Genomic DNA, 144,179 nt, shown 5'->3' with positions numbered 1-144,179 from the left:
ACAACACTTAAAAAAAATGCTATAAAAATTCCTTATGGATGCCATCTTCCTCTTAGGATGCTTCTGAATGTAAGACAGTTTCACACTGTGAAGAAGAGAATACATGACATTTTACCTGAGACTCTTTTCCCTCCTGAGTAGGTGTCGATGTGCCCATCACCTTTTCCTTTATAAAAATATCTTTTATTTTAAGAGTAAAGGAATTTACAAATCATCTACTTTAGTCCCTGGAGAAACTTCAACGAGGTGGTTTGAGGAAGAAATTTTTGTGTCATTTTCTTCTAAATGTCTCTTTCTGAAAACTAAAAGGACTCAGTTCAAGGACATAGCAGCAAAGTATTGACTGTTTACATAACTCAAAAATGGTTTGAAAATGGAGAAAAGTAGACTTATTAATTCAGTGGCTTATTGAAATTCCCCAAACATTCTATTTCACCTTACCTAAATCTACAAGTTCAACTTTTATCTTTGGGAATTTTGTTGTTTTTAATAGAAATGTAGGATTTGGCTACATCAAGAGAACTCAATTTCAACTTTTGTTTTTTGGGTGTTCTAGTTTCTTTGTTTATTCCTTGATTGGCAAGTGACTTTGAGCTGATCAAGAGATATGGCAATGTGAAATGAAAACAGAGCGATGGCCAGGCCTTTTTAAGGTTTGTATTCTTTAGCAGGACGTTCCAAGCCCCAGACTTCAATCTCCTATATCTCCCCTTTGAGGTGCCCAAACTGCAGTACCCAAAGCTGCCAACCACTACTACCACCCTGCCCATTGGTCATCAATTATGTATGACACGTGTTTTCTTGAACTCTGTGCCTTAGCTTATTCTAGCCTCTTTGCTTGCAAAACCTTTCCCTACAAACATTCACCTGTCAAAATCCTATTGCACATGGAGGGCCAGCAAAAGTGCTGCCTCCCCCAGCAGGTCTCCCCAGATTACTCCAGATTAATACCTGTGTTCCCTAGTCTGTATTCCTATCACTTTTTCTTGGTAATTCTCCTATCGGTTATTGCATTCTGCTTAGTGTTAATTATTTATTTACACATGTAGCAGAGTGTCCTGCTGAAGATACAACCTATGTTTTGTTTTTCACTGCTTTAGTAAGAGGGTACCTGGAGATTATTCCTGCTTATGCTTTGGAGGGTGACTCATCCTGCGACAGAGAAGGCATGTCCCTTAAGGAAAAGAAAGCAATTGTTTTGTGGTTCTGAGATCTAAAAACACCTTAGAGGCAAGGAGTTTACTGAAGAGCGGTAAGGAGTGGATGGAGGGACTGCTGAGAATGCATAATGATTCTGGGGTTGAAAGGACTAACAACGACCTTTTGGAGTAGGTTCCCAGGATCGGGAAAAGGAGGTGTCTGTGAGCCCAGCAGTGGCCTGACTCCTGAACTTTCCTGGCATAGCTCCTCTGAGGTGGGGAGAAGAACTGTGTAAATAACCCAAAGGACTGGGTACTAAGGCCTGTCACCTAGAAACCCAGTGAGAAGAACAGGCCACAAGACATGACTCTGAAGACGTGGAATCAGCTGGGAATTACCCTCCTGAAAAAAGCCATTCTGACCGATGCCAGCATTCAACAGTGGCACCATGTGGCAGTGAGGAGCTATGGCAGGAACGGGAACAGTAGCAGCCAAGGGACAGACCCCGGGTTCTCAGCTGGGTAACAGAGGGCCTGTGTCATTGGAGGACTTTTAGATGGTTCTGGGGACGTGGGAGGGGGTTAAGAAGATGATATTGGACCTCTGACCAGGTCGGTGGGGTTGGGGGGAAAGGACAATATTAATTTAAGAAATTAACAGGTTATGGAAGAGTCTTAAAACCCCTACTAAACAGCAAGTTCCTTGAGGACAGACACCATTTTCATCTTGGTGCCTTGGTTGCAACAAGGCATTGAGTTGAGTACATTAGACATAAATATTTGTACTTTGCATGTACACCTCAGAGCGGAAACAACTGACTTAATGATTTTCAGCAGTGGCTCTCCCCACATGTTGTTCACCTGCTTGAAAGTGCTGGTTTTGCTTCTCCTTGAATGGACACCAAAAGGAAAAGCGTTTAATCAAAAATATTAGCCAATTGGTCTACGTAGGCATTTCCCATGATCCTCTAGGATTTAACCATGGTTGAATTCTGTGATGTTTACTCAGGATGTCATTTTCATCAACTCAAGGCCTTCCCTGCTAATTCACCCCGATCTAGTACAGGTCCCAAAGCAGAACCTAGTTAGATTGCCTTCCGGTCACTGCCAAGGCCAGGCCCCCGTCCTCACCTATCCTACTACGTCCGACTCAATGGCATTCTTTTTTTCTTTATAAGCTACATTAATACTTTTAGCTCCTGAACAGGCCCTCCCACATTCCTCCAGAGTTACTTTTCACCCACGATGGCATCGTCGTAGGTCCTCACCGTCTCCCTTACTCTGCACGGCATACTATTCCATTCCTCCTTAACTATTGGCCTCAATCACAAGCGAAACTATGTTCAAGTAGATGAGAGAAGTGGGGCTTGAAATATAGAATATATCGTCATCTCCTCTTCCATGATAAATAACTGTTATGGTCATTTATTGTTCCCATGTTCCCAAACTAAAACTGCTTTACAGATGTTCTTGAGTCGAGCTTCCCAACATCTGTGCAGGGAAGGCAGGGTGCAGAGTTACCAGCTCCATTTTGCAGATGAGAATAGTTATGGGGGGCCCAAGGGGCAGCAACTTGACATCTTTAGGACGCTGTGATTATATTTTACTGGCTTGAGCCGTAATACACTGGAGCAGCCGGTAAACAGCGTGTGTCAATGTCCAGGACAAGGTCATTCTATAAAGTCAGAAAGAGCTAGAAACAGGACCCCAGGTTTGGGGACTTCCTATCTCAAGTTGCATTCACTGTTTTCCTATCTTAAAGAGCTATGCGTCAAGTCACAAATACATGCACAGAGACTCAGTACCAAGAACACATTCGGAAGAACACACATTATATAATGCAGTGGCATAATTTGCTTTACTGTCAAGAAACAAAGCAGCCCACTCTGTCTCTCTGGTCTCCTTCATGACCACTGACCCCAGTCCAGTGGGTGGTCCAAAAGACCCAGTCCCCAAGTAGGGACTATTTTTCTTCTGGGCTCCTCAAGTCACTGACTATAAAGTAAGACTGTACTCTCGCTGCGTGTCATTGGAGTCTATCCAAAGAAGAATCAGGGATAAAAAAGAAAGTAATAAAACATTACGCTGGGATTTCCATATCAACACTTCAGAGATAGTTAGATGTTCTCTCAATTTTTTTTCCTAAATGAGGTCTATTACCTCAAGGTATTTCCCGAGGTGCCGAGATCTATTGTCTACATGGCGCTGAGTACTTACAAGGCCGGGATTGGGGGTATGCTGTGCAGCTGGTTGGAAAATGCATTAACCTGTGTCCCAAGGTGAACATAGCACAGCTCCCTGGAAGCATTTGGGACAATGTCCCATTTCTAATTATTTCACCCTTCTTTCCTTAGTAGGGGTCCTTGGTGCTCATACCGCACACCAACTTAAGAAGCATTTCCAGGGAGGCGTGGCTGCCTCTGCTCACCCCATATCACAACCCTATCCAGGCTGCCACAGCTCTGCAGAGCAGCCAAGACACCCGTATCTACAGGTGAGAGACGGGAGTCCAGCTGCAGCCTTGAGAAATGCACAAGTAATTTATTACTGTAATTCTAGATGTCATATCGTTGGTCCTCGGCAGGGCAATACACGTAAGTCCTGGGTCTCTGACATTGCTCTCTAATGATCAGTTTGCATTTGAACTAAAAACGCCATTTATTTCCTCCTCGATATACTGTGTGCAATTAGGATACATGCCACCAAGAGAGTGGGGGTTCCTGTTGTTACCCCATAACTGGACCGGCAGACTTACTTGAAGTATATTTCACCTGACGTGCAAATATTAGCATGCACGCCCACGCAAGGATCCTGCTTTTTATCTATTCCTAGAGTTCTTCAGTACAGCCACACTAAGGAATACAATGTGTTCAAAGGACAGAAATGCATAAAGTGATAACCACCTGGGTAAAACTGGAGTCCTTCTTCACTGTTCCTTAACCATTCCTGATCATTTAATCTACCCTTCATTTATCATCAGTCTCCCTGAAAATGCTTTCTCCCTGTCTTACTACAAAACGTTCTCTTCCCCTGAAATCATTTCTAGGAAAGAAATGTATCGGGCCCATTTGCATTCAAGCCCTGTTAGATGTATGCTCACTACTGTCCAAGTTGTCCTCTGTCTGCCTCTCCCATGTTCCCCCCTTACTCAGCCTGCCTGGGGGGGGGGGGGGCGGGGAGGCAGTGGGGGAGTGGAGTCTGGTTTGTCTGAGAGTCAAGACCGGCTTTACTATTCCTGCCAGGGGAGCTGTCCCCTCCTGCAAGTGAGGAAGCAGAAAGTCATTACCTTGCCTATACGTGACATTACGAAAGGCTGCCTTTGGTTTTTTGTAATAACCAAAAGGAGATATTTTCCTTCTCTCGGATTCAACCAATTTTCTAAGAGAAGCCAACATTGGTTTCATCACTGCACCCTGCCTGAAGCAAACATTTCAGAAAAGTTCCCTCCGGTTCTTTGTTAGTTGCAAAACAAACACCAGAGGTCAATTGCTTCTTTCTCTGGCAACCTTAGCACACAGATGCTCTCAGCCAGCATTTACCCACCAGGCTTTGGGGTGGGGGGAGGCTTCTCCTGGTAGTTTGTAAGGTAGATCTTATAAGCAGCAGTGTTTGACTTCCCAGAGGGGAGTTTTAAGAAGGTTCTTATGTTATGGATGGAAGGAAGGAAGGAAGGAAGGAAGGAAGGAAGGAAGGAAGGAAGGAAGGAAGGAAGGAAGGAAGGAAAAAAAGCAGCTTAATGAACCTATTCTGCCAGGGACAAAACCTTTTTACTTCGTGGCTGTCAGAAAGAAGCCCTATTTTAAGATGTATAATGGGAACCTAGGAATGTCAACCTGGGTCAGCCACATGGAATCCCACATCCCCCATTCTCACCGCTCCCACACATCACACTCACTCACCCCTTTAATGCACTGCCCATGCAGGCACAGAGTGACATAAAAGAAATGCTCTTGTCATACGGAAAAATGTGGCCACACAAGAACTTTGGTTTTCATATGATACAAATAATGAAGACCTGAAATTATTTTGCTGAAACGTCTCTAATCCATAAGATGTTTAGCATCTTGGTAACACCTTGGTGAGGAAAGGTATCTGAGTATCCTCACTGTGTTGTCCGGTATTTTAGTATGAAGTAAAGGTTGATTACAGTGACTTATGTGAAAGAGATTAAAATGGAAATAAAAATCAGGACTTCCTAGGGTGCTGTGATTGAAATGTTGTTGCTTCCGCCTGAAAAACTGTTAAACTTAGTAAAAAATGTTTCCCTCTGATTAGAAATGATAATATACCCAGCTCTCTTGCCTGCCTCAGTTGCCCTACAGTTGCCAGGTAGGACAGAAATCATGGGACCCTTGAAGGGGGCCTTGTAGAGCTGAACTGTGGCTTCAGGAGTCTGTGCCAGTAGATTCAACTTTGTCTTAAAGGGAAAAACTGTCCCACAGAACAAGGTCAAATTCTTCCCATCTCTTGAGAGTATAATACTAAGCGAAATAAGTCAGACAGAAAAAGCAGAGAAACATATGATTTCACTGATATGTGGTATATAAACCAAAAACAACAAAAGAACAAGACAAACAAATGAGAAACAAAAACTCATAGACACAGACAATAGTTTAGTGGTTACCAGAGGGTAAGGGGGGAGGGGGGTGGTAGATGAGGGTAAGGGGGATCAAATATATGGTGATGGAAGGAGAACTGACTCTGGGTGGTGAACACACAATGGGATTTATAGATGATGTAATACAGAATTGTACACCTGAAATCTATGTAATTTCACTAACAATTGTCACCCCAATAAATTAAAAAAAGAAAAAAGAAAAAAAATTCTTCCCATCAAAGCTACGCATTTGCCCACTGGACTGAGGATGTTCTACCCTCCAGGTGTGGCCCTATGTCGTAGCTCTGGCCAGAAATAGCATGAGAGAAGATGGAGGGGAAAAGATGCAAGGGGATTACTGCGGTATAATCTGAAGACTCAAAGATTTAAAAAATAAATCCACTGTCAGTCCCAATAGTGGAAGGGTTCACATTCGAAAAATTGACACAAGTTCCCTACTTCTTACCAAAGAGCAGTAATCCAAGCATAGAAGTTTGCAAAATAAGAGTGACCAGACTCCTTGCATCTTCTTTTGGATACTTCTCGTTATCTAAGGGAAGGCAAAACATTCCTGAAGGCAGCTTTCTACGTACTTCCCCTCTTCCCAAATCTTTGTCTTTTTCACTGTCCTTTTTCAGTTCTTCTTCTACTACTCTTCCAACTCTCCTCTCAGATTTGAGCCTCAGAGAACGTGAGAGAATTCTCATAGTTTGGAAAGAAAAGCTTTCCAATTTCCCATCCTGGCTTGGACCCTGAAGAATGTTTCAGGCATTAAGTAATTAACCTCTCATCACTTCTGAGTGTGAAGAGCCACGTGCTACGGTTACCTCCCATTTTATAGCCAGCACAACAGAGGCAAACCAAAGTTTAAAGACTTGCCCCAAATACCAGAGTCAATAAACAAGCAAGAAACACACGCTCCCTTCTGCACTCACTACTCACTTCCAATAGACTCATTTATTGTCAAATCCTTGCTCGCTTTGTTTAGTTTTAATCCCCACGCCATTAACATGGGAGCCTGGAACATGTTGGCTTCTTAACAGCTCACAGAACCACAATCATTTAGGATGGAAAGTAAACAGCATCTTATTCTCATAAGGGGAGATGGGAGGTCAGTGGAGCGGGAAACCACAATAGCAGACCAGCCAGCTCGAGGCAAGCTAAATGCAGTGGCTGTCACTGACCAGGCTGCTGGATTCGTTCAGGGCCTCTGGTCTGAGATACCCTGACCAGTCTTTATATCTCCTGGCACCAACAATGAGGAATTGCTCAGATCCCAACACACCCAACACGTCCCTCATTTTTGCCACCAAGTAAATGTCCCTGAGCCTCTTCTTCTTCTTCTTTTTTTTTTTTTGTTTTGTTAATTTTTTTTATTGGGCGATATTGGGGGACAAGGTGTTTTTTCAGGACCCATCATGTCAAGTCCATGTCAAGTCGTTGTTTACAATCTAGTTGTGGGGGGCACAGCTCAGCTCCAAGTCAAGGTGTTGTTTTCAATCTAGTTGTGGAGGACGCAGCTCACTGGCCCATGTGGGAATCGAACCGGTGTTACGATCACTGTGCTCCAACCACTGAACCAACCGGCCACCCCCTGAGCCTCTTCTTAAATTCCGATCTCCTAAATTCCAAATTCTGGGCAAAGCTAATGTTTAATTAGGAAAACAATAATGCAACCAAGAAAAGACAGGATGTGGAGTCAGGCAGACCTATCTTGAAATTCTGATCCCCCTCTCACGGCTGCTATGCAACCCGAGGGCCAGTCCCAGGGCCTCTGGAAGGCCCGCTTCCCTGTCTGCTCTCGGAGGACAGTGACACGAGGCAGAGACCTGCTCTGTGGAATAGGGCTGGAAAGCCCACAGAGAGAGGCTACCACATGCCTCATGGGACAGGGACTCAGAGCTCCTTTCTATTTCCCACATATCATTGAATCATCAAACTTGATGAACTTTATCCAATGCCCTTGTTACTTTACCCTGTAGCTGTTATCAACAGTTAAGGAACAGTATTCTACAAAAATAAAATTACAAAAATGGAAGACGGAAAGGGTGGGAGGGAGGAAGGAAAGAAAGAGAGAAGAGAGGGAGAGAGACAGGGAGGCAAAGCGAGAGGGAGAGGAAGAGGGAGAAAGAAAGAAAGAGAGATTGAGAGAGGAGAAGAAGAGGAGGAAAATAAGGAAGGGAAAAAGGAAGGATGGAAGGCAGATGGCTGCCAACCTCCGCAATCTTGCACAGTATAACACGCTAGAAATGGGTATGGAGTCTGAGAACAGAGCTGGGAATCTTGTTTCCTAACATATGCTACCTTGGTGACTTTGGGCAAGTTGCTTACCCTCTCTTCAGCTTTCTTATCTTTTAAATAGGTTTAGAATAATAATGCCTACCTCATAAGATTATCTGGAGGATTCAATGAAATAATGGACATGAAGGCAACATGCACAGAATCTGGCACTTGACGAATGCAAAAAAAAAAAAATATGTTGATTGAATTTAAATGTCAATTCCAAGATTATTCACATAAGCCCTCCCAAGGAGGATAACTTAGTTTCCTCATCCGAAATAATCAGAAGAGCTGTGCTAGCTCAGAGTGCGCAGAGCAGAATGTCCTAGAGGGACGCACTAGTTTGCGGTATAGTTGCAATATTAAGTTGTTCTTATTAAAATAAGCTCACCAGACTGCATGGGGACAGAATCAAATCCAATCCTTCCACAGCAGGGCAAGAAGCAATCAGTCTGCTCCTCAGCAAGACACGATAAATAATTCAACAAGATGGAGATGCTGGTGTTCTCCCGATTTTTCTTCTTCTGGTGATGAATCCTGCTCATATTTCCCCAAACCACAAGTGGAATATAATTTCACAAACTGAGGGGGAAATAAGGCATGCTAGATATGCAAGGATGTTATGACCATTTTTTCTTGAATAATACCAGTCCTCGGTGATCTTTCCTTGATATGATCCTTTAGCACTGGCTTTCCACTCTATACGACATCATTACTAAATGTGTTATCAAACACCTTGAAATGGTTCTCTTCTCACCTTGTAACTGTTCTCTTAACAATACTAAGAGTTCACCTTTATTGGGCACTCATTCTGGGTCAGGCATCATTTTATCATTTAATTCTCACAGCCGTCCTCTAAAGTGGTTCTACTATTGTCATCACCTCAATGGTCAGGACTGAGGCCCAGAAAGGTTCAGTAGTCACACTGTTAACAGTGGAAGAGCTAAGATTTGAACCCAGACAGTCTGATTCCAGAGCACATACTTACTCCTCATCGTTCCATGCATATTACCACAGTGCAAGCTTCTCAAGGGCCAACGGCACATATTCCACCAAATTTGCTTCCCCATACTTCCTAGAAGAGCACTGAGAGTTAAAAGGTGCTGAGTAGATGCTTGGCAAATTGAATTCAATAAAGGCATTCACAGGCCTCCACTAGAAGGCCTGTCCACGTTATCCTCCAGGACCACTGCAGACGACCACACTGGCCCTGCCCTGCACAACTCCAGGGGGCGCCCTTCACAAAGACCACAATATGAAAGCCTGCTAGAACTATACAGAGCCATTTGCCTCTTGTCCATTGCAAACCAGACCCATTTCCCAAGCCCTCTTCGGTGCACTCCACCCAGACTCGTCTCCTCTCACAAACAGGAACATTTATTCTCCTGGAAATCAGCAGTGAAGTTGTATATAGTTGACCCTTGAACAACATGGGACTTAGGGGCGCCAATACCCAATACAAAAATCCTCTTATACCTTTCGACTCACCCCAAAATTAACTATAGTTCACCTACTGTACTAATAGCATACAGTTGACCAGAAGTCTTACTGATAACATAATCAGTCAACACATATTTTGCATGTTACGTATATATAATATACTGCATTCTTACAGTAAATGTTATTAAGAAAATCATAAGGAAGAGAAAATACATTTCTGTACTTATTGAAAAAGATCTGCGTGTAAGTGGACCCTTGAAGTTCAAACCCATGTTGTTGACGGGTCAACTGTGTTTCTTTTATATTTCAATGCTCTGCATGCAGAAAACACTCAATAAATATGTGCTATAGAAAGGGAAAAGGGAATGTCTGTGTCATTCCTATTTATAAAATGAGTTTGACCTGGGATAGGGAATGTTTATAGCCTTGAATGTTTCCTCCTGTGATCATATATAAACCCTATACTGGTCAGGAACACTTGATCATGGATCTATTTTTATTCACTGGTACAACTGAGGGCTTGAAACCAGGATCCCAGCTGTACACCCTGCAGTGGTCTGGAGGGTTCCCCAGCGCCCCGCCTGCAGGGACACAGTCGATTGTGTCACACGACTGGCCAAAGCCTCTTCAGCATAACCACAGAGTTCATGTTCCTCCCAAATACCAACTTAACTCTGTGGGTCAGGTTAGCTCAAGATTGGGGCTTCCAGTGAGAAAATTGTAGGTAGTGCTTGAGTGCTTTAAAAACACAGATTCATATAGTCGAAAAATGGTCATCTCCTCAGTTGCCTTCTAAGAATTCTGAAATCAAAAGCAATCAAAGGTTGCTTGTACAACCTCTCGTTAATCATCTTTTTTAACAAAAAGAGAATAGGATTCAACTTCAGAGCCTTCGGCATGCAAGTGAGTCTAGCTAGAATTTAAGAACATTATTCCGTTTCATCTTTTCATAGTTATCTTTACTGGCCAATGATTTTGTTATCGATTTACAGTAGTGCTATAACGTTTTAAATAAATGCATTTAAGTGAAAAACGATGAGCTGATCTAAAGATAAATATTGCACAGGCTCTGTGCTCGGCAATGGCAGAAACTGCAAAAGTGTGGCAAATCAGTGAAAGATAGGGAATCACAGCTGACAGCCTGTGAAGACAGACAGACGTTAATACAGGTGACCAAGGAACTGTAGAGAGCAGAGGAAGAGATAGACAAGGAAGCTAGAGCGCCAAGTCAGGGGATTAGTGAAGGAAATAAATGCCTTAGCGACTGCAGTCTGGGCTCCTGGTCAAATGGATGCAAGACGGACAACCACTGAATGTGACCATCACCTGCAACCTTCTGAGAGGCACCAGCTTCGGGTGCCCGAGAAGATGGCAAAGAAGTGGGGGAAAGACGAAATATCTGGAGATGCATAAACACCTCGAGGCTCAGTTTCAGACAAGCACTGCATGCAGATAATAAACACAGAGAGATAAGCCCCGGGGGCACCGCAGAGGAACCACTGAGTTGAGAGCCAAGAGACCTCGTCTGAGTTCCAACTACGCTGTCTGGCCCAAGACAAGCACTTTTTCTGGGGCTCCTCACCTATGAAACTGTCCTCCCAGTAACTCCATCCTTTGGCTCTCTGTTTTTTAACAAGTACATCACCCAAATGTCCAACTTGGTGATGGGGGCACAACTGAAAAGAGACAATACATTTGCTTCTAGAATGCTCTCTTCCTTAACCAACCTTTCTTTGAAGCGCGCGCGCACACACACACACTTGCAGTTAGAGTTATAATAATTTGACTGTTATATAATCACTGGTAAAAGTGGGTCATAAATACTCAGTGCTAACGGGGTCAGATTCCCTAGCGGGCATTGAGGAATGTGCCCGGTGGGTGGTGGAGGGAGCCACCTTTCCAGGGAAGAACAAGCACGTTAAGCGACCACGTATACCTCCCCGGCCTTTCAAGCACCGACACTCTCCTCCTGCAGGACTGGACAACTTCCTTTCCTTTAACCGGTATTTAGCTCAGCCTTGTGGCAAAAGTCCTTTTAATGTTGGGAACTGCACTTGGAACTTCTTGGAAATTAAAAGAGTAGGAAAGCAAAGGATGGACTTTTGTCTTGGTAAGTTGAGGTTCAGGTATTGCTTTCATGAGACGCACCCAGAAAAAGTCTCCCTCTGTGTGTGACCCACTGGAGGGCTGTTGTACGGCCCTAAGATGTTCAAATGGCAAACTAAAAAGGAAGCAGCATAAAAATAAACGCAAACTACTTTTTAGTAGCTGCTGATCAATTTTGTGTATGTAGAGGGATAAAATATTATTTCTGTTCTTTAAATGCTTGAAAACAGGCTAAAGAGGAAAGGCTAATGCACAGAGCAATGAAAGAGAAAACAGTATATAATTGAGCACAAAGTGAGGTGACTTCACTTTCACTGCCTCACCCCCAGTCCATTCTCCACACCTCAGGCAGAGACATCTTTCCAAAGCACAAAGCTGATGGTGTCACTTCCTTGCTTAAAGCATTTCAACAGCTCCGCCTCCAGATAAAGTTCGCGTTCCTCACCATGGTTTTAAAGGCCATTCAGGATTGAGCCTCTGTTTGCCTCTGGTGTCTCCTTTCTCATCGTTCTCCTTCCTCGCTGGTCCTGCGTGTGCCTGGAAGTTTGCACCGATCCTGCATCATTCGGGTGTAAGAAATCTGTCCATGCTCCTGCGCTCTGTTCCTAGCATGACCCTCTGCTCACGTTATTCCCTCTGCCTGGAACATTTACACATACACACCCCACCTTGCTGAGTACTGCTCATCTTTCACGTCTCAGCTTAAACATCTTGATTCGTTGGGGCCACTTTGCTTGCTCCCACAGCCTCCTACCATCCCACAGCACAGCATTTAGTAGCCCGTGTTGTAAGTAGTTGTTTAACTGGCTGTTGTTACCATTCTACTTGGAGATCTATGAAATCAGGAACCACGATCATCTTAGTCAATACAGTATTACCTCCCCCGGCACAATGTCCATTACATTTTAAGTGTTCATTCACTAGGCTTGAATGAACGAATGTGCATTGTGGATGGTTAGTGAAAATAAAGATTAATAAGGACCAGAATGCAAACAAAGGAAGATTGCATGGAGGAATGGTCCTTATTAATCTTGTACCTTTAGGGTGGGTAGGATTTCAAAAAAGGAGAGAGATTCAATTATGGTCAATCGTATAGGTGGAATACTTTGAACTATATCCAACACAGGGAGGGTGCTCAATTAATTGTAAACGAATGAATAATAAGCTAATTAATAAAAAAAGTAAATGAATGGAATGGCTTTCTTGATGAAGGGAATAACAACAGGAAGAATTAAAGGCATTTTTCTAAAAATGTAACTTGTGCCCTTTATCAACACCCCCAAGCATATGGTAATAAAGTATGTGGATGGGGGTGGAAGAGTTATTGAGAGGTCACAAATAACCAGCATTTCCCACCTCCCATGTCATTTCTGACATCTTCCAACCCTACCTCCACCTGGATGTTTTGTTATTATTTTTAAGAGGCCCAGGAATCTAGAAAAATATCTTCCAGTTGCTTTCAGACTTTAACTATATATGTTCAATGAGTTTTATTTTTTCCCATAATTCTCACCTTAACATAAAAAATGCAGCCTTTCTACCAAAAGTATATATCCAGAACAGAGCAGACTGACAGTTATTTCAAAGCCAATCTCAAAAACATTTTTCAGATGTGATAGGTTCTGAGATTTACCCTCTTCTCAAATGCTGTGGATTATCCTGGAATTTTTTATTTGTTTTGCAATTTTCCTGACTAGAAGTCCTGATTAATAGGGGACATGGAGCCCTGTTTAGAAAAATTCAATACATTATGCTCTAGTCTAATATATCCTCAGCAACGCTCTTGCAAACCCACATTGTAGCATTCACATTCACTCTCTCCTCTGGGGGTTTGAGGGGCCAGGAAAGGGAGAAGTAAGAGAAAGAAACCAGCTTCTTGGCAGCTTCTCAACAATAGCTCCAGCTCCCCAGCCCCTCCAAAAAAAGAAGAAAAAAAAAAGAAAAAAAAGAAATCTTTTACATAGTTGTTCTAACCAAGAAAATATGCATAGCTTCCTGACAGATTGGATAATGTGGAGATTTGAGAAAATTGTGCAATTCCCCTTATTTTCATTTCACCCCCAAATGCTTTGAGTGCAAGTATAACTTCCACCCACATATAATAGTAGTTTCATTTTCTGAAACTAATGAGTGGGAACGGGGAGCAGTAGTTGAGCAAGGGTGCTTGTGTAGGCAGGGGACATTAAGATGACACCTAGTCTTGTTTGGGGCTGTACCTATGGCGTTCGGTTGGAGTCCAAACTCAGCTGCAGCACCAGTGCCAGCTGACCCAGCTTCACTGAGATTAGCTATTCATGGACGACACAAGGAAACCTTCCAACTTGTACATTGGAGAATCAGAAGGAACCTGAATCCTAGCTCACAGTTGCCAAGAAACTCTATATGATGCAGGTGCAAATCATTTTCCCCCCTCTTTTAAATTCAGACTCATTAAAATATGTATTTTGCAAGGGGATTAAATTCAAACATCTGGGAGAGGGGGAAAAAGTATCCACAACTCTTGAAGTATTTTTTAACTTGGTTTCAGATTTTGATTGTTTCGTTTCTTTTAGGTTGGGGGTAAGAGGCTGCTTGCTGGTGGGATGACAGAAAGGGGCAAGGAGAGAGTTAGAAAATTGCTTCGAAGGGCCCCAGACTTCATCAGCAGCCATAATTGTGGGAAAGTAACCTGAAGATGCCAAACAACAGGAAATTACCAGAAGAATCTGTCAGCACAATCAGCTGCTATTTTCATTGTTCTTTGGCAAATTTATACACAGTCGGGAACACCTGGGCTGGCCTGAAGCCCAGGTTTGACTAATTGCCAGGGGAGAGGAGTCGTCATTTGTCTTCGGAGGGATTTCCTCCATTCGCTCCTCAAAACATGTGGTTTCACTTTTCCCCTCTCTCTGCAGGAAATGGCAGGACAGTGAGACACAAAATAAATGAGTTCACTTCCAAGAGGTTGCCTCCTAAGAGGCCACTCCAAAAATAACTGTCTTGTGAGAGGTTGTTAATAACCAACATTCTATGTACTGTCCTCAGAAAACAACATTTCAAAGGCACAATGATTTCCACCACCACCACCACCATCACCACCACCACCACCACCACCACCACCACCACCACCACCACCACCACCATCCCAGCCCCTTCCCTTTCAAACACAGGGCACATTAAAAATAAAGGCCATGGGAGAATGAGAGAAGTAATCGAGTCCTCTGTCTTCTGGAGGTAGAGAATGTCACTTCTCTCATTCCTTTGCAAAGCCCCTCTCCTTGGAGTATTACCTTACCCAAGTCCTCTTCCCTGCCAAGTGGGAGGTGAAATTGGAACAGTAAGAGATATCAGAGCTTGGTCTCCCTCGCTCTCCCTTGCTGACCATCACTGACTTCCCTCTGAAACCCAACATTTCAGCTTCTCAGTGAGGACCAAGTGATATTTCTCCAAGGCATGAACTGAGCCCTGCGCATTTGTGTTGCCCTGCGCCTGGCATAGACTTGGTGTTAGATCAGTATTCGTTGACTGAAGATCACTGTGTGGTTTGCACAAATCACCTGCTTTGTGGCATGCTGCCCAGGAGTGGGTGTAGATATTTATAAATTTCTTGAACTTCAAGAGATCACCTTTTTACGAGAACCACCTGCCAGAGTGACAGCCTTCTCCCCTAACCTCTCTCCATATTTTTATAGGTTAACATACCACTAGACACACACACACACACACACACACACACACACACACCACCTCATACCCCTCTCATTATTACAAGCTTTGGCCAAGATATCCTACTTGGGTAGCAGAGTCATGTTTTATATTCCTTCTTGAAGCCAGTGGAGCTTTCTAACTTAATTGCCTAGTATTTTAAATGTGCTGATTGGGAAATGTCACAGTGACGGTATGTTTCATATTGAAATGTACATCCGCCTTTGGTATATTTTCACCTGCATTGTGTTCAACCTCTCCAGTGATTTAGGGGTTCTGGCATCACGTCAGCAAAGAATCAACTGCTTTTCCTTTCTTTCCTTCGTTCTTTTTTAAAGCATTTGGAGCATGCGGCAGATCATTACTACCCTAGGTGAAGCCAGCAACATTTGGGTTTGATTTGGTTTCAGTTGCAGACCCCTTTCTCAAAGTTGAGCTGCACTGTAATTCTAAACTGACCCGCCTTCCCCCTAGCAAAGGTGAAAAAATGTTATGGAGAGTTTTACAACCCACAGCCCATCATTTATGCCGAAACACAGAGAGAGTTCAGACTTGGCTTATTTTCGCTAACTCCGAGATGTTTTGACATGTTTATTTGTTTAATTTGTTTATTTTGACTAGCTCTGATTATAATTGGCAGCAGTGTGTAGAATTAACATTAGACAGTGTCTTAGACTTGTCTGTTACAATAACGCAGAAAGAATGTGAAGAGAAATCTACCGGCTCTATAACAATAGCAAGCAGGCAGGAAAACTGCAAGTGATTTCTTTCATGAAAAGAAATGCAACCTCAGTTTTAATTTTTATTTAAAAATGTACACGAGTACTGTACAAATTATACTTGAACACTAACATTTCTTTTATTCAATAAACCTACCCCCTCTGCTAATATACTTGTACAATGATTACTAAAAGTGGAATTTTAAAAACCTGACCCTTGGAATTTGCTTTTTGAGTTTTTTTATCGTTCTGCCTGTGGGTCTTTAAAAATAAAGGCACAGTAACCATTCAGTAACATTGCAGTAATGTTGGAATAGTCACATAGTATCTAATGTCCTTTCTGATTTCTTTGTCTAAAAAATCCCTGAACAATGAAATTTATACCTCAAACAGAGAAATTTATCTGAATTAGGCCATTTACCCTGGATTTTTGCCATATTTGCCAAGACAGTGGTCATATCACCTTAACTTTCTTCTTGGTGCTTGCAAGGGTGTACATCCGAGTATAACGCCTGTTTCACAGGATGGACCCCCACTCCAGAGATAAAAAATATAAAATCCATTTTGCGACGGAAACCATTCTGTGTTCCTTGTTCAGCCAGACCACACGTGGAAGTCCTGTGTCCTTTACAAGCACTAGTCTGAAGCCAGCTAACAGGGTCCTGTGCCCCCAGCCTCATCCCTTGCCCTGAAGCTGAAGCCTGTCTGACAGAGTATCTGGCCACAGCTCCTTAAAGGGGAAAATAAGAAATCAGTCCATCTACATATTCTACTGCCAATTATGCATAGAGCACAAACATGCTTTGCTCACATTTATTATCCCATAAACATTTTCCCCATGTGCAGTATAGTATATTGCTGTGTGTGATCCTGATTTGGAACACCATATGCGCTCTGAGACGGAGGCCAAGTTCAGGTTGCCATATCTATGCCAAGCAGCCCAAAGGTCTCTGCTATGGAATATTTGCTCTAAGAAGCCTGGAGTCTCTAGATAATTGATCCCTCAGCTTCTATTAGCCTTTAGCTTAAGTGAGACTTCTTTAGGGCAGGAAAACCTACCCTAAGAACACGGAGGTGGCCAGTGACTCTTCCTGAGGAGTTCCCTGTTGGGCTATGTCTGAGGCACTCGCTCAGGTTGTTGAAGGGAACTCAGAAGATAGATTTCTCTTAGGGGCAGTGAAGTGTTCTTTATAGGAGACTGAAAATGTATCACTTTCTCTCCAGCTTCAATGACAAATATAGCAATTGTGCAGCTTACAGAGCACAGGGTACAAGATCAGGCATCAGGGCAGTTTAAAAAATACAATATGTATATAAACATTAAACTTGCTAAGAGACTAGATCTTAACTGTTCCCACCACAAAAAAAATGAAATGATAACGATAAGCAATGATAGAGGCACTAGCTAACGCTACAATGACAATCATATTGCAATATGTAAATGTATCAATCAAATGAACACGGTGTATGCCCGAAACTTACACAATGTTATATGTCAGATATATTTCAATTTTAAAAATACAATATGGAGAAAGAAAGAACAATGCAAAGTTCTGATTTTCCTAAAATGTATTCTGAGTTTTCCCAAGGGGAGAGGGACAAAGGACAGAAATCCCAGATTGGCAACTTGCAGTGTCCATGGCACCCACAGACACAGTCCCCACACCCTGTGTGCCCTTTCATGTGGCCAAGCCTTGGAGAATGAAGAGTCACCTAGCCAAGCCTCTGGGAGAACTGGATTCAGGGGAAGAGAGAAGACGTGTGGAGGGACAGGTAAATGTCAGTCACGCAGCCGTTCTTCAGCATTTGGTGAAAATACAATCCAGGCGTACAGCCGGAGATCAGAACATGTTTCTCGTGTGTGATGTTTCAGCAGGTCTCACAACGAAGAGCCATGGAGAACTCTGAGAGCCGGAACCATCGAGGAGATACTCAACCATGGCTCCAGACTTTAGAAGGACAAATTACAAGCATTGAAACGAGGTGTAATATTCACTTAACTACCAGATTCAAAGAACCCAAATGCCTGACTCCCTGAGTACAGGGCTGGCTGGGACTCTGCTAATACCTTAGGACATAAAGATACAGAATTCAACCTCACATCCAGAAGCAGAGGCAGGATTGAAACTCTTCCTTTTAGTCAAGAAGAAGATGAAACTGCACAGAACTGTAACCTGGAACAACAAAAGGAAGTCACCCTCCATTTTTTTAAAAAATTTATCATTGCAACCAGAGTTAATGGCAGGGTGACAGAAGAGTCAGAAGTTCTGTCTCCGATTTCCACTCTGCCCCCATTTTACTGAATTCCCTCAGACCAAGCACTTGCCTTATCTGTTCTTTATTTCTTCCAGTAGTTCAGTTGTTCAAATTAATTTGAGCTTCTTGGAAGAGAAATGTGTCATACAGACAAAGTGTTATTATTATTACCTATCTCCAAAGGGAGAGATTAAATTTGTTAATATGAAATGGGTTGGCTTTCTTTTTGGCTAAAATAAGTAATGAAGCATGGGCCATAAGTGTGTTTAAGCTCCTTAGATATAGAGGTTATATAAATACAAAGCAATATTATTGAAATGAAACTTCTTTAGGGCGTTTGCCAAGGGAGCCAGTGTTAAGAATATCTTACAAGAAAAGATTAAATGAGGGATAGTCTAATGAAGTCTTGCTTTCAGAGGTTCCATCAGGGCCAGTTCTAACTCCCACTGGATATCTCGGTGATTTAGAATAAGGAGAGCAACCAAAAAGTGGCAACCTTGAACAAGAGTTTTAAAACCATTTTACTGCCTGTCAATGTAGTTCTGTGGCTTCAGAGAGTTCCCAAACTCATTACATTGAAAATTATCAAGACGTATTCAAAGAATCCTTCAGGATGATAATACCTTATATGTGTTCACCTTAAAAAAAAAAAAAAAAAAAAAATTCCCTCTTTTAATCATCAGGTAAAAAACCTCTGACTTTTAGAAACCAGATTCTTCTGCTTAAGCAGAAGTTCTTTCAGTTGACTGTCTAGTCATTTTGAGATACACAAAAGTGGTATTTGAGAGAAATGAAACAGTTGTCATAGTAGAGGACTGAATTTTAGGGCACTTGCTCCAGAACTGAGAAGAGAGCATCAGTCTACAGTTTTCCCATTGCCAACCCCCTGCCCTAAGGTCTTCCTACTCCCTAACTAGCCCTTGCCACGCACAGAGAGCCAAGGATGGTAATGAGACATCATGACGCTTTTTCTGATGTCACATTTTCCGGTGTCACTTGATCGAGAAAGAAAGTTGAAAATAACAATCAAGCTAACAAATAAAATAAGAAATATCTGATAAAACATCGCATAAACATAAATAGCATATCTTCTAAAACATGTGAAAACAATTGTCAAGCTCAAAAGTGAAATAAACACTAGCAGACCTGTCTTCTGCCCTACTCTTTTAGTACTTTGTAGGTGACCCTGGATGAGTCACTCAATACTTTCTGAGCAAAAATAACTGCACCTCGTGAATTAGGACTATAGAACTAATAGTGCCCTCCCTACCTCTCAATTGCTCTGTGGAGCAAAGCAGGTAGGGTGTATGGCCAGGCTTTAAACCTGTTAAGTCTTGTACAAATATCTAGTATTATTTTTCCTGAGGGTTGAGGTAAACAAAAATAACTCAATGATCAAGTCAGAAATATCAAATGGTCTGAGAAAAATAGTATGTATACACACACACACACACACACACACACACACACACACACACACAGGCATATATACACACTGACCTCAGCATTGCTAGTCATGAAATGAAGAAGCATTGTCAGCCAAAACATTCAGGAAATCTAAAATACTTTAAACACAACAAATGGGTTTGCACTGGCTTTTAAATATAAAACCAGTTTCTTACTTGATCCAGAAGCAGAACCAAATTCTGTCATCTCTCAAGAGAAGCTCCCTCTCTTGTCTTCCAATCTGCTCTTAGCCAAGAGAGCTCCTCTTTTGTTTTGTTTGCTATATAAAGTTTATAAGGTTACATAAATGCAAAGTGTTATTTGATTGAACATGAGATTATATTCAATATGATTCAGCAGATGTACGCTGAGAAGTCCCTGTCTAGAAGACTCTGGGTCTCCCCACCTAACAGCCTCCTAAATATTTGCACTCTGGCATTTAGACAACCTCCATTCAGACTCTCCTTTCTCCTTTACTTTTGTTCTTCGCGCATGCCTCATTAACCTTGGAGCTCCGGGCTAAAGGGACAATCTGGGGCTGACACTGTAGATCCACAATCCTGCTCGAGTTCTTAGCTAACCAGAATCTGCTTTGGGGCATTTTCTGGACTCCCATTCTAAGCCCCAGGCCAGGAGATTTTCAAACTGCTTGCCCATCAGCCATTGGGATCCCGACCCCCCGAGCCAGCAGTTGGACATTTTGACTTCCCAGTGGTCAAATTCTGTAGATTGATGTGCCCTACACACAACCTGAGCAGAGAGCCAGGTGAGTGGCTGCTGACCCCCCAGCAGAAGGCTCAAGGGGTTCCAGCTGGAAAAGCATCGGGAGGGGACCTACATCATGAGAACATCCAGCATTCTTCTACTCACTCTTTCTCCCTCCTCTTCTCTGAATTCTGCTTTCCCTTTTCTCCTTTCCTGAGTAATGAGCAAGCCAGTGGCACCTACTCTTACCATCACATTTGGAGCCAAAGAGATTTCTGGTTATTTCACACTTGCAATATGGTTACAGTAAGAAGCCCCTGTTTCCTCTCTCCCCACCTGGCTCCAACTCCTCAGCAATGTTTTGTTTTTAGAACAATACCATCAATTATGTTCCAGCAGAGCATCAGGCACCACAGGACTTGGTGGTCCTCATATAACCCAGGTGTCCTCTCCCATGAGCAGGAAGCCACTTGACCTTCCTTGCTATTCTCTCACAGCTCCCCAAAAACCTCATATGATGGTTAGACCAAGCCAGGAGGCAATGACTTTCCCAAGGCAGAAGACCCTTAACATGAAGTCTGACAGGGGCCAGGTTGGAATTTCATACCCAGCAAGGATAGCTACTGAGTTCTTCTTGATTTGAAACAAACCAACAGAAAAAGATTTTGAAAGAGCATCAAATCCTCTTTGTATATAAGAGAGAGGAAAATGTTGCTTGGCAGTTTCCCCTGAGGCTAAACTACGAGTGACAGAACATAACCAAGTCTATGTTCCTAACAATGAAAAATACATATGTGGCTACGGTTGGACTTGAAGATGTAGGGCAAAGGGTGGGAAGGTAGGGTCGAAAGAGCCAAGAATCAGACATCTCTTAAGCAAGATTCTTGGTGTATTTCCACTCAATAAACAGAGAGGACTTTAAACCTCAGCAACATAGAGGTGACATGATTCCAGGAGCAGAGACAAAGGCATAGGTGGTTCTCTGTTGCCATCCAGTGGGTAAGTGGTGCATGGTGGCCAGATCCTTCCGTGCAGGGATTCAATGCATAAAATTCAGTCTGCATAAAGTCATGTTAACTCCTCCAAAGAATTACTAAAGCTTCCAGAATGTCCCCTCTCCTTCCCCCTGTCCTCCCCACCCCCTCATTAGTTGCCTTTGTTTGTCTTTGAGATAAAGGGATCTTGGCCGGCCTCCCTTGGTCCACTAAAAAAACTCAGTACTCAAGAGAGAACAGCTTTTGTGGCACTTGAACCAAATCTGCAGTTCCCTTAATTTGTTTAAAAGATGAGGGAGATGGGTGTGGAGAGAGAATAAATGAGAACCAGGGAGAGAGTGAGAGACTAGCTTCAACTGAATGCCAAATGGTAAATAAGCCCTTTTTATGGACTCATTTGGTCTCAGCTCTACAAAGGCTTTTCTAATTGAGGGAGGAAGCAGACAAAAAGGCAGTTTCAAGTGACATTAGATTCTTCCTGAGGAATGCTAAGGTTTGAGGTTGATCTGCAGAGCTGATAATAGGGAATCTTGAGTCTCTCTTTAAACCCATGGGTTAGTTAACCCAGAACGAAGCACTTGGTTCTCATTGTTCTGGAATTTGTGTTTCAAGCACATGCCAGGCTTTTCCCTCAGCGAGTCTCCCTTCCTCCGATTTATGCTCTGATGCAGCTGGTGTAAGCCTGGGAGCCAGGGGCCAGCTGCCTACAGTGTCTGTACCAGACAGGTCCCCATGTTGGTTGTCAATGGCCCAGGAGACATGAGGAATCTCAGGATATATTGCAGGTGATTTCAGACTGTGCACCACTGAGCTCTAGGTTGCACTGGGATCCCACACATGTTTGACTCAAGTATCTTCATTTTTTAACCTTTAAAAATGTAAAAAGCACTATCAATGGCTTACACATCAAATTGTAACACATCAGGACACTAATGAGTTTACTAGACTTTTTTTAAAAAACCAGGCCTATGTCTATGCCCTCACGTAATATTGTGCACAAAATGTTCTCTGAGTCTGTATTGGCTGTGCTTAGGCTAAGTCAGGCCCGGCTCACGCACGTCTTCTCAGAGGCTGTGTTCTCCCAGTATGTCATCAGTTGCATAGTAACCAGTGAAGAGACAGCAAAACTCATGAGAGCATCACATTATAAATAGTTTTAGCATTTATTATACACTTTGGATGCTTTTTATTTAACTTATCTCTTTGTGATAAATGATACTAACAGATGTTAAATATTGGTAATAATTCAACTTAATTTTTTTTTTTTAAAGAATCCAACCATTCCTCTTTTGGGCTTTGCATCAATTTATTTGAAGAGTATCTAAGACTTCAATATGAGCGAATTCAAAGCTCTTACCCTTTGCAAATACTTATCTGTATGACTTAGAATTTTCCCAATACTGTTCTACCCAAACAAAACAAATACTGTACGAAAACAGCCAGGGTAATGTTGATCAGCAGATTTCATTAACAAATACAACAATAGACTTCTGTTGTCTGAAAAAAGAGTACACAAAAGAGCATAAGCTTTGGAGTCTGTTATGGGCTGAATTGTGCGCCCCCCAAATTCATATACTGAAGTCCTAGGACCCAGTAGCTTAGGAAATCACCTTATTTGGAGATAAAGTCTTTAAAGAGGCGATTATGCTAAAATGAGGCCATTAGGGTGAGTCCTACTCCAATCCGGCTGGCGTCCTTATAAGGAGAGGGGATTTGGACACAAAGATACACAGTGGGGATGTGCACACAGAGGAAAGACCCAGGGAGGACACAGGGAGAAGGAGGCCATCTGCAAGCCAAGGAGAGAGGCCTCAGAAGAAGCCACACCTGCCAACACCTTGATCTTAGACTTCTAACCTCCAGAAGTGTCAGAAAATAAGTGTCTGTTGTTTAAGCCCCTAGTCTATGGTACTTGAGCTAACACAGCGTCGAAAACAATTAGGTCCGAAACTTCCTGCTCTACCATATACCTGTGTGGTCTTTTCTTTCTTTTTTCTTTTAATAGCTTATTAAAATGTAATTTACATATAAAATGTATCTGTTTGAAGTATAAAATTCCGTGACTTTTAATGTATTTACAGAGTTGTGCGACTATCACAATACCCGTGTAATCTTGAGAAAGATAGTTAACCTCTCTGGACCTTAAATTCTTCATCGGTAAAGTGGGGCTAATATCTTTTACACGATTTGTTTTGAGAATTTAATGACATAACAAAAACATGTGACATGTGTTTGTTTCCTTTCTTATTCAATCATTCTTAGGATGTGGTGCCCTTCTATTGTAACCCAACTAAATCTCAAATCCTTGATACTTGCTGGCTCCACGTTTCCTAACAAGGCTGCAGTCTTTGCAAAACTTAGCACAGTAACGCCCTTCACTCCGACTGACCACCTCCTACCCCAAGGACATAAGTTAGCTTTGAGTCCCCAGATACGGTCTTCCCCTCGTGGCAGTTCCTGGGATTCATGTCCTTGTGTAATTTCCTTCCCTTGAGGTTTAGATGGACTTAGTGACCCAACTCCTAATGAACAGATTATAACAGAAATGATGAGATGGTACTTCTGATATTAGGTGACAAAAAGCCTGTGGCTTTCCTCTTGGGCATCCTTTCTGTCTCTCTTTCGCGTCCTCCCTCACTCTGAGGGAAGCCAACTGCCATGTTGGGAGCTGCCTATGGGACGTCCATGTGGCAAGGACCTTCTGCCTCTGGCCAGCAGCCAGTGGGGACCTGATCCCTGCCAACAGCCATATGCATGAGCTTGGATGCATAGCCTTCCCCAGCCAAGCCTTGAGATGACTACAGCTACGACTGACAGCCTTCTGAGGGACCCTGAGCCAGAGGTCCCCAGCTAAGCGGCACCAGGATTCCTGACTCATACACACTGTGAGATAATAAATGTTTGGTGTTGTAAGCTACTTAAAGAGGTAATTTGTCAGACAGCAATAACCAATATAGAAGGAAAAGGGTCAAAACGAGGTTGACCCCTTTGGAAAGGTCCCCCCTCTTCTCAGTGCCCAACAGACTGTCAATGGTCAAATAACTAGCAAGTAATATTAGCCTACATTTGTCCTTTAAGGATTTGCTAACATTTCAGCAGCTTACGGCTGCTACCTCTTCTTCTCATGCTCTGCAAAAATCATAGTGATCCATGTGTCCCATGTCTCCTGACTCGCTTCCCCTCCTACATGGGAATTCAGTTTGGTTTCCCTTGTGACCTCAGCTCTCTAATGGGCTGAAAAAAGTTATGATTTGATAGATTATCCAGCTTTTTCATGTTCTTAAGGTGGAAGCAACATCCTTTTGTGACTTTCTCCATCTTAAGTGCAAGTGGAACCCTAGACTGGATTTGAATTTTGATCTCTCCTTTCCTTTCCTTCTGACCAGATGCTGTGATGCAGGCCATAAAAAGCCCACACAACGAAGACAAGGAGGCCTGGATTTACCCCTCAAGTCCTAAGTGCATAGCTGACCGCTGCCCCGTATTCATTCCATTGACTCATAAAAGCAGGTGTGCCTACTCACCTAGACACAAGAGAAGAGGGTGGCCTTTCCAATGGGATGTGAAGACCATCAAGGCTGACTGTCACCCACTGCTTGAAATTTCCACCATTAAACTTGGTAATGAGTTTGATAGCAAGTCTGTTGAGGGCGGGCCAGCACAAGAAAAAACTAAACTCCAGTGTAGATTTGTTTTTTTTTTGTCTAGTTACCCACCAACTGGGCAATTTGTCTTGGGTAACTCACTTTGATTATCTACCTACCAATGTCCTTATTTATTAAAGAAGGACTTAGATGATATTCCTTATGACAATATAAAAATTAAATTCTAAATTTATGAAAAAGAGACTTCTGTTCTTCTCTGATTTGCATTTATAGTACTCTGGATTCCTTCAGAAGATTCCACTGTTATGTTGGGCTCTAAGTAGATGAGACCGACCAGTTAAGTCTTAGGAAAGGTTAAGGATAACTTAACCTTTAGTAATTATTATTCTTTGTTTGCACATTCCCATTACTCTTCCTCCACTCCCCCCCACCCCCAATTTCTCTGCTTCCCCCACTCTGACACAGACACACAAGCCACAGGAGTGAACATGTGACCCAGCTGATCTTAGTACAGTTGACCCTTGAACAACATGGGGGTTAGAGGCACCGAGCTCTGACCAATCCAAACTTAACTACTAATAGCCTACTGTTGGCCAGATGCCTTATCGGTAACATAAAGTTAGTTAATACATACTTTGTATGTTATTTGTGCATTCTTACAATTAAGTAAGCGACAGAAAAGAAAATGCTGTTAAGCAAATCATAAGGGAATAAAAATACACTCACAGTATTTATTGAATAAAATCCACATATAGGTGGACCTGCGCAGTTCCAATCCATGTTGTACTTTACTTTTTTCTTTACTTTTTTTTTTTTTTTTACTGTACTTTAACCCTCAGTCAACAATCTTTAGTCTAAGAAATGTACATAGGAGAGCCCTTCTCTTGGATTACTGTAAATATTCTGGAAAAGGTAGTTTTCCAGTTGTGTTTGCTACTCTATGAGATTGTACGTTTGGGAATGCTGGCTACCACATGCAGAGAAACTTGCTACAGAATGAAGCGAAGACAAGGAAAGCAGAGAGAAAAAGGGAAAGGTCTCGGGTATGGTGTGTCTCAGCTCCAATGTTTAAGACTCTGATCCTACAGCTCTTTAGAGCCTGAGCAAACCTAGGTATGACCCTTCCCAGGTGTATGAGGCCATAAGCAAAGCTGGTCTGACTTGAGTTTCAGTTACTTGCAACTCAAAACAATCCTGATAAATACAGAGACTGAGAGGATGTAGAGGTCATTAAAACAAGTCCTGTAGGATGAAGCACAGAATGAAAGACTAAAGTGATGGGACACTTGAAGGTAAAGGATCCAGGGAACCCAGGTGAAACACCTGACTTGATTCCTGTCCAAATGTACATGGCTGCAGATTGCCAACTACTTCTTAGAAGGTGGAGAAAGAATGGAGGCTTGTTTTACCCGAGATCCTTGTCAAACTCTCAGGCAACAGGGTAACCTGGGCATGGTTTCTTTCAAGCTACATTTGTTTGTGAAAACCAATTGGTAGGGCAACCTTATCCATTGGGAGGACTAACAGAGCAACCTTGCTGTCTCTAATGCTGGCAGTCTCGGCTTTTTAAGTGTAATGTGACTCTGGAGACAATGTCATTGATTAGATTATCATGTTACAAAATTCCAACTGCAAGTGTACTCAGAGCAGTGGCATTGTGTTAGAGGGGAAAGCATGGGTGTTGGAAAAGAATGTAAAGTGGAGTCAGACATTATACTCTCTCACCCAATCCCCACTATGTGCAAGGGTGAAGGGTGTCACCTCAGTTTTGGAGCCAGGAGTCGCTAATAGCTCCTGTGGGGATAGAGTCAATAGATTGGCCTTGGTCTCATTAGTCTAAGCTCCAGCCAGCTGAATTAATCATAGAAACGAGCACTTGTCTATGTAACACACATTTTCCCAGGGCATTTAAGCTCTGGGTTTAAAGGGAAGTTACATTAATAATAGCAATCCATATTTTGCTGAGTTTCTCCATGCCCCTTGCTATAACGGAATATCCAATCCCATAACAAGTTCCCCAAAATTTTGTCTTGGGACCTCTGAAGGGATTCTTACAATGCACAAAAACAAGCCCTGACAGCCACAGTATGGAGTCCACCTATGTACTTTTTTCCATCCTCTCTTTCTCTGCCCCTTTAATGTCACCAAAAGGACTGCCATAGTGTCCTTCAGGTGTCGGCAATGTACCACCACCACACTCTACAGAAGTGAGGAAACACCTTCCTCACTCCTAACATCCCCCTCCAGGAACCACCGACCATTAGCATTGCATCCTGTGAGTGCACAGGCGCGCGCACACACACACACACACACACACACACACACCTCCCTCACTAACAAGATCTCTTTGATCCCAAAGATGGGGTATATTTTACCCCAAATTGTAAAGGGATCCTTTGTACAGAGCACTCTTTTCCATTCCCATATGTCGTTCCTCTCTTTTTCTTTCCCACGAACAGAACGCAGAGTGAATCTATGGTGCTCACGGGGAGCCAGGCTCCCAGACGCGGCCAGCGCCATCCTGCAGCCTCTCGCCTCCCACTGCCGCAGCACGCACTTCACCTGCGGAATACTCCTGGCCTCTCTGTCATCCAAAACATCCCTGGGGGTCCATAATCAAGCCGTAGGTCACAAACCCTGCGCTTCACTTTGATGTTTTGGTTGCATGTACATAATTTCTATTTTGCATAGCATAATAGATAAGATGGCACTTGCTAATGAATCCAGTATTGCTTGAGAAGGAAACCTCATTGCCTTGGCTTGCCTTAAAGAAGGGGCTCACGCTCTGGTGTGCCTCACGGAACAGTAAAGATGAATGCGACAGGAATCATCTTAATATGACAGACTGGAATTTATTTTTTCTCTGCTCCTTGTCTGCCATCTTATGGAGATATATATGAGCCATTGAAATAGGAAGTCTAGCTACAAAGCAGAAGAGATAGTGGGTTGGGACTCATACACTCCACAGAAAGTCAATCAAGTTCTTAGAACACGTGGTCACCTTTGAGATTTAAATTCAAACCTTAGGTACCAGGCCCCTTTATCTTCCTAATTTTGTGTTAGGGACTTTCTTATACATTATCCCATTTAATCTCCATGATTAAACTGTGCTAGCTCTGATATTTGAAACAAAGTGTACTGCTTTACCTCTTGTTCTCCAAGTAATACGCATTCACTCAAAAAGAAAAAAATCTGACAGACATTTTTAAATCATCTATAATTCCTATGCTCAAAGTATTTCAACATTTTGATATATGTGAAATATATTGTTCTACTATATTTTTCTATGCATACATAACTTATACTTTATAATATTACAAATTTAAACCTATTTTTTTCTGAAATAAGATAATAGTGAATAGTTTTCTATGACATGAAATTTTTTTTCTATAACATGTGAAGGTTACATAAAATTCTATCATACAATATACACCATGATATATTTAGTGGCTTCCCTATTGTTGAGGACTTAAGCTGTTTCCAATATTTAGTTATTATAAAAATACTTTGACCGACATTCTAATAGCAACAATCTTTACCCATAAACATGATTATTCCTTTCAGACTGAGTCCCACAAATAGAATTTTTGGGTCAAAGCACATGTAAAATTTTAAGACTTTTCTTCTGTATTGCCAAATATCCCTCTAGAAAAGCTATAGCAATTTACATGGCCACTAGTGGTATAAAAAAAAGTACTCATTTCCTTGCAACACTGCTGGCATTTTTACCTTTGCTGATTGTTTGGAAGAAAAATTAACTTTCATTTCTTTAAAATGTGCAATTCTTGATATTTACTAGTAGGTTAATTATCGTTTTCATAGGTTTACTGGCCGTTTACACTTCCCATGTAAAGTGACATTCATTTTCTTTGTCTCTTTTCTATTAACTTGCTCCTTTTTTCTTATTGATTTTAAAATGCTTATTATTAAACCTTCCATATACATCACAAATATCTCGTGATTAACTCTTCCATAAGTACCAAAAATATTGTCTCCCAGTTTGCTTTTTAATATTTAGTATTTGAGCTATATTTGTACATGATCGATTTTTATGGAGTCAAATTATTCCATATTTTTAATGGTTTTTGTACTTTCATGCACACTTAGAAAGGCCTTCCAAAATTATTGTTTTTTAATTGCTTTATTATCTTTTTAAACTGTAAAGTTTCATTTTCACATTTAAATCTTCACTTTGGGTGTGGTCTGAAGCAGAAATCTACCTACCTTGATTAAATGGCTGGCTATTATTATTAAGTAATCCATTCTCTTTCCACTGAGTTGAAATGCCAGTGTTATCAAAATTTTTCACCTGAAATCTATGTAATTTTACTAACAATTGTCACCCCAATAAATTAAAAAAATAAATTAAAAAAAATTTTTTTTTTTGTTATATTTTGAGACTACTTCAATTCCATTTCATTAATTTAGCGCAGTGTCTGCCATCATTCTTGTGTCCTGCCTTTTCCACTAATCCTACCAGGAGAAACTGCTTCCTTTTCTACGCAAAAGGAAGACAAGTCACCTGTTTTGAGATCTCCTTGAAAAGGGAAGAGTGAAAATAGTGATTAACCATGGATATTTTCAAATCAAAGGGTGTCGATTTAAAGGAAATTATTCCTAAAGTAATGGACTTCAATCCTAGGGCTTTTGTCACTATTAACCATTAGCAACGGAAGAAGAAGAAACAAAAAGCCCTGTTAAAACACTTGTCTTTTTTATTACCCCTTGAGTTACGTGGAGATTCAGTTGAAAGTAGAAGTTGGCCAGAAGAGCAATGCTATCCAATCCACATATATGAAGCAGAGAGCCGTGGCCTACCCATATGGCCGTTTTCATCTCTTGCTGCTCCTTTAACATAGTAGAGTAAGAATCCACTTATGATATTAGGTAGTGTAAATAGGCCTTTGACCCTGCACCAAAGACCTCTATCACTCACTGTTTTGAATCTGTTTCTGGTCAACTCAGTTGGCCCGAATGCAGCTCTAATGAGGCTGAGGTCATGGGTTCAATACCAGTGTGGTCTAATTACCAATAAGTCAACGATTTCAGGGCCTCAGCTTGTACTTCTAAACCAAGCCAGCCATTTTGCATATGCTCAGCTTTGGTCACACAGGGGACAAGGTGAGAGAGCAGAGATAAATCAGAACAAATCTCCCATCGTAGTGGGACGTGCACTCAATGCCCTACTGTTGGCAGGTAGTAGCAGGGCTTGGGATATGAGCAAGGAGAGCACGTTTTTATATTGGCATGACGGCCGTCAGTAATTGGCATACACTCCACCCCCATCCTGCAGAGGGGCTGCCAAACTCCCGTCTCAAAGGACTTATTATTCTAATTTACAGGATAGAGATGGGGGTGGGATGGGTCCAGGGCTTGAACGGGAATGTTTTTAGTAACCACTGATGCCTAGGGGAACCTCAAAAAAGTAAATGGAGATGTAACCCTTCTTTTTAATTTCATTATGAAGTAAATCAAACATGTTAAAGACAATTTGGAAAACAAGCAAAGAAATAAAACATCCATTCTCACCAACACAACACAGGCACAATTAGAAATTTTAGACTCACTTTTCATGACCATTTTAATGCATTCCACAAATAACATTTCAGAGGAGGAATAATAAACATTTTTAGAGAAAATGGAAATCACCTACCATCCCTAACAGAGCGACTATTTTACATTTTCCCCCCGTAGACTTTCAGTCCTCACCCACAGAAGCACTGCATTCTGCGTGACTCCTCGGAAATGCAGAGGTCCCCAGAGGTGCTGACCCACCAACTTGGTAAAAGGCCCATAATTAAAATCCCCCAGGACATAGAAGACACTTCCGTCTTCTTGATTCCGCTTACTCTTCACATACTAAAGAAGTTTCTAATTACAAGTATTCGGCACAATATCATTTGGAACACATCAAGAGGGAGGGGAAAAAGCCCTCCTGCTTAATGTGAATGCAGCAGAACTGGCACTCCCCTTTTAGAATGTACTGTAATTTCTCATGGAAACACTTTGTGAAAAGCCAGTCATATATCGTAGCCCCCTAAGTATGAAACCACGGGTCCCTCTAACCACACAAAACAGCTGTGCCCTCGAGAGAAAGGTCATCTGCTGCAGCCGTGTTTCTTTTTACTTTTAAAGAAATGTCAGACCATGTTTTATGCGGTCCTTATGACAGGGTGCTGTTTATTGTATCACCAAGCTGCCATAACTTCAGGATGAGGAAACTGCCATTATTTGGAGAGTATATATCTTTCTGACTTGCAGGAAAGATGAAAATTAAGAACGGCCCTTTTGCGGAGTGGGTCTAAGTATTCTTTGACAGTCTCCTACAATATTTCAAACATCTTCGTCAGACCCATAAAACCTGATTCTCGCCTCACTTAGCCCAGCTGAAGCTGTGTTGGACTTAGGATATTTATCGCAAGTGTGCTGTGAATGCTGCCACTTGGCAGATGTTTTTGAGCAGGGATTTTAAGCCAGGTTCCTTGGTGCCCCCCCAGGCTAATGAAGTGTACATAAAGAAATGATCTGACATTAGGAAACAACGATAACTAATGTTTATCATGTGCCCGGTTCTGGGCTAAGTGTTCTACATGTATTATCTCAATTTGTCCTCACATTTAGGAGGGCACCATTCGTAATCCAGTGATACAGATGAGAAATGAAATCAAGTAACTTGCCCCAAGGTCACACTGCTGGAAAGCAAGGGTGCCAGGATTCAAACCCAGGGCCCGTCACCCTGTGCCAGACACGTTAATCAACATAGGTCAATCATGGGATCTTTCCCAGGCACTGTGGTCCCACAGCATAATAAGGACTGTCTTCATAGTCCTTACACGTTGCTATCACTATCTCAATTGTGTTAGAGCGAGTCAGTTCTGTCCACATGGTAACACAATCCTGTGACAGATTGCATTTGACATCAGATCTGTGTGACCTCCAACTCCATATTCTAATGCCAAAGTTCTCGACCTGGAGACTTTTCTGGAGATGAGAAGTAAAGGGGAATGTGAGACATTTTCAAAACCCTGCTCCAGGTCTTGATTGTTTAGGATCAACAGGGGAGGGAACGTGATCAAGTCACTCGCGAGTTCTGTTTAAAATCCTTGTCAAATTCTGTTTCATTGTGTCCTTATGTTCTAGTGCAACTGCAATTTTAGGAATGCCAAACGGCTTCAAAAACCAGGATCTGGACCAAGCTTATGAGGGATAAGCGGTTACTCAGCGATAAATGCAACCTGTTTGTGTAAGTTAGCAAGCAGTACCTCGCCCGGGTCACACAGCTAGTGGTGGCACAGTGCAGCCTAGGCAGTCTCCTGCCAACTAGAAATCTCTGTTGGGATGGGGCAACTGTGAGGTTCAGATTGAGTAGGTGAAGTGGCTGTGAACGTTTCTTTAGAGAAAAGAAAGTCACAAGGGAGGCCGACAGCTGACAGATAAATTCACTTGTTTTCCTTCCCCTCAGCTCCCCCCAACCCCCATCCCACACTCCCCTCCCTTGCTCCCCTTCTTCTCCCTCCTTCCTCAGCCACCCTGGGGTGGGAGGGGCGAGCCAGCAGGGCGGGTGGTGGGAAATCACTGGATAGGTGGGCTGGCTTCTAGCCTCTGCTCTGACACTCACTGGCTTTGTAACTCTAGACAAGTCACTTAACCTATGTCTTTCGACCTCAATTGCTTCATTTTTTTTCAGCAGATTTGTATTAAATGCCAAATGAAGTGTTCATATTTCATCGGTGACACAAGGAGTTAGGCCAAATGGACTGTACAGTCCTTTCTAGGTTTAAAATGCTGTGTCTCTCTCTCTCTTTTCTCTGATGCTCCCTTCCCCTTCTTTCTCATTTCTTCCTTCCTTCTCTATTTTCTTCCTCTGTAACCTGTGTTCCAGCCCACCTCTAAGTCTCTACACGGAAGCAGAGAAGTAAAGATGGAGAGGAGAGAAATTCATAGGTTTGTGGGATCTTTCTTTCTTAAAGTCAAATCAACCTTCTTTACTTCCTCCCTACTTCCTTCCCTCCCTCCCTTCCTCCCCTCTCCCTTCTTTTTTCTCTTTCCTTTGCTCCCTCCCTCCCTACTTCCCTCCTTCCCTCTCTCCTTTCCTTCCTTCCTTCCTTCCTTCCTTCCTTCCTTCCTTCCTTCCTTCCTTCCTTCCTTCCTTCCTTCCTTCCTTTGCCTATGGTAATTTTCTTTGGCTTTTCAAGAGAGATTTTCAGGGACTAAAGAGACCTCTCTTAATTCATCTCATTCAGGCAAACATTTTGATTGTCTGCAAGTACCAGCATTTTGTCAGGCATAGTAACTACAGTGGCCACCAGTGGGATCTGGGAGATATTTGCTCACATGGGTTTGCAAACGGTGGTTCCTCTGGGGAACAAAGGAGCTGACGCACACTGTAATCCCTTGCCTCTATAAGAAGTGCCTAAACCAAACACCTGGACTACCTTCAAAGTGAAAGCCTCGGGAGTCCACGGCAATAAAGTCTTCCAGACAGACTTGACTCCAATGGCTTTCAAGGACAGTCAGCAAATGCCACCTCTGTGTGTGTTGACTGCATCCAGCCTTTCTGCTTGAGAAGAACTTCAAAGGAAGAACTTGAAGACTAGCTAGACCAGCGTTGCCCAACAGAACTTTTCTGGTTATGGAAACGTGTGTGATACGGCAGCTACAGCCACATGGCTACTGAACCCTGGAAATGATGCTAGTATAACTGAGGAGTTCTATTTTAAATTTTCTTCTATTTTAATTATTTAAATTTAAATAGCCACATGTGGCTAGTGATTACCACATAAGGCAGTGCAGATACAGAGAACTAGAAACTCACATGAACAAACAGAACTCCTAGATAGGATAGAGCAGATTAGGTAAAATGGAAGACAGGGAAGGACCTTACTTCCTCTTAGACAGTTTCAGATGTCCCTGGCACGTAGTGTGGCTGTCTGAAATTTCGTTGAATGGATGAATGGTTGCTACAGGTCTGGCTAGACTTCTTTGGTCATTATGAAGAACAGAGACCACATTAGCTTAAGCAAATGTTGGTAGTAGTCGTAGAAAAGCTGTACTTATTATAGACAGGGGGTAGGATCTTTTGAACGTCCACAATCAGGAGCAAAATAGAGCTAAACTCATGGTGATTAGATGGTTCTGGAATAAATTTCAACAATTATTTTAAAAAATAACATGATGTCAGACCCCAGTGAAAACTATATAAACACTTTTCTGGGTTTTAGTCCTAAAATGATTTTTTTTTTTAAAGGCTTTTAAAGGGTGTGTCAAAGGCAAGAAGAATAAGGAAGTCTTCATGCTTGGGGAAGACATTGATATTAATTGATCATGGATAGAAATCAAAGTATTTGGCTCCAGTTTATTTTTTTCTTCCTATTTTATCTCAAGGAGAAAAATTTCATACGAGAAGAGAAAAAGCAAGCATTGTAAGAGAGAAGCCAAAGCTGGTTATAACACATCTTACTGCTATCACTGGGTTCAAGTCTCCGGGTCTACACAAATTATACCACCAACCAGTGTCTTACAGCAATAATGAAAGCTGAAATGCTATGGATACATTCTGAACAGTCATGGAGAACGAGAGAAGTCTCAGTGGGCTGCAGAGGACTGAACATTTTCCCAATTTTCAAGAGAGGGTAGAGAAAAGATCCTATAAACTAAAGGCTGATAGACTTGATGATAATCTCTAGAACAATTAAAGTAAGTGTTAAAGGAAAGAAATTGTGGACATACTGTGAAAGGAAAGCAGTGATCACCGAGAGTCCGGATGGGTTCACTAAAAATAAATCATGCCAGTCTAACCTCTGCTTTTGGTACAGAGAATTGCAAGACATACAATAAATTACACTTCAGCAAGGCATCTGACAGGGTCTCTCATTAGATCCCTATGGACAAAATTTAGAAATCTGAGCAAACTGCAGGTACCATTAGATAGATCACTAAGCACTTGGATGGCTTTCCTCAAAGAGTTGTGATTAATGGATGGCTGTCAACCTGAGGGGAGGTTTTCATATCGGGCCACAGAACTCTTTGTCCTTGGCCTGCTCCGCTAAACGTTTGCACGACCTCCATGAGGACAGTGACGGTATGTTCATTAAATCAGCAGATGACAGGAAACTAGGAGGGAGACATAACAGATTTCAGGCCCCAGATCTTCTCAGTCTGAGACAATGCGCCAACTTTAATAAATTTTCAGTGCAAGGATCTGCCCTAGTACATAACGATGAACACCCCTTTAGCACCAGATGGGGTGAGGCCAGGAAGACCTGGCCTGCGTGATTAAAACCCAGCTTCTACCATTTTCCATGATCAGACCAGCAGAAACAACCTGCCTTCCAGTCTCTTGTGCTCTGTGGTCAGTATAACACGCTAAACATCTCTTATTTCACCCCTTGGCCCTTGTCAGGACTGACCCACAGGCTGACACCTCAGCCTCTTGTCTAGGCGCCCTGCTCCCCAGGAAGGAGTTTCCATGTTTCAACCTACAGTTACAGTGCCCGGTGCTTCCTTCCCTTCCTGGGAGGAAGTCGCAAAGCCAATTCTTACAGTTTGCCTTGGGATGGGGCTGAAGAAGGCTTCTGCCCTCGGTGACCAGGCTGGGCTCATGAAGTTGCACCATCCTCTGTCCAGCAGGCTCTGCTGGTGATCTCTGATGTCATCTAAAAACCTCAGCCAAGTCTGCTTAACACTTTGGGAGGAAGGTTTCTGGGATATATGCAAGCACTGGGGCAGTGGTAGCTTGTTATCAGGTGATTATAAACCCAAAAACCAATGTGATCCTGAGCTCTTCTCTCAGAGATAATGAATCCATCATAAGGGAAGTGGTTATCTTGTTCCTCCACATGTTGATTAGACCATGCTGGGTACCACATGGAGCAACGTTAACTAATTGAAACTTCCTTGGAGAAGAATAGCTAGAAAAGTTAAGAGACTTGAAGCCAACTAAATAAAACAAAAGTTGAAAACTTTGGATGTTTCACCCTGAAGAGATCGTAATAGCTGTCCACAGATTTTTATATCTTTCATGTGAAGAAGGATTGGAGTTATGTTACTAGATAAAGCAAGCATCAATAAGTGAAAACTACAGAAAATCAGGTTTCTTACAATAATCTCTAACAAGTAGAACTGTCCAAGACGGGCCCTGGTTCCCTTAGGACCTTCTGAATTTCTGTTGCTAGAAGTGCTCAAAAAGAGATAATGTGTTATCTGTAATGTCACCATTAGAATGCAGCCGCCAACATGTAGTTAACTGGACAGTCTTCAAGGCTCTTTACGCCCCAGGTTTATAATGTTACAACTGTATATCTGATTTAACTTGGGCTAGTTTTTTCCTAATTCTCCTTGCCTACTATTCCAAGAATATATTCTAGAGAAGACACATGGCCTCTCTTTCTAAGTTTGCAAGCGCAGGCAGAGAACAATTGGGGAGGACCAAGAGTAAGCCTTCTTTGATGATACAGCTGGTACGTATCTGTTGGGGTCTCCAAAATTCTCCTCATCATGTGTAACAATTCTTGCCCTCACCCTAGCTCCCTCGGGTCCTTTGAAATATGACTTCAGTCCTGTCCTGTTATCAGACTCTGAACAATAGGTCAGTGTCCCTCCCAAGCCTTTCTCTTCACAGACGGGAAGCACTGTGGCCAAGCTGTGTGGAGGGGGCCTCGCTTACAGTCACTGAAACCCAGACCTTAACCTGACTGGCTTCTTCTTATCCCAGGATGAGAAGGGGACTGGAGAAAGGAGGGAATGATGAGGAGGATGCTGCCTGGGCTCATCCATCTTCTTGCCTTAGTCTGTGGTCGTTCTATTCGGGGCCCACTTCCATCCCTGGGCCTGTCTCTCTGGCTACACAGCCTCAAGGTGACACCCTGCCTCTCTCCCATGCCTCTGGGCCACCCTTCCCAGATGAGCATCTTGCTGCATAACTAGCAACCTCTGCCCAAAATCACACGTTTCACCTGGAAGAGGAAGATCTGGTTCAGACAATTGCCTTCAGAAAGGGAAGGTAGGATTATTTTAATTGTTATTGCCATCATCCCTATTTCCTGAAAATGTACAGTGTCAATGATGGAAGGTACTTCCTTGAACACATAAGAAGCCAAGATAAAGAATAGTGAATAATTGACTAGTCTCAGAGCATGCACTAGAGCAGGAGGAGAAGAAGAAGAAAGTAGAATGGTGGTTGACGGGCTGGGGGAAGAGAGTCATAGGAATTTACTGTTTAACTGGGACAGTTTCAGATTGAGAAGATGAGACAAGTTCTGAAGATGAATCGTGGTGATGTCTGCACAGCAACGTGAATGCACTTAATGCCACTGAACTGTACACTGAAAAATAGTTAAGACAGTAAATTTTTTGTTATGTGTGTTTTAGCACAATACAAAATTGAACAAAAGAGATCTTTTCAAATCTAGATTTGTACTCTGATTTTCAATGAGAACGTCTAAGAATCAGCACAAAGGTAATGTGGTACAGGCCACAGGCCTCTGAGACATGATGAGAAAGTAGGTGAGGAAGTAAGGAAGAAATCCATCGAAGCTGGAAAGTCATACTTCTCATGGACAAGAGAATTTCCTCACTCAGGAATTACCGACACTCGACAGCCCCCTCACCCAGCCCTTGTTTTCTGGGTTCTCAGCCAACAATAACTCAGAGCAGCACATCTGAAGAGAGGAGGATACACAGGGAAGAGATGTTAGAGGAAGACACAGAGTCTAGAAAATATATTGGGTGACGATGAAAAGCATATACAAAACTAATAATAGTCATTAGACTGAGGCCTGTTAGTGCTGGAGCAAACAAGTTCTTCCCAGCCTCATAGGCCCTGATGGTCTAGAAGAACAGATAAATAACAGATAATAAAGATACCCAGGTATCATTTAAAAATTTCAATAACGGTCAGTGTTCTTAGTTAAGGAAAGAAGGACACTACCAAATACTTTTCATAAATAGTCTCATACAACACTTTCATTTTTTCCCAAGTTTTGCACTTAACATGGAAAGCAGTTGTCTGGAAGAGTCACAGATACAAAGCCCTTCATTTTCTCATAATACCTGATACATAAGTGTTCCAGAGAGTTCCAGAATGCTCAGAGTTCTGCCACTTCTACTGCCTCCTTTTCAGGGGAAGGAAGGAAGTTCCGAGGGTGTTTTTCTCCCTACATACTTGGCCTTACCCTTTCATGTGTGTTCTCAGTTAAGTAAACCCACATGTGCTACATGGGACCAGAGACCCATACAAACAACAGGCCACACATCCTCTCAGCTTGAGGATGGCCAACCACCTCTGAGGAATACTGGTAGATAAAAACTCATAACTGGAAGTGCTCTCAGTTGAATGGAAACAACTTGAACCAACCAAAGACTGTCTTTTGGGAAGAATAAAGGCTATGAAATCAATAGAAGGTAGGCTAAGGGAGCGCATGTTGCCATTCCAAATCTGCTGTGTAGAAAGGATATGTCACTTTAGAATGCTTAAGAAGCCCACTGGCCATTTTAAAAGAGACTTCAGCACTTGTAGTCCTCAAAGGATGGAGGATGTTGTTTGAACAAGGGACAGTCTTTAACTGAACCAGAAATGGGAACCTGATCTAAGGCTGGCCAATATATAGGCTGCTCCCCAATCAGTGAGAGGGTCTAGCATAAAACAACCTACCCAATAGATAATTAGTTAGGCCAACCTTTTTCTCCCATCAGAATTTGAAAAGGAAAATCTGGAGCAATTCAGCCGGTGTATTTGGGATACATAGTAAGTAAGAAATATTAGGTTGGTGCAATAGTAATTGAGGTTTTTGCATGGTTGAAATTTGCCGTTTGACATTGGAATACATTCTTAATAAAGGTGGTTATGTTGTACATCATTTTAATGTGCATTTCTCGCTTTATGGTTTTTTGGCTAATGACTTATTACTTGCTGTTTATTTTATATTTATTTTAGACTATGGAAGTGATGTTAAACAGAAAGCAAATTCGAGCAATTTTCTTATTTGAGTTCAAAATGGATTGTAAAGCAGCGGAGACAACTCGCAACATCAACAACACATTTGGCCCAGGAACTGCTAAAGAATGTACAGCGCAGTGGTGGTTCAAGAAGTTTTGCAAAGGAGACGAGAGGCTTGAAGATGAGGAACATAGTGGCCGGCGATTGGAAGTCGACAATGACCAACTGAGAGCCATCATCGAAGCTGATCCTCTTAAAACTACACGGGAAGTTGCTGAAGAATTCAATGTCGACCATTCTATGGTCGTTTGGCATTTGAATCAAATAGGAAAAGTGAAAAAGCTCGGTAAGTGGGAGCCTCATGAGCTGACTGAAAATCAAAAAAATTGTCGTTTTGAAGTGTCGTCTTCTCTTACTCTATGCAACAACGAACCATTTCTCGATCAGATTGTGACGTGTGATGAAAAGTGGATTTTATAAGACAACTGGCGACGACCAGCTCAGTGGCTGGACCAAGAAGAAGCTCCAAAGCACTTCCCAAAAGCAAACTTACACCAAAAAGAGGTCATGGTCACTGTGTGGTGGTCTGCTGCCACTACAGCTCATCCACTACCGCTTTCTGAATCCTGGAGAAACCATTACATCTGAGAAGTATGCTCAGCAAATCGATGAGATGCACAGAAAACTGCAACACCTGCAGCCGGCACTGATCAACAGAAAGGGCCCAATTCTTCTCCACGACAGCGCCGGACTGCACGTCGCACAACCAACGCTTCAAAAGTTGAAGGAATTGGGCTACGAAGTTTTGTCTCATCCGCCGTATTCATCTGACCTATTACCAATCGACTATCACTTCTTCAAGCATTTCGACAGCTTTTTGCAGGGAAAATGCTTCCACAGCCAGCAGGATGCATAAAATGCTTTCCAAGAGTTTGTTGAATCCCAAAGCATGAATTTTTACGCTACAGGAATAAACTTATTTCTCACATGCAAAAATGTGTTGATTGTAGTGGTTCCTATTTTGATTAATAAAGATGTGTTTGAGACTAGTTATAATGTTTTAAAATTCACGGTCCAAAACCGCAATTTACTTTTGCACCAGTGTGTATCGATGAGCCACAAAATTAAAGGGAGAGGTTATGAGGGAAACCTGGGATAGAAAGACCTTCATTATATAATAAGCAGAAACCAAGCATACTGAAAATAACAGAAGAAGGCTACTTACTTACCTGCAGGTTAGGAAGATTCAAGTGTGAGCCTGGATTACCCTACAAACCTCATGGATAGATGGGCAAGTGGGTGGGAAACTCATTTTATTCTGCTTATCCAATACTAGTCGCTAACAATATGTGCTTATTTAAATGTAATTAATTAAAATTTAAATTTAAAATGCAGTCTTCAGTGACACTAGCCACATGACAAGTGCTCAGTGGTTTAAGACAACAGTTTAAGCTCCAAAACTTGAGACCATAGTAAGACAACGTGGCTATAGAAGATTTCCATCATTGCAGGAAGACCTCTTGGACTACACCGCTGTGCATTCTCATACATCCGAAGAGCCCTCCATTACAAAACATACACCAGGTATTAGTAGCACTAATCTATTTTTGGCCATTAATACAGGTAAAATTTTCAGATGACATTAGAACAGCAGGCACCACATGACAACGAATTCTTAATGCCAACACAGATATTTCACTTGGGAAACAAAAATTTGTGATAAATCTCTGTTTTCATAATTGTTATTTCCCCTAAAATAAAATGAAACCAAATATCTGTTTTAGATGTATAGTATCTTCAACTAGAAATAAATATCTCTGCTATCATTTAAATAAAATTAATATTATGGTAACAGACTCAAAAATCAAGAGTAAAAATAGTTTATCTAGGCATATTTATTCAATACTTCTATACATAATAACAAAGAGTAAATAACAGAAAAAGGAAGAGAGATATTGCATTCACATTATCAGCAAAAAAGGCCACATAGAAATAAAAATCCTCAGACACATCACAGCACAGCTTTTGGCAAATGAACTACTGGAATTCACATACTAAAGCAATTGAATCATTGTTTTCCTGGAGCGTTACAGTTCCAAGTCAAAGAGGCTTTATTAATATGGCCCAAGCAAATACGATTTAAGAAAGCTTACTTTAGATGATACAATTATGCTTCACATGACAATATACAAAATAAATTAAATTATTATTCAGAAACCAAATCATCAGGAAGTTCAAATGATCAAATTTCAATGTTACTATGCACAGACCTACAAGTACTACAAATATAGCAGACTGGAATCTACCTGCTACTAGTTCTGAATCTGCTTCTCCCCACTTACACCACCAGGCAGGTCACATTTTTTTTTCTGGGTATAAATTTTCTTATCTATAAATAGTGAAGAAACCAAGCAAAAATTCTGAATAGTTCATATAAATGGCTAATAATTCAATTAAAAAATATTTAACTGCATGTAATAAAAAAGACAGTGCGAAAATAAATTATATACCAGACTCTAACCAAACTACTATGATACTGTGATAATAGATACTCATAACTATGGTATCACAGAAATGCAAGATGCTAAGGATACTTCTGAAATATCCATGAAAGAGCAATATTGTCTGTGTTATAAGAATATTATTATATTCTCATTCTCAAACATCTGTAAAACCTACAGTGTTGCTCAGTTAAGCAAAATATTCAAACAAGCAGCAGCACGAAACAAAAATCCACCCTAATAAAAATTAAATTGTAGACACACCCATCAAACACTGGGTGTCTAAGAATTCCAGCACAAAAATTGAAGGAGCTAATGGGTCAAAAATGGCGTTCTCAGAAGATGACATTCATATTTTACAATGGCCTTGACCTCCCTAGCTCTTAAAGGCTTATTATAGGGCAAGGGGAAAAAAATCAGCAACCTGATCATCTTCTGAGGCAAAATTATCTAAAGAACCTTGATTTGGGTTTCACTCACAAATATACAAAAAGTGCAGCAGAGGTTGGTGGGGAAGAAATCAAACATTCCGAATGGCAACTAATCCTTTTTGGTGCTAGTTTGGGGAGAATTTTTAAAAGTAAGGAAAGTGGAATGAAAGTATCATCTGACCACTTATCTCATATTACCTAAGAGGACATACATGTGGCAGCCAATTATCTGTGAGATTCATTTTTCAGATATGGTTGACAAGTAAGGTCCAATCCCTGTAGCACTGAGAGCCATAACTGGAAACCTTTTTTTTTTTTCCCTATAGCTGATAAAACATACATATTAGAAAAAAGAATGGATTAGGGCCATACACTGTGTGTCAACTATAACCACACATAACATTTAGTCTAATTCATCAACTTCTCCAGGAAAAGGACTGTTACAAAGCTCATGGAACTCAGCCATTTCTTTAGCTATCACCAATAAATATCATTTGCCCTCATTAATTACCTCATTGTACATGACACCAAACTTAAATTCAGACTAGTTGATTAAATATTTTCACCTAAAAAATGAAGTATCTTTATCTTTTTTAATAAAAGCAATGTTCTCATGCTGTTTTTCTCTAACAAAGTTCATAAGAACACCTTCAAAAGTTGACTACATAAATATAAAAGTAAAATACAATTATAACGCATCTCAGTAAGGAAAACCTTCAGTGATGAACCCTACCATAATCTTTTATGTTAACCGAGACCATATTTCATGAAATCTAAGACACTGATTTTATATATCACAACGATAAAAGCACTTCCAAATAACTGTAAAATGCCATCAATTATTAGTCCCAACTTTTCAGAAATGTTAAAAGGTGAAAAAAGTGTCCACTTTAGCATTGACCTTAGCTGTATGCACGATAAATGAAAGAACAAACAAACATTCCCTGAGCCCCTACTATATAACCAACACTGGAAATAGCTGTCATGCAACAGACTTGGTCTCTTCATTGGGAAAGTTCATATTCTCTTTACCTGTAACTTTGCACATATATCCTATCCACCTTTTCAATCTAAGTTCAAGCCATAATGCTTTCCTTGACCACTGCAGTGCAAGCTATCTCCCCTTCCGCTCAATCCTATGGCTTCTTTTGTCTGGTAGCATTCATCTGACACTCAAACATTCTCTCTCTGGTGTTACTTTGCTTTCAGCCTCAGTGTGTATACTCTCTCTCTAGTGAAATTCCTCTTTAACAGACATTTCTCTTTATCCTCTAAAGCAATCGGAACTCACTTATTAAAATCTACTGGGGAATAGGGGACTCTAATAAATAGAATGTTTCTGGGTAATGATCACATATATGCATATATGTAGGACATATATGGATATGCCACTCAATAAAACAGTATTTATTTGAAGGCAACAGATCATTCATGCTTGATGTAAGCTTTACTGAAATCAGTTTATACAATGAAGCACAAAATATTAATTTCTTAAAAAATGTTTTTAAAGAATACCAAATATTAATGAAAAGTGATCTTCTTTCAAGTATAGAAGCCATTTCTTAAAACTCAGACTTTTTGAGAAGAATGTTGTAAGTGCCATCAGTATTTTAAGATACAATGTAATAAATCCAAATATATCAAGAGTCATAAAAAGCTAAAGTTGAAAGAGGCCTGCATTTTAGGACAAAACTTATCAACTAAGTTCGGCCTTAAAAACAACATACGCGTATTCAGTCAACAATTCTTAAGCGTAGGCCAAGGTACAATATAATTTCATACCTATATAGTGGGAGATCAAAAGGTATGAAATAATCCACTGTAACTTCTGGCCACTTGAGGTGGCCCAGATATACCCATATCCTCATGTTAGAATATTTTAGGATATGTGTCTAATTTGCCACAATCAGAACGAGAATATAACTAACTACAAAGTACATTTGTTTTACAATGTAATACAAGCAGTCTCCAAATCATGAAGGTAAATTTACCAAGAATCGCCTACAAACATTAAATTTGTTTCTTGGTCATGCTATATTGTATGTATAAATACGCACTATTATCCTTATTGCAGCATTATCCTTTTTCTTTTAATCCCCAAAAGCAAGGTAATCATAATTTTGAAACGCTATATAAAATGTTTCATGTTTTCAGAAGAGAAAACAATAGGCATTAATTGATAAAATTCATTTCTGATTCAGACTTTGAAATGTCACAATCCCATACATGTTTTGATGATTCTGAAATTTTTAATTACATCTGATTTATCTGAATGAAGAGTTCAGGGCACAAATGCACAAATTGCTGAAAACATTTTTCAAAAAGAACTTAATTTTCCAACTCATTAAAATACCAAATAAACCCTGTGTGGGTTAATGTAGTTCCCAGGCTGTAATATGCATGCTGCTTTATGTTTACTGTGCAGGTCATATATAAATTTTCTCAGCATTAAAGAAGGGTTTATGTTTAAAAGAATAACTCCACTTGGTTTTATATGACATCATACATTACAGAATTATGACACTATGAAAAGAGCCAATTAAGACTCTCCTTTCCAATGCCTCCATAGCTGACCAATCCTGCTTTTTTTTTTTAATTCCTCAATCAAGTTATATCCAAATCTTGTTTTGGTGGCAACTCTCTAAGATTTAATTTGAAAAGAACAACCTCAAGTTTACTTCACCCATGTACTCCCATATACTTTCAACGAAAGATCTGCCCTCATGCAACGTACAGAGGAGTGGTTTTATAGGCAGGAAAATGCTATTCCTGTGACTGCTGAGAAACTGTGCGATACGTACTGAGATAAATGCAGAGAAGCTACCAGGCTGCGTTTGAGTTTGTCAAAGGTGTTCAAGGGGACAATATCTAAGCTGAAACCTATGAATAGGAATTGCATGATGAGAAAAGAGGAGAGAAGGCAGAACACATCGTGAAGGTAGGACCAACGTCAAGGAAGAGGGCTGGTGAGTCAAATAATGGAACATTAGAAGAGTGGGGTATCAAATGTGCAGATAAAATTAGGAAAAATGAGGCTAGAGGGATGCGAAAGGGGCTTAACACTGCTAAGCAACCTAGTCGTTATGCTGAGGGGAAAAGGAACCATGGAAGAAGAGTTTGAAGCAGAGAGGGGGTGCAATTTATTTTTAGAAAGACCATTTAAGTTGCAGAATGGAGAACAGCAAAGAGAGAAACAAACGTGTTCAGGAAGGACAATGTGTATGGCCATATGGAAGAAAGATGGTGGTGACTTGAATTAAAGAGGTGACGGTAGGCCTAGAAGCATGGAAGGCTAGGTGGCCTGAATTAAGACCTGGATTCAAAAGAACTTAATTATTGACTGGACTTATGAAGCCAGCGAGACATCATCAAGGATCGGATTTCTAGTTTTAACAATTAGGTGGATGGTGCTGCCACGGATGCGATAAAGAAGGGCAGCGTACATGAAAAGGTGCCCCACGTCACTAATCATGGGAAAATGCAAATCATGTATCTCATAAGGGGTTACTATCCAGAATAGATAAAGAATCCATACAACTCAACAGCAAAAACAAACAATCCGATTAAAAAAAAAAAAAAATGGGCAGAAGATCTGAATGGGCAGGTATTTTTCCAAAGAGACATGGACGGCCAACAGGTACACGAAAAGGCACTCAACAGCACTGATCATCATGGAAATGGAAATCAAACCACAGGGAGTTATCACCTCCCCACCTGTTAGAATGGCTGTTAACAAAAAAACAAGAAATAACAAGTGTTGATGAGGATGGAGACAAAAGGGAACCCTTGTGCCCTGCTGCTGGGAATGTAAACTGGTGCAGCACCATGCAAAATAGTATGGAGACTCCTCCAAAAATTAAAAATAGAACTACCATATATATAACCCAGCAATTCTACTTCTGGGTATTTATCCAAAGAAAGTGAAAACACTAACTCAAAAAGACATATGCACCCCCATGCTCGTGAGCATTATTTGCAATAGGCAAGATATGGAAGCAACCTAAGTATCTATAAATAGATGAATGGACAAAGAAAATGGGAGATATAGATATAGATATAGATATAGATGATACAGATATAGACACAGACATAGATAGATATAGAGATAGAGATAGAGATAAAGATATAGATATAGATATATAGATAGATATATAGATAGATATCTATCTATATAAAATTCAGCCACAAAGAAGAAGGAAGTTCTACCATTTGTGACAACATGGATGGACCTTGAGGGTATTATGCTAGGTGAAATAAGTCAGAGAAAGACAAATACCATATGATCTCACTTATACGGTTGGAATCTTAAACAAATAAAGCAAAACAAAAAGCTGAACTCATAGATACAGAGAAGAGATTGGTGGTTGCAAGAGGCAGTGGGGTGGTGGGGTGGCGATTTGGTAAAATGGGTGAAGGTAGTCAAAAGGTACAAACTTTCAGATATAAGATAAAAAGTCATGGGATTTAGTGTATAGTATGGTGACTATAGTTAACCATACTGTGCTGTATAGTTGAAAGCTGCTAAGTGAGTAAATCTTAAAAGTTCTCATCACAACAAAAAAACAGTTTGTAACGATGTGTGGTAATGGATGTTACCTAGTCTTAACTGTGGTGAACATTCTCAATATATACATATATGGGATTATTATGTGTACAGCTGAAACTAACATATTATATGTCAATTATATCTCAATTAAAAAAAATTAGAACACTCTCCTGCTTAAAACCTTTCTATGACTCCCTCATGCAACTAGAAAAACTAATCACACTTCTTCCTAAAGGGCCCAAGATCTGGTCCTTGCCTGTCTCTGAGCTTATCTCGCACATCTTTTCCTACACTTCCATCCTGGTCTCCTGTCAGTTCCTCTCGTATAACTTCTGTCTTCAGGGCCATCACAGGGTGTTCCCTCTGTCCAGACGCTCTTCCAAATAATAACTATGTGGCTGGCTTCTTGTGTTCAAGTTTCAGCGCCAGTGCTGTACAAAACCATACAGGAACCTGGAGGAAGAGGAAAAATATGCTCCCCTATATATGTTTTCATGTGGTTTTTAAATGGTTAATATTTTTTCCAGAATATGGAAAAAGTGAGAACTCTCTGTGTACCTTGCGCTTCATTTTGCGGTGAATCTAAAACTGCTTTAAAAAAGGTAAAGCCTATTGAAAAGAACCAGCTAACTGGTAAAATACAGAGAAGCAGAAAGAAAGTCAGAAAAGCCATTCTTGCAAAAAGCTAGAGGAGACTATTTCAAGAGGGAGGGTGTGGCGATCATTGCCTAATGCTGCCAAGAGCTCATCTGAGATAAGGACTAAAGAGTGTCTCATGAATTTAGCACCAGATGTCAGCCTCGACTTTTAGCATGAGCAGACTCGGTGAAGAATTGTGGGTGGAAGCCAGATGGCAGGGGATTGAGGAATGAATGGGTAATATGGAGGCAGAGATAACAATAACGGCAACTCAAGATGTTTGGCAGTGAAGAAGAAGCAATATAAGTGTCTAGAGAGGGAAAAGATTCAGGAGAATATTGTTTTTCAGATTGGGAGAGACAGGAACGTGCTTAAATACCGATGGGGAGAAGCCAAGAAAAAGATAACGAATGATAGTGTGAAAAGGGGGATAATTTATGTTTGATATTTCTGAATAGGTGGGAATGGGTGAAAACCAGAACCCTGGTGGAGGGAATTACCTTGAATAGGCAGAGAAAATCCTATCTATTGTAAATGGTAGGAAGGGAAAAAACAGTAAATATGAGTATCTGTGATGGCAGAAGATTGATGGGGCCCTCTCTGATGGTTTTTATTTTCTTCTGTGAAATTGGAGGTGAGGTCATCTGTGGAAGATGAACAGTGACGTTATCGGGGAGAACATTTTATTTATTTATTCAATAAATGTTTATTGGGCACCTACTATGTGCCAGGCTCTGTCTTGGGTGCTAGAAATGCATTAACAAACAAAACAAAGATCCCTGCCATTGTGGAGCTTATACTCCAGTGTGGGGAGACAGATGATAAACAGTGAACATAATAAGTAAGTTATACAGTGTGTTAGAAGGTTGTAAGTACTATGAGAAAACAGAATAGGGTAAGGGAGATGGTGAGCGCTGAGTAGGGGAGATAGAGTGCAATGTCAGATAGAGAGGTAGACGTAGGTTTCACTGAGAATAGAACATGTGAGCAAATATTTGAATTCGATGAGGGAGTCAGTCAGATGGATATCTGGGCAAACAGTATTTGAGGAGGAAGGAACAGCCCGTGCAAAATTATAAGGCGGGAGCATGCTGAACCCTGTATACGTTTCCTACTCTTGTTATAACAAATAACCATAAACTTTGTGACTTAAAACAACACAAATTTATTCTCTTAAATTCTGGAAGCAAAAGTTCAACATCAGTTTCACAGGGTCAAGGTGTCAACAGGGCTGATTTCCACCCGAGGATGTAGGGGGAATGTATTTTCTTGCCTTTTCTAACTCCTAGCGGCCTTGTGCATTTCTTTACTTATGACCTCCTTCCTGCCGTCTCTCCAATCTCATTTACTCACCTCTCCTACTTCCCCTTCCATAGTCAAATCTCCCTCCGCCTCCCTCTTAGAAGGAATCTTGTAATTACATTTGGTGCCCATCAGGATAGTCCAGAATAACCTCCGTACCTTAAGATCAAGATTTGATCAAATGACAGATGCAAATCCCTTTTGCCATGTATGGGAATATTCAAATGTTGCCAGGACTAGGACCTGGACATACTTGAGGTCCATTCCTCAGCCCCCCTCTGGCCCCCAAAGATTCACATCCATCCAATATGCAAAATACATCCACCCCCATCCCAACATACCTAAAAGTCTTAATCCATTACAGCATCATATGAAAGCCACCCGAGTATCTAGGATCATCTCCCTTAGGCTTTCAGCACGTCTACAAAGACTTCACCGCAACACCTAGGTTAGAGTTTGATTGACTTAGCTTTGTCACATTGACACATAAACTGACCATCACAGAGATGTTAGAGATTCAGCAAGGAGGCCACGTGGCTGGACAGATGTAAGCAGGAAAGTAGTAGGAGGTGAAGTCAGAGCAATCCTGGATGGCCTGAAATGCAGGGTATTATAGGCCACGGAGAAGAATAAAATGGTTTTGAAATCATTACTTCAAAGAATCCGAGGACCCAATTAAGGCTGAAAACACAGAGTGCACCAATCTCTATGATGATGCTATTTTCTCTAGCAACACAGCTGTCCAGGTTTAGGCAAGGTGAAGTCAGACCCTTGAACTGATCCAGGGGTTTTTTTAGAGTAGACACAATAGAAAAAAAGAAATGGGGCTGAGGAAGTTCATTGACAAGAAAAATGTGGAAACAGTAAACTGTGGAGTCTAAGCTGGGTAGGAGAGAAAGTGAACGCTGGATAGGAAAAGAGCTGGGTTTCAAGACATTAAGGAGGAACCAGAATAACAACAGATCAAGGAACATGTGAAATAGAAGTAACTGCCGAGAGAGTTTAAACTTGAGAGGTGCTGGCTGGCAGTGTCCACACTTACCCTTTCAGGGATGCAACAGTTATGGGTTATGATAGGGTGTTGTGTTTGTGAAAAGGGTGGCTGATGAGGAATAGAATAAAGGTCCTGAAGATGAGCAGGCCCCAGACTACAAATCTGGAGCATGAACCCCATGGAAGTGCCTTCACTGAATAAAGGGTATTTGTCAAGAGCACAGATAGTGAATGGCACAACCTATGGCAAAAGCTGGAAGAAAGCAGGGCTTTTCTTCCACCTTGAGGTATGTGTGGAATCAGAAAATGAGAATTATCCACTGGAGCTAGCTATCAAGGGAAGCCGTATCCTTAGGAGACAGCCTGGTTTCACTTCAGGCATAGAAATAGAGGGAATCTTTAGTAAAAAGTTTGAGGATGCAGAGAATTTGCTTACTATGGGACCGTGGAAGGCTGGAAAGGAGAGCAGTGGGAAGGTGGACAGGGAGAGGGAGCAGAGAACTATAAAATGAGAGTCAGAGGATCCTGAATGGTGACCAAGAATAATAGGGGGCATGATAGATTTCCTGGTGGTGAGTTTTCTAAAAGAGTAAGTCACAGCGGTCTCCTGGCAGGTGAGGACAGTGACACTCAGGCCCTGAGTCGTCTACGTCCTGGATGGATTCCACTCGCAAGGGAGGCCTAGTCTGCTGGATGGGTAGAGTCTGGCCTCACAAAAGTCAAGACTGACCACATAGGCTCTTGGTGGGTAGCATTCTACTGTGCTGCAGTGGTGGAATTTAAGGAGATGGGGAACCCTATATATGACCTCATATGGCTGACTACAAGTGATGCTGCGAGTCCTTCATAGGTTAAGTTCAATGGAAAGAAAAGTCCAGCAGTTAAACCATGGGGCAAAGAACCATAGTTAGAGATACACACATACACGTTTATATTTCTCTTTGAGTGCTGTCAATATTGGCATGTAAATGCAAGTTGAAGCTATGGATACAGAGGAGGAAAAGTGCCATCCAGGGATATCATTAATAATGATGAGCGGCTGGTGGGCCCAGTGGTTAAGAGTGCAGTGCTCATAACAATAAGGTTGTGGGTTCGATTCCCACATGGGCCAGTGAGCTGTGCCCTCCACAACTAGATTGAAAACAATGACTTGACATGGAGCTGATGGGCCCTGGAAGAACACACTGTTCCCCAATATTCCCCAATAATAAATAAATAAATAAATAAATAAATAAATAAATAAATACACAAGGTAATACATAGTGTTAAAAAAATAATAATGAGGGTGGTAGCACCTGACATGTATTAACTCAATCAATCATCTAAACAACACTCTGAGTGGGTATTAATTAATATTTTTCCCATTCTACAGATGATGTCGCAAAACTTATGATGATGGCACCAGGATTCAAACCCAGAGCTCACACTTTTAACCCCAATCTTGTACTATCAAAAGGAAAGAAAAGAGAACTGAAGACATAACCCAGGAAAACATCAATAATTAAAAATGCACTGCAGAGAAAATATAGAAAGTATACATGGTTGAGCTACATATGTAACGGATCCTAAATATGGTATTGAAAAGTGATTTTAGGATAAGTTCCTGACGGCATCTTGTTGTGCTTTTTTTTCTTTTTTCTTTTTTTTGCCTTTGACTTTTTTTCTTGAAAGTAGTATGTAGAAAGGAGAAAAAATGCATTTAATTTAGTTGGGTTTCAATTAATGGAAGTTTTGTGGTATCTGCTTAGTGGTTTAATAAAAGCAACTTTCGTACTGGGAAAATTTCTTCTGGTCTTCCTGCATTCCCACAAGAAATTTTTACTTAAAAAATAATAATCACCATAATAATAATAATAATTTTTCTTGTTTTTTTTCTGAAGTGAACGCCTTGGACTCCACTGGCTAGAGCAGTTACTGAGGAAGGATCGGGGTTAATTTTAGTTCTCCTGGGTTATGAACATTGACATGGGACTTAAGAAAAACCTTCATCCAATTTTTTTCCAAATTAAATCAAGAGCATTGATAATTAGTTTCTATCAAAGACATCTAGGGGGAAATGAAAGAAGGGAAAAAGCCATAAGTTGCCTTTACTTCTTCATTAATATTTGCTCCCAAATGCAGGTCAAATAAACCACACTTGCAGTTTTAAATGAGTTGCTTTAAAGTTGATGAATTATTTTTCTCTTTGGATTTATACCACCCATTGCGGCTAATTATTCCCACTACATTCCCTTCTGTTACGTGAGGTTTTAGTCGAACAAAGAAAACAAAGTGAGGCTCCTTACAAAAGGAACTCCGTTTTGCTTTAAAAATGTCTTTCACGGCACATGCGATCCCACTTCGAATACTGAGGGAATGGTGCTCACAGAACTCCTGGCTCTCAGTGACCGTTCGTGAGATCAGCTGATTCTTACGGCTTTGAGGGTCCCAAGAACAGAAACATGATGTAGGAGAGGAAGCCTGTAGGAGCTGCAAGTGCAAAGCCCACCATGACCACCACGCTGCTCCTTTTCCCTGGCTCAAGCTTTCTTTTACTCTCCTGTGCCTCAGTTTGCTCATCTGTACGGTAAGGACAAGAACTGCGTGGTGGAGAAAGCTAGCTGGCCACCAACACTTGCACTTCCGCTCTCCCAGGGCGAGTCCTTGCTGGGAAGTAGTCATTCAGCCGGAATCGACATTTCCCCACCCCCACTGCAGCCACGTGGAGCCACATGACTAGCTGTCACCAGTGGGAAGTCAATGGAGTTGCGTGGGCCCACACGCACTCGGCTTCTGGCTGAGCGAGAGTAACAGGGACTGCATTTATCCTCACGCCTGAAATCACTAAAACACCAGACGATATATGTGAAGCAATGGTTTTCAAGACATAGGACATCAGTAAACAAAGGGCAGTGTCCTTGAGTGATGGGGACACCTGACGTGGGCCTAAATGATGACCCAAACGCATTGCCTGAAGAAAGTTTCCCGCCCTCAGCCCCGGGGTGGGGGGTGTTGGGGGGGTGGGGGGGCTGGGAGGTGATGGGGGGGTGTGGAGCAGCACAGCGCCCTGCAGTGTCCCTGAATTGGGGACATGGAACTGGAAGTCTGGGGAAGTGGAGGCAGCTAGAGCTCACAGGCCAGGGTACTGGAGAGGGGAGAGAGAGAGAGAGAGAGAGAGCTGCACACAGAGAGAAAGAACTCTGGAGCTCTGAGTATTTAGTTGCATCTTACTCAGCGCATGCGTGTGAGTAAACTACCTGAGGTCAGGAAAAGAACCACATGAAAGAATGAGAAAGAGCCATGTCCAGAGCACTCTGGGTCAGGAAAAGTGCCCGCTCCAAATAGCCAGAGTGGGAAATCTCACCGTGTGAGAGGCATCAGAATACTATACGGATCGTGCCTCCCTACTGGAGAACGACTAATCTTAAACAGTGCTCTTGTCTCCAAAAGGTTGAAGAGCAAGATCCTAAAGGATCAAACCCTTGTAAAGCAACTTAACTACATCCCGGAACAAAGCTCCTGGTCATTTGTTGGAATACAAACATATCTAGCACCAAATAATGTGAAATTCACAATGGCTGGCATCCAACAAAAATTGCCAGGCATACAAAGAAGACATATATAGCCCATCATGAGAAAAAAATATCAATTGAAACTGACCCAGAAATGACACAAATGTTAACATCAGTAGAATAGAATATTAAAAGTTCTTATAACTATTCCACAAATTCAAGGTGCTAGAGGAAAGACAGCACAAGCTGAATACAGACATAAAAGATACTTGAAAAGAACCAAAGTGAGAAAGTTACTAGAACAAATACAAAACTAGAATTAATAAGTGATTTTTGGCAAGGTTTCAGGATAAAATATTAATATACAAAAATGAATTATACGTCTATATAGTAACATGGAACAATCGGAAAATGAGATTTAAAATACCGTTTATAATAGCAATAGAAATATGAAATACTGAGGGATAAATCTAACAAAAAGATATGCAAGACTTCTACAATGAAAATAACTCTCAGACCATACCCTGTGATCAACAGAAAGCATCTCCCCTAGACAAACGCTCGCTCTCTTTCAACTACCCTATTGCCTCCCACGGGTACCATTCCCCATCCCCCTATCGGAGAGCAGAGCGTTCCTATGAAACCTTCAGCACTGCTGAAATGGGGTAAAGGGAAAAACAATTACCATTAATTTATATGAAAAAATTTGTGAGCGTTCCCAGACCCCAAATTCAACACACACACACACACACACACAATGTCTTTATTTTGTTCACCACCATCGAAGTGCTTAATTATGTCCAGTTTGATACGAATTGTAACACCCTTTCCAGCTCTCTTAGGCTTTCCTGAGATGTTAGGACGCATCTTGCTCATGGGGATGAACAAAATCAATCTAGATAAAGCACCGATGCTCACAGACACAGTTCAGAGAGCTGGGGCTTGACGCCGAGACGCGGAGTGTGGTTCCTGGGGAAGGAGCCGGGAGGAGCCCCTCTTGTTGCTCAGGGTGTGTGCTGCCTCTGTAATGGCTCACTGCAAAGCAATCACTGAACGCTATTTTCCCCCTTTTTGCCTTTTCCCCCCTGGAAAAGTGAAAATTCTTTTCGGATTTCTTTCCATTAGTGAAAACAGGTTCTAACGTAGGTCTTTCATAAAAGCGAAGTGGTGTAATGTGAATTTTCTAAAAGCAGGGAATACCTGTAATCTAATTAGGTCTTTGCTGTCTCCCACCCCCACCTCCTGTCCCCCAGCCTGAAGCCTGCCCCAAGGTGCCACCTCCGTTTGAGTCCTCTCCCACCACTGGAGCTAGAGGGGCCGCCAGCATCCCTCCTTTCCATGAAAACTTATGTCTTCAACACTCCTTCTCCTGTGAACCCCAACACCACCCCATCTTCCTTTTCCAGCCCTGGAACTGTCCTGTCCCCTTGCTGGGTGACTGATGACAGGGGTTTTCACTCTTAGAGAAAACTTAGCCTCCTGGCTACCCCAATCTCTCCAGTACACGGGTGCCTACTAATCCACCATCCACACGCTGCGTGGGGCTGGCTAACAGCTTGGAAGGACATTCTCATGGGCCTTCACATGTGGAGTTTTAAGCACCCAGTCTGGCCTCATCTCGGGGTCCCTCCATTAGTGTTATCTGGGGCTTGTCCCTGATTTTCTGTCTGAGGAGCGGCTTTATCAAGAACTAACAACCATTTTAGCACAAGAGCTATCTAAATCCATACACAGGGGACAACACTTCCCTAAAAAAAAAAAAAAATTTGTGGAGACACAACTTAGCCCACAAAGACAGGCTTTTACACTATTCTGCAGAACAGCTTTTTCTTCTTAGAGACTCTAATTTATCTGAAAACTATGCTTTCCCAGAAGGAAAGGATCTTCAAATTTTCAAAACCAAGGTCCCACTGAGCTGGTCTTCCCGCAACCAAGAAATATCTTTCCTAACGTTCTTTGAGAACCCCATCTTTTCCATGTATTTTATTCCCAAATTTCCACATTCCCAGGACTAATTCTTTGGCAGGGCCCAAGGTCACAGTATCGGTCCTTGTCCTGTCCCAACTGACACCCCAGCAGTTCGTGTAAGAAGGGAAGATCTCTAAACCAGCAGTCGAAGGTTGGAGGCTGGCCACGCACAGCAAACTCCAGGGATCGCAGCCTGTGTCTTCTTCTAGGACACAATAACATAACACGATATACATACAGTATTACAGATAATATATAACATCCCCTACGTGTTGTGTTCACTGACCTAGCAGCCCCTGCATGTGAATGGTGCAGCCTCAAGTCTTACTTTGGGAGCCTTTGTTCCTGACAGTGAGACCAGGGTCCCTCTACCAGCGGATACAATTGCCATGTAACAGAGAAAGAGAAGAGTGAACCTATACCATTTGAATGAAAGCATCTATACATCTATACACGAATAGCATCTACACATGAACATGAAAGGAAGGCAGTGATTATCTGTATCCCACATTGCAAAATAGTTTCTGGAGGAAAATTCACTTTGTGTTCCAAACAAGTAGCTTTGAACACAACGCTTTGTTCCTCTATACATGCTTATAATATACTATACCCTGTAACAACCTCCAAAACGTGTTTTCTCTATTTTCCTGCGAGATAAACAGCAGGCAAATTGCCAGCTCCATTTTTATCGGTGAAAAACAATTGGAGGCTACAGAGCAGGTAAGACAAGTTCACCTGAAGTCCAGAGTAGATTTTCCTTCTAAGCAAGAGTGCTTGCCAGCCCAAACCAAGCTCCCAGATATACAAGTGAAGAACGAGAAAAAGAGAGAAAGAAGAAGGGTGAACCTTGCCTAAAAGAGAGCGTTTTATCATCATAGTTCTGTGCTGCAGGCGTAGGAGTCTAAATGTTTAGAAGTCTTCTGCTTTGGCCAGTTGCAAACATAAAGTCATTGCATTATGGCAGAGGAATAAAAGAAATGCAGAACTCAGAGGGATGTTTTGATGGTGCTGCTCTTCTATCCATCAAGCAAGAACTTCCTAGGTGGAAATGACGCATCCACAACCCTACATTTTCCTGCCTGGTTCCCAACCCTGCCAGCTCCAGTGAGAGGCCACCATGTTCTCCTGATGTGTACCCTCAAATGCTCTCTCACTGGCCAACGCACAGTTAGAAGTTCAAAAGAAACTGTTATTTCCACTCTGTTCCAGGCCATTCTTTCATGATAATGCAACCCAGGCGTTGCGTTTTGGGCTAGTATTTTACGTGGCTATGCGGGCTATTTCCAGGCCCAGCTATTACCAGTGAATGCGGTGACATTAATATGAGTAAATGCAGGAAAAGGGATGAAATAAAACATATCCTATTGAAGGAAATGAGAGCTCCTTAAGAAAGGAAAACACACATAGGAAAAGACGTGGGCATATCAGGATACAAATAGGGCACTTGGGAACAGTGGATTCCACAGGCATGATGTTATTGAAGTATTTGATACTAGAGTAAGCACCTGCACATATGAATTACATCCTTGTTCAGACCACTAACATTAGAGTACTGACATCTCAGGAAGCGCTTATGTTTCAAATCCCCCTGCCCACTGCACAAATATCCAATAAATCAATCAATGATAAAGGACACTAGCTAAAAGGCTTAAAATGCTGAACAAGCCACCTCTCCCTCCTCAGAGAGGCTGCCACCCTTAATTTATTGGGGGCTTCCCTAGTCACTCACACCTCGGCCTTGGGACACAGGGAGGGTGAGATGTGCGATTAACACCTTCAGTGCTGGACTGAGGGGAAAGCAATAGGCTGGACATCTGGGGACGTTTCCCCAAGGTGGGTATCCACTTGGAGAGGGCAGATGGAATTCCCTGGTGTCTCTCAGGAATTGCTAACTCTGCCCCCTACCCCACCCCCTTAACTTAGTTGTCACTTTTCTCGTTGGGGTGAGACATGGGGTTGTGGGCCATGCTCATTTTATTTAGTTGTAATAACTGCCATATATATATATATATATATATATATATATATATATATATTCGAGGCAGGTTTTCTAATAATAATTGTTTTATAAATGCAAAATCATAGCATAATGGAAGTTTTAGATACTTTCCTAAGTAAGCAGAGACAACATAAAATCTCTAGTCAAAGAGAACAAGTGATTAAAAAATTGACTTGTGATACATTGAACAAAAAGATTGAAAAGAAACTTGTCAAAACTTTCATTATGGTTATCTTTGGGTGGCAGAATTTGGGGAGGTTTTTTTTTTTCTCCTTCTTTCCTGTATTTCCCAACTATTCTATAATACTAGTGTGATGGCTAATTGTATGTATCAATGTGACTGGGCCACAGGGTAGCCAGATATTTGGTCAAATATTATTCTGGGTGTGTCTGTGAGGGTGTTTGTGGACGGGACTGATATTTGAATCAGGAGACTGAGTAGAGCAGACTGCCCTCCCTAATGTGGTGGGCCTTGTCCAATCAGTTGAAGACCTGAACAGCATAACAAGGCTGGGTAAGAGACAACCTCTCTGGATAACTGTCTCCAAGATGGGACATCAGTTTTCTCCTGCCTTCAGACACAGACTTGGATTGAACTACACCATCGGCTCTCCTGGGTCTCCAGCTTGCCAATACCACATCTTGGGACTTCTCAGACTCCAGAATTGCTTGAGCCAATTCCTTAATATATCCAATTAGTTCTGTTTCTCTGGAGAACTCTAACTAATACAACTAGTCTTGCATTCATACTTTTACTGTCTTCTACAGTATTATTTCTAATTAGAAAGTGATTTTTAAATTTTATCTATGCAAATTTAAGAAGGACTATGTACTTATGCAAAGACAGCCTAACAGAACTAACCCCACTGAGAGCATTAGCATTTCATTTCAGGTTTAATTCTGATATTTATTCTTACCACATAAATCTTAAAGCACCTAGAAAGTATTAACATCAATATTATTTACGTAACTTTCTCAAAGCCTTTACTGGTTTTGAAAGCATAGTGTTTTTTGGTTTAAAATTTTGCATTGGAAATGGCATCAGTGTTAATTATATACCAGCAGCACTCTTCTTCAGTGATTTTTTAAAAAATTAATAATAGCAAAAGTCTTGTTATCTTTGTTCTTAAAACAGAAGGCATTCAACAAAAGTTTATTTAACCCTACCCACTCATAGACTCTGTGGGCAATACAATTAGCAATAATAAAAATCTTTAAAAAATTTACCAAGTGCTGTAGTAATTGTTACCTTATTTAGTCCTCTCAATAACCCTGTGTTTTAGGTACATCAGCCCCATTTTATCGCGGAGGAAAGCATAGGTGGAGTTCAGGGACTACCAAAGGTCACATGGGCTAGCAGGTCGCAGCGCTGGGGCTTGAATCCAGGGCCTCTACTTCTAAAGAGTATGTTCTTTCCTATGAAGTGTGACACTGTCCTCTGCTTGAAGAGCTGGCTGTCAAGATGAGATGGATACACAGGAAACGACATAAGAAAATACGATTAAGCATTAAATCTGAGTGGTATTTTCATCGACTTTCATCAATTATAGCAGGTCTCGCCTGACTTGTTCCATTTTCAAAACTGAAGTTCAAAGTTGGAAAAGAATTTACTCCCATAGTTAGTGGCAGCTCCAGAAAGAGAAGCCTGGAATGATGGCCTGTGTTCCAAATGAGGCATAAACAGAGACCTAGCTATAGCCCAAGAAGCAGTGTTTGGAGGAGGCCCGAGTGAAGGAGTCTTCCCCTCTGCCCAGATGTTCAGAAACAACAGCGTGTAATGATTCAGAGGGGAAAAAGCTTTTGATTGTTGACTTTTTATTAAGTCTTTACAGAATCAGTGATTCTCTTCAGGGTCCTCAAAATCATTGATTTCTTCTACACAGAATGCCAAGAGCCGGATGTTCTTGAATAATGAATGTCTTCCTTCAGATCATCCAGAATAAAGCTGGCGGGGAGGATAAGGAGGGTGTGGGAAGAATAAGGAAAAAACAGGAAGGGAGAAAGAAGGAGCAGAGACGAAAAAGGAAAGTATTACAGAAAAAAATTAGATTTTGCCCCACTCGTTTATTGTTATTATAAGTAGCCCCTGTATTTGAGAATTTTCTAAGGGCCATGGTCTATAGAAGGTGTTTTGCTTACATTATGCCTCACGAAAACACTTGAAAGGTACACACTGCCATCCTTTTAGACAATGAATTTGAGATTAACCTGCTCAGGGTCACACAGCTAAACAGAGGAGTTGGGATCCGAACCCAGGTCAATCTGACTCTGGCGTCTGAGTTGTCAACCTCCAGAGAGAACTGTTTCCCCATTTCCAAGCTCTATAGGCAGGGCCCCCAAGTATTCCCAGATGTTTTCTCTCTCAATTTGGCCAGACAATGGCTAACCATTGTTCCCAAGCTACTTGGAGTTCTTTATTTATGAAAGTGCCTGGTCTGTGAATTAAGATTTTTCCTATTGAATTTTTAATGCAACTGAGGGCCAGGACTACTGATCAAAACATGGTATTTTATTTGAAGTAGACTTAATGCTGGTACCAAAAGCGTCCCACCAGAATTCCTCAGGGATTGTCACCCCAACGAATGTTGATTTTCTCCATGTTTAGGCACAAAAAGACTGAGCCAGACCAAGCAGCTACCTTTAGCTGGGAAATGACAGAACAAATGGACAGCTTGTGACTGCTCCTGGAATCTCTGACCAGTGCCTAAGGCATGCCGGTAGATGACATCTCCAGTTTCTCAAGTTCTAACCACTCAAAATGTTCACAATATCATCAGCACTCCTGGGAAAATAAACCTTTATTTCAAAAATAAACCTGACTAAAGGTATTCTGAACATAAAAGAGTTGGTTTCCAGCCAGCAACCAAACTGTGCAAGAGGGTTACCATTATTTTGCAATGAAGTTCTGGAGAGTTCATCAGAATTAGAAATAACTGTGAAAACAAAACCCCTATAGCTCAGGCCACAGAAGTATGTGACAGTTTAGAGGAGATTCGCACACACGGACCAAGGGGGTCCCAATGGAGTTCCTTCTTATTTTTATAATATAATGTGATCAGCAATCAAGAATAAAGAATTTTTAAGTGTTGTGTAAGAAGGAACACAGGGCTTAAGAGTCCTAAGAACTGGATTCCAACACCAGTTCTACCACTGACTAAGATCCTGTGGACAATTTGTTAACCATCATGAGTCTTAGTTACTAACTGGGCAATTTGTTAACTCCTTGAGTCTCCTTCGTTGCTATGATCTACAAAATGTCGTTAAGGATATCTGCTTCATGATGCTGTTGAGAGAATTCAATGGAATCTTTTCAAAGCACCCAGCACTATGTCTGGCACATAATATGTGCTCAATAAAAGTTGGTTGGATCATGATGTGAATGTGAGTCAGAGACACTGTGGAACTGCATCTTGTCTGAACCTTGCCATGGGAAGATGTGTGACCTCGGGCAAGTTACTCCAACTCCCTGGCTGTCAGTTGACTCATCTGTAATGTGAGAAAGTAGGAAAAAACTGTCCCTGAATTTTTCATCTCTGTCATCTGTGATTTTTAGAAAATTTTTTTATACAATTGTGTTATATATCACCAGTCTTCCAAACTACAAGTACAAAGTAATACATCCTGAAGTTTTATAATTGACATTTGCGGGTGTCAATGTCCACAGCACAGGAACATGTTGCATGTAAAATGGAGTCATCATGAAGTATAAGGTAAATTTTTTAAAAGATGGATTTCCAACGCCCTTGGCAGAAGCTATTAGGGAAGGTGGGTTAGCTGTCCCCAAATTATGTTAGAAGGGTGCTTCTATTCTCACCCGTAAATTTCTGGGTACCAGTCTGAGCTTGAGCAAGGAGCTGGAGGAACCCTTCTCAATTTAAAGCTATCATGACAACTAAATTTATGCTCAACTCATTCTCTGGTAATTAATTATCATTTAGTACACATTTCTTTTGGCACTTGCTACCCCAAGCCTTCAATACAGGACCCATGCCAGTTCTACCTCCTGGACCTCCAGAAAGAAATGGCAACAGCTGCCCACCGCTCAGACAGATTTCTTCCTGGAGTTGAGGTGCCCAGCAGGATGGAGGGGTGTCTGTGTAACTTGAATTACCCCAGGACTAATTTAGGATGGGCGAGACCCCCTGATGGAAACTCTGTTCTTTTGTCAGACTGTAGTGAAAACGTGTGGCGAACTTCTTCGGTCCTTGACTAAAATGCACACTGGATCCCATGCTGTGAAACCAGAAGTGGTTATGTGTTGGGTGGTGAAAATATTCATGTATTTGATTTCCAAGGCTAGGAAAACACTAGGGTAAGGCTAAGAGTTTTGAATAAGAGGATATAAAATTTTAGCATATGCTAGTGCGTTCAGTAAAGGATTACACAACCAACCAACCACCTTGCTGGTTCCACATAAACACCTCCCCCCCACCACACACACACACACACACACACACACAATTTGATGCAGAAACATCTAAACTAGGAGTGAAATTTATGTACTACTGGGACTGATTTCCTTTCGAAGCTCTGGGCCAAGGACATGAGAGCAAGACTGGAAGTTGAAGATGCTCCTTAAATGGAGCAAAGGGGCCATTACGTCTGAAATCAGGAGGTAGAGGGCAGCAGTTTTCCATCAAAGGCATTTCTGATAACAGAGCGAGTCTAGCATAGAGGAAATTCTCATCTTCTCTGCATAACTGTTCTCTTTCACAACTCCCAAATCTGTGCCGCTCCAATTACAGCATTTTCATCAGAAAATGGACTTGAAATTAAAACACACTCCTGAATCCCCATCAAGATGGCATGGTAGGTAAATGCTTTGCTTACCTTCTCTCAAGACCACATCAAGATTACAACTAAACTACAAAACAACCATCATTGAGAATCACCGGAGATCCTGCCGAATCGAAGCCTTACAATTTAGGACATACAGACGAAGCCACCTCAAGACTGGTAGGAGGGGCAGAGACGAGGAACAGGCTGGTCGCACACCTGTGTGACCATTAAAAATCGGGAGGGATGTCTCGGCTACAGAGGTCCCCCCCAAAGGAGCTAGGGGTCCCAGCGTGATACCAGGCTCCCCAACCCAGGATTCCAACGCCAGGCAGAGAAGTCCCCATAATTTCTGGTTGTGAAAACCAGTGGAGACTGTGGCAGAGTAAGACGCAGGGCGGCTATACTCCCAGGCGCGCCTCTTAAAGGGACCGTGCAACGACTTACCACTGGAGTCACTGGCTCTGAGCACCAGCACTGGGGCACCAGCTGGAGAGGCAACAGAGACATATGGGGGAGAACTGGCTTCAGGACGAGGGCTGGAGGGGCAACTTTCTCCTGGATGGAGGAGCTGGTGGAAGCCATTGCTTCTTTGTTGAGCTCTGCCCCTTCCCAGTGTGCAGACGCAGGTGGGAGCTACATCTGAGTCTCCATTAAGTGGGCTGACACCATTCATTCGCCACGCCCTAGTGATTCTGAGACCCCACCCCACCCAACTTTCAGGCACACCCAAACCGCTTCCAGGGGCTTTTTCCTACAAACTGTCTGCTTTGGCTCATACTACAGACTTTCCTAGGGTCTGTCAAAGGTTCGCAGAACCCAGACAAGCAGTATCTGGCTTCTGCGTGTCCTATACCTCTGGCTGACCAACAGTAGCACTGTGTTTCCCCGAAAATAAAACCTCGCCGGATAATCAGCTCTAATGCGTCTTTTGGAGCAAAAATTAATATAAGACCAGGTATTATATTAATTATATTATATTATTATTATATTATATTATACCGGGTCTTATAGTAAAATAAGACTGGGCCTTACATTAATTTTTGCCCCAAAAGATGCATTAGAGCTGATTGTATGGCTACGTCGTTTTCAGGGAAATAGGGTAGCAGCTGGCCTTGTTCCGGGGCGTGGCATCGCGAGGCCCTTCTAAGCATGGCGCGGGAGCGGCTATCTGAGGATTGCTTTGTGGCTCCTGCTGGGTGTTCCCGGGTAGGACACGGGCTGTGACTGAACTTGACCTGCAGCAGGTCCCTTCCCAGGCGGCCCTGGGGCTGGTGCACTGTGGGGACAGAGTCCCAGAGAGCAGTTTCCAGGCTCTCAACCTCACGTGGAAAGGTGCTGGCTCGGGTAGTAGAGGGTCATCAGCTGTGACTAGTTGGCCATCAGCTGCAACCAGTTAGCCATTAGCCATTAATACAACTGCCGTGGCTAAGCTAGCTCTGCGGATGCAGCTAGCAAGTGTGGTCAGCTGGTGGAGAGCCGGACGGTGGATTGTGGATCATGTGGCTCCTGCTTCCTGTGTCTCCAACCCAACCGCCACCGAGACGATAGTGGTATGACTCCCCTATCCATGGCTCCGTGGGTGGTGTTCCTTTTTGGCCTCACCATGTCCTGCATTCTTATGTGGGGAGCGGGACCAGAGACCCCGCATGACATGCACCCAGTGGCCAGCTTCGAAATGAGCTGGAGCATCAGCCAGCTGCCTCCAATAACGACACACCCAAAGGGCCGGCACCAGAGCCCTGCTGAGGCAGATCCTGCTCTGTAGGGTCAGCTCCTGCACCACAATTCCTCTACTCTAGTCATGGCCAGTCCTCACAATAAATGAATCTAAATGGATGAATGGATAAAGAAGAGGTGGTACGCATGCACAATGGAATATTACTCAGCTATAAGAAAGAATGAAATCTTGCCATCTTCATCAACATGGGTGGAAATAGAGGGTATTGTGCTGAGTGTAGTTGTCAGACAGATATCATATGATTTCATTTATAAGTAGAATCTAAAGAACAAAATAAATGAAACAGAAACAAACTCAGATACAGAGAACATTTTAATGGTTGCCACATGGGAGGGGGTTAGGGGTGGGTGAAAAAGGGGAAGGTATTAAGAAGTACAAATTGGTTGCTACAAATTAGTCATGGGGATGTGGGGTATAGCATAAGGAATATAGTCAATATTATAATAACTATGTATGGTGTCAGATGGGTACTAGATCTATCGGGGTGATAGATGAGGGCGGGGCTTGGGGGCAGGGCGAAAAAGGTAGAGAGATTAAGAAGTACAAATTGGTAGTTATAAATAGACATGGGGATGTAAAGTAAAGCATAGGGAATATAATCAATAGTAAGGTAATAACTACATATAGTGCCAGGTGGGTACTAGTTGGGGGATCACTTTGTAAAACTATATATAAATGTCTAACCACTGTGCTGTACACCTGAAATTAATATAAAATATTGAATGTCAACTGTAATTCAAAAATGTAAACAGAGGGGAATGATAAAGGAGAATAAGATGTTCAAAGTTCCAGGCATAAAACAAATCTCTTGGGGACGTAGTATACAGCATGACACATACAGTCAATAACTATGTATAGTGCCAGGTGGGTACTGTTGAAGAGCTATGCTGTACACCTGAAACTAATATAATGTTGTATGTTAGCTATACTTTAACAAAAATCTTTAAAAATAAAATAAAACACAGTCCTAATTCCGGCTCAGTCACTTGCTCTGTGATCTTGACCAAGTCACATTAACCTATTAAAGTCTCAGCTCGTTATCTGTACTATGGACATAATAATGAGATCACGTAAAATGAGGGCACATGGGAAAACATCTACAGTGATTCCACGGTAGATACACACTTTAACACACGGGAGTGCTTTCCTTCCCTTAGTTACCCTTTGTCCAAGGAAATGGGCTTCTGTAACAGGAAACTGTAGAAGGTGCTGGGCTGATGAAAGCAAGAGGCAACACATCTACATCATCTGATTTTCACAGCAGCCACATAAAGTGGGTATCACTAATATTCCCATTTTACAGACCAGTTAACTGAGACTAACCGACTTTTGTTGTTTCCTAAGCACTTTACTTTTTAAAATTTTATTTTGAATTAATTATGGAATCATAGGAAGTTGCAAAAATAGTAGAGAGGTCCCGGGGACCCTTCGCCCAACTTTCGCCATGCCTGCATCTTACCTAACCAAGGACCCACCCAGGCTGTTGACATTTCCTCAGGTGCACACCTCAGAAGTGGAGCTGAACCCCCTAAGCTGAGAGTCGGGGGGCATGGCTGGGACCACTGCAGGGCTTTTGTTGGGATAACAAAATAAAGGAATCGATTTCAGCCCTCTGGGGGAGCCTGTTCTCATGTTCTGATTGGAGACTTAGGAGATGAGACAGTAACAGATTCACTGACAAGGTTAGAATGCTTCTGCCTCAGGAAAGGGATCTGGTCCCACACCCACTTGTCAATGATCCCGCCAACTAATTCCGGTTCCTCTAATGTGTTAACTGGGCTCTGGACACTGCCCGGCTTCCAGGCACCGGCTGGGCATTTGGTGATGAAAGGCTGTTTTATTACCAGTCCCTCCGGTTCCTCAGCTCTTCCCTCCCTCGTGCTTCCCATTCCCAGTTAGCCCGCCCCATCTGAAGCCCGTGGATGTCCACGGCCAATTCGACCCGCCCCTTCCCTACTCCAACTTGTGAACTTGGAGAAGAAAATCGCTCCCACATTTCTTACCGCACTCGTTATTGGGTGGGAGTTATTCCATCAATCATTAACATCCTTCTCAGAGACCAGGTTCCCAGGAAAGAGGAAACCCGATCTTTTCCTTCAGCCCGGATATTGCTCGCAGGGCCACACTATCCTCACGTCCGTGGTGATGCCTCCCACATGCTCGACAAGTGTGGCCTTCTTTTCTGTTGGCCGTGACGCTCCAGAGGCCAGAAAAACCCTTCAGGGAAATGAAATGTATCGAGCAGCTCCCCCACCCCAGCTGTCCCCCTTCTTCTCACCGTCCACAGGGAGACAACAGTTATATAATGCATTGAAACGACACCCTTTTGTGGCTGCGGCCGCCGAACCTGGTCCAGGGTCTGGTGGCACACTGTGCCTCATGAAATGGAGTTACGTTTGGGTAATGGCAAAAACAAAGAATACTTAAATATCTTAAAAAAAATAGAGGAGAAATGTTCTCTCTGACCCCCACTAAAACAAAAACCTTTCTAGAAAAAAAGCACCCTGCTCAGCTGCAATAAGGTGAAAGGTTAAATGTGGACAGAGTAGTAATATATAAGCAGTTTCTCAGTTTTCTGGTGGGAATAGTTAACAACTTAAGTATGTTTCCCCAGGAGGTAATCTATTATATTTTGTCCAATTTCTTCCTCCAAGAGCTGAATCAATTTATGATGTAATGCCCAGGGGAGAACAATCTTCTGGAAACAGAGTATCTTTCTGGGGACAAGGTTGAGGAAAACATCTTAATATTGTTACAGCTTTGGCCTGGTGGTAACAGCTCTTTGCTTGTGGAGATGGCCGAGCATGAGCTGGGAAGGCAGCGAGATGTCAAAAGGACACATTGCCTCTGAAGTGCTCTGGATATGCCCGGAACGGTTTTCCTCTCTTGGAGAAATAGAGGACATAAATCCATTCGGACGTTTACAGGACAGCGGCAGGACACTGGGCACGTCCTTTAGGGACTGAGTTGACACTGCTGCTTGTCCAGTGCCGGCATCTAAGTGCTGATGCAGTCCCGGTTTCTAGTGTCTACAGTATTTCTTCTGGCTTCTTGCCTGCTCCCAATCCCCTTTCCTTCCAAAAAATATGAGAAGAAAAGGTAAATCAATACTCAACATTCACTTAGTTTTAAGAAAATAGAGGCAACTTCTGATTGGTTCAAGATTCGGGATGGCTTCAAAACGCCATTGTACCGATTGATTTCAAGGGCTCCTCCTACTAACCTAACAACAGCCAGCAAGTGCCCAGATGGCCTGAGCTCCTTCAGCACCTGGTGAGGGAGAATGCAGGCACTGCGGAAGCAAGGGGCATAAACTGCAGGCAGACTAGGAGAAGGCCAACAGTCTCTCCCCAGGCTTCCTCATTGCTTGTTACCCTACAGAGAAAATCACTCCCCTCTTGCCCATCTTGTTCACACAACGGGAACAACGGTACGTCTTACTATGTATGTCCAGAGATAGGAGGATACATGACAATACCTTAGAAGGGTGTTTTGTAGGTTTTTACCATACAAAACATGTATGTGTGGGTTGCAAAAAAAAAAAAAAAAAGATGGAGGGTCAAAGCCTAGGTTAAGGCTCGTGAGATAAGTAGGAGGCCCAGGTTACCTATTTAAAGGAAAGCTGTGTTGTTTCTCTGAGGGTAATGGAAACCATGGTGGGAATTGTTTAAGAGGCTCAAATTTGATTGGGAAAGGTACATTAGTTTTAAATCTAAAAATATACGTTTATTTAGGCAAGAAAGGAATGCTTCAGCTGTCACAGGGTTAAAAAAAAAAGGTAGAACTTAGAGTATCCAATTATTCCAACTGCTAGATAACAAAAGAACCCCAAGCACCTACCACATTTAAATTTGAAGTGGGAACTTAAAGCAACATTCAAAATAGAAAAATAAGAGCCAGTTTTTTACCTAGAAGTTGCTATTCTGCCCCCTGCCTTCCCCTCTTGCATCTCACTTACACTCACATTTAACTCTGGACAATGAGAGCCATGGACCTCAGCAAGACCCCTTACCTACACAGGGAGGTCTATTTCCCGCCATTCAGACATGATGCAAAGAACTAAACACCCTCTCCTAAAAATGACTTACGTACAGAATATGCCACTCAGGTCAGTGGATAGGAATACAGTTGAACTTGGCAGTGCTAAATTAGGAAGTAAAAGTCTTTTTGGTCAGTGTGCAATGCTTCCAACTGAAAAGCAAGATGCAGGCAGAGCTCAATCTGCAGTGTTTATTATATGGAAAGCTAACAGCCAATGAAATTATCCAATGGCTTATTTCCATTCACACAACAAACCATTCGATGAAAGTTAGTATTTTTTTTATTTCAAAGGGAGGACCTAAAAGGTGGATGGAAGTCTGTGCTACCATTTTGAGGCAGACTGCCTGTCTTAAATGTGTATGTTTCTAGTATTTCTTGCTGAAGGCACAAACCAAGAGCCTGTTGGTCGTAGGTGACCATAAATTTCAAGTTATGATTGTGACCAATAAAAATATATATTTTGCAAGGGTCACGAAGCACAAAGGCATGCTACTAAATGAATTATCTTGATTGTGCAGAGCACCCCCACGGCGCCAAAGGGTGGGGAACACTTAACAACCTAAGTGGGGGTGCTTGGAGTCGGTAAGTAACACTGGCGTCATCATCATAAAGGACTCATTGATACTCACTGGAGTGGATTCTTTGGGGGCCACAGAAGGCTGCCATCAAGGGGGTTTTAATGCATATCTGCGGGGTCTGATATTCCTAGAATTCTCAGAGTCTTAGTGGTCTTTCTAAATGTTTAAATACTTAAATTCAAGCATTTATCACTCTTCTGGGACCTCTCTAGAATTTATTTACATTTGGAGCTACTATTACGGGACAGAAGTTCATTTTAAAAATATCAGCAAAAGAAAAAAAGAAAAGTAGTCTATTTAAAAGTATTACCACAAATTCAATTCCTGAAGACAAATATCTAATGTTTTGTTTGTTTTTTAAATGCCACCTGCAAGCTGTAAATATGTGTATTAATTTTTCCCCACAGTATTTGCTTTGGCTGTGACCTGTCCTAATATTCAGTTGAACAAGGGCTAAAAATTGTCAAACCAAATTCTTGTTTGAGAGCTGAGCCCTAACTACTGCCAGTTTGAGAGAAACACACATCCAGGTTTAGGGAATATGTTTTGTTTGTTTTGGCTATGACATAGGGCAGAACAGTTTCCATCCCATTCGAATGCATTCAAGAGAGTTTGAAATATTGCACAATAAAAGTCATTCATTATATCTGTCTTCTTTCCCTTCCAAAAACAAAAATGGCTGCCTAGTTCCAAATCTACACAGGGGGCAGGAAGAAGGGAGTCACGGGGTCACTGGAAATCACCCAAGACTAACACCAGGTTTTTCAGGTTTGAGTTAGAGAATACTTCTGAAATCTTCATTCCCAACGTATACTGAAAACAAGAAAAGACTGGTCGAGTTGGATTATTGCTCTGTTATGAACAATTAGAAAATGAACCCACTGTACGTGTTCATGTTAGGCACAAAAATCACACACTTTACACTCCAGTGCCTGGCATCTGAACTGAAGTTACTTGAACCGAAAAATCCTTTTACTAACTTCCTCTGTGAAGTTTCAACTGGTTGACATCAATTTTAGACTGAAAAATAATTATTTTGCTGTTTAGAACATACATTTGGAAGAACCTATTTTTGCAGGCGCCTGGTGCTATTTAGCAGTTAGTTGATGGGCCTTCATGGAGGAAAAAAATGGAGTTTACCTTGTATTTACCCATAGTACCCAGAATATCAGAAGACTGGCAAAGCAGGTTGTGTTTCAATAGTAAAAATATAAATGCCACTAACAAATCACAACATTTAACATTATAAAACACTGCCAAAGTAGAAGAAATTTTTTTTAAAAAGCAAATGTTAAATGGGTGAATAAATCCATGAGAATTAAAAAAAAACCCATTATTAGATATAGTAAATAGATACAATAGCTTTACATTGCGGAGCTTTAACATTCACACACAAATACACTTAAGAATTTGGAACTTTAAAAAAATTATTTAATTTGAATTTTCTTGTATTATATCTAAATCCAAAAAAGCCAGCTGTTGCACCCCTGCAGGACACGTTTATCATAGAGAATAGAAATTAAACCATTTAAACAGCCAGCGTGTGTGCTGTGGACAAATGAGAAAAAGGAAGATTTAAGTAAGCTGCTCTTCACTGGTCATTAGAAATTCTGGAAATCCCAATTTACCCCTAAGAAAATGCAGGCTTGTATTTTTCTTTAATGTGCATGCTCATTTTCCCTTTTCATGTAAGTGATATAGAAGCAGTTCCAGAAAATCTTGCTTCCTAAAATTCTCTAAAATCTTTCTAATAAATCTTAAAATTAACGTCACATCAGACTAAGCATTATGTTGGTTGAAGATGTGGGACAAAAGTATGTATCAGGAGAATGGCAGTAATCATTCACCTTCTCACTAAAGCTGTATTACTTGTAGTCTGTGTCACGATCTCACAAAAAGCAGAAAGGCATCAAAGAATGTACAAAAATGAACACAGCAGTACAATATTAGACAAACTTGAAATTGTTAGGCCCCGGTACATTAGTAATTAGTCCATTCTGGAGCCAAGTCAAGACTACAAAACAATCCTCAAATAAAGAACCCCACCCCCCTTTTTTGTACGTGCAATTATTTATTGTAATTGAATTTCATCCTAGTTCTGCTCCCTTGACCTAGGATTCTAAGCCCAGAGTATAAAAAATATAAATTCATCAGCATTCAAAAGGAGAGATTTCTTTAAAACTTTGTTATGTATAATTCACAATCTCTACTCTCGTTTTGAATCCATGCTTCATCCAAATGCATTCATACGTTAGGATATAATGGGAAGTTGGGGGAAATACTTAAAACAAAAACGTGCATGAGATGAAGCCAACTTATGTTTCTTAGTCTCACTAACTAAGAATGAAAGGCTGTTTGGAACAGAATGTGCCTTTTGGATCCCCATTCCTCTAGAACTCCTATTAGTGAATTTTGTTCAAGCATCACTCCTTCCAGAAAACAAAACAAAACAAACTTACCTGATCTGCAGTTGGCGTCACCCTGAGGGTTGAGAGGTCCAGGGCGTTCCTTTACAATCATACCCTGAGTGGCAATTCTGCCCCCTTTCAGAGAACTGAGCATCGTGAAGGCAGTAATCACATTCAGAAACTAATGCGTGGCACACATATTAATGAACCTACCACCTGCCTACCTGGGATGACCTGGTACAGGGAAATTTCCCCATGTTAAGAAATAATTCTCAAATGCTGAGGCTACTTTGTGACAATTTGTGAGTGACAACTTTTCTACTAAGCCAAGCTATAATAAAAACCTCAATTTATGAGAATGATTTATTAATTTAATTTTTAAACAAACAATTTTGAATCTTATTTTAATTCAACTCGCTTCATTTTCTTATTGATAAATATTGTACAGTGTTCAAAAAGAGAATTATTTCTCAATGACTAAATCTTACAAGTGACTCAGGGTGATAATTTAAAATCATGAACTGTAGCAAACCAGTTTATAAGATTGGGCTGAATGTATCGGTACCCTAACGAAGTTGGTTTTCTTACCATGTTTCTGATAGCTTATTATTACAGACTTTTTGCCCTAAATGGTAATGCAGGTCTGGGTATAATTGTAGGCTCCAGAAAGAACTGGTTAGTCAATCTTTTGCTTCTACTGGCCTCTTCTCACACACAAAAAAAGAACTTTAAACATAAATTCAACATTTAAATGTAAACATAAAGATTCAAAGCAAATTTTTAAAAAATTTCTTATAGTAATCAAGATGGTTTCCAGACATATAGATCAATGAACTAGAATAAAGTCCAGAAATGTAACTACACATATAAGTTCAACTGATTTCAACAAAGGTGCCTTGTAATTCAATGAGAAATGCATAATCTTTTCAACAAATGATGATTTCCATTAAAAGAAAAAAAACGCTCGCCTTACACAATATACAAAAATTAGCTCAAAGTAGATCTGACACCTGAGAGCTAAAACTATACAACCTGTAGAAGAAAACGCAGGAGAAAATCTTTGTGCCCTTGAGTTACGTAAAGACTTCTTGGATAGGACACAAAAGCATGAACCATTAAAGAATAAAACTGATACATTAGATTACATCAAAATTCAAATCTGCTCTTCAAAGACACTGCTAAGAAAATAAAGACAAGTCATAAACTGGGAAAAAATATTTGCAAGACACACACATCCAATAAAGGTCTTGCATCCAAATACACCCAGAACTTTTTCAACTCAATAATGAGACAACAGTAATAACAAAAGAAAACATAGGCAAGGAAGTTGAATAGATACTTCAATGAAGAGGATATGAGCGGCACATACAGTGATTCCAAATAAACACAGGAAAAGATGCTCATTTGGGAAATATGTATCAAAACCACAATGAGATACTACTGCACCACACACCTACTAGAATGCCTAAAATGAAAAACTGACAATACCAGGTGCTGGTGAAAATGTGGAGACACTGAAACAATTGTGCCGCAGATGAGAACGCAAGATGGTGTAGCCCCTTGGAAAAGCTTGGCAGTTTCCTAAACATAGTGCAACGGTATGTCCCAGGAATCCCACTCTTAGGTATTTACCCAAGATAAATGAAAATATGTGTCTATAAAAAAGATCCATGTGACTGTTTATAGCAGGTTTATTTTGTAACAGCCAAAAAATAGACACAATCTAAATATCCATCAATTGGTGAATGGATAAACAAACTATACATCTGTAAAATGGAATATACTACTTAGCAATAAACAGGAATCAACTATTTATATAACATGAGACATGGATGAATCTCAAAAACATTATGCTGAATTTAAAAAGGTAGCTACAAAAGGATATATACTATACAATCCCATTTAAATGACATTCTGGAAAAGGCAAAACTATAAGGATAAGAATCAGGTGAGGGTTTGTGAGAGGCCGGGCTTGGGGGAGAGAAGATTGACTGCAAAGAGATCAGAGAAAATTTCTTTTGAGGTGATGAAAATGTTCTGTTTTTTACTTGACCGTGGTAGCGGTTACATGAATTTGCCAAAATTCAAACTGTGCGTTCAAAAAGGGTGAACTGTACTGTAGGTTAATTATACCTCAACAAACCTCCCATTAAAAGAAAAAGCTCTTTCAATCTAAAGCATAATCAGGCATTATTAATCATTTTTTCTTGTTATGCAAGATCTAAAGCTGACCCTTAATTCTACAGCTTAAGTGCCAGTGGGGCAGTAGGAGAAAATGGAAGCCAAGTGGCATTAAGTGGCAGGAGAAGAAGGAGAGACAGAAAGACGGCATGGATGCCAACATCTTTATAAAAAGATTTTATAAAAAGACTTTGCCAGGTAAGATCTATAGAAGACAACTTAATAACCATGTTAATGTCAAGGAATTTATCTTATATTTTCACACAAGCGGAGTGTGGCATAATTTTCAATTAACAAAAAACTGGAGACAACTAGCATGCATTAGCAAGGAGACGCCTAAATTATACTTGTAGATATCAAAATCATGTAATTCTACGCAAGGGTTGAAGACCGAGGAACACTACGGCTCTCCATATTACGGCGGAAGGACATGCATGGTAACTTGTTGAATTAAAAAATCAACTTGCAGAACGGCACATATAGTGATTCCAACAGCAAACAACGAAATCCATACCCGTGTTCATCCAGGCAAAGGTCTGGAAGACGTACACCACTGTTAAGTGTGTACATTTAAGAAAGCTGAGGAGAGGAAGAAAGCGTGGCTGTAGGATGCTTGCACGGGGTGGGAGAAGGCAGTTTTTAATTTTGTACAGTTCTCTACCTTTTTCAATAGCCACACATGACTTTTATAATAAAAATGAGTACAAATAAAAGTTAAGGGGAAGGACCCACAGCAACAAGAGCTGCCCTGACATGAAGGTAATGTGTGTAGAACGAACTTCAGATGTCATGCTGCCACCTTCTGGACCAGGCAGGAATCTACAGGAGCAGCAGGAACAGATGAGAAGACTTTCTAACACGATATTATCAAGGGTTACTTACAGCAGTAAAAAAGATGAGGCTGGAAAAAACTATTTTGAAGCCAAGTTTTTGATTTAACCACTAGTGAAAAGAAATCGTAAAAACAAGCAAGCAGGTCAAATACAGAAATCATTAACTTTCCTTAAATTTTATGATGCAAATGAGACTTAAAGAATATAACTATGCCAAAGTTGCTTTGATTTCTCAGATTTGATATTGTTTAAGGAAAAAACATGCCCATTTGTTATTTACAAATAACAACAACATATTCATATTGAAACATTTTGAAACCAACACGACTTGTAAAGGGTGTTTATATTTTTAATTGTAGATACTAGAAAATGAGAACAATTTTACATTTGAAAAAATCAAGCCAAAAAAAAAAAAAAAAATCAGACCAAAATGTCGCCCTCACCCTCACTGGCACTTTTTGAGAAATAAAACAAAGCCAAGTGAAATTTAAAAAATTCAAATACAATTAAGATTATAGATCATACAATTAAAAGGGGAGAACATAAGTGTTTTAAGCCTTCATGTTAAACAAAGGAAAAATACAAAAATTTAACAAAAAAACAAAAACCCTTTAACATTTTCCATTTATGAAAATTTTTTTTTTCCTTTTTAAATTACTAAGAACAAAAGATTCATAAGAAGTTCGCTCATTAGTTATTTTTTCTTTTGGTTTGTTTTCAGTGGTATAGATTTGCCAACCACACTAAAACTAGAAAGGGGGGGAGCCCATAAATAATTTACGTGTAAAGATAAAAGAATTTTTAAACAATCCACCCTTTAGCAGAAGAAATTGGGGATCACTTTGAGTGTTAATGTAAAATACATTAGTCTTTAGCAGCAGGAGTTCCAGACCTATTGGTGCCAAGAAGGTAACAAATAGTCTCTATCTGAGGAGGGGAAATGGGCGCTCAGCAGGAGCTTTCTTCCCTGTTGTGTTATTTATAGAGAGCTCTATTTGTTAACATGTTCCTGCTATCATGCAGAGGCAGAGTTTAATGATTTAAAAGATTCCAAAGACAATTGTTTAATGATACAATGATTTATACACATTTCAGATATATAACAATTTAGATTTTCAAACTGCTATCACCAAAATGGCAATAGGATCTATCACAATATCGCTGAGGCTAACTAGAAAATCTGAGACAAGTGATAGTACTTGATACAGTGAAATAAACGTTAAAACGGCTGGAAAAGTCATGTGAAAGAAATCAGCAGCCTTACCACTATGTATGATTCATGTTAGCAAACTCATTCTCTAGGGCCGTTTCTGGATTAAAAAATTTTTTTATGAAGAACATGAATTTAAATCCATAATTACCTGTGACTAATTTGAATAATCTGGGAAATTAATCTTCAACTAAACTGCTATATTTTCACTAAAAACGAATCCCCCACCTCCCCTATCACAAAGCATGCAAGAATCTTGTTTGAAGAACAAAATGTTTTCACATTAGTTATTTATAAATTACATTTTCATTTTATAATGATAGACTTATCACATTCTGGTTTACTGAAAGACTTCTCTAAAATTACATGTTTAAGATCTGATTTTAATCTAAGTATGAAAATAAAAAGTTTCATTTGAGACAGATAAAGCAAGTCATTTAAGCTTCTCGTAACTTTAACCCCCCCAAAAGAACAAGTTTTATAATTTCCATCTTTCCTAATTGTTAAAACTTTCAACCAGTTTTTTTGCAGTATTTTAAAAAACACATCTCACCCCACTTTTTTTAAAACAGCTTTCAACCTTATATTAACCTTCAATTTTGATAGTTAAATTAATTCTATCAATTTTTTTTTTAAACCTCTCCTCACCCAGATATGACAAGTCAATTCTAAAAGATGCTTTTTTACAACAGAGACTCTAAATCTTTGGCAGTGAATATGTACTAATGTGAAATAAAACTTAACATATTGTTGGGGCTAAAAACAATCCTTTTTAGCACAAAATACTACTAAAGCATTTAACATGTGGAGGAGGACATATTTAATGATAAAGAAATTCACTTATTTCTACTTAAAAGTAGGTTCGACTCAAATGATTTTATTTGAAACTTTTAAAACACTGAAATTGAACAAAGAATGGGAACTAGAATGAAAGAATCTTTTAAGCATGGATGGTTACCTTCTCTCTTGCCAAATGTTCTGCAGGAAATGTCAGTTATTGCTGTAGTTCCCCGAAATGTTTAATTCTCTTGACAGTCATTTTTGAGAGCTTTCTCCCTTCTGATTGAGAAGGTTCTTCTTTTGTAGCATTTTGACTTAGCATTTTCAGTGTTTGCAAGTGCAGATGTACAAAAGCTCTTCCTTCTCTTTTCAGGTAAACTGGAAGAAATGGCTGCAAAGCCCTCACTGTTCTCTTGACCTGATGTGGAGGGCGGTATACAAGGTTTTTGGCTGGAGGACACAACTTTTTTTCTGGGGGACATACTTTCAAATTCTCTGCTGTCAAATGTATATATTGTTCTCCTTTTGGTTCTTTGGGAAGTGAAGGAAGTGGAAGGAACTGGAAGTGAAATCCAGACAAGCCCTTCATTTTCCAAATCATTTTGTAGCCTCATGCTACGTCTGACTTTCGTTTCACTATTTGTTCTCTGAAAGGTTTGCTCTATGGAGTCAGATAAATCTTTATATAGTTCAGATTTTTCTAAACTAATTGCTTCAAAGCTGCCCACACTATAGGAAGGTTTGTGATTTCTATTTTTTTCCAAATGTAAACTTTGACCATCAGAATAACACATAGAGCGTCTTCTGTGTTTCCTTTTACAACTCACACCACTACTACTTTCTGCCACGTTTTTCCCCAAATCCTCACTTTGACTTTTATTTTCTTTCATACTGTCAATTAAGACATCTTCTGAAGAATCACATTTTTTTTGTGAGTCAGACATTAAAGGCTTGGTTAGCAGTCTCCCTTCAGAAGCTAGTAAGAGGTCATCCTGTTTTTCACGCTTTATATCTTCTGAAATTTTAAAGCTTTGAAAAAAGTTTTCCGCATTTTGACCAGCAGCAGAAAATTCTCGGGACTGCTGAATAAAATCAGATTTTGGATGATCTGATACAATGGGTTTTTTTGTCACAGAAGCACAAGAAATATGACTGTTTTCATTCTCGGTCTCAGTTTTTAGTTCATTTTCACTTTCCAACTTAATTTCTGCTTTTGGATTATTTTTACTTTCATGAATTTCTATAGTACTTATATTTGAATCTTGATCAAAATGAGCGTTAATAAGCGACAAGGAGCTTTTTATGTAAGAGCTGCAGAATTCAGACACATCGGATTTAGTCAAGTCTTGCTTCATCTGAAAATCCGAGTTCTGAGGCAAAAGATTCTTTCTTTCTGGAAGCATCACTTCTTCAAGTTCACCATCTGAGTTGGAACCATCTATGGGCATGTAAATAAGTTTGAATCTAATTAAAAAGTCACAATGAAAATAAACTTTAACAAATCATACAGGTGCCACATGGTAGGTAGTCTGTGTTTCAAGCTTCCAAAAATCACAAGACCTACAAAATGTCACTCTGTACATGCCCCTATCCGTCACCTTCCTTTCCCTTTTAGTTCTTCCCCAACCCCACAGCTTAAGAAAATATGTATTTAATGCATGAAATAGCAAAGCACATAGTCTCAGACCAGAAAAATGAGAACTATATCTTAATTTGCCTCTTTTCTAATGTACTTCCCACACTACAAGGTCAATTAGCATGAGGCAGCCACATTTTCCATTTCCCTAAAAAATGAATTACTGAAAACAGGCAACATCATGCTTCTGAAACTTTTCTATCAATGTTTCTTCTGAAATAGAGGGGGAAAAACATGGAATACGGGGGGGCTTGAGAACTTCACTAAAAGGTTACTCCCTGAACACTCAGGTCTCACGCCCTGTGTTACAAAATTAATATAAACTGCAACTGTACTCTCAAATAGAGCCACGTTTGTTTCAATATTCTAAAAATCTCCCCACTTCTGCCCTAATCTATGACTGAAAATTCATCCTTCAGGAACTTCTTGCCATGTGGCGCCTGTCATGTGTTTTTGACACACTGTGTCACATCACAGGTAAAGAAAACATCAAGGTTTTCAAGTTACATAACACAGCCTAAATGAATCAGGCATCATGGGTCCTACCTCTTGGTGCTATTAGATGCCATCTCTTTTGTTATCTCAGGTAATACAATTTTTACTTAGCCAAATAGTGTAAGAAATGTCCTAAATAAAATCAAAACTGGAAGATACATAAAACATAAGCTGAAACAAAAAATCTGAAAAACGATGTTTCAATTTGAAAGGTATATATCCATGATTGGGATACTTAAAATCACGACATGTAAAGCTAGAGATTAACATAGGGTAGGATCCACTCAGGGCCAACCAACTAATGTGTCAGATGGGATCTTTATACAACTTTATACAAAAGTGGATATTTTTGTACTGCTCATGAAATTCACATACTAGAGAAGGAAGGTAGTGGAGAGGGATAGAGGCAGGAAAAGAGGAAGAGAGCAGAAGACGAAAAGAGGGAAGGAACAAAGGAAGGGAGGGAAGAAGGGAATTGCTTTAAACCCTTGTAAGCAGATGATATATACCATTGGTTATAGATAAAATATGCTTCAGGTATTTTAACAAAGAAATTCTCTAATAAGACACAAGGTGGAAAACATATCCTAACAGTCATTGCTTAAACATTTTGGGGAAAACTCCTCTTAGTTTTTATACTGGGGATATAATGAAACTAAGACTCCAAAGGGACGCAATTTACACGGAATGGAGGTGTACAGATGACTATAAACCAGGTGGTAAAGGTATGAAGCCAACACAGAAATTTCCGGAAAAGGCAGCCAGCATTGCTACATCTTAAAGGGTAAGCAGCATCAGGCCAGAATAAAAGAGGTGGGGTGGCCAACTCCTGTCCCAAAGGTACCAAATGGAAAGGCTGGGGTAGGACAGCACTGCCCCTGCTGGTTCCAGGGGCTGCCGGGGCCTGTGTATGACTGTGGGGTGGCTGTGTGCTTAATGTTTAAACTTTCGTGCTTTCCTGAAATGAACAAGTAGGCAGAAGCCAAGAGTTTTCAGTGGCATGTGCCATATCCATCCTCGAATCTGTTATAAATCCTCTCTGGTATGTTGCAAATGGAATGTAGGCTATCAATGTTTGATTGACAAAGGCAGCTCTGTTTTAAAAGTGATTCTACAGAAAATTAACACACCAAATGAACACATACTCTTCTTATCTGCAGCATGATTTAGTCAATTTAAAAATCAGATGCAACTCCAAACCAACTTTCATCTAACCAGCGTATCAACCAACTTAATCTTTGCTTTTAAATAACAACGTTCAAGGTCATCAAGTTCAATTGACCAATGTCACTTCTAGAAGATGCTTGGTAGTGCCAACTGTACTGAAACACAGGGCAAGCATTTTTTAAATTTTTGTCCTTAATTGATATATCTATTATTGGGCCATCGTCTCCTTCACTTTTAATGATGGACTACACCACCAAAGAGAATTCATTTTACTTTAACAAAATGCTTTAACAGGCAAAACAAATAGGATGAAAGAAAATTATTTCCCCTGAAATTACATGCAGTATCTTGTGTCTGAGTTTCTCTGGGGAGAGGGACCCAGAGCTTCCATCAGATCTGAAAATGGTCCAGGTGACACTGCTGCTTCCCTAATAGCCTCACGGTCATATGAAAAGCTGATATTTTTTATTTAGGTACTCTTTACACTTGAAGGGGAAAAAAGGGGGGAAAAGAGTGAAACAGCAACAAAGTGGTGAAGAGAAAAGATAAACAACAGGAACAGACCAAAATACCTGAATATAGCCTTTGGACTCTAGGCAGAGCAGGCGACACAGAGACCTCAGGCAGCTCTGGAATAGGACTTAGGAGCGGCTTCTTAGAAGCGATGTCTCTTTCCCCATATAAAGACTTCTCAACACCTTTCTTTCTCTTTGCTTTCTTCTTTCTGCCACTTCTTAAAACCTGAGAAAATGTATTAAAACACTGTAACTGAGAAAAGATGTAGCACCATATACAATTTTGACCCTTTAAACTTATAACCAGTTCTTCCATTTAAAATTTTAGAAATTTGAGTCAGGAATTGGGGGCTAAGTACCTTACACAAAGTCAAAAAATATAGTATATAAATAAAGCAGAACTCAATTGACAAATTATAGAGTATCGTTCTCTGTTTCCACAAAGCATTTGCCAAGGTAAGCTCTGGATAAGTCAGAAATGGATTAGAAATGCTGTAGAGTAGGGCAGACTTAAGACGTGAGATATTTGTAAAGTAGGATGCAGTTAGAATGACTCAGGATTGACCTAGAAAGAGTCATCTTCTGGAAGCTGTGGGAGGCCGTTTTCTGTCCATAGATCTGGATGAAGAAACAATAGGTGTGTACATAAAATCTGGAGGACACAAAGCTAGCTGAGCCGATTCAAACAACAGAAGATTTAATCAAGATTAAAATGAATGGGTCAAAATAAGATGGATTTTAACAAATAGAAGATGAAGGACAAAGGTCTGGTAATAACTGATGGAAAACATGTGGGTTTCTGTAAAAACTAAAAACTACTTTAATAATAGCTAGACTGCAGTATTAAATTTAATTCTGACTGCCATATCGGTAACTGAGAACTAATGTTTAAAAAAAGTTTCATAAGGAAAAGACTTAAGAGAAACTCAAATACTGTATTAAAATCATAGATTGTTACCAAAAAGAAAAAATACATTCAGTGGGATGATATTGGAGAGAACCAGACTCTAGGTCAACATAAAGAACACATTTTTAACAATTAATGCTTCGAGAAAATGGAATTCAAACATTTGTGGACAAAGTGCTCTGTGCAGGTAATAACTTGCTAGGTATGAGACATAAAAGCGTACCAGGTGTGGTCTTCAGGGAGCTCACGGTCTAATGGCAAGTAATTATAATACGTAACAGACCATGACAGAGCCTATGTGGACAGAGGAGATGGGTACCTGGCCTACGGGAGGTCAGGACAGGCTCCGCAGGAAATGGAATGTCTAAATGAAATCTTAAACAAGCGAGAAGTGTTTGGGCCGATTATGAGAGTGGTGCCGAAAGGCTTTTCAAAGAGCAGAGAAGGGCACACACAGAGCTCTAGATGGGGCCCAGCCCAGCTAGGGGAAGAGCTGCAAGCAGCAGTGAGTGGTCACTGGGCTCACACAGAGGTGGCAGAAGCAGCTGACAAAGCAAGCAGGGCCCTTGTGCACACTGTGTAGCAGCCTGAGAGCAGTGAGGGTTCGCCGCGTGGTGGTTCAGGGAGAAACAACCTTTGATGTCACATTGAGGAAAGACCATTTGGGGATAGCATCGAAACGAATGGTGTGAAAAAGTAGATGATATGTAAGACTATGGAAGCGGGACAGAACTGAAGGTTTGTTCCTTGAGACACCTATAGATATCCTATAAAAACGAAACAAAACATTCCATGGAAAAATAATTTTAGAACGGTACAAAATACATGTTCCTCTTGGTAATGCACAATATATATTTAACATCAGATTCCCTGAGAAGTCCTCAGTATAAACCATCTCTATGTACATTAGGAAAATGCGGGGTTAAATATTTTTCCATTAAAGATTTTTTCATGGAACTTCTGTTGCCCTCCATGGACAGTCGGGGAAATGCTAGATTGGTCGATGGTTGTGGAAGCCAAGAGAAAAATCACAACTTGAGCCCCAGGGATAAGTTGCAAAAAAACATTTGGCTATTGGTGCCAGAAGCCTTCAGTTCAAATCCTGACTGCCATTTAACTGTTTTACAGCCGTAAGCAAGTTACCTCAACCTCTGTACCTCCTTCTCATCTGCAAAATGGGAATCCCAAGAGCTGTGGTGGTAAATAACCTCCGAGGAACAGTTCACATAGGGCTTGACTCACAGGACCGGCTTTGTGTTAGCTAGTCTGATTCTTTTAAATTCCTTCCTACTACTTTGCGTATTGACGTGGGAGAAAGTTATGCTGGTGGTATTACTGTGTGACGTAGGCCCTACACGGTCAGCTAACATGCTATGGTCAATGTCATCAAGTTGTAACCTCCAGAATCATTTCTGGTTCGCAGGTAGGGAAAATCCCCTTGTAGCAGGATTCTGAAAATCTTTGTTTATATAAAGTGTCTCCAGCACCTGCCAATAGTGCCTGGTGCATAGTAGCGTCTCAACAAACATGAATGAATGAATGAACGAATGAATGAATGTATGAATGAATGTAAAAGAAAAAGTAGTTAATTAAACTTCAGAAAATTGGCTAAACATGACAAAGGAATAATACGTTTTTTTCATGGTCATGGGCCAATAGAAGTATACGACCCAAAAAGAAAGGTTAAAGATTAAAGCACCTGAGAGGTCTGCCATGGAAATACATCTAGCAGTGATTATATTAGGTTGGTACAAAAGTAATTCGGTTTTTGTAATTATGTTTAACCTTTCAAACCGCAATTACTTTTGCACCAAACTGATATTACCCATAAGCTTTCATCTGCAAAGGCTAGAAACTTAACAAAATTGAAGTCAAAACAAAAGCCTTGCTTATAACTGTAGTAAACAAAAGAAGCCATATGTGACTGGATTCTTAGAAAAGTCATGTGATCTAGAAATGGTTAGGTTGGTTTATGACTTGGAGCGGACAAAGGACAACTAAAGGTATTATTACTCCGAAAGTGATTCCATTTACTCCAGAATCACCAATATTTCGTCTCATACAGTGAAGGAGTTCATGCAACAGAAGTGAATGCTTATCTTTTGTTTTATCTGCAATTAAGACTTAAATTCTTTCTGAGTAGCTTTAAAATGATTTAAAAATAATTCATGTACATGGGAACACATCAAATTGCATAGGAAAGCTTAGATGAAAAGCATACACTTCCTTACCCTGCTGTTTACTTATTGATTGGTTCCAGTATTAGATATGTAGGTAGCTCCATCTCTACAGGAGAGTAAGGGTAATATTGCTAAATTTTTAACTTTTTATGATAGAAAATGTCAAACACACCCAAAGTAGAGAGAACAGAATATTGAACCCCATGTACCTATCAACTAGCTTCAACAATTACCAACATATAGAAATCAAGATTCATGTATAACCAACCCCCCAGATTATTTTAAAGCAAACCCCAGATATTACATCATTTCATCTGCAAATCCTATAGTATCTCTAAGACAGAAGGGTTCGTTTTTTCCACAACAAAATGAAATATGTTATTACCTGACATTGCATTTTATTGTTGATTTCTTTTACAATGGAGTTTTATTTTTTCCAACTTTATTGAGATATGACATAACATTATGTAAGTTTAAGGCATACAATGTAATTATTTGATATATGTATATACTGCAAAATGATTACTTCTTTTTCTTTTATAACAACCAATACTACTCAGCAATAAAAGGAACTATTGATAAACACAAAAACCTGACCAAAGCGCCAATGAATTATGATGAGTGAAAAATGCCAGTCTCAACAGGTTACATACCATTCTTAAAAATGAGAAAATTAAAGAAACGGATAACAGATTAGTGATTGCTGGGTTAAGCCGGGGGTAGGCATGGGAAATGAACGCAGCCACAAAAGGGCAACAGGAGAGATCTTTGTGTTGACAAAATGTCCTGTATCATGACAGCATTTTGATATTGTACTATTATGATATTATATAATAGTTTTGCAAGATGTCACCACTGGAAAAAGTTAGGTACAAGGTACTTGGGATCTCTCTATTTCTTCTTACAATAGCATGTATTTCTAAAATTATCCCAAAATAAAACATTTAAATACAAAATACCATAATGACAACAATATTCCCTAATACCTCCTCAGAGTTCAAAGTTCTCCAATTGGTCCATAAATGGCTTTTTACAACTTTTCAAATAAGGATTCCAATAAGTTCTCCACACATTCCATTTGGTTCAGAGATCTCTTATAAAAATCTACGGTTCCTTTATTTTTTTCCTCTTGCCATTTATTTGCTGAATAAACTGAGTCATCTATCCTATAGAATTAGCCTATAGTGAGCTAACTCTGAGTTTGGCTCACTGCAACCATGATGTGTCTTTATCTTTCTCCATCCCTTGTATTTATAACTGGTCATTAGATCTAGGTTTGATCAGAATCAGCTTTGAGCATTTCACGGATGGTTGTATACTTTATACTTCTTTACGGCATCAGGAGACCCACCCTCCTTCTGTGGCATTATGAACGCAGTGGGCTCAGGCATTCAGTCTGATCAATCCATTATGCTCCCCCATCAGACTTCTACCTATTGGGTTGGTGCAAAAGTAATTGCCGTTTAAAAGGTTAAAAATAATTGCAAGAACCACAATTACTTTTGCACCACTCTAATACTGTAACACTCAACAGCTTTCACGAACACGTCTTTTTTACCTACTAGTGGAAATTCCTCATCAATTATTTACTTGAAATAAGAGTTCAAACTTTATTTTCTGGTTTTTGGAGTTGATGTACTAGACAGCTTCAAGGTGGTCTTTAAGATTTGTTATTAATCATTCTGAACTGACGTGTTTTTTCATATTTGATATTTATTTCAATCTATTGCAATCATTATTTCTGATGGTCACACTGTCCCACTTTGGGTCAGTGGTAGCCCCTTCTAGATAGTTCCGTGTCTTCTAACAGGACCCCAGCAGTGTTTTACACTTCCTTGCTTGCACAGCGGACCTTGGCTCATTGTCTACATTTGCTGTTGTAAATCTGAAAGCAGCCATTTCACTAAGGAACCCTGATCCCTTTTAGTAGGAAATGGTATTTAGAGAGGGCAATCTACGTACTGGAGATGCTCACTGCTTCTAAACCTTATCGACAGAGCTAGAAAATTAAAGGAAAAAACATAATTTCATTCTGATATTTCCCATTCAAATTTTGTCTAGCAAGGTTTTGAATTTGATTTTAAATGGTTTTTCATCTCATAAAAAAAGTCTTGACTCCTAATGACAGTTTAAAAAAACTGCTTATTTTCTTTATTCTAGATTGAATTTATCAATGTGAGTGCTTCACACTGTTTAAGCTTCTTTTGCAGTTATTTTTGTCCTTAGCATATAGCCCACTGGGATTTTTCAAATTTTTAAGTATGAAAAAATTATTTGTCAGGTTAACCCACCAAATTGATAGTTAGATAATTTGTTTCATTTCGTTTTCAATTTTTAGGGACTGTTCTTTTTCCTAAATTTGATTTAATTTTTATAGTCATGTAAAAAGCATTTACATGGTTCAATATCAAAAGGAAGACATTCGTCTAGCTTTCATTCCTTCCTATTCCCTCCTATCGCCTCTCCCTATTATGTAACCAGTTTTTATTTGTCTTTGCTTTATTCTCCCACTCTTTTTAATGGAGAGATGTTATGTGCGTGTATAAACACATACATTTATTGTTATTTTTAAATGTTCCCTACTTTCTTAGATTAAAAAGTAGTTCTCCATATTAGCTGCCATAACAAAATACCACAGACCGACTGGCTTAAACAATATTATGTCCTCACAATTCTAGAGGCTGGAAGTCCAAGATCAAGGTGGGGTTGGTTTCCTGAGGCCTCTCCTTGGTGTACAGATGGCTGCCCTCCTACCGCCTCTTCACATGGTCTTCTTCCAGTGTGGGTGCACCTGGTGTCTGCTTTGGTGTCCAAATTTCTTCTTAAAAGGACACCTGTCAGATTGGATTAGGGACCCTTCTAAGGGACTCATTTGAACGTAACCACCATTCAAGAATGGCCCCATCTCTAAATACAGTCACATTCTGAGGTACCAGGGGTTAGGGCTTCAACATACAAATTCTGGGGAAACATAGTTCACCTCATAACAGGTAGCTTACTTACTATACACATCATTTTACAGTGTTTTTTTTTTTTTCCCCCACTTAATAGTAAATGCATCCTGGCATCATTCCATAGCAGTACTTGGAATTTTTCTTCTGTTACAAAAGTTTCTACAGCTACAATATTCACTTTGTGAACACATCATTGCATCATTGTTTATTCAACCAGTGTCATATTGATGGACATTTGGTTTGCTTTTAGTCTTTGGCATTACAAAGAGTGCTACAATAAATTTGTACATATGCCTTTCTGAATTTTTGTCATTAGATCTTTGCGATGGATTCCTAGAAATGGGACTGCTAGGTCAAAAGATAAATGAATATTTAATTTGACTTAATATTGCCCAACTGCCCTCCACGGGGATTTGCACTAACAGAAAACTATGAACATGCCTGTTTACCCCCAGCCTCACCGAGAGTATGTTGTCAAACTTTTAGAATTTTCCTAATCTAAAATGGTAAGAAATGGCATCTCAATGCATGCGACAGTTATAGTTCTCTTATTATGACGGGCAAGTCTAAACATTTTTTTTATGTTTAAGGGCCATTTTCATTTTAATTTTGTGACTTTTTAAAAACATCTCTTGGAGATTTTTCTCTAGTTGGTCACACTTTTACTGTTTAGAAGCTCTTTAAATATCAGTGATAGCAATCCTTTGAGTTTGATATGAATTGCAAATACCTTTTCCCAAGTTTGTCCTTTGTCTTTGTTTTTTTCCCCATGCGCGCTCCATGTTGTTTGGGTCACATGGAGTGAAATTTACTGATCTTTGACCTCATTGATTCTGGGTTTTGAGCCAAATTTTGGAAACTTTCTCCATTTCTAGGTGATAAAGGAATTTACTCTTATGAATTCTAAAGCTACTCCCAAGTGAGCAATTTTATTTATTTTCAAAATTTTTCCAGTTCTGCTGAGGTATGATAGAGAAATAAATATTGTATATATTTAGGTTGTACAACGTGATTTTTTTTTTAACGGTGTAAAACATGATGGTTTAACATACATTATAAAATGATTATCACAATGAAGTCAGTGAACCCATCCGTCACCCCAGTTACCGTGTGCGTGTGTGCGCACACGCAGGGAGAACACCTCAGATGTGCTCTCTTAGAACATTTCAAGCACACAGTACAGTGCAGATCTCCACTGATTCCTGCCACAAAAGATGAGGCTGCTCCTCGCTTAAACTAAACCTGCCTCTTCCCTGTGTTAGTTTTGGTTTTTCCACTGGTTACCTGTGAATTTATACTTCTATTTCTTTGCACCAACTTAAAAAATATATTTTGAACCTCTAATTTATAAGATGATAATTGTAATTAACAGCCATAGTGTTTGTTATGGCCAGGCGTTGCTAATACACTTAGTACTCACAATAAGCTTATAAAATAAGTAACGTTACTACCTCCACTTTAAAACCAATAGAGAAATCAAGACTCTTGCCTACCATGCCCGTGCTGGGAAGGGGGTCGGCCAGGATTTAGAACCCAGGTTATCCGGCTCTAGAGCCTGTACTCTTAACCACTATACCTTTAGTGTTAATACCCTCGCCTCCATCTTTTCTACCCACTTTTCACCTTCTGCCATTAGCTACATTTAGATCGTCTTACACAACAACCAAGTTGTTAAAGCTTTGCCCTTAGTTGAAAACAGCATTTACATCATCATGACTGTGTAAGCATTTTTCATTGTTGTCAATGAGACCTCACACTGCTTTCCTTTCCTCTGGCGCCCCCTTGTGGATGATTCCTAGCACTATAAAAGACACTTTTCCTTAGACTCCGTTATTGCTTGAAATCACACTCAGGTTTGGTCCAAAACCTTTGTATATAGACTTTTATTTGAAATGATATATAATGACCTTTCTTTTTCTTCTTATATGGCACACCTTCCATTTTCCTAATCATCGATCTTTCTGTTTTTCCCACCAGAAAGGAACACCCTTCCCTTTTGCTCACATTTGGTTGATCTTCCAGGCTGGCTGAACAGCTGTAATCAGAGATTTCCCTTTGAGTCCTGAATTCTCAAGCTTCCTTCCTCATTTTGAGTATCTCCTCCAGTAATAACCAAAGAAAAACTTTTCAGAGTCCTTGAAATGTCTGAATATCCTTATTTTCTTCTTTCACACTTAATTAAATTTGACTGGATGTAGAATATTGGGCTGAAATAGTTTCTTTCAAAGCATTAAATGTCCTGTTGAATTACCTTTCGGCATTCAGACTGCTGTTAAACTTGATGCCACTGGTAACTGTTTCCTGGTCGTTGAAGTCCACTCTGCTCCTTATCCGTAGTGTTCCATTTCACACGGACATGTCCAAGTCCTGACCTTTTTTCATTGCACTAGGCAGTCAGTAGACTCTTTTAACTTGAAGCCTCCTTTCTTCAGTTCTAAGAAATCCTCTTATTTTTACAATTTCTTCCATTCTGTTTTCTTGTTCTGAGGTTCCTATGAAATCTCCTAGATTGGTCTTCCAAGTCTCTTGTAACTAGTCTGTCGCTGTTTTGCTCTACTCTCCAGAAGACTTTCCTTAATTTCATTTTCTAGTCCAACTACTAAATTTTGTATTTTTGCAAATATTTTTATCTCTGCTTCTTTTTAATAGCATCCCTTTCTTAGTTTTATGCATACTTTCTTAAATCTGACTATATCAGAATATTTTTTTATAAAGTTTCCTTCTATTCCCTGAATAACATTTCCCTCTGGGATCAGTTTTTCAACCTTTTAATATTGGTCTTTTATGCTCTTGGTTCTACTCAGTTGTCTGATTCTTACTTAAGATTGGAAATTGGTATGAGTGTCCTCTGCTTTCCAGCTCAGTCTCTTTCCTGTGTGACAATTCCACTAGGAACTCTGTGTGGGACAGGGAGAATGGGGAGCATCAATTGTAGGCTCTGCTTCAGGGCAAGAGCTGGCAGTTAAGATTGTGGGACTTTCCAAACACCAGAATGAAGGCTTTAACCTAGATGATAACATCTATTCTGGGCATTAGGGTGGGAGAGGGGGCTGGGGTGCCAACAGGTGCCAACTGTTCCATATACAGGACTTCAATTAATCCGTTTCCCATTACCACTTCTCACTCTCAACATCCATGTACTTATCGGTCCTGGGCCCAGTCTCTGGGAGGCCCCATCAGCAGGCTGGCTCCCAGAGCCTCTCGCTCCCTCCTGGCACATTCTGAGCTGCAAATCTTTCCATCTCTTTTATCTGTCAACACGCACCCATCTACTTTGTCTTCCAGAAATTCACTGAAGGCTGTCATCTGTTGCTTCATACTCTTCATTCCCTTCCTCTTCACACTGCTGTTCTAAGCTTCCTATTACATCAATTATTTTGATTTAGTGGGGTCCTGGGACTGATTGGAGAAAGACATAATGCTCAACCCATCTTGAACTTTCTGACTATTGATTTTATGTGAAGAAGTAGGTATAGGTATGAGGGTAACCAATTTCTAATGCAATTAAATAAATGTATGCATATTTTTGAACTTACATGTATTTTTTTTAAGCAAAGGAGTACATGATCTAAAAAGAGGGACTGAACCAGAAAACATCCAGTTTCTTCTGGCTTTGCTGACTTAGGGGTGGTTTGTGCCATGTTTAAAACAGTTTTTGTTTTAAGAAGCAGAAAAGTTTACTGACTGTTCTGGGTGGGTGTGTGTTGGGGTGAGATTGAAGAATTCCATTTTGGAAATGGTGACTTTTTTACTAGGTGTTTGTAGGATGGTTTAAGAAGAGCTCTCTAGAAGGCAGCTGTACATAGGTTTATAGATCAGAAGGATTTGGGAGTCATCAAGCATGCTGCATATGAAACTACCCAGAAAACATACCATTTGGAAGGGCAAAGAGAACTCTGGGTAATACAAGCATGTAAGGACGGGTCGAAGAAAATAAACCTTTGACAGAGACGACAAAGAAGTGTTGCCAGTGATGTCAAGTGTTGCTGAGATGGTAAGAACAAGACCTCATAGGATGCACTGGATTTTGGTCACTAAGTTACTAAATACCTTGTAAGAATAAGGTAAAGTGGCAAAGTGGTGGAGAATGAGACCATATGTCAGATAATATGTGGAACAATGGACCTGTAGAAGCACCTGTTTGAGTCTCTCCAATAATGATAGATGGGAGAGGGGATCATGGTTAGGTAAGTCCAGTGTTGGAGTGGAATAAAAGGGATGAAGAACTGAGATTACGGACAAGAGTGGCTGAAAACAGCACACGCGACTTACTAGGATGAACGAGGAAACACAGGAAGTTAGGGATATCTGAAGGCTTGAAGGTAAGCAGAGGGCCAGAAGATTATTAGTACAGCAGAGACACCTGGGTGAGGGAGTGAAAGTACTGGATGGATAGGAGGCTGGGTCACAGAATGGGACATATAAATGTGTTATTAAAAGTGGGATGGGCTTAGGTAGTACCAACAAGCTGTGGGTATGGCAGAGGAAGGTCCAGATAATTGAAGGGAAATGGACCGGTAAGTGGGTCACGGTGCTAGATCGGCTATTCATTAAGAGACCTGTGAAATCATCTGAGCCGGGATAGGCCTTAGTGCACTGAGGAAGACTGAGAGCTAGTTTCTAAATTCTTCTGTAAATATGGAGAAGTGATCCAGCAACTGGCAGAAGCAAGGTCACACAAGTGGAAGATGGTGCCCTCATCCCTAGGAAATTAGAGGAGTCCCCAAACAGGGTGACGTTAGATTAGATTCAAGGATAAGAATCAGTTTAATATTTGAGTGCAGATTTATTGTGCTGGATCTACTGAACACAATAAAGGAAATGCAAAAATGGCCCTCGGGTAATTAAGAGAGTCTCTTTCTATTGCATGATAAGAAAACTTTAATATTCTTGGTCCAATGTTAACTGGAAAAAACTTTGTTTCCACGTTTTCCTAACCACACAACAAACAAATGCACCACTTCTACTCTTTATCTTTACACACACACTTACCTGATTCTTTTTAGCAAGTACTTTGTCTGTGTGCTTGCTTTCTTGAGATTTCCTCCTAATTTTCTTTTCTTTACAAGGCTGAGCTTCTGTATTATGTAAGCTGCAAACACTCTCTTCTGCAAAACCGATCGATTGCTATATAGAAAATTTTAAATGGGAATACCATAAAACAGTTACATTTTAATGTGTGTTTTCTCACATTTATTTTCCTTCCCATGCTGCTTCTACCATTCTTATATCCCATTTCCTCTTAAGTCACAAATACCATTAGGAGTATTTTACCCAACTTAACCTCAAACGGAGGAAACAGTAACAACTAATTTTGGATTTATCAAACATAGACCCAAAAGCATATGCATTGTGCCCAATTATTTTAAGGAAGAATTAAAAAACCTTAAGAATAGCTGATTTATTCATCAAAACATTTAATGAGCATCTACAAGTTAGCACCTAACTGCTGTTGAGCTATGGAGAAAAAAAAATAATGAAAGATTACCTAAGTTTAAATTCTGGGTTTATCATACAACATCAGCTAAAAATTCTATAACAGTATAGTACATGTTTCTACACTATGATGCCATAGGCAAAACTCGTATTTTATCTAATTTAATAAAATAGCAAAAGACATGCATTCAATGAAAATTATGCTTACACCAAAAACAGTAGAAACATTGTTAAAGTATAATTTTTAAAAAGATTATCTTTATGCCATTTTCTAGCTCTGCTAATTACATACTACTCTTTTCCCCTTTGTATCTCAATAAAAAAACATAAAACCAAACAGATCTCAAGAAGCTTTTTAAACAAATTACTTTCCACACGGACACAAACTCTGAAAGCATTTTTGTTTTACTGGCTTTTTCTTCTAAAATAATTAGTTAAAACCAAATCAGGAAGACATCATGACCCTGAGTTACATACATAAGTGATGGGATAAGGTATTAGCTCTTAATGACATTGATCAAGCCACGATTTTACCCATAGTCATTTGGTCATGAAAAAAGAAAAAAAAATCGATTGCAAGATTTAAAAATACATTGTGCCAAGTACAAACACTTACACGTCTTCTGCTGGAGGTCCGTGTTATTCGACCACCTTTACAGGTTATTTTCTCATGGCTGTTTGAAGAGCTACAGGTATCTGTGCCTGATAAGCAAGACACAAGCAAAATTAGGGTAGCTAAAAAAAGTTGTAAGATCCACCATATCTTTCAGATACACTGCATACTCTTTTGGACACCCACTTTTGCTTTCAGTATCATATCTAAACATAATTAATTACCAAGAGAAATACAATTTAAAATTCACATTAATTTTTTAAAAACTTTAAGTTTACTGAATACCCTGAAACTTTCACCACTTTCCATGGAGACTGTAGAACACATTACCTTACTAAGATAACACAGATTAAATCGTATTACAATAAATACCTGTATTTTCACTCATTTATTCCAGGCTACATTTTATACCATGAAATTGCAATAAAAGGCATTAAGATGATTATGAAAAACTATTTTACAGAGCCCAGGAAATTTTTAATCTGATCACTTTCAATGGTATAAATGAAAGGCAGTATAATGCGTTAAAGAGTATAGGCTTTGGAACCTGTTCGACTATCCTTCAAATTTTAGATCTAACTTAACATTGCACATCTTCGATGCTGTGCTGATGAGTTTGGTTTGTGTTCCACAGCCAACGAGAAGCCAGAGAAGCCATTAAAGGATTTCGACCAGGGAAGAGACATGAATAATGGTTCCCACCCTAAGTGTTTTTCCCATGACATTTGCTAGCCAAGTACTAGTCTGTCAGGAAAGTGCAGAGATCTTTGCTGCTTTGTCATGATGACAAAAAAGCCAGACACCTTGGAAAGTACATGTGCCCAAGATGCCATTGTGATGTGAATGAACAACGTTGGATATTTAAGAATGACCCTTATGATCCTTAACATTTCAACTGTGCAAACTGGTAAAAGGAGCTTCCACGTAAGGAAGTTAAATGTGGGTAATCCATTATGAAGTGTGGGACTTGGAATGGAAATGGATAAGAGACTTCTTCTAAGGTTTCCAATACTACTGTGTTTCCCCGAAAACAAGACCTGGCCGGACCATCGGCTCTAATGCGTCTTTTGGAGCAAAATTTAATATAAGACCCGGTCTTATTTTAATGTAAGACCCGGTCTTATCTAACATAAGACTGGGTCCTATATTAATTTTTGCTCCAATGGACACATTAAAGCTGATGGTCCGGCTAGGTATTATTTTCGGGGAAACACGGTATTTGGTATTTTTAAACCAAGTATGCATTGCCAAAAAAATAAAATTTTAAAAAGCAAATAGAGCTTAGTTACATATACATATTGATAATGACATTTATGATTGTAAGAGAAACAAAAATTACTACCTGAAAGAGTCTCAGAGATTGTAGACTTATTAAGAGGACTCAGAACAGCAAATGATACCTGAAGAGGTTCTATATTTTCCTAAACAGAGAGAGAAAAAAAAGGTAGCAATTAGACATCTTTAAATTCAGTGGACATATGAATAATGTGCACAAAAGAAAATAATAAGGACTTATATTTGTGGGTGGAATTGTAATGAGCATAAGGATGGGAAACAATAAGTGATTAAAAAAGAAAAGGTCAAGGTAAAATCAAAATATCAGATATAAAAATATTTAAAAAAAATATTTATCAATCACCTTTAATGAAACCATGTTTACTATTAAGTTGATGCAAAAGTAATTGCGGTTTAAAAGGTTAAAAATAATTGCAAAAACTGCAATTACTTTTGCACCAACCTAATAACTACAAAGTAGCCATAATGATTCACTAATAAGTTACTTTTTGGTTTATTTAAAATCCCATGCCCTGATTCCTATAAAAGTAAATAAGATAATCCATTAATAAACACAACCTAACATTGTAATATTTATTCAGGGAAACTTCAGGGTAAAATGGAAATATAAATGCAGATGTCAAATCTTTTCTTTCCCATGTAGTTGCCATGATGGTAGCTCTTGGTTTTTCATAAATAAAATTTTTCAGGTTAAAGAAAATCTTTTTGTCACCAGTTTGCTCAGAGTTTTATCACAAATGAATCCCAGCTATTGTCAAACGCCTTTTCTGCATCTACTGAGATAATCATATGGTTTTTCTTAAGTCTGGTAATATGGTGAATTAAGAGATTGTTTTTCAAATATTAAACCTCCTTTGCATCTCTAAGCTAAACTTCACTTGGGCATGACATTCTTTTTATAGAGCCTTATGTTCATGAGGACATTTTTCTTTTCTTATGTCTGATTATGTTATCAGGTTAATGGTGACATTAATGAACTGGGAAGTATTCCTACCTCCTCAATTTGTTTGGGAAAGTGTATGTAGAATTATTAGTATTAGATCTTCCTTAAATGTTTCGTAGAATTCATTAGTAAAGTAATCTGGATATGCAGTTTTCCTGTGGGAAGGTTTAACTATAACTTAAATTTCTTTAGTTGATATAGGGCTATCGGCGTAATCTATTTCTTCTTGAGTGAGATTTGGAAGTTCATGTCTTTCAAGGAATGCGTCTAGTTCATCAAAGTTGTTAAATTTACTGGCATAAAGTTTTTCATAATCTATTATTCTTTTAGTATGTTAGAATATAGTTACATCACCTCTCACATTCCTTATATTGGTAACTTGAGTAGTCTCCTTTTTTCATGAATAGTCTGATTACAAGTTTATTAACATTATTTTTTTAAATTACAATGTTTCGATTTCAGTGATTTTTCTCTGTGGTTTTTGTTTTCTATTCCATTGATTTCTACATTTATCTTTTTTATTTCCCTTCTTTGCTTACTTTGTTTTAACTTGCTTTTCTTTCTTTAGTTTCTTAAAGTGGAAGTTGAGATTAATTTGAGACATCTTTAATTTTTTATTATTTATTTAAAACAATTTTTTTTTATTGGGGACTATTGGGGAACAGTGTGTTTTTCCAGGATCCATCAGCTCCAAGTCAAGGCATTGTTTTCAATCTAGTTGTGGAGGGTGCAGTTCACTGGCTCATGTGAGAATCAAACTGGCGACGTTGGTGTTATGAGCACTGGGCTCTAACCAACTGAGCTAACCAGCCGCCCCAAGGCATTTATTTTTAAATACAGGCTTTAACGTTGAAAAATTTCCCTCTAAGCACTGCTTTAGCTGCATCCCACACGTTTTTGTTGTTTTAAGGTGGTTTATGGCTTGTGGTATACATCTTTAACTTACACCACTTTGTTTATAGCCTAAGAAACCCTCCCAGCCTTTATACCATGGTATTTTTGTTGTATATTCTATTTACCCAGGTTGCAAACCAAACAAGACGTTGTTACTCCTGCTTTGAAAAATTATTTTTTATGGAGATTCTTAACAAGAAAAAGACTCTTGTTATATTTGCCCAAATATGTAGCATTTTCAGTGCTTTTCATTCCTTTGTTAGATGCAGATTTCCATCTGGAACCATTTTCCTTTTGACTAAAGGATTTCCTTTAACATTTCCTCTAATGCTAATCTTGCATAGCAATAAAATTTTCCAGCTTTCGTATGTACTTAGCACACACACAAAACATCTTAAATACGTCTTTAAAAGACGTTGCTGCACTGCGTTGTATTTGTTCTTCATTATGTCGTGTCTGTTTTCTCCAGCTCCTTTTAGGCCATTTGCCACTGATTTTTAAGCAATGTGTTTTGGTGTACTTTTCTTTATGTCTGTTGTGCTGGAAATTTTTTCAACATTAGAATTTATAGATTTATAATTTTATCAAATTGGGGACTTTTTCAGCCATTATTTTTCAAATGTTTTTTTTCTGTTCCTTTTGTCTCTCCTCTCCTTCAGGGACTCCAATTACATATACATTATGCCACCTAAAGTTGTCCCAGTTTACAGACTGTCTGCTCATTCTTGTTCAGTCTTTTGTTATCTGTGTTTCATTGACAATAATTTCTATTGCTACATCTTCAATTTCCCTCATCTTTTCTCCTCGTTATGGAGCATCCTTTCCGACACATCTATTGATGTTTTTAAATTGAATGTCAGACATTTTGAATAATTTAACGTAGTTTGGTAGTGGTTTTGTTATTCTTGAGTTTTGTTATGCAATGTAGTTAAGTACCTGGATACAAGTTGGATTCTTTCAAGGCTTGCTTTTAAGCGGTATTAGGCTTTTTAGTCTAATTCTGCTCCACTAAGGAGACAACAGTCTCCTAAGTACCCAGTGCCTCCTTGAATTACAAGGATTTTCTACCCATGTTGGTGGGAGGACTATTCCGGTCGGTCCCTGTGAGCTCTAGGGATTGTTCCCCCTGCTCCATTTGGGTAGTTCTTTCCCTGGCCTTGGACAGTTTACTCACAAGCATCTGTTAACCATAGGTGAGCTGCAGACCCAAACAGGACCTTCCATAGAGCTCCAGAGCACACCTTGCAGCTCTCTCCTCTCTGGTACTTAGCCCTGTGAACCGCCGCCTTCTTCGCTTTTCCAGACCCCAACTCCACCTTCTCAACTCCTGAAGACTGCCAAGCTCCCCTGAGGTAGCCCCTCCGGTGCTGCAGCCTGGAAATTCAGCCCAGGCAGTGAGTGGGGGCTCTCGTAGGCTCATGTCATTTGTTACTCCTCTCTCAGCGATTACTGTCCTGTGCTGCCCAATGTTCAGCGTCTGAGAACCACTGTGCCGGCTATTTTCTCTAGTTTATCAGTTGTTTCTCATGGGAGTATAAATTAGGTCCCTATTAATCCATCCCGGCTGAAAGTGAAATACTCTTATTTCAAAGTATAGCAAGAGAGGGAATGAATCACGGTCCCAGTATAAAAAAACACATACGGAAGATTAATAGGCAGTTCTCAAGAGAAGAAATTCAAATGACCTATGAACGTGAAAAATATACAAACCTGACTAATAAACTAAAAATGCTCAAGTCACCCTTTTCTTCTACTAAGCTGTTTTAAATGAGTATGGTGAATACCTGGGATTTACAAAGGTATGGCAAAATAAAACCATTTATAGTGCAGTGAGTCCAAACTGGTACGTACTTTGCTATGTGAGCTCCATGAACGATGCTATGTACAAGGAGTCATGGAAATATTGCTTTTAATAAGAAAATAAAACAAAGCAAAACGGCAATAACCTACCTAGAAAATGCATTATTTTACAACAAGACAAATCATTTGGTCCATTTCATGATTTCAAAGTACAATTATTGCTCACACTAAATAGGTGAGATCTGATTAAAATATAAACAAGTTTGTTCCACATTTTTCACACTTACAAGATTCTCCCCCTTGTCATCAAAATTTGGTTGAGGTAATGGCTCAGGAACTGGTGACTGTTCAAGTATCAGAGGATCGATACTACTCAAATCCTTTTTGCGAACAGGTGTTTCTCCTTTACGCAATGGAGTATTTGCTGGCAAAGATTCGTCAAATACTTCAGGGCTTAGGTCCTCTCCAAAAGTAACTCTTTTCCTCTTCCTCGTATTTAGAGAGGCCGGCACTTTATAATTTTCTTGACCTTCTGGATGTAATAAATAGAAATAGCTGTAAAAATTGAGCTCAATTTCTCATCCAAAGGTACACCCTACAATCTTTTAACATTAGATTTGCATAAAGTTTGTAGAAAAAAAATTCAAAATGAAAAAAGATAAGCAGTTTTTCTCATCAAAATATGGTAACAGATTTTAATGTAAATTTTGCATGAGCATCTTAGAAGTTTGCAAAATTGGATTATCAATTTCCTTTACAAGTTTCACCATTAAGAAAAAATGGATAGACCAATTTTGAAACCCTCCCAAGAGACTCCATCCCTCCCAACTGTTCTTTATTCCCATGTAATTTCACAAGCATCAAGGCATTTAATAGATCATTGAAAATACCATATACTGTATGAGGTTTTTTTACAATAAGACAGTGATATCCTCAGGCCTCAAAATACAGATGAATTTCTAACCTGCTTTTTGTTCTATGCAACAGTTTGCAAGATTTGAGATTAAGCTTGGATGAGTCCCATTATCACGGAGGTTGTCACAGTGTTCCTAAACAAAATAAACATCAGTGAATTTTACATATACATAAACACACACACAGAATCATGAAGAATGACAAATTTGAATGTTTTGCTGCCAAGGGTAGAGACTACAATATTGCAGATTACCTTCACTTTCATAATTGTTCTAGCTAAAACACCATGGTATTAGCCACAAAGGAAAAAAAAAACTGGGTTTCCTAGATATTACTTTAGTAAATAGTATTTTAGGCCAAAATTAAAGAACAGAAATCCATAATGTGGGCTAAATTTATTCCTTCATTTTGATCTAGCAAATGAAGTTACGGAAGCTGTGAGTGGCCAGAATGATGTCTAGATGGTGTCAGGTGAGGTAGACTACATAAATGATCTAAGGTATAAGAAATACACCAAAACAAGAAAAAAACAAATAGGTAAATGGTATCACAGGGTGTTTTGTCTTTTAACCCTCAGAACCACACCTTTTGTAAGTGTATAAGTCTCTGGTCTACATTACTATACTCTTGGGTTAGAAGCAAGGAAAAAAGGTAGTACTTGTTCCTTGGTGCTTCTCCAAAAGAAGATTGTAGAGTAGGCAAGTTGGTGAAGACTGGACAATGTAAACTCTGAACAAGACGGGGCGGACCTAACGCAGGGCCACGGGAGCAGAGCAGAACCAGGGATGGGTGCTGGATGACCACCACCTCCAAAGCATCATCTGCTTGTCCAGCCTCACCCTAACCCCTGACCTGTCTGTCCTTGATCTCTAGACTTACTCTTTTTCTCCAGGGCACCCATTCCAAGAGCGGCGTCATCACTAACAAATGGTCCTGCCCCAAACAAACCTCCTTAATCAACTATCTCTCGAGTCAGCTTCATTTTCCTGACCAGGAAAATGCCTGTATCAATATTTGTGAAATCAGTGAACTTATAAAACAAAGTTCATGTTAACGTTTAGATTTATTTTTTATTTAAAAAGCCATGAAAATTAGCAACCAACTCCAACTGTAGACACCTCCAAACTTTGGGCAGCTTAGTAAAAAAAAGATCATCAGCTGTCAAAGTCTTCATACGATCTTAGTGGTAGGACTTGATATTTGTTATGTAATACTGTTAGCACGTTGCGTACGGATCACGAGAAGCTTCGTTTTTTTCTGAGCCATGTGTTAAGGACGGATAACGAGAATTCTCGTTTTTACTGTTGACTCTTTTTACTTTGCATATTTTATTGAATTATTTGTGTTTCGTTAATATCTAACGGGCAAATGTCGTTAATGAATAAAGTCTGCATCATATGTACACTTTTTAGAATTCATATTATTTTTTTTTCTAAAAAATAGTGATTTTGAATCGGATACATTTTTTCACCCATGAGTCATTTCACATGTTACATTCACAACAGTGAATATACGAATAAAAAGAGTTTTCCAGAACTGTAGTGATTTGTTTATAACATTTGGAACCTTAGTATCCCTTAGGCGATTTTGAATTGTGTTATTTTTGGGAAAACACCGAATTATTTTATTTAACTCTTCGGTGATACCTCATGAAATACATATTGTAACCTCGTCAATGCAAAGTTATAGGAAGTTGAAAGGAATTATTTTCATATTATTGGCCATAGTTACGCAACAATGCTACCATGCATTGCTATGTTCAACATATCATGCATTGCTATGCAACAATGCTACCATTCGCGTTAGAATGGATTGTTTTCAAAGCCGCATTGTTCTCCATTGCACGATTCGAAATTTCAAAAGATTGGGCAGAGAGCAGTGAGAGGCCAAGACAGGGAGGTGAGACGAGTGGCGATAGGGAACCAGCTGTGAAAGTGCCTACGCAGCAGGCCCCCAAGGAAGACAATCCGGCCAGGCTCTCGGGAGATTTGGCCACGCATCATCTGGAGCCCATAGTGGGAAGAGGAAAGAAAAAATGTCACACATGGGTGTGTAAAGTGTGCGCATCAAAAAAAGTGAGAAGTGAAACTCGGTACATATGCAATTTTTGCTGTGTCCCACTGCACAAAGGAAGCTGCTTTCTGCAGTATCACACCAGGAGGGATTACTAACATCATAGGTGAGTAAATCCTAAAAAATTCCATAGAAAAATAATAAATGACATAAAAGCATTTACGCTTTAAAGAGAAGAGTGCATTTTAAAGTAGTTTCTTTTAAAAACCTGCCGGAACAGAGGGGTATGAGGGATTTAAACCCCGCCGTACGCAACCAGTGAAAATTATGACTCATTAAGATGCTAAGTCTCCTTGAGGAGAAGATAAACAGAAGACGTGAATGAGCTGTGCTGTATAAAGACCCAGATCAGCTCTTTGACCAGAAAAATTGTTAAAATATTTTAAATAACAATTGAACACATATCCATGTAGTAGAAGGTAGTCTAGTTCATTTTAGCTTTAGAAACAGATTTGTAGGTATAGCTGTATGTGAAAATGCCTAAGGATTTTAAAAAAAATGTACTTTTCATTTGCCAGGCACTAGTGCTAATTTCACATCACCATCACGCTTAATGCTCAAATTACCCTGTAAAGTAGCTACTAATATTGTCCGTTTACAGATAAGAAACCCAGGATTAAAAACCGTTAACTGATTTGAAACCTCAGTTAACCTCAGCTCTTAAACCTCAGTCAGGATTTGAAACCTGGCACTTTGACTCCGGAGCCTATCATCTCAACACTTCACAGCATTTACAGACTTTCTGGGATTTTAACATCCAATTTATCTCGGTTCATTTAACTTCAAGCCTCAATTTATATAAAATGGGGCTAAGACCTGTCTCAGACTATTACTGCTGCTCGTACATGATACATGTCAGAAGTCCACAGAAAGTACTCAATAAATGCCAGCTACTTCCTACTCTTTTCTTTTGTTAGCTATGAACTTAGGGAAAGATGCATGCCTGCAAAAGAGGCATCTCTGAGACCAAAGATTTTGGGTGGAAATAACTAACAGACTCACACATTAAAAACTATGACACTCTTACAATTATAGTCTATCTATATTAAATTCTACATGCTGTATTATATCCTGAGTTAAAGAGTTAAAAAAAAAAGAAAAAAGAAAGGAAGAAAGAAACTGCACAATGCTATCAGTAAAAATAGGAGGGGAAAAATGAGTAAGACATTTAACATTTCAGAGGAAATGCTCTGAACTAAAATGAATTTGTATTCGGTTTGCTTTAGGAAATGTAGCTTTACACTTACCTGCAGGCTTTCTAGGCACAGCTTAGCAGACGGTTTCTTCAGCACAGAACGAAGTACGGATGTCTCAGAGGACGGAATGTCCCTCTTGCACAGTGGAGTGCTCAGGGACCTGACTGCAGGAGCTGTGCCTGTGCTCGCTTCTGGAAATTTGTCCAGCGAAACAGCATCAGCTGGGCCTTTGCCCTCTACACAGTCAGCACCCTCCATTCCTTCAAGGCAAACGTGTAAACATGAGAGATGAAGAACTGAGTCTGTTCTACCCCCCAAATATTGCATATTTACAAAGGGAAGAACACACGATGAAGAAAGTCAACCCTAATATATCCTGCTTACAGAGTAACATCTGGGATTTCATATGGAAACACAAAAAGAAGACAAATGGCACTGGTCCCAGTTTTTAATTCAAATCTTACTCCTCAGGGTAAAGGCAATAAGGAGTTTGGGCTCCCATGGAAATCTAAGCAGGTATCCCTACATCAGCTATTAATTGTTAGTTTGCCTCTTCTCATGACACCTATAACTCGCACCAGAAAACTAACCTGAGACAAACAATGAGTAATGACCAATCTTACTACTAGAGTCAGATGCATTTCAGTATGTAAGGGTGAAGAGAGGGAGAGGACGGAATATTGAGGAGAGAGATTATCAAACCAAAAAATTAACAAAACTGTATGTGTCCCCAAAACAAGGCAAGGCTCCCCCTGCAAATTCTTTCTGATAAGAGAGCACAGCCTCATTACTGGCATTCAACAAATATCTATATATTGGGTTCTTATGATGTGAAAGGCCCTCTTGTAGAGATACAATGATGAACAAAACATGCAAAGCCCCCATACTTTCAGAGGACAAATGGACAATATAAAATATAATAAGTGGGAGGGGTGGCCGGAGGGAGGTAGCTGTGCCTGTAAAAGTGTAGCATGAGGATCGCTGTGATGGGAATTGTTCTATAGCTTGACTGCAGTGTGGTCACAATTCTACACATGTGATAAAACTACATGAAACTGAATACACACAGAAGTGAGTGCATGCAAAACTGGTGAACTCTGAAAAAAAAATAAGTCAGTAGATTGTATCAGTGTCAACTTCCTGGTTGTGACACAGTTATAACTATGCAAGATGTTGCTGCTGGGGGAGCCTGGAGGAAGGGTATACAGGATCTCTTCAGACGATTTCTTACAAATGTATATGAATCTACAGTCATCTCAAAATAAAAAGTTAAAACAATGTATATGGAACAACAAGTAGTAATACATGCCATGAAGGAAAATAATGCAGGGATACAGGGACAGGGTACAACAAGGTGAGAGGGGAGTGTTGCTGGTTTGGGGTGTTCAGGGACAGCTTCCTGAGCAGGCACTGAGTAAAGCGAGGAAGTGAGCCGTGCACATATCTAGGGGTGAACATTACACGCACAAAACCAAGTGCAAAGACCTGAGATAGGAATGCACCTGGCCTATTACCAGTAGGGTGAGGCCAGTGTGTGACTAGGACAGAGTGAACAAGAGCTAAGATGTGAGCTCAGAGAGCAGGCTAAGGACTTGGTCAGGTGAGGCCTAGTAAGAGGGGTACTGGATACTCTTCTAAGTACATTGGGAAGACAAGGAAACATTTTAAGAAGAGGAATGACAGTGTGACTTGCATTTTAAAAGGTGCACCCTGCCCACATTATAGAAGACTCGAAGGAAAGGGTGGGACGAGGGTCGAAAGAAGGAACTCACTTAGAAAACAATCCAGGCAAGAGGAGATGGTAGCCTGGACCATGGTGATGGCAGTGAGGCGGTGAGAAGTGGTTAGACATTTGAGATATGTTGAAGGCTGTGAAAATTTAATGATGTGTGTTGCAATTCCTGGAATATTTATTTAAAGATAAAAAGATGTAATGACGTATAGTTTAAAAGGTAATGGAAAAATGGATTTCTTAAAAGAGAAATTTCAATTAAACCCAAAAAAAGACAAGAAGAGGGAAACACGGGGGGAGAAAACAAACAAACAAACAAAAAAACAACCCAACCAAAGAGAACAGAAAATGTATGATAAAATGGTAGATTTAAATCAAATCATATCAATAATGACTTGAAAGACTGATGAGCCAAATACTTCAATTAAAAGACAGAGAATATTAGATGGATTAAAAAAACAAAACAAAAAAAGACCCAACTCTAAGTCTACAAGAGTTTTTCTTGAACGATAGACACAGGTAGGTTGAAAGTAAACTCTATACCTCACTTGCAACTTTCATTCAATACAAGCCTACTGATTTGGGGAAAGGTTAAATAAGTTTTGAATGTTTGTCCCTTTTCACACACTTAAAAACCAAAAAAATCAAATGCAGTGTTTTCTCTAGCTAAATACACTTGTTAATATGTTCAGAGATCCTATTCTTTATAATACATTCTATCAACTTGGAAATATTTCACTAATTCTTATTGGTAGCAGTTCAAAGACTATAATGTCATCTCCCACATAACAAGAATTCTAGGGGTGGCCTGTTAGCTCAGTTGGTTAGAGCGTGGTGCTAATAACACCAAGGTTGCCGGTTTGTTCCCGACATAGGCCACTGTGAGCTGCGCCCTCCTTAAAAAAAAGAATTCTGAAACATTTCTAGTAGACCATGAGCTCCTAAAATGTAGGGAAATGTTTCAGTTTTCCCTTATTTCAGCATATAGGTACACCAACCATAAATGCCTACTAAACAAAAGTTTCAATGGATGAACTGCTACATGTATTAGAAAAAATTGAATACTTACCACTTGAAGCCTCTGTGAGGTCTGAAAGTGGAATAGATTTTTCAACTATACATCCAGACTGCGTTAAACCAGACTCAGAAGATTTCTTGGGGAAAAAAATAATTTAGAGTAAAGAAGTATTACACATTATTACTTACATCTTTATAAAGATCTGAGTAAGCCTTACAAATTACCTGGAAATCTGATCCATCATCAATCAATTGAGCAATCACATTCATTATCGAGTTGTTACAGAAGTATAGGGGAATCTAACTAAAAGCAGAATATCATTCTAGCTGCAACCTAAATATTCTACCAATTTTCAGTTCCCTAGGGAAAGTTTATAGGATACATCTTCGTTGCCTTATTGTTTGATGCTAGAAACTACGTTAACTGCATTCATTAAAAGAGGAAATTGTCAAAATAACAAAATATTAAATAATTACTAATTAAACAACAAAGATATTAATAGCTAGGACAGGAAAACCATGGATGGCTAGAATAGAAAACATACTCTTATTAATGTGGAAACCATTTCTAAATCATGGTACATGTCGAAACCAAGTTCTGATAAGAAACAATTATTATTTTATTATTGGCTCTGTCAGATGATGATTTCATATCAACTAAAATAAAGGGAACAGAGATTTTAAGTGACTCTGAGATACAAATGAAACCTACTGGTTCCTGGGAATCTTTAATAACTATCAAACATTTATACCAGTCCAAATAAGATCATTAGGACACGTACTGAATCAACACGACAGAAGGTACAGAAAAAAAGTTTCAACTCTAATGGCAATGGGTGTCTTCGCTCACTAAAGAAATGGGAACCTGCTGGATCAAACCAAAGCCGACAGTAGGAAGCAAGAAGAGCCAGTCACGAGAGAACCAGCTCCCTGTTTACCTTTGAATGAATGTCAAAGATCTTCAATAGTATCATGTAATTCATTTTGATCTTTTAATAATCTTGACAGGCTTTAGAGTTATCAGTAACAAAAATTTCTATAGTTACTTGAAAGAAGTGAGCAGAGCAAAGGAGCATCGTTAACTAGTACCCGCTTCCTAGGCAGTATTAAACCAATGAGGGGAAGCAAGGCTGAAATGCGAGAGCCCCAGACCTGAGTACAGCCCACACAGAATCTTCATCTAATTCACCAGTTATGTGTAAATAATACGCTCGTATGTCTGCCTCCTTTGGCAGACAACGAGCTGCGCCAGGACCGGATTGTGACTTTCTGTGGTACCATCAGCACCTAGAACAATACCTTGCAAGCAGAAGACCACAGCGCTTAATCTTTTCATGAAGCATTTTTCAAAATCAAAAGCAACTTATTAAGCCAACCACCAACAACAAAAATTAACAAGTAGGAAATACACACACGTGCGTGCGCACGCACAATTTAAAACCCAGCTACAATATAGCGGCACAAGGTACTGTAACTGAAAATAAGAGCTTGACAGTCTTAAAACTGCCTCGCCAGGAAACCAAAGCTGCATTTTCCTTTGTTTCTAGTAAGTGAATTACCTCAGGAAGATCTGCAAGAGAAGTTTCAAGAGCACATGTTCTGTCTGTATTGGGAGGAGTAGCAACAGTGCGTATCTGGAGATCAATTGCATCAGCTGGATTTTTGTCAGAGTTGGCCCGAGAAGATATTCTCTGACGTTTGGATAACTGTTCAGGGAACTCAGACTGTTGACATACACCACGACATTCCTTTTTGGCTATAGACACAAAACAAAGTAAAAACAACACAGGCATAAATATTTTCCTTCACAATACCATTTTACAATTTTGTACATCATCACAATTCTACTAACATTTAATGTTTGAGTCTAAAGACTTTAGCAATGAAAAGGAAAATCTAGTACAATTTTTAATTCAAAAGAGAAAATCTAATGAGAAGCCAAAAGAATGTACCTACTAAAAAGACAATAAAAATTTAATTAGAATTAAAATTTTTCAGACTTTAAAATGTATAAAAATATGCTAAAATACATTTGCATTGGAGATGTAATATCTCATTCTATTTTTAAATTCACGGTGAAACATTCTTTTGAACATTTTAAAGGATGTGGTTATGTTCTAATATTGGTTCAATATAGCGGCACAAGGTACTGTAACTGTATGCCGCAAGGTACTATTTGATCGTGTATGATTTTATGAAAAATACAGCCACACTGTGCCCTAGTTCTTCTTAGCTACGAAAAAGAACTTTATTGTCTGCAGAATTATAATAATTGTTATTAAAATACTACAAAACCCAGGTAAAAGTTGAAAAACAGATAAGTTACCAACTACAAATACAAATTAGTAAGTACATCGGAGTGGGTCATGCACTCACAGAAGCAGATGAATTAAACTTGTCTTGAGTAGCAGCGCACTGCATGCAAGGTGCTGAAATGTACTTGAAGATCACGTGCAATATCACGTGCTAGCTTACACGGGGTGCAGAGCGCCAGAGATATGATTACGATGACGAGGGTCAGGCAAAGATGTGTCTAATTCGGGTGTTTGAAATGGTTTGTGATTGGAAAACGCAAAGGTGACAGAAATAACTGAATGAAAATTATAGTCTAAAAGTTATGGTAAAGAATATAGCAGGCTGTTACAATGTCAGATAAGATATATCTGTTTATATTGTGGTTAGGTGTTTGATATTCACAAAATCCTTGCCAAATTTAATACCAATCATGTAAAAATCGAGGTTTGTACACTCAAAAATTTGCCACATGCCTTATTATAAAAATGAAATGACCTAATCAGACCTGACAGTTTTACAGTTAAAAATTGCTCAGGAATGCTTGCTCTCAGGTTTTTTCAAGGGAAACCAGAAATCTAGGTTTTTGTGTGAAATGTCCCAAATTTTAAATGTTAGGCTCCATTTAAAACTACAACTCTGCTCAGAAAGACTGCTTTTGCCCCGTGGAACTAAATCTTTCTTATATCTCAGGAGGTTGTCTGAGTTAAAATACAGAAGTCCAAATTGACTGAATTCTTTCTACTCACTCAAGCCTGTTGTCTGCAACTCTCGCCCTGCCTCTGCGAATTCAGGGCAGTCAGTCATTTTCTCCGTTTCATTTATGGACTGAAAAACCGACTGGAAGGCGGATATTCGTTCTCTCAAAGAATTAACATTTCGATACAGTACAGGGCTGCCCTGTTAGAATACAGAGACATAGAGGGTATGAGAAATCAAACCAAACGTAGTTTCCAGATTTTCGGTCTATAACTACTGAATCCACAAATAACTACACCAAGGCTCTTGGCAGACCACAGGTAGGAAGGGTAGCAGAGCTTCTTTTCCCCGTAAAGCACGCATTTTCAGTTTGAATATTCGCGGGGCTGCCATCATCCTAGTTTCTCCCTCTGCCCCGCCCCTAATTTTCAATAAAACCTGAGCAAAGAGGAGCAGCTCTGTGCTGTGTATACACATGCAGCTCTGGGCTGGTCCACACTGATACTCAATCCATGGCCCAGACAAGAGAAGTTTGGAGTAGGTGGAAAGCACTTTACAAAGACACCCAGAGAAAACACATCCCCAATTATTTGGGGGCTGAACAACTCTTAATTCTTTCTGAGGGGTGTAAGGACTGTCTTTTGTAATGCAAGAGTTCATAACCTTGGGGCGGTTAGCTCAGTTGGTTAGAGCACGGTGCTTTTAACACCAAGGTTGCCGGTTCGAAGCCCCAATGGGCCACTGTGAGCTGTGCCCTCCGTAACTGGATTGAAACAACTACTTGACTTGAAGCGGATGGATCCTGGAAAAACACACTTAAAATAAATGTTAAAAAAAAAAAGTTTATAACCTGAGACAGCCTCAGTGAGTCAAATGTGAAAGGGACAGAAGTTTAACACAAACATGTTTGAGAGAGGCCAGCCGAAGAGATGATACGGGGACCACAAGAAAGTACTGAATGCTGGAGATGGGGCAAGGAGGAATGGACAGGAAGAACCTGCCTGCTTGGGAATTTTGCCAAAGGTTTGCTAAAAATATCCACTGTCAATCATCTGCATGATGCCTTTGCCACATGTAAGGCTCGGGTACCTAGTTCAAACCAGGCTGGTCTCATTCCTCATCTCCATCCCATACATCCTCGCTCCCCAGGAAGCCAGGACAAGTCACAGAGGCTCCTTAGTAGCTCAGATACCCTCTCACATTGATCCTCTTCTCCTTTGGCTCTCCCCAGCTAAATTTTCCTCACTTCGTGGGATCTCACCTGCTTAGAGCTGAGAGCCAGCCATTCACTTACAATACAAGGCTAAATGTAGATGGTCTAATAAGCACAGGCGCTCTCTGTAAACCCTGTTCACAGGGTTTCAGCCAAAGGTCACAAATCGAGTGATGTAACCAGGGATAGAGATGCCAGATAAGTTCAGATAATGTACAATTTAAGAGTTCTGTTTACGCATACAACGAATTAGTGATTAAGTGCTCTATCCAGGATCTCCCCGCCCCCTTTATTATTTAGACTACTAACATAATTCCAGTGATTTGGAACTTGAAATTAACAAAATGACACCCACAGGCAAAAGTTAAGGTAAAAAATTACCTCCCTTTAAGATGTCGTATGGAGGAAAATCAGCTAAAATCTTGAAGCCATATTAGATGGTGAATCTGCTCACACACCTGATTCCATTCCCAGTTAAAACCAAGCATAAAGCAAAACTGTTACATAATAACAGAACATTTTACATTCAAACATGGTTGGTGATGTAAACCTTTATGACATAAATAGCACATAATATTCATTAAAAGCTGGTTACCAACTCTTATCTACATGAGATAAAGAGAAAGAAAAGGGTTACCCCAAAGTCATACAATTTACTCAAATATGCTTTTTTGTACTCATATTTGAACATGGTAGCAGTAGTTTCAGTGTCCTAGGAATTTGGAGCATTCTGACATGCCGCTTAAAACAAATTATAGGTTACCCTAGTCAAAACTGTTTTTTCCTGATGGAGAATAACAATATACAAAGTAAGTGAAACATTCTAAATGTACCGTTTTGATGCTTTTCTCTTATGAATTGTGGCAGTCAGTCAATGACATTCTCTCATGTACTAGAACTGTTCTGGGGGCTCCGGATACAGGGATATCTGTTCTAGAGAGAAATTCTGTTCTAGAGTGAAATTCTGAAAACACATTTAGTTTTAGGTACAACAGGTGCTCTTGAGAAGATGAAAAAGGAACGAAACGGTGGTGATTCAGTAACTAAAAGTGCTTCTTTTAGCCTATATCAGAACAGCACTCGAGCTGAAGAAATATCTAAGTTGAAATCAAAACAATGAGAAAGTGGTAGTTAAGAGAAGCTATCAGAGGACGGAGGTATGCTGCAAGAACAAGGTAGAAAAATAAACAAAGGCCCTGAGGTGGAAATAGGATGCAGCAGAAAGAAGGCCAGAGTGCCCAGGAAATGAAAGGAGAGAGGGAGATGAGGCTGGTGGTGGGAAAGGCTCAGATGTGGGAGAGTGATGAAGGCTTTCAAGCAGCAGAGTGAATGATCTGATCTATACTTCAAATGTATCTCTGCTCTCTGAAATGGTGGATGAATTAGGGAAAGAGGGCAGTAAGGAGACCAGTTAGGAAGAAGCAGTTGGCGATCTAGGCAGGAATCACATTAGGGTTGTAGCACTAGAGCTGTGGGGACATGAGGAACTAGGTTTTGTTTTTGCTTGAATTAAACGTTTATTGGAGTAACAATGGTTAGTAAAGTTACATAGGTTTCTATGCTGCCATAAGATGAAATAGTGCCATTTGTGACAACATGGATGGATCTTGAGATTATAATGCTAAGTGAAATAAGTCAGATGGAAAATGTTGAGAACCATATGATTTCACTGCTGTGTGGGATATAAAACTGAAAGCAACAAAGGAACAAGACAAACAAACAAAGAAACAAACACTGATAGGCAGAGACAATAGTTTAGTAGTTACCAGAGGGTAAGGGGTGGTAGATGAGGGTAAACGGGCTCAAATATATGGTGATGGAAGGAGAACTAACTCTGGGTGGTGAACATACAATGGGATTTATAGATGATGTAATACAGAATTGTACACAGATAGGTTTTTGATATGTAATGATGAGTTGGATATGGAAGACGAGGAAGAAAGGAACCGAGGAAGGTTGACAGGCAGTTGGACTGAGCAACTGGATAATGACAGCATATACTGAGACGGGGAAATGGACAAAAGGATCTGATAAGGAATGGAAATCTAGTTTGATTGTGGCCATGCGATGCTTGAAATGCTGACTTAAAACACCCACGTGATGTTGAATAGGCAACTAGTTTGGAGCTCTAGGGAGCTTTGGGCCAGCGTTAGACGTTCTGGAGTCATGAGTCTACAGATGATGCTCAAAGTCGTGGGAAAAGATTAGACTGCCTAAGGAAAGCAAAGACAGCGGGGCAGAGGAAAGCTTTGGGATAATCAAGTAGTTTTGAGGGAAAAAAACTAAAGAAAAGGGGTGGAATTAGAAAGAATGACCAGTGACACAGGAAGAAAATCAGGGCAGTATGGTAGTCCAGAAATCAAGGGAAGAAAGAGTTTAAAATGAGTGGCTGAACATATTAAAAACTGAGGAAAGGTTGAGTAAAATGAAAACTTAGATTTTTATCTTTGTCTTGGCCATTTGTGATGAATGGTGATGAGAGTACGCTCAATGGAGTGGGGGAAACAAAAAAAAGTCCAATCGGAGTGGCTAGCAGTAGCAGAAAAGATGGGAGGGGAGGGAGTGGAGCGAGACAAAGAAGACAAACTGTTTAAGGAGTTTTGCTGGGATGAACAGGCACAGAAATGGGAAGCCATGGATGTCTAAGAGTTAGAGATATTAAGGTGTGTTTGTACGAATAGAAAATGACCCAAAAAGGAGCATAAGGTAACTGCAGAAGAAAAATCAGCTCAGAATAACATGGTCATAAGAATGTAAACATTTGAATATTGATGTAATCGATCTGTTGGGAAATTGCAGAGGATGGAAGTACTTCTTTGTATGTATGAGAAAAGTATGAGGAAGGAAGAGAGCTAGGTTTCCACCATCCACAGTGGGAAGTCAATAGCTAATGCCTCAACACTGAAAGATTAAGGAGTAGCAATTAGGCAAGAAAAAAAATAAAAGGCACCCACATTGGAAAGAAGTAAAACTCTTAGTATTTGCAGATGGCATGTTATATACAGAAAACCCTAAAAAGCCCTGCAAAAGACTGTCAGAACTCATAAAAGAATTCAGTCAAGTTGCAGGATACAAAATTTACCTACAAAAAATCTGTTGCATTACCATGCATTAATGACGAACTATCATAAAAAGAAATTAATAATTGCATTTACAATCACATCAAGAATAAAATACCCAGGAACAAATTTAACCAAGGAAATGGAAGACCTGAACACTGAAAATTTTAAGACATTGATGAAGACTCAAATAAATGGAAAGTTATTCTGTGCCCATAGATTAGAAGAATTAACATTGCATAAATGTCCACACTACCCATAGCAATCTACAGAGTCAGTGCAATCTCTATCAAAATTCCAATGGCATTGACTACAGAAATAGAACAATCCTAGAAGTAGCATGCAATTACAAAAGACCCCAAATAGCCAAAGTAATCTTGACAAAGAACAAAGCTGGAGGCACCACACTCCCGGATTTCAAACTATATTACAAAGCTAGAGTAATCAGAATGGTATGGTACTGGCATAAAAACAGACACAAAGATCAGTAAAACAAGCACAGAGCCCAGACATAAACTCACACATATGTGGTCAATTAATTTATGACAACAGGGCCATGAACATAAAAAGGAGAAAGGGCAGTCTCTTCAACAAATGGTGTTGGGAAAAAGGGACAGCCTCACGCAAAAGAATGAAACTGGACCACTATCTTCCACATATACAAAAATTAACTCAAAATGGATAAAGACTTGAACCTAAAACATGAAAGCATAAAACTCCTAGAAGAAAGTAGGCAGCGAGCTCTTTGACATCAGGCTTGGCAGACTTTATCTGACATCAAAGCAAAGACAACAAAAGCAAAAATAAACAAGTGAGACTACAACAAACAAAAAAGCTTCCACACAGCAAAGAATACCATCAACAAAATGAAAAGGAAACCTACCAAGAGGGAGACAATATGTGCAAATTCTGTGTCTGGTAAGGGGCTAATACCAAAATATATAAAGAACTCACACAACTCAACTGCAAAAAACCAAACAATACAATTACAAAATGGGCAGAAGATCTCAATAGACATTTTTCCAAAGAAGATAAACAGATAGCCAACAAATACGTGAAAAGGTGTTTAACATCACGAATCAGGGAAATGCAAATCAAAACCACAGTGCGCTATCACTCACACCTGTCAGACTGTCTATTGTCAAAAAGATAAACAAGTTTTGGCGAGGATGTGGAGAAAAAGGAACCATCGTGCACTGTTGGTGGGATGGCAAATTGCTACAGCCACTACGTAAACACTATGGAAGTTCCTCAAAATATTAAAAATAGAGCTACCATACGACCCAGCAATTCCACTTTTGGGTATCTATATAAAGAAAACAAAACTACTAATTGAAAAAGATATACATCCTTATGTTAATTGCATCATTATTTATAACAGCCAAGATATGAAAGCAATCTATACACACAGACACACACACTTTCTCTCTCACAGTGGAATATTACTCAGCTATAAAAAAGAATGAAACTTTGTCATTTGGGACAACATGGATAGACCTAGAGAGTATTATGTTAAGTGAAATAAGACCGAGAAAATCAAACACCATACGATTTCACTTATATGTAGAATCTAAAAAACAAAGCAAACGAACAAAAACAGAAACAGACTCAAAGAGGTCAAACTGTTAGTTGCCAGAGGGGAAAGGCAGAAAAAGGTGAAGGAGAGGTAAGAGGTCCAAATTTAAGTAAGTCACAGGGATGTAATGTACAGACTAGGAGATATAGCCAACAATGTCAAAATAACTTTGTATGGTGTCAGATGGTTACTAGTCTTATCGTGGTGATCACTTCTTTAGGTAAGTAAAAGCTGAATAACCAGCCTGTAAATCTGAAACATAATATTGTATTTTAACTATATTTAAATTTTTTTAAAAAGCAGGCCATATAAGGGGTAGGGAATCAAAATATGTACTAACTGAATAAATGAACAGGATTCTTCAGTTCTGTAAGCTAAAATACAACGAAGCAATGTTTTCATCCAACATCGATTTTGATACTAAGACAATCCACAATTCAAATGTGCTGGTAGAATAACCTTCATCCGATATGCAGAGGGTCCAGATAAATGATGTAATAAACCAGGAAGAGAGAAAGATGTGAGATCAAAGGAATCCAAATCAGAGGGAAAAAGGGAATTACCAAGGATGGTGAGAAGAAGTCACAAAATGACAGCTATCCAGCAAGTCTAGCGGCAACCAAGCCAACAGGAGGAAGACAAAGGACACTGAGAAAAAAGAAAAGAATTGATAGACTCTTAAGGTTTACAATGCTGTTAAAAGTTTGTGGATGAGATTACATGATAAATTAAAAGACCAAACCAAAAAAAAAAAAGTACTTCTTAACTACAAGAAAAACAACTTGTACAAGAAAGGAAATATGAGCATAATATACTACAGCATTTTGTAATAAATATCTGCATGGTGAAATATACACGCTAAATTGTAATTTAAACAAAACATTTTAACACTGTATTGGAAAGAATGGGAAAGAGGAAAGTGCTGGGACAGGTGTGGCTAGGAGACGTAAGAGAGCAAAATCTTCATTTTTCACAGAAATAACAATGATAGTAAATTTAAAGCATACCATATTCCAGGCTCAACTGTAAGTACTTCATGTCTACTAATTGCTTCATCCACATAAAACCCTTGCTATCATTATCACCCTCACTTTATACATGAGGAAACTGAGATTAACTTGCCAAAAGCCACTGTTAATTCACAATAAAGCCAAGAACCAAATCCCAGCAATATAGCTCCACAGTCCACTCGTGTATCTACTCTAACAGCAGTTATTGTACAAACTGAGAACATCAAAGACTTAGTTCATGCTGATTGTATCTAGTAAGAGTATTTTAACAGCCTTTTCAGAATTGGGGATGTCCTTCTTTAATGCAACACAAAACTCAACAAAGGTTTCTTAAAGGTTACTTGCAAACATGTCAAATATGGGATCGTATCAATGAAGTTTTCATATTCTCTTGCGTTAAAATTCATGGTTCTATCTTGCAATTTGAGGGTCTATTTTGCATGCACTGGTCGTTTGGAAAATATGGGTTCACTCAGTTATGCATATTTCCCAAATGTTGACATGTTTTATTAGGCAAGATCTAAATATCACATTCATTAATATCCCCACCGATCTATCAGGAACATCCAGCTATGAGAAGTTATAGAGTTAATGGTGACAAATACAAGTTTTCCAAAATTCTGATTTTCTCTTGAAAACTAAAATTTCTTCATTGGTAAGAAATATTTCAGTTTTTCCCCTGTAGTGGCAGGTTCATTTTTGAGCAAATGTTGGCCACATTCCTGCGTCTGACTAACCATGATGACTGTCAGTCATTCTTCCAAGTAAAAATGATGTTCCATGAAAAAACATGGCTAGTTTAGCTCACAGCTCCATCACACACATGATTTTTCTCGAAATATCCACCACACTTCTGTATGTACTTTAGAAGTGTTTGATGCATACTTCCCATTTCATCACATGTAATTACTTGGGTTGAAAATTAATACAGTCTATAATTTTTATTGCTTCATCAAGAATGTTAAGGGAAACTGGCATTATTATTTCCTGTGAATGCTTAGCAATGATGAATAAAATGGCAGCTTGGTGATATCAGCTTTACCCACCATTACTTATGCACCATGAGCACAAATATCAACACAGTGAAAAAAACGCAAATGACACCTTAGTGCTATTACAAAAATAGTTTTGACCTCATGGACCTCTTCAGTGGAACTCAGGGATCCCCAGTGATGTGCAGGTAACTTTTGAGCACCATGCTCTGCACTACACAGCCTCATGCATACATAGTGTCTACAACTGAAAAATGAAGAAGTGGCAATATAGGTACATTTTAAAATAGTAAGGTCAACACCACAACAGTCAAAAGCAGATGTACTTCAACAAGGATAAGCTGGGGACTCTGTCTTTCATAGCAAGCCTTGTACTACTATTTGACTCTTTAGGAGCATGTATTATTCTAATAAAAATCTGCAAAAATGTCTAAGTACTTCCCCATTGTCAGACAACTAATTTGGTCTGACATTTTGTCCTGGGGATATCCCAAATACATTTTGTCCTGGGGAAACTCTTGCCCCCTATATGCCAACAAACTGTAGTCACAGAAAATTAGACACTTAAAGACATTAAAAGAAAAAGGTTGGAAAACACTGCCTCATCTCATTATAGAAAAATAGATGTTAATTAGAAAAATTTTCAAAATAAAATAGAACGCTCCCCTAGAAAGCCATTTCTCTCCAGGATCTCACCACTTTTAATACCGGGGGTGCCAAAAAATGTCTACAAGTGGACACTTTGATCAATGTTGCTCAAGCAGTCGCTCGCTGTAATCAGAAATGTCTGGACACTGACGGTAACCACTTTGAGCACCTCTTGTAATTGCAGAAATCAAACGTGACTTGTATTCATCTTTTGTTATCGGTATACATTGAGTATTACAATTTTAATAGTTCTCCTTTCTTATAATGTGTACGCATTTTTATTTTGGTGTATATTTCATGCTTATCACCATTTAAAGGCACACTCTGTAAAGCACAGACAAAATACCATCTCTGCAGATCCAAACCACATGAGCTGTACTGTAAGGTAGAAACTCTTTACGAAAGCTCTGTAACACAGCAAAATATTCTTCCTAGAAGAATTCATGACAGAATTTAGAAGAAAATCATACCAGAAAAGGGGAATTCTGTGTCAAAGGAGACTTCTCTGCATTCTTTAAATTCCGCTGCTGAGCAATGAAACGAATAAGATGGTTTGTTTCAGGAGAGCCCCGAACACCAACTGTAGAGCGTCGTCTGGATTTTTTAAGGTGGGATGATGACTTTCCTGTAATGAAAACTCTTTTAAATTGGAATAAAACAAGGCAATCATCAGTAATCGTGTCCTGAAGATCAGTGATGTACCAGCCGAAGAGAAAACATGATAAATACATGGTACATAAATCTAACTACAGTGGGCAAAATTGTTCATACACGATCAGTTGCACAGGAATCTTTGTCTATTGATTTATTCTACGTTCCTTGAACAATACCTAGTACATAGAAGTTATTTATTAAACATAGTTGAGTGGAGTGAACCCATTTATAATTAGCTCTCATTTCTCTTGCATTATTTTCTGCACAAAGAGGTGGGTAATGTCTTGCTTTGGACTGAGAACTTCTCTTTTTCTGAATCAGGCAGTCTTATTTCCAGGAACTGACAGGAAAGATCTCCACCTAGGCACATGTACTCTCGTGCTCAATTCTTCAAGGTAAGTTGTTTTTCTTAGATACCTATCTAAGTACCACCTTTGGCACACTACCCGGAATTCTGAACATATACCCAAGCACACAAAATAAATCTAGCTTTTGAAAGGTCTGAGTGTGATGTTCTTGAGAGAACACAGAATGGTGTGCCACTTTACAGCCTTTTCTCAACCATGCATTACTTAGTCTAGGGCCCTTTGACTTTTAGGTCCCCCATGACCCTCCATTTCTAAATGCCATTCTCGAATCTAATTCCACTCCCATATTTCTTTCTTCTCCAAGTTAGTCTCATAGGTGAATTTCATTTCTACCCCTTGAAGATTAGCAGGAGCCAATTTTCTGTTTGTGATTTTGGAGAGGCATACCCCAACTTCAAGCAATACTTTCTCAACTGCTCAACTTTTTCTTCTTTTTGCCATATGTGACCACAAACATGTCTTACTATTTATAGTACACTCCTGTATCCCATGTGTCAGGTCCAAAAGTGATTTACACACAGGGTCTTTTCCAGTCTGGACACAGAGCACAAGTCGGACTCAGGAACACGGTGCTAGGTGCCCTGGGACACCGGCACGGTCTCCTGCTATGCTGGATGAATTGTGCATGTTCACATAAGTCTCCCTGATCAAGCAAGTTTGCAGTCAATTAATTTAAATACATAAGGTAACAAGACAGACAGACAAGGTAAATGAACAAAATTGAGCTAACGTTATTTTTAAGCATTGCAATAGAAAGACGACGTCTCTTACCTGAAGAGTTCTTTACAAAGCTTTCAGGTGTAATTCCCAACTGCTCTACAGTTACTGTGGAAAAGTCCAAAGGTGATTTAAAAGTATCTAGTGTGCAAACATTAGGAGTCGCCTCAGCTGCATGCTTCTGAGGAGTGACAAGCTTTTTGTTTCCCAAAATGAAATTGGTGTTTTCTGAAACAGACATGTTGTAGGGGGCTAAGCATCATTATCAAGACCAAGACCTAAACTTTAAATCTCAAAAGGAGGCAACAGATCACTACATACCAATATTATTACTAGCAGACTCCTTGGTTTCAGGGAGCTCGCTGACTTTTGAATCGGTATCCATCTGAAAAACACAGAGGAGAGAAAAAAGAAAAATAACCCCACCCCCAAGATTAACGTGGTTCCATCAAGATCCCCATTCAAGACTCGATTCTAATACAATCTCTACTGGCATGAAAATAGACGTCGAGAGTACTTTTGGAGCTCACATTAGAGATAAACTGCTGTTCGGGATGAAACAATGCAAACCCCATACTATAAACCACGGCTTTTCAACCTTAGCGAACACCTGAATCATCTGGGTACCCAGCTAAAGACGCAGCTTTGTGGATTCCCAGATATTCTAATTCAGGACGTGTGGCTGGGCCCCAGGAGTCTGCACTTTAGAAAGCACACGGGTGGTCCAGCTCAGGTCGCAGGAAAACCACTTATTTCCGTGGGGCAGGATAAATAGAACACACTTCTGAGAAACACGCCGATGAAATCCAAACCAGGGCACTTGCCTTACCGCTCACTCCCGCAGTTCGGCTCTCCTCCCCCTTGGGTTTGTTCTGAACGCTCCGCCGCACTTGACTATTGAGGTTGCTCTGCCTTCTAGAGCTCGGCTCTTTGGTCCTGAAGCGTTAGCTCGAGAAAGGAACTGCTGGCCGGCAAGCCAGCCACCGGGGCTGCCGCTTACCGTTCACCGACACCCCGAACCCGCAGTACGCGGTACCGACACTTCAGCTCTGCACTCCTGCCACCCGCCGCGGGATTCAAATAGCCGGCCCCGCCTCCTCGGCGTCTCGACGTTACTCCACGGATGTGTACGCCGCCGCCACCCGCACGTGTCTGAGAGCACCCAGGACCCTCCCAGGCCTCTACCTCGCCGTCCCAGGAACAGGAGCGGCTTCGAGGACTCTGGGAGAAGCCATTGCTAGTTGTGGGTGCGCACTGACCAGAGAGATCAGCTGCGAACCTGTGTCCACAGGGACTATTTTCCGTGAGAGTTCCGCGTAGGAACCCCTTCGGTTGGCACTTTGAAACCGCCTCCCGTCTTTCGATTGGATGCTGCAAACTTCGAAAAGAATCATTTGACCAATCCTGATAGAACGACGGGATGGCTCTAACCCAATCAGCCATCCATACGGCAGCCGTTCCCTCTGTGGGTTGAGCGATTGGATGGGACGCAGCCGGGAGTTGACAACTGGTGTGGGTCACTTCTATCGCTCCACCTCCTTCCCTCAAACCCTGCCTCCGCCTGCAGAGGAGCTCTACCTGGTATTGGGTTTGCGCCTGCTCAGTAACGCTTTGAGCCCGCCGTTGGGCTCCAGGTTCTGCTCTGATTGGCTGATAACCCTTCTCGTCTGCCAGACTGCAGCCTCTCTTCCCTCCCTCCACCTGGGTGGGTTAGTATGAGCCCACCCAATGCAGGGTGCTGATTGGTTGAATTCTGGCCGATGCTGCCGGTTGATTGGTGGAGCTTAGAGTCACTCTGGGAGAGGTGGGGGAAGGGCTCCAGGATGACTGAGGAGCCCAGGGGCGGGGTGGACAGGAGGACCGGCCAACCCTGGGGTGTGGGACGGAAAGTGCGTGCGTGTGTGTGTCTGTAAGAGAAGGAAGGTGGCGAAGGGAGGAGATTTCGAGTGGGAGGAGGGAGGGGAAGGGCGGGAGAAGAGAAAGGGGGGAGGAAAGCCAGGTGGGAGGGTGGCGACTCACTCAGGACCCAGTGGGGGCATCGCGATGAGGCGGGTGACCCTGTTTCTTAATGGCAGCCCCAAGAATGGAAAGGTAAGGGGGTCCGGAGGAGGCGAAGAGGGCCTCGCTGCTGGGGGCGTGGGCAGTGGAGTGCGGAGCGGGCTCGCAGGGCAGAGGGCTGAAGTTGGGGAGAGGGGCCGGGAGGTGGACGTGCGCCGGTGTGGGGTGCGTTTAGAAGGTGAACATCGGGTCCCCGCGGCTTCCTCCCAACCCCGGGATTTGTAGCTGGAGCCTCTTCTTTGACTCCTAGTCACCCCAGGAACTAGCGCAGGTCAGCTTGTGCTTGATCTTTACAAGTCCAGGTAAGGGGCGGGAAGAATGCAGGTTACGGAGGGCCGCTGTCACCTGATCGCTTGGTACTGAGCGCTCTTCCCACCTCCTCCCGGAAGACCCCACTGCCCCCCTCCGCTGACTACCGAGGCCGCTTATTTCCACCTTCGTGCTGACTAATGCTCTGCTCCAGAAAAGTGGTGGAAACAACTAAGGCATGTAAGGTTGACCGCGTAAAAATTAAACTCTTTATCAGTGGATAAATGAAATATTCTTCTGGGTCGCATAGAGGATTGAAAATTAGGGACATGAGGTCCCCGCCTCTTAGGTGCCCCAAGCCCCGCCGCCACGAAACTTCTGTACTCTGTTATTTCGCCTTATTTTAGCTCCTTAGAGGACTGTGACCATAGGCCAAAATGGATTGATTTGACATTACTCCGTGTTGTGTGAGGCCTTTGTTCAGGGTGTGGTATTAAATATTTTTCCAACGCCAGAACAAGCCAAAATGAATCCTGCTGCTTCTCAGCTTCTTGCCCCACCCATGAAAGTTGTTGGGCTTCTTTGGAAAATTTGACTGTTCAAGGCAGACATTTATGGTGTGGCTAAATGACATCTACAAGTAACTAAGCATTAGAGTCTAAGGTAAAGGTCAGTTGGCCTCACTGTATTATTTGCTAGAATGCTTTGTCTTCTGCATATTTTGAAAATATTGTAAATTTCTAAATAGTGTAATTGTGCCACGGTATAAAACATGGTTTCCCAACTATTCTGCAATTTTGAGTAAACATGTTCTAAAAATCTGAACCACAGTGTAGTTTGTTGACTACAATTTTGTGTTCTTCTGCTTTTAGATATTTAAGACCAATATAAAACAGAACTGGCATAAATTCAAGTTTTGGGGTTTTTTATAAATGCTGCCTAAAAATATGCTTAGCAAGATTTACATGACTTCTGATCATATTAACTTTTTCTTTCTCTACCTGTTTTGTCTGTTAACTACTACTCACAACCTAAAAGTTACAGTTACTGAAAGATTTAGTATATCCAAAGTTATAATTGTAATATGTTCTCAAACCAGACCTCTGATTGACCTTTTCCCAACATCTCTGCTATGTTATTCCATGAAAGACAAAATGTTTAGACCCAGTCATAAATATTTAACTGTGCTATAAATCTCTTCTGAAACCGCTGAATTTTGTTCTTGCCAAAGATTGTCTCTTTAGTCTTGCCATAGTATCTTTAATAAAAATTTTAAAGCTAGTTTTGATGAGGTTAGATTTTTAGAGAATCTCAGAAGATTGGAAAAAACACATCTCAAATAAAGATAAGTATGTTTATGTTACAAAGATCCATAAAGCCCAAACTGGAGAATACTAGTATGATTCAATATTAAAAATAAGGCATGCCAGAATCCTTACTACTCAACTGGAAAACATATTCTATGCCAAAGTTGTCAGTGTTTTCTCTCCCTTCAGCTGATTAAAATATATATTTAAAATATATATATATATATATATATATATATATATATATATATATATATTAGAATTACTCTTATTTGAAAAAAAAGCAGAATAATAACAGCCTACATTTTAATATAAATAAAGTGATTCTAGTTATCCAGAATGGCATAATCATGACATTGATGTTCATGAAGAACATGATGGAACAAAGCACACCTGTGAAATAGAGTTTTATTTCCCATCCGTCAGTTGGAATATCTGTGTCACTTCCATTATCTCTTTATTTACCTAGCTTCAATTTTTGTTTCCTGGTCATAAGAATAATGTCTGGTTTTTCAAATTTCCCTCCTGTAAAGCTTAACCAGTGGTTGCCAGACTGGGCCATGAAGCCTTGGGTCCGAGAGGCAGAGTCACTGCAGGAGACATCTGCTCACTGTGACGTTTCTGTGTAACTAATGAATAAACAATCAAGTGTAATTAGTGAATGATTTGAGGTAGGAGAGAGGGCTGTGCATTCTTTAAAACAGTGAGATGGTACACCACAAAGGCTTGACAAGGGGATCCAGAGGAGTTTCAGAAGAAATATTACACCTTTGATATACTCGTGTATCTTTTCACTTAAAATTATAAAATATTGAAACTTGATTGTTTTCCAACCTGGAAAGACAGAGGTGCTTTCAATCACTGAAAGTATCAGCTGGTCCCAAGTCTTCTCAGAGAATGGGCGGATTCTTCGCTGGTTGGTTCACTTTGGCATGTTGTGAGGTGTTGAAGCTTATAAGTGCCAGATTAAGATTAGTATTATCCAGTTTTAACTAAATTAACCCTTACCAAAATGTCAAGTAGCTTTAAAAGATTCCTTCAAAGAATCTGCGGATTGAAGACAATATTAATTAAACAAAGTAAGCAATGAGAAAAATGGCTGAGCTGTCACTTCCCCAATATAAACTATGAGATTTTTGAAAAATTGTTGGATCTCTTTGAATCTGAGAAGTCAAAAAGTACCATATTTTAAAGACCGTTTGAAGTCCTGTTTAATAAATGCTACCGTGTTTCCCCGAAAATAAGACCTTCCCTGAAAATAAGGCCTACCCCGAAAATAAGCCCCAGTCAACGTCAGCCAGACAGATGCATTTAGTATGTTACGACAATGTTCCAGAAGAAGATGACATGACTGTATTTGAATAAATTTAGATTGTTGTACATGAAAAAAAAGACATCCCTGAAAATACACCCTAATGAGCCTTTTGGAGCAAAAATTAATATAAGACCTGGTCTTATTTTCAGGGAAATACGGTATAAGACCCAGTCTTATTTTCAGGAAAACATGGTATTAACAATAAACTGCTCCCTAAGTTCATACTATTTTTCTTTGAAATAATAGTCAGTGATAGGTCATCACTGGCTGCTATTTGATAGCCACGTCATCCCAATTAGCAAGACATTTAGAAATAGTATCCAATACATGAAAATAAACAGTGTCAGAATTTTTTTCCCTTTTTAAAAAAAAAAAGTTTAAAGTCAATTTTGTATTTGGCAGAATTGCACTGGATTTAATGAGAAATATTTAGGGACTTTTTACTGGGTCACTCAAATATAAGTCAATAAAAGTCCTCATATCATTTAGGAAATCATATTCTCTTAGTTTTAATTTGAATTTTTAAAAATTGCTCCAGAAGAGTCACTTATGCTTGAACCTTTGTCCTTTCTCAGAATTCCCATTGTTCTCTTTTTACTATTTCCTGTAATCGGTGGTATTAAGGAATTTGAAATGAGGACTCAGACATCTGAATGTAGTGAGTGGGCTCTAAGCAACCTGATGTCTTTTCAATGTTTTTGTACATCTTGAACATAAGTTGTTTTTTTTTTTACTTCAGAATATTCAATAATGAGCGGTGCAAAGCATAGGCCTTTTATGTACCTTATTCATTCATTCAGCCAACACTTAGGGATTACCATCGTTGTATGAGGAAGCATGCCAGGCACTGCAGACTTAGTGGATATGCAATAGATCTTAATTCTGTATTGATGTTTATAGTCGTGGTCCAAGAAATAACTGTTTTCTCCTGGCTTTGATATTAGCTCAGACATGTGCTGTCGATATTAAATATCGAGATTCGAACCAACTATAGTGTTAGATTTGAAGAAAGGTGAAAATCTATGTGAACCCTTGCCAATTGAAATCTAAACATTAATAAGAACCTTGTGAGGGCTTGCTGTTCAAGTTAAATGGTTTTAAAATATATTTGATGAATTAATAATTAATAATATTCCTTATTATTAAGGAATATTAATATGCATAAAAATTAAAAGGAAAATAATATAACAAATGTCAGTAAGACTGCCACACAACCCAAGAAATAGCCTATTACCAATAATTTAATGTGCTCATCCACTTTCCTCTCCCCCCGCCTCTCCCACTTTCATGAATTTTGTATTTTTCTTTGCCATGTTTTTTTTTTTCCTTAATAGTAGTGTTGTTACTTATGTATGTATAACTAAACTATATTTTTTGTTTTGTCAGTTTGGGAACATATATTCTAAATTAGTATCATCAAGTAGTTTTTTTGGACTTGCTTTTTTCATTCAAAATAATATTTCTAAGATTCCATCCATTATGATAGTTTATTCATTTTCACTGCTTTATAACACTCCATTATATAAACATACTATCACAATTTATCCATTATCCTGTCACTGGACATCTGGGTTATTTTCTTTATAGTGCGCTATTAAATTAACAATGCTCTGTGAATATTCATACATATATATGTATGTATCCTGGTACAAACGTGCGAACATTTTTCTAGGGCCGTGGTTCACAAACTTTAGCATGCATTGGAATTACCAGGAAGAACTGAGAAAACACATTGCTGGACCCCAGCCCCAGAGCTTCAGTCAGTAGGGCTGGGGTGGGACTAGGAATTTGAATTTCTAACATATTTCCAGGTTAATATTTCCATAGTTCCAGGCTGCCTGTCTGGGCACCACACTTTTGAGAACCACTGCTTCTATATATGCAAGTTATAATTATTGGTGGTTAGAGTATGTGAGTGTTTAATATTACAAAACAGTGCCAAATTAGTTTTCAAAGTCATTGCATTAATTTATATCCCACCAGCATTGCATAAACCTTCCACATCTCTTTCAACACTTGGTATTGATCCACATTCTCTTCTGCACTTGGTATTTTCATACTTTTTAATTTTTAATATTTCAATATTTGCCTTCTTGATCTAGAGTTAGTTATGTCACCTTTTTTAGGAATGAAATAATTTTAATTTTTTAAATGTATTAAGCTGAAAGCATAAGTAGAGTAAATTGAGTTCTACATTGAGTAGAATTCCTATTGTGCTTTGATCGCCCTGAGAATTGCAAAAAATAGGTTTTTTTCCTATCTTATAATGAAATTTGACTTCAGTGGGGAAGAAAGATGGTAACTACTCAGCCCTCCATATAAAAACAGACAGGTTTTGAGTTGGACCCTTATCACTTGCTGTGTGTTGCTATGGCATGCTCAAGCCTAACAGAATTAAAATAGATATTTCTTTGTTCTTCATTTTACTCTGCTCTTTGGAAAAGCGCTGTCCAGCAGAACTTTCTGTGTTGGTGGAAATATTCCATATCTGCGCTGTTCAACATGGTAACCACTAGCTAATGTGGCTTTTGAGCACTGAAATATGGCTACTATAACTGATGTAACTTTTAATGAATTTTAATAGGTTAAAATTTAAATAGCCTCTTCTAGCTAGTGGCTTCCAAATTGGACAGGGTATTTTTAAAACAGGTGGGTGGCCTTTATTTTCATTAGGAAACAACTGACCCACACACAAAAAATCAAGGCAATTATATAGAAGTAGAAAACCGATTATAATTTGGTGTATTTTTGAAAAATAAGTCATAAAATGTTATGTTTTAATACTTAATTAAATGCAAGTGCATAATATAGATAGATACATTAAATTTGCATCCATATGACATGGCCAACTGACTGAGAGAAGTGAAAAGAGTGCTGGGAAGACAGTCGATGTTAGGCTAAATAAAGCCATGTAGAGATGGACAAGATGCAGAGATACCTAAGAGGAGAAAGATCTAGAACATTCTTAGTGTAATAACTATGACAAGAATGTTGACGTTGGAAAGGAGGATTTTCTTACCTTCCACCCATAGCACTTTTCAGGCTGGGAAACTTGTTTTGCATTTGCTTGAGTCAATCTCTTGCTCCTTTTCATTTTTGACTCTTCTGTTTTCTCTCTTCAGACCCTCGGCCTTAGCCCAACCAGGTTTGCTATACCTAATGCCTCATGTACTTTATTTCTCTTCTTTTTCTCCCAGAAGCGTGTATCTGCAATAAAGCGTTAGAATTCCAGGCTCTGTTACAGAAGTGAAGAATGATAGGAAATACGGGGGATACATTTTATTCATACTTTTATCATTAATGTGTCTGCTGTGTGTAAGACACTGTGCCAAGTGCTTTGCCTTTTTTTTGTGTGTGTGGAAAAATACATAACATAAAAGTTAACATTTTAGCCATTTTTAAGTGTACAATTCATTAGTGTTAAGTACATTCACAATGTGTGTAACCTCAGCACTATTTATTTCCAAAACATTTTCATCATCCCAAGCAGAAATTCTACCCATTAAGCAATGACTCTCCATTTCCCGCTCTATCCTGGTAACCTGTATTCTACTTTGTCTCTACGAATTGACTGTTCTAATTACCTCAGATAAGTGGAATCATACAATGTTTGTCCTTTTACGTGTCTGGTTTATTTTGCTTAGCATAATATTTTCAGGACTTATCGATATTGTAACGTGTATCAGAAAGCCACTGCTTTTTATAGCTGAATAATATTCCATTGTAGATACATACCACATTTTATTTATGCATTACGGACACTGGGTTGTGCATTATTTTAACAATCATCCTAATTTCTTTTAAATCATGCTTGCTTACAATCCTTCCCCAAATGCCCAAGCCTGCAACACTTCTCTGGCTTTTTATTATCCTTATGATCCAAGAGAACACAGTTGGAATCTGAGAACTTGGCTATTGGAAGATTGCATGCTTCTTTACTAGCGCATAACTCCCTCCCTACCCCTTTATTCACTTCATTTATTTAACTAAAAATTCCGTGTTTACTATATTCCAGTAACTGGCGAACAAAGGACCAGCCCTGGTTCTCATTTCATGTGGTACATTTATCCAGTATCCTGTGGGAAGTGAATTGGCTGTAAATGCTTCATGTTCATTCAGCTCTTCACCTACTTTTTATTCATAACTTTCAGAAATCCTAACTGATAATGGTCCAACTGTACAACTCAGCCACTGGGAACCCATAGTTACAGTTAGGGCTGGAGCAAGGAATTCATAACATGTACAAATTCTCAACCCCCTACCTAAGCATTACATACACCTTGCACATGTCAGACTGCCTGATTGAAAGCAGGACAGATCAAACCCAGCTGTTTGCCATATTTAGAATATTAGCTAAAATCTGGCTTTTATAAAGTAAGTAGTTACTGAAGAATTAAATGAGGTGGGAAGTAGTTACCTTTCATATGGTAGTTTATGTAATAAATGTTATAATAAACAGCAGTAAGGCATTCCTATTTTAAAAATAAATCATTCCTATAACAAAAGAAGAATGTAAAAACTTCATAAAGACTTAGTAGGTCTTGGGCACTTCGTAGAGCTCTCACCGTGCATTAACTCATTCCATCCTCATGACAGCCTTCAGATGGAAGTGTGACTGTTTTCTTCATTTCTAGGTAAAGCAACAGAAGCATAAAGAGGTTAAATAATTTGTCTCGAGTCGACAGCCAGCTAGAAATGTTAGAATCTAAATTCAAATGTGGGTCTGCCTGCCTTCAGAGCTGGAACACTATTTAACATGCCTTAAGATGTAGATTGTTTTTAGTCAGAGATGATTTCTGATTCTCTAAATCTAGATTTCAGCAGTATTAGGCACTAAGTAAATATTTGAGTCATAGAAGAAAAAGGAACATTGTTAAGAATCTCTCAGAATCTCCTTTTACATGATAATGGCTGGAGCATGATTGTTTGGTCCTGTTTTTAGTATGGTGGTTTATAATTTGTGAGTGATGAAATTCATTATATAAATGTTCATATTAATCTGGTGTGTTTACAGGTGGTTGCTGTATATGGAACTTTATCTGATTTGCTTTCTGTGGCCAGCAGTAAACTTGGCATAAAAGCCACTAGTGTGTATAATGGGAAAGGCGGACTGATTGATGATATTGCTTTGATCAGGTAAACTTTATTTTTTATAAGCTATCTACAGAGTGCTCTTTGCTGCTGGGTGCTATGCTGTTTCCCTGAAGCAGTAGTTTAATCACTGTTAAGAGTTCAGGATTTTGGCAAGTGATTGCCTAAAATTTGCTCTTTGGAATTTAAATCATTTGGACTGAGGATATATTGATCAGATAGAAAACCTTCAGTACATTCCAATATATCAGTAGTCTCTCTGCATAATTCATATATCGCTATGAGAAATTTCTTCTTTATGTTACTAGAGATGGATCTAATAGATGCATTTTTTAATGTCAGAAATCTAATTGATCTCTTATTTTTATATGCTATTGCTTATTGTCCAACTGATTTCCTAAGAATGCTCTGAATTTTATAAACATTACAGAGACCTACTTTGGTGAAAATTTGCTAAATGTTATAGAGTTTTAAGTAGAGTTAACTCCTCAGTGATCCATAATAGTGGTTTTCGGTTTGTTTGTGTTTGGGTTTTGATTTTTAAATCTCCAAGGCAGATTTATCTCTTTAAAACCAGTGTCTAGTTCACCTGATTCCATCCTCATAGGATCACAGAATTTTGGAGCAGGAAGAGGCTTAACAAAGAAGATGGGAAGGGAACACAAATTAAGTTTTGACTCTGTGCCAGTTATGTTGTATCTGCTTTGCCCACATTACCTCATTTACCTGGCAAGACATGGGGTTTTTTAAATTGATGAAGTAAAGATGTGGATGCTCTAAATTACAACAATATACAAAGTTTAATTTTCATTTAAATCCAGGTCAGAATGACCTTTTAAATAATATACTGCCTTTGAAGTTAATCACTTTAGTCCCTTCATTTTATAAATGAGGAAACAAACTATCATAAACATCTAAGAAGTTAAATGACTTGTCCAGGTCATACAGTTTAGTAGTTGATTTTGATTTTTGTTAATGAGAACAAAAGAAATTTTCCTACTAGTCTTAAAAAGTTAACTGTCATGGTAGGCAAATAGTAAAAACTATAAAAGATACAGATTTAAAAATCTAAATAAATTAGGAGAATTTCTTAGTTTTCCATTATCTATCTTCCAGCCTCTTTCAGTTTTTATGGATAATTGAGTCACATTGTTGAATGATTTACATCAAACTAAATTTCTCCTTAACACACACAGACTCTACTGAGAAAAATTCAGTGTGTTCCTGGGATGTCTTACAGGAAAGAAAAATTTCTGCCACATAGAAGGTCATAACTGAAGCCTTCCAAACTTATGTACCTGTTTAATAATTTGTGGTTCACCAAACAATCTTTGATAGTTTATTTATACTAATGGTGGGATGGGTTGGGTCCGGGGAGGAGGATATACACTGACAATCCAGAATTTCAGATTATGGGCAATCATTTACATTTGGGGGTGTGGAGGATGTATAATGGATGAGTGTTTACAACAGTTACTTGCAATTTTATTCTTCCTAGATTAAATATGAAATTTTGCTCATTTCCAAAGCACAAAGCAGCTCATGATTTGAGAGAAAACCTTAATTATTTAGGGTTACAGGATTAAAGTAAAAACTGAGGAGTTTGTTACGGCTTTAATCATCTCATCTCCTTTGAGCACAACAAAAACAGTACATTTTTCAATTGATTAAAAAAGCTGAATTCCCATAATTTGTATAGTGGGTTTTATTTTGTTTCTTTTCCATTTCAAAAGAACTTTCATGTGCAGGATCATATTTGAATTTAAATCCAAAGACAGTGGCAGCAGAGGTTGTTAAGCAAAGAAAGCACTGGAAACTTAGTCAACTTTGCAATACAGGTAGATAGCAAAACCTATCTTTTACATAATTCTAAGAAATAGTTCCTTTAGTCAACAGATAATGTGATTTCTGGATTTTGATGGTAGCTTTTTAAATTTTGATTTCCCTAGGGATGATGATGTTTTGTTTGTGTGTGAAGGAGAACCATTCATTGGTAAGTCACTTCCTTAAAATCCAATTTTATTTGCCAAAATAAGAAAGATCAAATGACAAGTATTTTACATGGCCTAACATTAAAAAGCATCTTGTTGTAGTATTCAGATCTTCATACCTTTTTGGATTCTACAAGGGGTGTGTGTGTTAAATTTTAAATATGAATTATCTGATATTTTATATGGATACCTCATTTTTTACATGCCTTTAAAATGCTCTATATCTCTACATATTCAATAGATATGACATGACAGAGTAGTTTTCATTTTAGAGACTACAGTCGATTTGCTTTGGAATTTTTTCTTTAATAGTAGTTGTCTCAATTTCTCTAAGCATTATGTTACGATTTTTAAGCTTGTATTACTGCATAAGTAATGTTTGGCAGACATTCACAATGGTCAAATCAAATCATTCAAAAATTACTTGGTATCAAACCCCACATACACACACTGCCCTTTGATTCGGAAGAAACCTTCTACAATTGTGTAAGGCTAATTAAAGATAGTAAATATTCTTTAATGAATATTTGATACATTTAGTTCCGCAGACTTACACCCTGACTATTGAAATATTTTTTTAAGCCAGGACAGTAATTGTATTTGGTGAGGGGAAGTAGTTCTCAGGATCATCACACTGGCAGTTGCCAGCTCTGGAGTGAGTGCCTTCTCGTCTCTGTCTTTACTTGTGAGCAAAAACATTTTTCTGATCTTTTATCTATCAGCCTAATGGAGTAGTTGGTGGGCAGTGGTCACTTAGTTGATTCATTGCATACATACAAAACAGCATTAATTAACATTTATTTTTGTTTTATCCTTATGAACTCCTAGAGTGTAAAATATTTGGTATATTATCATCCTCTGCGTTAATCAATTCCTAGATTACCCTACTTTTGGCCAGTGGAAACCTCTTCGTGGTGTAACCTCTTCGTGGTGTCCTTTTAATACAACCTCATTCGTTTTTTTATAGCTTCCTTACTACCTGGAATAACAAGGTGTTCATCTTATACTTCTCCTGTCCTAGACCCTGATGAATGTGTTTTCAAAGAAGCCTTGATTTCTTATTGTGGGAAATGTCATTTCAAGACACAGTCTGGGTGCTAGGGAGGCTCAGTTATTGGGTTCATCGTTGTTATTAGGCTTTTTGGTGCACAGAGTTGGAAAACCAGAGATAAAATTTATGTATAATATACAGTATATTTTATGATGTAAAGCTTTATATAACATAATATATACATAGCCTATCTCCTGGGTTCATACTAATACTTCAGGTTTATAATCACAATTATAAGATTTTTACTTAACTTCTATCTTACATCTCCTTTCTTCCATATCAGTTATCCTGATTTTGAGGAGCAAAGGGAAGTATAGAATTATAATATTACATAATTGCTCATTTACTTCGTCCCACACAAAACAAACATAAAAGTGTCAGAGTAACAATCCAATGCTTTTAATACCAATGATTACTAAAGACAGGTAAACATTTTTTGTGTATGTTCATTGCTTTCTTCCCTTACTTACAAAATAATTGTATTGTTTCTACATTGTCAGAATATATGCCACTATATGCTATATGCTCCCCCTTTAAACTATTTTTAGTTTTACTCCTTCAGGTGTATTTAATGTTTACCTCCAATCTTTATGTTGATGCCTCCAAGTGATTGTCTGAAACTTGTTCTCTAGGAGATTCCAAACAAAGAACTTGTGAGAACAGTGCTCTCTGACACCTGGCGTGTTAATAACAGTTTGTGGCTTCTATACTCAAAAGTCAGTTTGGCTGGATATAAAATCATGTCAAAACTTAAATTGTAAACTTTAATGTTTATTGTATATCAATTATTCTTTAATGAAGCAGTTAAAAAACACTTGGTCCACATTTTCTTTCTTTAAATGTCTTAAATATGTTACTCTGTTTTATTCTGTCATAAAATGTTGGTATTGAAAAAATCTGATCTTTCATAAGTTATTTTTCCTAAGTCACCCAAAGGCTTAGTCTCTTCCCTTAAAAAACTGTGATTTTTAGTAGACTCTGGGTGTTCTGGGTTGATTCTTTCAAATATATGATGGACCTTTTCAGTATGTAGTTTCAAATTTTTTTTTTTTTTAAATTTCAGAAAAGTTTTCTTGAAGCTTCACTTATGTATTTATTTAGTTCCCTTGCTTTGATATTCTTCTTCCAGGACTCTTATTGTATGTATGTTGGATCTTCTACACTTATATAATATATTTGAAATTGTCTGTTAAATCCTTTTAATTTCTTTTTGATTTTTAAAGCTTTCCTCTTTTGCATCTTTTATTTCTTAAAGCATTATCTGTTGTGTTTATTTACTCCAATGTCTTCTAGTTTAATCTTCATTTCCAAAATTGTTTTTATTTCCAATTGTCTCTGGAGTTCTCTCACCTTATATTTGAATTTTGTAATTCTGGTTTATGTTATTCTTTTATACCTTGAATTATTTACTTGGAATATTAGATTATAGTTTTAAATCTATTTTGTGGGCATTTCTTTCTGGCACATTTTCATTGTCTATAGGGATGTTCTTTTTCTTATGTATTTTTTTCTTATATTAAAAAGTTTATATGGGATTTGACCTCAGACTTTTCCTGTTGCTCATTTTTATGTGGAATTAGTTTTCCTTAACTTGAGAAGGGAAGGCTGACTTAAGAAATTTTTTCTAATTTCATGGCCCTAGAGTTCCCTTTTCTGTAGTTTTTGTAACATGTTAAAAACTATGGAACTCACCTTCTGACATATTCTGGTTCTCTCAGATTATTTTGACTTTTGTCTGTAGTGCTTTTTCTTTTGTCTCTGTTGTCTTTGTTCTGTTCAACTTGGATTCTTTTCCCAATATTTTAGCCCCACTATGTGGCTTTGTCCTGGAAGAGAGTTTTGGCTGGTGGATTTTGAGCATTCATTTCCAGCCTCGTCAGATCTTACTGCAAACTACTTGCATCACTGATAGCTAGGGTGGGCATACCCCTCCCACTATCAGTCAGCATTTCTCAAATGGACTTCCCCAGCTTTGAAGTGCGTATTAATGGATTCCTTTGGAATGCTTAGATTCATCACATATTCTGTTGTTTCTCTCAGCTTCTTCCTTCAAAGATGCTAATACCATGCTGCTCTTCTAGCTGTGCTGGTGGGAATACCTTATCACCTAGTTTTGTTTTAGATGCTGTCTATGGGTATGGGTTTTACTGTCCGAGCAGCTCTGGTATGCTTTTATGTGTGTTTTTAGTTTTAAAAATTATGCTATCCCCAAAGCCCCAATCTAAATGCATTTATTATTTCCTACATGTCTTTCTAGATCCTCAGACAGATTCTAAACAACCTGAAGGATTGTCAGGATCTCACACAGACTGGCTAACCTTAAATGTTGGAGGGCGGTACTTTACAACTACACGGTAGGTGTGTGTGCATGTATGTGCACATGTGTTGGGGGGCACTATGCACCGTTTGTTCTTTCCTTCAATTTGATGATTTCCTGAGGAGATATTGAAATGTTGCTTAAATATACTGTGTGATATGAAACCATTTTTTAGAAATCATTTTTTCAAGAGTAGAAAAATGGTTTACAAGTCATTCCAGAGAAAGCATGAAAAGCGTGAATTCAGTGATTTAGAACATGCTTTTCAGATATGGAGTCGTACATGTAACACAAGTAAAAAATGAACAATATTGAAATCCATAGGGACTACAACTGCTTATATTAAAGGGATAAGAATGTATGTTTAGATCAACAATATTGTGATATAATAGCTTGCTAGTGGATAGATTTGTTTTTAAATTAAAGAAAACCAAAACAATATGTAATCAAAGGAAGTGCCAGATTAGAAGGGATTTTGATAAATGGCAACTTATTGCACGTTTTTGTTTCCCAGCATCACTCCTACCAGGTTATAGCATGCATCTTTTTGAGAGAGCAGCTGGGATCAAGTATACTCTTGACTTAAATATGTTTGTTTATAAAGACAAATGGAGAAATCATTTTTTTCCCTGAATTCTTAGGAGCACTTTAGTGAATAAAGAACCTGACAGTATGCTGGCCCACATGTTTAAGGACAAAGGTGAGTGTAACACATTGTTTTCACATTTTGTGTGATCTATTTGTACCTGTATTGACTTTATAATTCCTGTCCTTCTGTACTTTTTAATATCAATATTTTTTACAAAAGTAAAAACTTATTGGTCTGTTATACAATATTTCTTACATAAATTTCTAACATTGTCTTTTGATTGGGGGACTTTCTTCATTTTAATGGTAACAGGTGTCTGGGGAAATAAGCAAGATCATAGAGGAGCTTTCTTAATTGACCGTAGTCCTGAGTACTTTGAACCCATTTTGAACTATTTGCGGCATGGACAGCTCATTGTAAATGATGGGATTAATTTATTGGGTGAGTTTTCAATATAATTCCTCGCATTTTTGTAAGCTTATAGTTTATATTACGTTTTCACTTGCTTAGTAACTTAGCATATTTTCATAAAGTGAAAGTATATCTAAATGTTTTTATATGTATAGTTGACCCTTGAACAACATGGGTTTGAACTTCATGGGTCCAGTTCAAACTGGACTGTAAATATACAGTCAGCCCTCCGTATCAGTGGGTTTCTCATTCTTGGACTCAACCAAACGCAAATCTAAAACAGCATTTTCAATCTGCAGTTTGAAATCCCTTGATGCAGAGGGCCATCTGTATGCATTGTTCTATGCCATTTTATATAAGGGACTTGAATATCCATGTATTTTTGTATCCGTGCGGGTCCTGGAACCAATCTCCCGCAGATTGTCGCACCCTGGTGATTCCCTGAGAACCCACTCCACCCAACCCACGCACCAGCCCAAACTTCTTTCAGCAGCTATTCCTCTCAAGCTGCCAGCCTCAGTTCACTATGCAGACTCTCCTAAAATATCTTAAAGGTCCCCAAGCCTCAAACAAGCAGCCTCTTACCTCAGCATGCCCTGTACCTCTTGCTAAGAGGCCTCTAGCACTAGTGGCAGCTGACCTCGGTGCGCAGCATAGCCTCTCTGAGCTGCCTCCAAGTCCAACACAGGCAGCTACCAACCGCAGATCACTTTGCAGTTTCTGCCAGATGGCCCCAGACCAGGCACAGGCAGCAACTGATCTGAGCCTGCACGAATGACCCTCCCAAGTGGCCCCAGAACCAACACACACAGTGACCAGATTCAGATCATACCAGAGCAACACCCACCCACCTCCACAAACGACACACACAAAGGATGGACTCAGCAGGCACCAGAGCCCCACTAAAGTAAATCCCACTCTTGGGGTCAGCCCCCACACATCAGCTCATCAGCTGTAATCACGGCCTGTCCTCACAACCAAACAGCCTGAGGGTCAATCCCACCCATTGACATGCCTATAGCAATCAAAGCTCCACTACAACAGGAAAGCACACACAACCTACACAAGGGACGTTCCTGAGCACCCAGCTCAAGTGACCAGGGAGACCGCACCAATGGGCTACACAGGACACCTACTACATAAGGCCACCCAGCCAAGACTGGGAGACATAGCAGATCTACCTAATACATAGAAATAAACACAGGCAGCCAAAGTGAAGGAACAGTGCAAAACTCCAGAAAAAGAACTAAACAAAATGGAGGCAAGCAATCTACATGCAGAGTTCAAAACACTATAAGGATGCTCGGTGCACTCGGGGAATATATAATACCAGTGAGCACCTTTAACAAAAAGATAGGAAACATAAAAAAGGAAATAGAAAACATAAAAAAGAACCAGTCAGAAATGAAGAATACATTAGATGGAATTAATAGCAGATGAAACAGAGAATCATATCAGCGATTTGGGAGACAATGTAGCAGAAAACACCTAATCAGAACAGCAAGAAGAAAAAAGAATCCAAAAAAAAGAAAAAAATGAGGATAGTTTAAGGGACCTCTGGGATAACCTCAAGTGTAACAATGTTTCCATCACAAGGGTACCCTAAGGAGAAGAGAGAGAGCAAAGGATTGAAAAACCTATTTGAAGATATAATGACTGAAAACTTTCCTTAACTGGAGAAGGAAATAGACATATGAGCCCAGGAAGTGCAGAGTCCCGAACAAAATGAGCCCAAAGAGGCCTACCTCAAAACACATCATAATTAAAATGCCAAATGTTAAAGACAGAGAATCTTAAAAGTAGCAAGAGAAAAGCAGTTTTACACACACACACACACACACACACACAGGAGCTCTGATAAGACTCTCAGCTGATTTCTCAACAGAACCTTTGTGGGACAGAAGGGATTGGCACAAACTGTTCAATGTGATGAAAAGCAAGGACCTACACCCAAGATTACCCAGCAAGGCTATCATTTAGAATCGAAGGACAGATAAAGAACTTCCCAGACAAGAAAAAGCTAAAGGAGTTCACCACCACCAAACCAGTTTTATAGAACTGGTAAACGGACTTCTTTAAGAAGAAGAAAAAAGTGTGCTGGTCATCAGTTGGCCTTTGTTTTGCAGTTGGAATATTGGAGGTGGAGTTGGGTTTTCCCGGAAAAGATCATAATCTTTTCCCCAAATAACTGCTGTGGTTTTCTATATTTACATTTGATCACCCTTAGTAGATTGGAACCATATTAAGGGCGGGATTGTCTCTTATTTTCTTTGTAATTCCTGAGTCCTGTTTTAAAAAGTAGACTCAGCCAGTAACAGTCTTTATTTTAAGGAAAATGGATCCCAAATTTATTCCCATGTACACTGATGAAAATATTTATTAACAGATATGAGATGGTATGGGTATTAAATCACTTAGAGAAGGTACAGATTTTTTTTTTTACCAAATTAATAAAAGTAAATGATAGATATAATCCCTCTTATCATTTAGAAATCTTTGTTTAATTGATTCTCCTATAAGAAAGTTTTCTGATTTACCCTTTTGACTTTTTGAAGTTACTTTTATTCATTTCTGTAATTTCCTGATTCAGTAAGTAAAAGATATTTGTGGCAAACCTATTCAGATCTGCTCCACTAAAAAAAGTCAATGAAATGTTAAGATTAGGTAAACTAATTATTTTTTATTGGATTCACAATCAAATCACTATTTAAATTATTTGAGGAATGTGTAATACTAGGATTTTATGCTTGTGGCCTATTTAAAAGTAATTTTCAAAAACGATTTTGAAATATGGAAGCCTTCTGAATGAATTCTAATTCATTACTTTCCCCTTTTTTTCTTTTGCTGAACATAAACTATTTGTTTTACAAATATCTTAAAAATATCATGTTATGTTCTAAAGATGAATTATTTTTCTTCTAGATTAATAGCCTGCTTGTTAAATTTCACTTTTATTATGAAAATTTAACATAAAGAATTCTATAAATATTAAAATGAATAGCTTTCTGTAAAGTCAAATCATCTTTATCATGATAGGTGTGTTAGAAGAAGCCAGATTTTTTGGTATTGACTCATTGATTGAACACCTGGAAGTGGCAATAAAGGTAAGGCCCTTTTGACATTAGCCAGTATTACATCTATTGTAGCTATCTCCCAAAATGCTTCACTGATTTCTGAATATCTTTTTCAAGAATTCTCAACCACCGGAGGATCATTCACCAATATCTCGAAAGGAATTTGTCCGATTTCTGCTAGCCACTCCAACCAAATCGGAATTGCGTTGCCAGGTAATTGAAGCCAACTTTTACATGACTTCTTGTGTCAGCAAATCTGTGAGTAAAGATTTACGTTCTCCTGGGACTTTTTTCTTTTTGGCCTCATTTCCCTTTTTCATGCAAGATACAGTTTAATTATGGGCCATAGCATTGATTTAATTCCGAAATGCTTAGCAAAAAGAGATGTAATAGCCTTCATTATTGTCTGATTATGCCTCATGTAGTAGCAGTTCTTGAGTAATGCATAGAAATTTTAGCAATTAAAATAAAAAGTCAATTGTTTATACAGTTATTTATGGCTAGTCAGTGGCAGATAATTTTACGTTTATGTTTTAAAGCATTAAAGGTTTTAAAAACCACAAAATTCACTTTTAAAAATAAAACTGTCTTGAATTACTGAATTAAAATAAATATAATCAGGTTTAACAAAAAATAGTACTCATCAACACATAGGAGCCCAACAGAGATCCCTCTTTAGAAGCTTCTGCATATAAATGAGATACAGCCAAGCTGCATTCTAATGTTAAGTGTAAATACTTTCTTTATTAGAACCGATTAAAGAAACTGATTTTATATCTAAGTTCCATTTGATAAAGCTTTGTAATAAACTACAAACGACTGAACTGCCAATTGCTTCTAAAAAACTTGGTGGTTAGCTATAGTAATTAAATTTAATACAACAGATGGTTTAAATATTGTGACAATTTGTGTTTTTTAATTTCAGGGTTTAAACTTCAGTGGTGCTGATCTTTCCCGTTTGGACCTTCGATACATTAACTTCAAAATGGCCAATTTAAGCCGCTGCAATCTTGCACATGCTAATCTCTGCTGTGCAAATCTTGAGCGAGCTGATCTCTCTGGATCAGTGCTTGATGTAAGAAAAATTTTTGGCTACATGAGAAAAAATAAATTTTTAGTCTATTGAACAGTCTCAAAGAGCAGAAATTATCTCTGTCTCTTGCTGGAGCTTTTACTTGAAAACTGGTAATTTTGTAAGTTGATAAAACTGTAGGTTCTGAAACTAAAATGGGTTGGTTTTATAACTTTAGCTCTCACTCTCTCTCTACATAGATATGTATATGTGTTTATGTGTGTGTGTAACAATCACCTCTGTTAATTTAGGGTTAGAGGATATATGCAGAACCAACAGTAAAATTTACTAACTTCTAACAAGTTTACGTTCCTAAAACCAAGGCCCATCTCTATATATGTCTATGTCTTGTGAATTAACAATACCTAATATAATACTTCCTTTTAGTAATCATTGAATACATGTGTATTGAATTTTATAATTTTGCAACCTATTTTTCCATGAAGTTTATAACAGATCTAGTAACAAAATCTGCCAACATACATTTCTGTTATTTTTATTCTCCTCGTTCTGTCTTATGATGAAGGATCGAGTTGGTAGCAAAACAAGCCAAAGATGAACAGCACAAAGAAAAGATTTAAAGGACCTGTCCTTTAAATATGAAATGTGAAGAGGCAGCTTGGTTGGTTTTTAAGGACAAAAACAAAAAAACAAAAAAGAGAGAGAGAAGACAGTCTGGATCATTCAATACAACTTGAGTTCTGTTTAATTACTAACTGTAAAGCTGAACCATATTTTCTTATCTATAAATACTTGTTCTACCCATATGGGATAACTGATGTGAAGGCCAAAATATATATATACATATACATATACATATACATATACATATACATATACATATACATATACATATACATATACATGTACATATATATTTGATAAACTGAAGTGCTAGAAAATTGTAAATTTAATTATTTATGGTAACAATGGTTTCCGTGGAAGTCACTGCCCAGAGTGACAGTCACAACTAATTGCTAATTGTGCTTGGCATTTGAAGCTGACTGCTGATGAAAAGCCCTGTGTATTGTAGTGTCCACAAAATACAATGTGTGCTAATCACTTTGCCCCCTGAGATGCACCTAATGGTCTGACCACTCTAGTTGAACTTCTCACCCAGTGTATCCCTCATGGGCTGATGGTTCCTTTTCATAGGACCCATCCAGCTGTGCTGTCAGCCAAGGTGGTCTCAGCTGCCATCACTGTAAGCTGTCCAGGTCTGTGCCATAGTACCTCTTCTGTCCCCGTGTGTTAGAGTGTTTCTTCTGTCTGCTCTGCCTGCCATTATTGGCCTTAGCCTGCTACATAGAAGCTAGTGTCATGATTCAGCTCTTAGGTATCCACTGTATATTCCTAGTCCAAGACTTACAGAATGGTAAGAGCTAGGAGGGCCGTTGATGACCCATCACTGTGTACGACCCTGCTGTTTTACTAAGAAACAAACCTAGAGACTCGCCCACGCCCAAAAGGCTAGTTGATGAGCAGAGCTGGAACTACACTCAAAAGCATCCGTTTTCTTTTCCTTAATGACTTTTTCACTTGGAAAATGTCAAACATATAAAAAATAGAATAGTAGAATGACTTCGCCTATACCTCAGTTACTCAGCTTCAAGAAATATCAGCACATAAGTGAATTTTATGTTGTCTGTACCAGATTATTTTGAAGCAATTCATTATTTCACCTATCAATACTTGTTTTTCTCTTAAAGCTAAAAGGACCATTTTAAAAACATAATCTTAATGCCATTAGCGTACTTAAAAAGTAACAGTAATAACCCAACTACTTTCATCAAAACCCATGCCCAACTCAGGCAGTAAGAGAGCACAGCTCTTACAGCAGCCGTGTTGTGAGTACTTGTACTAAGTAGCTGAGTTCTGAACTCTCTGTTGCTGACCTGCTTTACCATCGGATGAATAGAGGGTGAAGAGCTGTCTGGCTGAACACAGAAAACTGCACTGAATTTCTCACGTATTGGTTTCTTTGTGAGATTCCACAGTACAGCCTTGAGTATAGAGCAATACTTAGTTACTTACATAATTACCTTGGGGACTTTTGATAAGACACTTTGTTTTACCTGGGAGCATTACATAGAGAACCAGAGACATATATTTTCACCTATCAGCCTCCTGGCTTGTTATATTTTCAAGTACATAAAATCTAGGTATCTTTTAATTATTTTGGTCCTTCCAGGTGCTCATTATCCAACCTGTCAGTCTGAGCTTCTGTATTACCTTGTATTGATGTGCAGGCATAGATGGGAATGTGTGTGCATTTGTCAGTTATCTGGGATTTGAAGTGATCTGTAGCTTATCTCCCTTTCACTAGAACTGACTGTAGGGTGAATGAAATTGCACTTGTGAAAGAGGGAATTTTCTTGATAGGTATAGCCATACCATACATAACTCGATCAGCCTTAGGATTTTCGATTTCTTCACTGTTCTACTTATAACAACAACTGCAGTGATCATTGATATAGTGCCAACAGACTCACACACTTTAACATTCATCATCTACTTTGATGGTCCCAATTTGTGAAGGTCTAATGTGAATGTCACCCTTATAAACAGCTTCCTGCCTCATCTAGCAATTGTCAGAGTTCAGATCTGATGGCACTGAACCCTCTGAGATAAACTGACATAATTTAAAATTCCAATATACATTTTCTAGCTTTTTACTCTTTGTATTTTGCACGGGTTTGGGTAGTTAAGGATGACAATGTTCTCTAGCTATGGTTGATACAAAAAGACCTGATTAACAACGTGTTACTGTTTTGTAGCTAGCTGCTACCTTTCACAGCTGGCCTCGGTATTTTCACCTTGAAATGCTTGAACATCGAGAATTTCATTGATTGATTTTTACGGTAATAAGAAAGAGAAAATCCATCACCCAAACAAGTTTATGCCTTCCTCATCCATACATTTCAACTGTCAGCTGTCATGCCCAAGGCTGTTTATTTAAACAGAAACAAGGATGTCAGAGTTCTGTCTCCCCAATTTCATCCAAACTCTTACGTTTCATGGGAAATGGATATGCTGTTTCTAACTTTTGTTTCTTTTTAAACAGTTCTTTAAAGGAACTATTTCTTTAATTCCTATTGAGTTCAATTGGAAAAGTATTGTGAACAAAAAATAATTGATCATGAGTATACCGAATTGAGTTTTTCTTCCGTTTTCATTTTTTCTTTTATTCTGAGATGTTCTGAATTATAATTACAGCGGCTACAGAGTAAGAGAAAGAGACAGAACAGTTAGCCTGTTAATAGCTCTGACAAAAGACTCCTGTATATCTCATTCCTGTAAATCTGTTGGAATTCGGATTAATTTTCAGGTTTCTGACATTATCCTAAAGAGAGACTAGCCAGGATCCATAGAACACCAGGAGCCTCTGTTCCTTATTTACATGTGAATTTTCCAATCTGCTGCCCATGACGAATCCACAGGCGTGGACACTTCTTTCTTGTGTACTCTGCTGCACCTACCCCAGAGCCAGTCGCCCTCACCTTCTCCCACCTCCGTTGTCTACAGTGAATGTAAATCCTTTCAGAACAGCTTGCATCTCTCTTCCCCTTACTTGCTGTATAAAAACACTTGCAAAGTTGCTGACGATGGACATGCTGTCTTTCCTACCTGGCCGTGCCGCTGCTGGTTTAGACGCCATGCCCCAAGACTGGTCGTCTTTTGCTAGTACTGGCCTCGTAAACCCTTTCTTTTAAAAAGACTTTCAGCCATGGAAGTTAAAATGTTTAATAACTGTTTGAGCCAATTTTTTTCTTTCCAAACAAAAATATGAACCTTAAAACGTGGACTTTTCTCTTCTTTGCCAGTGTGCAAATCTCCAGGGAGTCAAGATGCTCTGTTCTAATGCCGAAGGGGCATCCCTGAAACAGTGTAATTTTGAAGATCCTTCTGGTCTTAAAGCCAATTTAGAAGGTGAGATTCTACCTATAATTACCTTTTCTAAGGTGAAAACATACCGTTAAGTAAAAAGCCCAGCAAAATAATTGTTACAGGTGAACCGTGATAACTCTAGGGGTATAGGTTTTTTCTGTGGTCATTGGACGATTGCACAGAGGTCAGTCATACTTTAGTCTCGGTCACTCTAATATTTAACGAGGCTTTAGTTGGAGAATTAAATACCAACATTTTAAACTTTCCACAGAACAGCATCCTTTTATACTGACCCAAAGTAAGAATTTCAGTTTGCACAAAGCAGGCAGTTGTTGTCATTTTTAGGCTTAGTGTTTTGTTTATGAATTCCTTATTGCTTTGTTGGGTCTGTGAAACTGGTCCCTTTGTTTACTTGTATTATTTAGAAGAGCTAGTACTTATCTTCCTTGTCATAAACTTATGGAGGTAGCTTATAAAAGTGCTAATTACCATAAGACCGAATTGAATTCCTCCCTCAAAAATAGAGACTAAAACATTCTTAATCCACAGTATAAGCAAACACATCATTAAACAGTCGATTCTTTATATATGTAAGTTGGTTGAGAGACAGATTTATACTTCAAAGTCATTTCCCAAAGGTAAAGGAGCCTGTCATTGTTCTCCATTAAGGCTTTCTGCGGTTTTTTTGAAGGTTGATGACTAAATACTTTTAAGTTCAACTAATCCCCAAGTCTGTTCTAGGTGCTAATCTGAAAGGTGTGGATATGGAAGGAAGTCAGATGACAGGAATTAACCTAAGAGTCGCTACCTTAAAAAATGCCAAGTTGAAGAACTGTAACCTGAGGGGAGCAACTCTGGCAGGCACTGATTTAGAGGTGAGTCACCAATTTGTGAAGAGTTTTTGTGCATCTAGAATCACTGAGTATCTCATGCAAAATTTACTGAAATCATAAACAAAGTAGCTGGCTGGTAAAAACTGCTGGGGGACACGTTGACATAGCTGGAGGGATATTTTATGTTCAGTTGCTTATTTAAACAAATTTGAATTCCAGAGCAGGATTCAGTTACCTGAGTCAGAGAGGCCAGTTTCAGATTGGAAGATTCATCCGACAGTCCATCCAAGTAGATTTCATTTCTCTCTTTTCCTTGGGTCTCTTAAGTAGACTATGTTCAGAACTCACACGCCCCGGGAATCATTCGGGGAAGGAACAGATCAAGCTTTAAATCTCTATATTAGTTCCATGAATATTGCTTTCGTCTTACAGAACTGCGACCTGTCTGGGTGTGACCTGCAAGAAGCCAATCTGAGAGGCTCCAACGTGAAGGGAGCCATATTTGAAGAGATGCTGACACCACTACACATGTCACAGAGCGTCAGATGAGGATGTTAGGGCTGGTGGAAGGGGCCCAAGATGGAAAATGGTTTCCTTATCACTTGTATTTCTCCACCCAGTCAGTTGTCTAGCAGAAATAACACTGGAGGGAAATTATTTTTAAAAAACAAAACATTTAGAGGATTATGCTTGTTCTCAGTGGTGCATACGGGAAAAAAAGGACTTTTTTTTTCCACATTCTGATTTTACCAGAGAAGCACATAGTCCGTAGATGTAGGGAAGCTGGATTACATAGCTGCCTTTTGAATGGAGTAGGGGGGTTTGTCTGGCTTTATGACCAGGGATAGTATCTATTATATTTGCTTTTAAATAGGCATGACATGGAAATACCATCTTGGTCTGAAATGCATTTGAGGATTTTAATTTATGATAAGCACAGCATATGCAATTATATTTATTGAATCTCTAGATGCATACGGATATTTAAATTGTTAAACTTTATGAAAATTTTGCAGAGGTTGTTCAGGTTTCTAAATAGCTTTAGTGATGCCTCCCCTACTTTACCTATCACACCGTGTGAATAAGGTGAGCTCAGGCTCTCCAAGGCTCTTTTCAGGTGATAGTGTTTATTTTTTAGAACAAAACATTAGCTAAATTAAAGAAATCCACCATTCTTGCTGATTGAGGCATAATGGAAGGAAAAACATCATTGTATATCTTTGTTGGCTGAAGTGACAGTGGAACTGTCCAGATAGAGGAAGAATTCACCTATAGCAACAACTTTGAAATGAGCATTCCTTAGAATTTCATTCTAAGCAAGTTCCACTCAATGCCAGACCAGGCAATTTTATTTATTTACACTACTAGCCTAGTTTCCTCCTATACAGTCAAAGCTAGCATAGGAAGATACTTCAAAACCAAAAAACCAGGGTGTGTTACTAATATTCATTTAATTCAATGTCCAAATAGTTTAAACAGGGCCAGCTTAGAAATAGATATTAGTCCCAATCCACTGCAGTCAAAGCTGTGAATGTGAATAGATAAGGCAAAATCATCTTTTAGAAGTCAACATAATTGCAGCTAAAACCCTACTGTGGTGAGTGAGGGGTTTTAAACCCATTTGATTATAGCCACAAAAAACCTTAAACAAAAGGAAAGGCATTTGGCTGATCCAAGATGTAATAGCAGTCAGTCAGCACCTGTGGTTCTTTTACTTGTATGTTCTCGTTTGGTTTTGTTTTAATAAACTTTAGCCTGATTTTCTTGAGTCATCACCTCTCGGCAGCAGCAGACATAGGGCCTGTACTTCCTTGCCAGTAACCGGGGTCCTTAATGTCTATCCAAGAGCAGGGATATAAGCTATGTCCAGATGGGTTCTGAATTCTCCAGACTCATCAATTTGAGGCAATGAATCATTAAAAACCACTTGTCTCCCCCGGAGGGTGACATGTCTTCAGTATTCACCTAGTTTATTCTTCTATGTACACATATGCAAAGTTTTCCTTACTGTAAAGGGCACAGATGCATCGTGGGAGGAGATCAGACCTTTACAGGTGAAGGAAAGCAACTTCAAAAATGAATTATTTTCTTTGCTTTATTATTTTTACCAAGACAGAGAAGTATTGTATTGAGAGATATCTATTTTCATAATCAATATGTGCCTAAATTATATTTAAATCATTTCACTCTACTATATTTTCAATAATTATAGAATGTGTTGTTCATCCACTTAAGGGTATCTCTGTAGACATAAACTAAAAATGCAAAAGAATCTGAAAGACCTAAACAGGGTATGCTTAGAAACTGCAGAGTTTGGATCTCATGTATACTGCATTAATAAACGATGTGAAATGTTGAAAAGGAGTTTCTTGTCTTGCTTTTGAAAAGCAGCCCTTTCCGTATTTTGCTTACATCTCTTCAATGTGTGTTGATGACTAACCCTGAGGGTCTGGGTAGAAAAAGAAATAATAGCATAACTCTATGGATTAGTCCTTTGAAAGTGCCATTAAAGTAAATTTATTTCTTTAAGCATGATTATTTTATGATCCTCTTCTTAAAATCCAGCAAGCTAACAACACGATGAAATCTCATTAATTCACAAAAAGAAAA

The 144,179-nt window shown here is 39.4% G+C and overlaps 2 protein-coding genes and 1 pseudogene across 2 annotated transcripts; 2 read left to right on the top strand and 1 right to left on the bottom strand.

Moving 5' to 3' along the window:
• The first annotated feature begins 38,908 nt into the window (after positions 1 to 38,908).
• On the top strand, positions 38,909 to 39,937 carry LOC148755265 (histone-lysine N-methyltransferase SETMAR pseudogene; annotated as a pseudogene).
• Positions 39,938 to 75,402: 35,465 nt separating this feature from the next.
• CDCA2 (cell division cycle associated 2) lies at positions 75,403 to 117,294 on the bottom strand. Its single transcript, XM_019714196.3, is given in 16 exon segments — positions 75,403 to 75,618; positions 75,620 to 76,764; positions 79,197 to 79,365; positions 90,173 to 90,307; positions 91,233 to 91,318; positions 92,572 to 92,650; positions 96,450 to 96,694; positions 97,127 to 97,211; positions 100,398 to 100,606; positions 103,148 to 103,232; positions 104,655 to 104,851; positions 106,137 to 106,287; positions 115,055 to 115,209; positions 116,378 to 116,551; positions 116,645 to 116,708; positions 117,153 to 117,294. Coding segments are annotated over 15 exon segments (3,057 nt in total). The 5' UTR covers positions 117,153 to 117,294; the 3' UTR covers positions 75,403 to 75,540.
• An 873-nt stretch (positions 117,295 to 118,167) lies between these two features.
• On the top strand, positions 118,168 to 143,930 carry KCTD9 (potassium channel tetramerization domain containing 9). Its single transcript, XM_019714875.3, has 12 exons — positions 118,168 to 118,414; positions 126,267 to 126,388; positions 128,293 to 128,336; positions 131,643 to 131,739; positions 132,344 to 132,402; positions 132,604 to 132,732; positions 135,739 to 135,806; positions 135,894 to 135,989; positions 136,702 to 136,851; positions 140,673 to 140,778; positions 141,478 to 141,611; positions 142,002 to 143,930. The coding sequence occupies exons 1-12, from the start codon at positions 118,367 to 118,369 to the stop codon at positions 142,116 to 142,118; spliced, it is 1,170 nt and encodes a 389-aa protein (XP_019570434.1). The 5' UTR covers positions 118,168 to 118,366; the 3' UTR covers positions 142,119 to 143,930.
• The last annotated feature ends 249 nt before the right edge of the window (positions 143,931 to 144,179 follow it).

This window comes from Rhinolophus sinicus, chromosome 15, assembly GCF_057876585.1.
Source record: "Rhinolophus sinicus isolate RSI-liver-muscle chromosome 15, RSI-T2T, whole genome shotgun sequence".
Lineage (NCBI taxonomy): Eukaryota > Metazoa > Chordata > Mammalia > Chiroptera > Rhinolophidae > Rhinolophus > Rhinolophus sinicus.
This window is presented reverse-complemented; position numbering and strand designations above follow the sequence as displayed.

Coding starts and splice junctions, on each gene's coding strand:
- KCTD9 (XM_019714875.3), top strand. CDS start 118,367: ATGAGGCGGGTGACCCTGTTTCTTAATGGCAGCCCCAAGAATGGAAAG. Junction 135,990..136,701: donor AATCGGAATTGCGTTGCCAG/GTAATTGAAGCC, acceptor TTTTAATTTCAG/GGTTTAAACTTCAGTGGTGC. Junction 140,779..141,477: donor TCTTAAAGCCAATTTAGAAG/GTGAGATTCTAC, acceptor AGTCTGTTCTAG/GTGCTAATCTGAAAGGTGTG.